This window comes from Fundulus heteroclitus, chromosome 21 (genome assembly GCF_011125445.2).
Source record: "Fundulus heteroclitus isolate FHET01 chromosome 21, MU-UCD_Fhet_4.1, whole genome shotgun sequence".
NCBI classification, from domain to species: domain Eukaryota; kingdom Metazoa; phylum Chordata; class Actinopteri; order Cyprinodontiformes; family Fundulidae; genus Fundulus; species Fundulus heteroclitus.
The window spans coordinates 11,063,869-11,208,047 of NC_046381.1; the positions used below are offsets into that span (position 1 = coordinate 11,063,869).

Here is a 144,179-nt window from a genome sequence, read left to right on the forward strand (position 1 = left end):
TATCTATCTATCTATCTATCTATCTATCTATCTTAGAATAACACTATAAAGAAATTTGTTGAATATGCCCAACGGCATACAAAATTAATATTTAAAAATGCAAAGGTAAAAGTCTCAGAGAGGTTTGTCGTTAATGTTTGGATTTAATGTTCTTATACTGTGTGTCAGCCAGCTCTTGGTCGTAGGAGCGACAGAAGGAGGGCTTTCAGTGAAATTTCCCTGATGGCCTCTCATGGAGGCTCATCGGTTCCTTTATTCTCGCGAGTTGACCTTTTTTTTCCCACATTACAGAAATTAAAGAAATCAGGATTGACAACCTTAAACGTAATCTTGACATCCATAGGTATCATTAAGAAGAAGTCTAATTATGCTAAATTTTATGAAAAAATACTTGTTAGAAACAATTTTAAGAAAAGGTTTTTAAAAAGAAAATACAGAAGAACGAAAGACTAAAGAAAAAACACAACAAAAGACCCCCCCCCCCCCCCACACACACACACACACACAGGGTAGAAACTATCCATAAAATGACTTCGTGCGCATCACTAAGGCAAATACCTCTTGAACGCACCAGGAGAAGAGCCCAAATTCTGGAAAGACAAATCATTTCAAGACGTGGAAGTAAAAGCTGAATATCGGCCTTCAATCAGCCTTGAATAATGCAGCAACTAAAACCCACTTTTACTCAAAGTTGGAGCTAAATGTTGGACTTTTTCTTTCTTTCTTTTTTTTAACCAAACCATGCCCTATTTGACTAAAAGGTCAAAGAAAGATCCCTCATGACAAAAAAAACCAAAAACAAACATTTGTTAAAATTTTATCTGAAATAACCAAGAAGAATCAATCATATTTATTGTCATTATGTTACCATAATTACATTTTGGAAATAGCGTAGCTAGATAACCGATAATAACATCACATCAACGTTTTATAATTTAGAGTTGATCAGTTACTCAACGTGGACAAGCTATCTGCTTCCTTGTGCTCCATCAGATAAACCTGAAGTGAAAAAAACGAATGCCTCATCTGAAATAAAGAGGAACAGGCCCATCAAACTAATTGTCCTAAAAAACATATTTTATTCAAAAAGATCGAGCTGAAGTGAATGCTCAGTGAACGCTCAAAAGTTACTTTTTACTTTTCAAAGCAAGTTTTATTTTATTTTCATAATTTCTAAACAACCGAGTTGAAGAGATGTACAATATAATCCAATCTGATCCTAATTAGATAATTATGGCCCGCTTGTCCAGGAGATAAATAAAGGACAGTCATGTGCTGTGAAAATCTTTATTGTTATTATTATGTTAATTTTAATGCAGAATGTCTAACCTTTAATTGTTTTTTTACTAACCAATTCTAGTAGTCATCAAATTTGAACAAAAGTAACATCACATAAACATCCAATGTATTATAATTTACCAAAAGTAGGCATATTTCAAATCGCGACCGCTCAGCTCGACAAAATAAAGCAAGATCTATATTTGCTGCAGTAATGAAACAAAATGAGGAATTACACGAAACAAAAAAAAACTGTTTAATTAAATAAAACGCCAGTTCAATAGAAGAAAGACGTACATGAGCTCATTTGAAAAGTTTGCATCATTTTCGCTGCCATTCAAACAGTTGTGAAATAAATATCGCTGCCAGCATCTTGCTGCGCCGTCGTCCGGACAGGAGGCGTTGTTGCGTGCGTTGGGACAGCCCCCCCTGACTCACGCTGCACCAATCGCCTCCATCTGACCGGGATTAAGCGTCAAACGGAGCTCTCCTCTCACACTCCGGAGCGCATCATCAACTTCTGAAAGGCGAGGAAAACATCAGGGCTGATTTTCGTCTCCGGCCGCAGAGGCAACCAGGACGCGCACCGGTCGACCCGATGGAGAAATCCAAAAACTTTCGCATCGACGCGCTTCTGGCAGTCGATACACCCAAGGTGCAGACCTCACCGCTGGCACTTGTGACTTCCCTGTCCTCCTCCTCCGCCTCCTCCTCCTCCATCCCGTCGTCTGGAAGCGGAGCGGCCCCGGAGCTCACCGCGGCGGCCGAGTCTTTACGCGCCGAGACGCCGCCGTCTCCGCCGAGGGTTTCCACCTGCGGGCTGATCCCTAAACCGGGCTTCCTGAACAGCGCGCACGGCATGGTCGGACTGCATCCGCAGAGTAGCGCCGGGATCCCGGCGCAGGCTCTCTACGGCCATCCCATGTACACCTACTCCGCCGCCGCGCTCACGGGCCAACACCCGGCACTGTCCTACTCCTACCCGCACGGCTCGCATCACCACCACACCAGCGATCCCATTAAACTGACGGCCAGCACCTTCCAGCTGGATCACTGGCTGCGAGTGTCCACGGCTGGGATGATGCTCCCAAAAATGTCCGATTTTAATGGTGAGGTGCAGCTTTATTGCAGAATATCCTGATCATTCCTCTCCTGTAGAAGTCAGTTAACAAGACATGTGGGATTATGGCAATGTCTGCTATCTAAATGTTCCACTTTAACAAATAGCCTACATACAGAAAATGTTACTGCGGAGGGAAAAAAGACAAAATAGAAACAAGTAAAACAAAATCAGAAGCAATACGTGTAAAGCCACATATCAAAATAATAATAAAAAAAAGATTTGGCAGAAAGTCCAAATTGTTGTTTACTATAGTAAATAAAAAGAAGATAAGCAGGGCAGGTTAAAGTAGGGGCAGACGTCCTCTGAGAGATCTGTTTTATGCTAATTACTAGAGAAAATTGCATAAAATGACCTCAAGCAGCATAAAAGATGCTTGAAGACAGCATCCACTACGTGCCCAAAGCTTAAAATTTCACATTATTCCTTTTATACAAACATCAGGGAACCCATTTCCCACCATATTGTATCGCCTAGATGGGGAGGCTGTCATGCAGCCTTGTTTTTTTCTGCAGAGGAACTAAAATGGACAGATAATGGACAGTGGGGAAAGTGGCAGAGGAGTGTGAAAGCCACAGTCGACATGCGATTTGCTCTCCAGATACTGCCTTTCTGTTTCTGCTCACTTTAGCAGAAATGTTTAAATTGAAGGGAGCAGAACGCTTGCCTATGTTTTCTTATGTGAACTATAATTTCTGCCTTATCTTAAGAACTTGTGCAAGGCACTCATAACAGCATAAACATCTGCCATTTTTTTTCTTTTTTACTATAAGTATTTTAAAGCACTGAAAGGATGTTTCCCCACAAACAACTTTTGTGCAAATCTGATCACTTTGTCTTGCAGCTCAGACGCAGTCAAACCTGCTCGGGAAGTGCAGAAGACCCAGGACTGCATTCACCAGTCAGCAGCTGCTGGAGCTGGAGCATCAGTTCAAACTGAACAAGTATCTGTCGCGACCGAAGCGCTTCGAGGTGGCCACGTCGCTCATGCTCACAGAAACTCAGGTATAACTCAGTTCTGCTCATTTTTGCAAGCTATGGCGGGATGCATGATCATAGAAAGCAGCGACGGGAGCCGAAGACCTGCTTTGCTTTCAAAAAAATAAAATTACATGCAGTAACGCTTAAAAAAATCCAACTGCATGATGATGATAATGGACATCTTTATTTATGAGATTGAGAAGTTCATAATCATACACTAAAATCAGTACTTTTTTCTACCTTGTGCACTGCTATATAAAACATTTTTCAATATTTCTCACAAGGTTTGACATCCAGCAGTAACTTTAAGAAATGTGTTCAATTCCAAACAGAATTCTGCTAAATTTGATAAATTCTCATTTTCATTTTGTTCAAATTAGTTCATTTGATTTCTCCAATAGGCTAAATTAGTAGTTTCTAATTATTAGGGTTTAGATACAGCAGACATTATTTGTCAAGGTATTTAATCAATCAAATGGAGAAACATTGCATGTGCACATAAACACCAGGATAAAATCATTTATGGCTTTACTTAACAGCTTCAAGCTTAAATAAGGATGTGCAAACCAAATAAACACGATTAGTTACTAAGCACGAATTTTCCCAGTTGCAGTCATAATTGATTTTTGACTAAAAGGATGTTCACTGTTACTTTCACCAAGGTATATGTCGGTCCTCCAGTTTAAAAGGGACAAGAAATAAGACATTGTTTCTGTTTAAGACATAACATTAAAAATCTACACACAAACCAAGTTTCATATGAACAGTTTCCTCGACACTAAGATGTGCAGCACATTGGCAACAGTTCCTGCAAGGTCACAAAGTTTTAGCTTAATTAGCAGCTAGTTTGATTTCAGCATAAACACTGTCACTAAAATAGTAACAGCTAAACACAGACTTTTACGATCTATTTAAAACAAGGTGCTATGTTAAGCATTTTCCCTGACATGCCATTCACTGGCACAACTCACAAGGTTACAAAGTTCAGCTAGCTCCTAAGTTTCATTTTAGCAGCAGCATTGTTGCTAAAAGGTGGATATAAACATTTAACATCTATTTTACCAAGGGGGTGTAATATACGTTTACGTAACAACCACAGCTAAGAAGTGGGGTTAATTTTTGAGGATTAGCTCAAAATAAAGGAGTTTAGCTTACTTGGAAATTTTACTTTAGCATAACCGCTATTGCTAAGCTAGCCAAATCTGGATAAACACATAAATTCTTGCTGCAACACAGAAACTTTCTTTACTACTACATGTAGCATTTAATTTAGTTGATAAATTCAATCCTAATACAATGCACATGACCATATTAGCCGTTCCATGCCAGATACAAATGAAAATTGGGGCTAAGTAAATTAGCACCTTCAGTGAAATTCTAATGAAGGTGTTTGAAATGAATTTGTTACCCAAAAAAAAAGTAGATAAATTTTAAATGTAACAATTATTGAACATTATATGTTCAAACCAATTGCCTTGGTTTAATTTTAGACAATTATATTAGGCGATAATTTGAAAACCCTTTTTGTAGTGTATAGGTCAAATGGAGACGTTAGCTTATGGCCACATTTTCTGTTTGTGTAAATATAAGGCAAGGCCATCTCTTCTGTGTCTATTCATCAAATTTTGTTCCAGGTTCTGAAACTTTTAGAATGATGTGGCAGTTATTGTGGGGAAAGACAAACTCATTGGTCGGATGACTTTAATTAATTGGCAGCTATTATATTGCCATTAAAAAAACAATAGAGAGAATCAGAGCTTGACTTTTTTTTTAGTGCTCTACTATAACAAAGTGTTTGAATTTAATTAATACAACTAGTAAAACAATGTTCATGCATTTCTGGTGTAAATTTGATTCTGTCTGAGTCAACATGTAAGTTTAACTGCTAAAATATACTTAATTGTTTGTTTGTTTAAGTCTAACAACTGAGTAAATTTTGCTGATATGGTTTGTCCACTAATGTCACAAAAAACACATCTATTTGTAAGGTATAAAACATTAGTGAAATAGTAAAAACAATTTCACATTAGTTTTTACAGAGTTAAAATGGTTAACTTAGCACTATTGGCAAACTAGCTGCTGGATACGGAATTACATTTTTGCTCCAACACATATTCTTTCCCAACCAGAGGTGTTATGATTAGTTAACTTTTTATTGTCATTCCGTATTCAAATCATATAAACTTATCAGCCTTGAACTGTTAACTGAGACATAGTTATTCTAAAATCAAAAGTTTTGGGTATTCAACATTATATACAATCTCATACAATCTTTTTTGTGATTGGTTTGCTTTAATGAAATAAACGGGGGGGGGGGGGGGGGGGGGGGGGGGGGGGGCGCTCTGGAATGTTCTTCAAATGAAGGCTAAATGAAACCATGTTTAATTTTGGGATAGCACAAAGAAAAAAATAGCCATTAAGGAATTTCAGCATTTCTATTATTATGTTGTCATAAATCCTGATGACTTCAGTCATTCAGCTGCACTTTTTCCAAATTCTTCCATTGTCTATTTTAGCTTTTATCACTCAGAAAAGTACCCCCAGTAGCATCCCGTGGCACCTCAGATCACAAATGACACATATTTTAAAAAGGCATATAGAAAATTATATACAGCTACATAATTGAAAAGGAATATTGGATCAGATCAGATCAGAATTTCTTTTATTTTTTTTAGTGACAATCCACCTGACATCTGAGTTCAGAAGGGTTGATTGGTGACTTTTGTGCATATTTAGCACATTTTAATGGTTTGTTCTGTGCAGTTTAACAGGCTATACACAAATGACATGGCAACACCAGTAAATGGAAAACGGTCAGTGAAGAAAAAGGCCAAAAAAGAGAGATCTCTTTAACTATTTAATCTTAAAACAATATAAAATGAATAACAGTTTATGGTATTTAGGGTTAGCCAATCCTTGCCTTATTTTGCCCCCCCCCCCAAAAAAAAAATTACAAAAAATAAAAAATAACCTATGTGTTCAGTCTAATTCCAGCCTGAGCACATTTTAAAGAAGAAACCAACAGTTGTCTTTTTTTTCAGCCGGAAGAACTAGAAATTCACAAATTTCCTGTTTCATAACTTTACATTAGCTACTAAAAAGTCCAACTGGATCCCCTTAAAATAAGATGACATTGATTAATAATCGATAACTACGTAACATTATGCATTCAATAAAATAACGAAGTACATTAAATAAGATGGTTGAGGCTTTTTTCTTTATGCATTAAAATAGCTAAGCGGACAGCTAATTTTACACACCTTTTTTAGTTATTCTTGATAGTCTGTACAGTGACAGAATGACCTTTAAAAATAAGACCTGCTTTATCAGTTACATTTTGTATCATTATTGCAGAGAGGAATAAACGTAACATTTAAAACATAGTTTATGTGTTGTGTTAACGTACAATTTCATAGTAACTGCATGTGGAAACATGGGGGCGAACGGCGAGTGGGAAAGACAGTAATCTATCGTATTAGATTTGTATGCATTTATTTTTCTCCGTTCCCTTTTGTGAGATTTTTTTTTTCTAAGCGTTGGAAATGAAGTAAATACGGTCAAAAAGAGGAAAAAGCGACATGAAAGATGGCTTAAATGGAATGCTGCCCCCAAAACGATGTCTTTGACACTCCTGTCAGATGAACTTTTGACTCCCTCTTCTCATCAGGTAAAAATCTGGTTCCAGAACAGACGCATGAAATGGAAGAGGAGCAAGAAGGCCAAGGAGCAGGCCGCCCAGGAGGCAGAGAAGCAGAAAGGCTCCAGCAAGAGCGGCCAGGAGAAACCAGACGGACTCGAACAGTCGGATTATCACAGCAAGACGGACTCAAAAAACGGCAGAATAAGAGACTTCAGGGACAGCGACGACGACGAGGGCGAAAGCTTCTTGTACAACTCGTCGGACTGCTCTTCGGACGAGGAGCGGAATCACAACAGCGACGCCAGTCCGCAGCCCTAACTGAGCGCATCTCCAACCCTACTGACTCTGGGACGCTATACTGTAAAAGGAGGGGGGAGGGGGGGAACTAAATGCGAATGCATGTAATCCGTCAACATTCTTATAAAAAACGCAAAATTGTAACTCTGATGTTAAAAAAAGACGCAATAAATCAGAGGACCCGCATTTTATTTAGACTATGCCAATTACGCGTGCGCGCACAAACTGCATGAAGCCGGGGGAAAAAAGCGGATTCTGATGTTATGTTTGGTTTGTCAGCAACGAAAAAAAAAAAAAAAAAAAAAGAGGCCGTACAATAAATATTCACAAAGATTTGACAAATGACGGGGGACAATATTTTTCTATGATGTATTTGTACAATAAATTGCTCATAGAAAATGCATGCAGAAATAATTGTTTGGCTTTTATCTTCCTGCAAATAATGTAAAATATGTTTGTTTTTTTTGTATTATTATTTAAAATTAAAACCCGTTAATGTTTTGGCGCATTTATCTTTTTTTTTTTTTTTTCCTTCTTCTTCACAGAAACACAGTGGCTCATTCATGATTTACAGGGAGTGTTTGAGCCTTGTGTTGCCTCTCTTTGCTCTGACAGCTCGGGTCATGGGAATCGCTGTTAATAGCGCTGTCGGATCTGTGCAAACGGCCAGTGAGAGCAAACAGCGAGCAGGCAGCCAGACAGAGGAAACATTTCACACCACACCGGCAATAGGATCGTATTAATACGCCCTTTAAAGAGGCGGAAAAGATGGACGCTGCAAGGAGGTTCGTTTCCGAGACTGGAAAGGTTTGCAGGTAGGATCATCGGCTATGAATACTGCAAAATCTATTTAAAAGTTTCTCTTTAAACTCTAAGGTTAGATAAAGAAGAATGAACCTGTCCAATTTAAAGGCTACAAGTTGCGTCTCCCACCCCACCCGCAAACAAATCTTCAATTACATTTAAAAAAAAAACAGCAATGAGTAATGATGAGGTATATATTTCTATCATAGAATTTCATGAAATAAACATTTTTGTTACTATAGGCTCTGAAGAGTAAGAACTGGCAGTTTTGCTCGTGTGCGTTTGGGTTGATGACGTCACATGAGGCGCAGCAATCCAGCTGATCTGCCTATTTCCGACTTTTAACAGATTGTGCCATAGATTTTAAAGCATTTAAATTGCAAGGGGCGCAGAGCGACTCCAAAAGACCGCCAAGCAACGTCCGAGACTTCCCTGGATAGAATAAACTGGAAGCTATTGTTAACAAAGACAATTACTCCATGTCAAGAAGTAAATGCAAATGAAAGATGGACTTTATTATGAACACATGGGTATATAGGTGAACATCTAGAGTCTGGATTAAATGATGATTTACAACATAACACCTAAATAAAGGAGGAAAAACTCTCCCTGACATGTCACTATATAGGTGATAAATTGTCACCTATATAGTAAGTTGGAAAGAATTACAGAAATGTCTAATTATTGGGTATAATAAAAGCTACTTTTCACTTTTTTTTGTCATGTTATTGACTGAAAGGGTTGATTTTTAGAGCATATCTAGGGCAATGCGTCACACCTAAAGGATTTTTGTGTTCCTATAACGGCGATCACTGTTAATCGACAGCAATGCCTGAGAGCTTTTCACACCATTTATACAAGGTTTACTGAGTAATCTGTTGGTTATCTTCAGCTGTTTGCTTTAGCAGGCTAACCTTAAAGTTCAGCGCAAGGTCAGCCGGTAAAACTCAAGATACCGTCAGCTGACAGATCTACTTTCTTTCACCAGTAATTTCTCACCCAATATTGCTCTCCCCTGTTGTCTTTCTGTCCTACAGTGCACTGAAATAGTAATCCCACATAAAATTGACGCTACCCTTCAAAAAGTATTCATACACTGTGAACTTGAATTTATGTCGCGTCACAACTGCAAACTTGAATGTTATTTTATTGGGATTTTATGTGATAGACGGAAAGTTGAAGATGATTCATGTTAGGTGCAACGTATGGATCGCTCTAACATTTTCATATCTTTTGATCTAAACCAGGGGCGTCCAAAGTTTACGTCAAGCGGGCCAGGATCTTTTTGTCCAAAAATATCTGCGGGACAACAACAGTAAAAATAAAAACTTAAATGAGGCAAAAACATTATTTTACCCGGCGAACGATACATTTAACATGCAACATTAGCAAAAAAAAACAAGCCCAAGGGAGGCCAAGATGAAGGGATCCCCACCATGCCCGAGAAATGTCAATCTTCTCTTGTGGAAAACCTACAGCATCCAGTAGTCCTGGGGGGGTGTCTGAACCATTTCATTGTAGCTCTGCGATATGTTCAGGGACACCGTCTCACTGAAAAAAAAAACAGACCACCAACTCTGTCTCAGGTTTTCCCTAAGTTTCCTTCCATGATCGCTCCGTATTTAGTTTCATCAGTCCCTTTATCAACAGTGACCTGCTTTGCTTTCCATGCTGGAAAACACATCCCCGCAGGATGATGGTGCTGCAAATGTGTTTCATAGTAGCAAAGGTTAGAGGATATTTCACGGTGACAGTTATGTGCATTATTTACTCATTTAGTGACTTGTGAAGGCTTTTTTAAGTTAAGAGATATCAGAGTAAATGGGGTCTAAAAACAAACCCTGTTCACTTTTTAGAACTTCATCAATTACTTCCCCTGTTCAAAATTACCCATAATAAAAGTTTTGATGGACGCGGTTATAACATAATAAAATGTGAAAAGGATCAAGAGGTATAAATACTTTTACATGTTTTTTTCCCCCCCAACATTTTTTAGCCATTATTGCATATATGGTTTTAAATGGAAAAATCCCTGACTTCCCGTCAGTTCTTTTATGAACTAGTGACAAACATTTGATGCGGCTGACCCTGGTGGCCGGTTCCCGACCCCTCCCGGCCTCTGGCTGCCCGCCCTCTGGCTTTAGAATAATAACAGGCATCAACTGAGCTAATTTATAGGAGCATCAAATGTAACAGAATGACTCTGATATGCCAACCATGTGGGAAATATACCGGTGTCAGCAGGCAAACAGGACAGGCCATTTTCAGCGTCCCCGGGTCATATTATCAGGGCGTGTAAACACCGAACGACGCTGCGCAAGTCAAAGAGAAAAACAACAACAAAAAAAACACACAGCAAAGAGGAAAACTAAAAAAAAAGGAAGGGTCAATGCATCAGTTGAGTTTAGGATGTAAAAACTTTTTTTTTTTTTTGCTGGGAATATAAAGAACACACACAACAAAGTCAGACTTTGAGTGCACACAGCCTCCAAGAGGGCAAACATGCTAAAATACCAAGACAAAGGAAATTAAATTAAACAAGACGTCAGAAAATAGTTATGTGGAGAAATGGGATTTTTTATATAAACAAATATACACAGATAACTCTGATAATGTAGATTACAGAGAAAACACAAATCTTTAGTTATTGCAAACAAATCAGAGAATGCCAAATATAGCTGAACTCCAGAAGTGGATCTCAGCGCTGCATTTCAACACTACACTATCATTCTTACTCCATTTGTGTGTTTTTTTAGGCTGTTCCTTGTGGATTTGTTTCTGCCCAACACGCCTTATCACAGCACATGTTTGGGGGTCTGTTTCACAGTTTGAGCTTGGCGTCTTTGGTCTCCATTGCTTTGGTGGCGACCTGAGCGCGCTCCTGCAGCAATGCAGCGTGCTCGGCCGGCCCCTGAGACCGGCAGTTCTTCAGGAGGAAGTGGCCGATGAAAAGCTTCAAGCCCTCGCGCAGCATGCCCAGCTTAGGAATACCTGAGATCCTGGTGAAACAGAGAAACGAGAGAAATTTGTTCTCGGACATTAAAAAAGATGTCAAAGCACAAAGGAGACAGTCCGTTTTACTTTTGCAAACAATCCGCGTCTGAAAACGCAGGCGTTGTCCCGGCGGAGATGGATGTTACAGAGCGAGTTCCAGTGACGCATGTAATGTGGACAGCTGAACAACGCCCCCGGGTCTATCATATCCTCCGGAAACGCACCCGATTCAGCGAGTGCTACAGCCTGTAGCTGCGTCTGGATGACGGTCACTTCCAGCAGGACTTCCGTCTTTCCAGGACCCAAACTTCAAAAACGGAACGAAAAATAACTACAAAACTTTTGGAATGAGTGCATTTATCCTAGATGTGAGCAGGTAAATAAGACGATTTGCCAATGGAATAAGATTTTTGCACTTAAAATAGGAACAACTCATCTCAATCATATTATTTCAAGTGCAGTATATCTAATCATCTGATTTTAGGGGTCAACATACTCATTTCATTGGCAGATAATCTTATTTACCTGCTCAAATCAAGGACAAACGCACTAATTTCAAGAAATTATTACTTATTTTTTTGTTCTGTTTTTGCAGTGCAACATGAGGACCTGCTGCTCTGCGGGAGACAGATCTCCCTCTGGGACGCCAACTACAGGGGTTTTTGATGAGTAAATCCATCATTGCTCAATAGAAATATAGCCTATCTGTACTGTCTAAGTATGTAAGATATAAAAAAATGTGCGTAAATAAATGAACGAGGAGGACCCTTAAAGTGACGCAAATTGACAAAACAGTTCAGATTTTCACAGTTTTGCTTTGCTCTAGTCATGCATATCTACCACGCTGTTTGCAGTTTTGCTTCGCTCCGTTTGCATCACTCTAAACGTGTCCTCTGCATCTCGGACCGTTAACCCGTTCTTGAAAGCTCTTTTACAAAGGGATAAAATGTGAATCGCTCAGTCCAAACGTCTCGCTCGCGTTTGCACCTTTAGGCAAACACACAAAATGATGCATAGCTCTAAAGGGTAAGGAAAATGATCCATAAGCTCAAACAAAACCGGCATCTAAGCTCAGTCTGACTGAAAGGAGAACTTCCATATTTTAAAGTCTTGCGATTTGGGTCTGGACTTTGACTAGGCCAGTTTAACAAACAAATGTGCTTTGATCTAAACCAGTCTAGCTCTGGCGGTATATTTACTGCCCTGCCGGCAGACGAACCTCCTCCCCAGTTCCAAGCCAGCTGCAGCCTCTAGCAGGTTATCTATCTATTTAGCTCCATCAGCTCTGACCAGCGTCTCTGTCCCTGGTGCAAATGCCCGTTACCACTGCATGATGCTGCCACCCCCCACCATGTTTCGCCACGTGGATGGTTAGTTCATGACTAGGTTATCTGATACTTTTCTGACACTTTTTGCTTTCTGGGTGAATTTCGTGTGACCGCAGCATCTTCTTCCACGTCTGTCAAGTTCCCCAGAGGGCTCGTGGCAACTTGCAAACAGGATTTGGCTCTACATCGTTGCCTTTCCTTGTTGTCTGTGGGCTGCTTCTCAGGTCAGTGCTCTCCGTGCCCAGGCTGTTAGTTCAGTAGGACAAACATGCCTTAGTAGCTGTTACCAGAGAGGTATTCATGGCTTGTAACCTAACCCTCCATAACTTTGTCTGCTGCGTTCCTCGGTTTTGTTCATTAATGATTTTTTTCCATATAAATAAAAAGACAAAACAAAAAAAAACATTTATTTTTGTTTCCCTTCTTACATATTCATATTTATAATGTCTTCATCGAGAGCAAAGTGAAACTGAAGTCCTTGTTTGGGCGCTCAAACTTTTGTTGCGTTCAGACCAAACCCGGCTTGAGGGACGTCTGGTTTTCATGCAAAGTCCGTGATGGACGCCGCCTCTCGGGCGTCGAAAGCTCCTGCGGCACATTTTACGCGTCTGGTCTTGCGCTAGGGCTGGACTTTAAGGCCAAAACTTATATCACAATACATTTCTTAATTTCCGCCGATACAATATGATTACGATATCGACATAAACAAGATAAGTACCTCGGAAAGACAGCCAAGAATGCCCCCAACAGATGCCTGTACAAACTTAGGACAAGTATTTTCTCATGTTTATAAAACTCCTCCAAAGAAGCATTTTAGAAATATTTGCTTTATAAAAAATAAAAACGTCAGAACGTCAGTGACAAATGCTGTAACCATAGACTGTGATGGATATTGAACTCTCAGAAATGTCATATCACCGTTAATGAATAAAGTAATATTGCGATATATATATATTGATATTGAATTATTGTCCACCCTTATGTGGCGGCGTTTGTTTTGATGCATTTCGCCCGTCGGGCACGGCGCGTTTTGAGATTTCAATCGTTAGATCACACATGGTGGACTTTATTTACCGAATTATGAAGTGGATGAATACAAGCCTCACTTTTTGTGGTATCCTAAGAAGAATACAATAAACGTTTTGGTTGTAATGTGACAAAATCTAATTTACAAGGAGTAGGAATACTTTTGAAAGGGATTGTATAGTAAGAGGCATGATAAGTCTAGTAATTCAGTGCGTTTAACTTGTAACAGCATCTGATATCTGATATAAACCTGCAAAGAAACAGCGACTCACCTCCCAAATATGCCGGCTATCTCCTCCGGCTCGGTTTCTTTGAGCAGTTTCGTCAGCACCTGACGTAGGAAGCGCACCTTGGGCTTATCCAACTCCCCGAACTCTATCACCTACACAAAGAAAGAGAAATTACAGCGCAAAAGGCAGGTTTTATCGGATTTCTAACCGAATGCGCTAAAACAAATGACTTACTTTGAGGATGGCGAGCGAGAGGCATTTCCTCTGAAGGAAGTGAGTGACCAACTGGACCAGATTGCTAAAGGCGCCGCTGGGCAGGTTAGACAGCTCTCTGAACTTGTCCCATAAGGAGAACTGGAACGTCATCTAGCAAAGCAAAAACCTGGGTTTACATTTTTATCAATCAGCAAACAAATAAAGGAAAAGTGAGCTAGACGGGCGAGGGCTTCAGCACATATTAGTGAACACATCCATCCATATGAATAAACTATTAACATGTGCTTCATACATATTTTGATCAAGGACAATCCATCGGTAAAGAGGGGCTACACACTGCAGTGGAAACATAAAATCCTGTGCAAAGAATTTGGATCATCCCTTTAACACTTTATAATTTTCTCCTTAAGAACCAGACCTTCTTATTCTTTTAAAGTCATCATAATCAACATGCCGGATACACTTTCAATCAATTTTCTGCCCCGACTTCTTTCAGAAAAAGCACTCTGCTAATAAAACCAACTCAATTTTAAAGAAATGTAACTCAAATAATTTTTTTACCCTAATGGAGTCATGGATTACAACTGATGAGAACCTAATATTCAGTTTCTTAAAGGAATATTAAATAAGAATTGCAAAAACATGGTGCAACTATTTCTTTTGTACCTATTCTACATCTTCAATTATTGCTGCTGAATCCCTTTTAGAGCCGAACGTCGGATAATTCCCTGAGAACTGGGAGGTAAAACCTGGACATCATTGGAGGCCAAAGGTTAACCCCTCAGAAACAGTAAGTGACTGCATCTCCATCCAGTTTACACGTGAAGAGCAAACATTCCCAGCAGCAGCTCCGGCTAACGCTCTTTGATGAGGACAATGGCCACCGGTCTCTGATATGAGCTGCTGGCCGACGTGGCAGTAATGTAGGAAGTGTGGTCTCCCCGGCCCCATTGTTTGCACCCAAAGCAGCACGGAGAGGCGTTAGGGTCTCCCACGCTGCAGAGGTGAACCGGAGGACGCAATCAGACCGCGCACAAACACAGACTGGGTGGCCGCTTAAATGCCTGAGTGGTTATTTACGTGGCACTTTTCATACGTTCAAATGTAGCTGAAACTGTTTCCCTCAAAAGGTCCCCGACAACATCCAGTAATTCAAATAACAGAACATAAAAAAAAAGCACAGTAATTACAACAAACGATGCTTCCTTCAGTATCTTTTTAACGTGACTTAGCAAGTTATGCTAACTCCATGTAACGTATCATTAGGTGAACACAGTTAATTCATAGCTGACCGCTAATTTCCTTCTATTCTCTAATTGCAGGTTAAACTTACTTTAGAAATTATGTTTCAAACTGTAATAATGTGTAACTCAGGGCTAGACGATATAGATAAAAAAGCTTATCTATAAACTAGAAATCATATTAATCAATATCGATAGTTAACAAATTAAAAACATGTATTTTATTGCAGCCCTGGTCATTTTATGCTGTTGCTTAGCGACCTGTGTTTAGATACAGAACACACTAATAGTGAATTCAAACTCAGCCCTTTATTCAAGCAACTTTTTACCAAAGCTGTCAAAGCTTTTAAAAAACAAAAAGGAACGCGTGCTCTTTGAACTCCTTGAAGGGGGCGGGGCATACCTGTGTCTGCGTTGTGATTGGTTGGGAGAATGTAATGATTGTAAAATTAACCTACATGGCTAGAAAGCAAAAGGAAGGAAAACTATTATTCTATTGAACTTTTTACTGACCAGTTCTTCTTTCATCGATATAAATCTATCGATTGATATATATCGTTACTGAATTATCGTCCAGCCCTAGTGTAACTATGCATTTATGATATGATATTTTACACGCTTTGCACTATCCGTACCTGGAAGCGTCGATCTTGGGAGCAGAACTTCTCTCCGAGAACGGCGTAAAACGCGTTAAAGGATTTCTCCTGCAGACAGCAGTCCATCAGAACGTGGACGATCTCTCTCTCCTGCTTGTCCTTCAGGCCCATCCTTCGCCGAGCAAAAAAAAAAAAAAAAAAGAGATTCACACAGGAAATACAGCTTAAAATAGAACTGCTGGGAAAAAGGTAGCAAATGTTAATTCTTTGGGAGAAATTATCCCTATAAAAGGATCAATGGTCGGCTGAAATGAACCTCAGCAACTTCTCAAAAGCATCCAGGTAGTCCTCACTGGTCATAAGGACACAGAAGATGTTCCTCCGGACCTCTGTGTTCATCCTCTGTTTCCTCGCCAGCTCTAACACCTTTTGGCTGAACTGGTGGAAAGAAAAGACAGCAAAGAGGAAAAAAACTAAAACAACATTCAGCGTTATCTGTTCGGTCATCTGTATGCACAGGATCGTAGATGCAGAACTAAAATTGTTCTGAATGCATGCCTCAAACAACACATTCATTTAAGATTTGTACCTTCTTACACCTTCTATTGTTGTATATAGTTAGCTAAATGTTCTATAATATTAAACTGATTCCAATCAAATATTATGTACAGTAAAAATTAAAAAGGGGGGACTTCCTCTAAAATCTCCCAACTAGAAGAAACAGACCATCCCTACAAGCTGAGGGTCCACTTCCTTGAGTTGAACCAGTCTTAGGCTGCAAAAGACTTCCGATTCACAACTATGGACCACTTTGAGTTGCTCTATCAGAAAGAAGCTCACATAAAACACACAGAAGTGTCTTTTTGTGCCAACAATTAATGTGAAAAAACTTTAAAGGGGTTGAATAATTTGTAAAAAAAAAAAAAAGACTGGCAGATTGGTTTGATGGTATTGACTGCATCATTAAAAGGCTCCATGAATTCTGGGAGAAGACACATAGGAAGTAAGTTGAAGGAAACTGTCCCGACTCCTCCGGCATCCTCCCAGAATGCATCAGAATCCACTTTGGTCCAATGGTTCCGGTCACGCAGCTCGGTTGCTCTACCTGTCCTCCGGCGGCAGTCTGCTCTGACGTCGGGTCGTCTTGCTTGCTGATCATGGGCGCCCCGCTCCACGACGAGCCGACGATCCACCAGCGGCCCACCTGCTCCGCTTTCAGGATGTTTTCCAGAGACACCCTCAGCTTCAGATCGCTGCCTGAAGCGCTGCCGTGGATCTGAGTATTAACATTAACCGGCGATTAGTGACGCTGAACTCATTTAAAAGGTTCACAACAGCTTTAAAACACAAAACTAGAGTCTAAAAAGTCATGTTGAATGTGATATCAGCACTTTTGACTTGGACGCTATGAAAGAAGGACTCTGGTGCCACCTGCTGGTAAAATAAAATACTGCAAATTGTAGTTTTAAAAACAAGGATCCTTATGTAGTGGGGGAAAAACTGGAATTAGATTTAAATATTTCATATTTTCTGGAGAGATGTGGAAAAATGCATTATGGGGAAATATTTAGATTTCCAGACTATGTTCCTTACGCCATTCTTTAAAACCTGTATGCATTCGTCCGCCTGCCTGCCCATCAATTGCTGTACTTGTGCAATGTTAAATTTTGCTTTTGTATTCAAAAACTGTTTAAAAATGGAAATTTTAATCACAGTTAAAAATAAAAGTGTGCGAAACCCTGATAGCCCTGGCTGCAGTTTTACTAATGCATGCATGGTCATCACCCACCAGCGTCCTCTGCAGCTTCCTGAGCCGCTCCACAGGCTCGGGGTCGTAGCCCGGGATCTTCCTCATGTCGTTGTTCTTTAAAGCCAACATGGTTTCCAGCATGAAACGCACCTGGATGAAAAAGTTAAATCTTCTAGCGGCCGCTTAGCTTTACACATAAAAAAACAAAAACAAGCATTTATCGACTTGAGATCCTCTGATGGTCAGAAAAGCGAGCTACCCTGGTCTGATCCGTGAACTTTGCCCCCGCGTCGCCGGCCTTGCGCTGAGCTTCGGCGATGAGCTCCTTGAGAGCGAGAGCGTCGTCCTTCCTCAGGCCGAAGCCGACGGTCCTCAGCACGAACAGAACCAGCTCGATGTCCTTCTCTGTGAACGCCGCCACCAGCAGCTTCAGAACGTCAAATATGAGGACGGAGTGCACCACCTGGAAGTTGTAGAGGTGAGCGACGATGGCGACCAGGTTGTCGCACTCTTTGTCCTCGCTGGCGCTCCTGTAGGCCTCGTCAAACCTGCGCACCACCGTCTCCAGGAAATGGGCTCCCACCTGGAACGGGACACGATGTGGTCAGCTGACAGAGGCACGTAGCACAAACTAAACCTGCCCATGCGTCTAAGAGAACGCGGATGAATTAAGTTAAATAGTACAACCAGGGTTCCTACACATTTTCCTAGCACAAAATACCAGAGAGTCAGAATTCAGCCCCCATTGAGCGCAGGTTTTAATTTTCGGATCAATAAAGCCCAAAGTCCACATGGATGGACAGACAAGGACTGATGGATGGATGGATGGATGGAAGGAAGGAAGGGTTAATGTCCAAATGGACAGAAGTATTATGGATGGTTTGACTGATGGATGGATAGTCAGATGAAGACAACACCTCTATGCGCATATTTTATTTTGAAATATGACAAAAAATGAACTGGAAGGAAAAAAACTTCATAAACTGAAACATTTATCATGTTTACAATGCGGCCGGGAATAAACTCTAAAAAATAAGACTTTATTTTCAACTGGAAACCCCTGCAACCCTTTACCGACAATTTAAGACCAGGTAGGACACCTGTACAATAATAATTAATCTTACTTATAAATGTTACCCTAGGTGCTTGGTAAAAAAAAATACAAAATTAAACGCAAACCTGTGGGAATATAATAGATAACTGGGGTAAATCTTCATTACTGTTCAATTACTCCAAAGAGCTTCAGCTCAGAAGTTAAAACATGAAAAGAAAGTAAAACGGGAGACCCTCACCTCCAGACCCACAGAGTGATGAAGGATGCTGACCAGCAGCACGTGCTCCATCAGCAGCCGGTCGGGCATCCGGTCCGGCGTGACGCAGGCCGCCAGCAGCACGTCCGTCAGGGTGTCGCTCATGTCCTTCCTGCTGCGGCTCATGTACAGCTCCTCCAGCTGGCCGCAGATGAAGGCCATGTTGGGCTCGCTCAGCCTGAAAGATGTCACAGCGGTGAGAACGGAGTACCTCCCTGAAGACGGCGAGCTCGGGTACAGGAAGCTTTTGGATGTCGCAACACCTAATTACATCCAAGCTTCAACCACATGATAGAAATGGTCATGATGGTGTGAAAGAAAACCACTGAGCTATATAATACACTGGAGTGCTAATAGCCCGCTGTTAGAACGAGTTGCTTCGAAGCCACCAGCCGCCATATTGGTACTCCCTATTTTCCTCCAGTAACTAGGTAATACGTGTGCTACAGCATCGAATAACGAGGATTTTCTCATATTCAGGGGGGGCTTAAGACTTATAAAATGTCAAATGCCATATAGTTTTATATTATGTTCTAAAACTATCAAGTACCGAGAAAGTCATGTGCTGAAATATTTGGCATTTTATTAATCTAAATATTATATATATATATATATATATATATATATATATATATATATATATATATATATATATATATATATATAATTTATAAATATATAAATAACAATATACAAAAACATATTCACATATATACATATACACATACTTATATATACATATTTATATATTTAATATGAATAACATGTAAAATGATTCAGCACCTAATTTTCTAGTAGTTGATAGTGTTAGTACATCCACCGACTGTAGAATTACCTGTGAAACGTTTTCACACAGTCAGAAAACTGCTTGTTGTTGCAACCAAATCCTATGGGATTCTGTGAGAGTAGGGAGTAGCAAGATGGCGGCCAGTGACTTCAGTTTTTCGGCAAAATCAGCACTCCAGTGTATAATATAGCTCAGTGAAGAAAATGGGTTAACTGTAACGACTGTCCGGCAGCGTGGTGCTAGCATCCTGCTGAGGGAGTCAGCGGTGCCCGGTTGGCACGATGGCCCCCTCCTTCTTAACGAGATTGGCTGAAGCATTTATTGGTTTAACGAGGGAAGCCCTTAAAAAGGAAGCCGTCAAGTGCCTCATTAAAAGCCCTCAATTTAACACGACATCCATGCTGATGATTACGCCACGGCCGGGAAACGCAAGTGCCGCAAAATACAGTTTGTAGTTTTGTGTTGAAAAGGTTTAAATCCATTTTTTATTTTTATTTAAAGACATTCTTAACTGGGTCAAAATTTAAAAGTAGGTAGTTTAAATGGCTGAACAATTAATCACATGTGCAATATAATCGAAATTTAAAAAAAATTTTTTTCCAAATAGCAGAGGTGTGCAATTTTTGGCTACGTAACAGTCAATGGATCAGACGTCCTTTAGGTGTTGATAATATTTAAAGTGGGTTTGCCAGAGAGTTGCAGCAGTGAGATCATCTGATTTTATTATTTGTTATAGAGTTTATATAATCAATACTTTTTTTTTTTTTAACCAGAAACCTTCAGGATTCTCACCATAGCATTAAGTAGCGGTCAAACTGTTTAACACATAGACTTGTTTGTTGGATGTTCTTTATGTTTAGCAAGGGTTGACGTCCAACTCACCAAGCTATTCTCTTTTGAATAAGAATAGTTACATTTCTTATTTTAAATCGTCCATGTTTGCAAACATCTTTATCTACAGGGCATTTTTGTTGCGTGTGGTTAATGCAGAGAAAAGTCAAAATTAAAATCGTAATAATGTTTGAAATAAATCACAATTTTGATTTTTGGCTAAATCGCCCTAGTAGTTAAATTAATAAAATTCATGAATATTTGATATGTATGCTAATAATTGGAAGTTTACGTTTGGTTTCCTCAAATATATCATAACACATTGTAATATTTAAGAGAGCCAAGGCACCAAGGCTGAGCAGGTTTTGTAAAATCTTAACACAAAACAATTAAGTTAAGGAAAATTAGTTGCCAATTTCTGACAATACTGGTAGTGGGCAATAACCTTTGAAAATAATCTATTTCCTAATATATACAATGGGAAAATTGTTGCGTCTCTGCAAAGGATTGTGTTTTTCTCCTTTATTCTTATTTTATTCTTATACAACTTGCATTTGTTTTGTTTATTCCATGTATTTCTACTGACCACCTGTATGTTTGTCTTTGTGTAGCACTTTGTCACCAGAGCAAACTCCTCATACGTGTAAAACACTACCTTGCAAAAAAGCTCATTCTGATTCTGAAAATAGTAATTTTTTTTTTTTTTTTTTTTTTTTTTTTACCAAAACCACAAGACACAAATCGGTTTCACAAGCATGTCAGGGTTTTTGTATGGTATGGTATGGTGAGAGCTCCAGTAAAAGCGTTCAAAAAAACAAAAAACAGACAAATTTTTGATGCATGGCATTTTTTCAAATGATAAAATAAACTTGATGCAGATTTATGCACATGTGCGGGCTCGGACACTCCACACCCTCCCCCGTGATTTTACATTTGCACATATGCGACAGGAGGGTAAATAAACACAAGCTTTTGCAATTTTCCTAAAAACTGGTCTCTAAGGCGTTAAAAATTCAGACAGTTTATTAATATTTGTCCCGGGTGGCGATAACTGAAGTTAAGAACGGCAAAACCAAGACAGATATGTTCACACTTCAATCTTTAACATAGCACTTTTTCACGAGAGAGAAACAGGTGTAGCGCACGTTAAATAAAGGCATTTGCTGTGTGTCATTGTCTAGATCAGCGGTGCCCAAACTTTTTGACTATTTGGCTTAAATTGAAACAATGAATAAAAATGAATAACATAACCAAAAATTCTAACCCTGCCTGACAAAATACGATAATTTTAAGAAAAGATATTAAACTGTATTCAGCCTATTTTATTAACATAATTCAAATCAGGTTGTCATGCACCAAAAGTCTAACCAGACCCTAGCCAGATGGATTTCAGTCCGCCTAGCTCCACTCACATACATCTGGGACATCGCTCATAGAAAGTGATTTCTCCAACCAATTTTATTGTCTAGCTAATCAGGACGCAGGGCTGGAGTTTCATAGATGTGACGTAGTGGAGAAGCGACCATGAGACTGTTTTGATTCAGATAGCAATGGCGGCTCGCATCGAGGAAGCAAGCGTTAACATTGATGCTGCTATTTCTTCCGTGTTGTCCAATCTCCCTAATATTGTTTCATTAAAAGAACATCAGAGAACGGCTCTGAAGGCTTTTGTTGGTGGAAACCATGTTTTTGCCCTTCTCCCGACCGGATTTGGCAAGTTTTGTTTTCCCGGGCGCGGTTAGCGCGAACAATGTCAGGAGGCCTTTAGTCCTCGACGCGTTCGGCCCGGGATCGACTCCGACCCGCGGCGCTTTGCTGCCTGTCTTCCCCCCTCTTCCTGTCAGCTCACTGTCAATAAAACGTGTGCCACTAGAGCCGCAAACACATTTAAAAAGAAAAAAAAAAGTTTTGTTTTTTTCTGAGTCGCTCTCACAGCGTCACGGGTTGGCTTCGGTGTGAGTGGTTGAAATAGCACGTTGATAAAGATGACAGACAAGTGGCTTATCCAATCATATGCAAGGATTTCTGATAAGGCCCAGCCTTCTGAAACGCCATTCCTATGGATCTGTTCCAGATGGATGAGTGGAGCTAGTCTGCATGAGTTAAAGTTGCACTATTTACTATGAAATTAAAGCGAATGGAAAAAGCATGCTCATTACAAGACAAATTTACCTTTATTAAAAATAAAAAGTTTCCATGTGCATAAAGCCAACAGCGATAGTTGGCCAAATATTTTCTGAAATTCGGTCGGCGGGCCGCACAAAACCAGCACAGGGGCCACGGATGGCCCCCGGGCCACACTGTGGACCCCCCCCCTCTGGATTTTTTGCATTGCTGCAGCAGTGTTACCTGTTCAGCAGGCCTTTCACTTTCCTCCTCAGCGCCTCCAGCTCAGCTTTGCGTCTGTCATCTCCGGCGTCTCGCAGCTGAGGCGGGACGTACTTGCCGGTCGTCGCGGGGCCCTGTGAGCAACGAGAGAACGGAGGTTAATGCCGGAAAACCACAAACCGGCCACGCTGGGAATCTGAACTCACGGCCTGCGGCGTGACGTCAGGATGGAGAGGTCGCCTCTCGGTGTCCTCCTCGCTTTCATCGCCAGGAGCATCATCAGCACCACTTTGGTTGACCTCGCTGCCATCGTCCGTCTCCTCCTCTTCCACGTCTGCCTCATCATCTTCCTCACTCCCCATCTCTTCAGCATCCTCAGCTTCCCTCGCTCTCCATCTCAGCTTCCTCGTCTTCGTCTGACATGGAGGAGTCTTCCTCCTCGTCCAGCTTTTCAAAGTTCTCCTTGGCAGTGTCCATGTCCTCGTCTTCCTCCTCGTACATCCTCGCTCCTGATGAGCCGGAGTCAAGCACCCCCAAGATGTAATCCAGGCCATCGCTCACGAAGGACTGAGGGAGACTTTTCTTGTTTTTCCTCTTGTTCAGCCCCAGGCATCGCTCCAACTTCTTTATCTCCCTGTCCTCTTGCTCGTTTGCCTCCAGCAGAGCCATTTTCCTGGATTCTTGGAGCTTGTTGGTTTTCTTGCCTTTCTTGGGGGAGGATTTGGATCCGGACGAGTCTGATTTCTCTGGGGGAGCCTTCTTTGATTGTGTTTTTGATTTATCGGGTTTCTTCTTCTGACCCCGGGGCTGACTTTCAGACCCGCCTTCCAACTTCTCACCAACATCTGGGGCAACACCGACGCTCTTTTTTCCTTCATAGTGGCTTTTCTTCTTGGCTTTTTTCAGTTTTCTCTTTTCTTTGCGCAGTTGTTTTCTGCTTTGGGTTTTCACCGCTCGCAATCTCTGGTCCCCGTCGGCTTCTTCCTGATCCTGACCACTTTTACTTTTAACAAACTCGCCCACTGCACTCATGTACTTCTGTAAGACCACATTCCCTTTCTTCTTCTTGCTGTTCTGCTTCCATTTCCCCGCTTTCATTTCTACGAACACCTGAATAAAAAAGAGCTCAACGAAGCTAACTCAAACCGGCGACAATAAAATGTCCACAAAAACAACCCAAATGATTAAAAGGCTTCCTATTTGGATTAAACAAATACCCGAAACTGCACATGGAACTCCATGAGGACAGATTTGTTGATATGACACGTGACTATTTACTTCCGGGTTACGCCGCAGACGTTGAAATGAGCGGAGAGCTACGTCAAAGCGTCCGTCCGTCTGCGGTTGAGTAGCAGACTTTATTTTATTTTATTTTTTTAATTTATTTTATTTTATTTTATTTTGTGGAGTAGCAAGCTTCAGACTCGGGTTCGAATCCTGGTTGCATCACAAAAACGGCCGAGTCTCTGTGGAGGTTTTAAATGACTCGCGCTGATTCGCAGATTCATAGATACGTCAAAACCTCCGCCATATTGGAAGGGGTAACGCTGGCCAGTAAACGAGTGACATGGACGGTGTTAAAGCATTTTCCGGTTAATTAAACACTTGCTACAGCTAAGACACCCATGAATTCCCAACAGTTATTTCAAGTTATTTGTGCTTTATAAACATTAAGTGCAGTCAGAAATGGGTCAGCGATTGACCGCAATATTGATTTTCATGCATCACTATTGTTCCAGTTCCTTATGAGGTAAAGAAGTTTTCTAAAATTTGCTGTAAAATATATGTGCTAGGAACGTACCTCTCGATAAGTCATTTAAAACTACCTCAGATTAAAGTATTTGTATCAAATAGTAATTATATTTATAAACCAATTAGGTCAGAAGCTATGTTTGCATGTTAATGATTTTAATAAAAATAGACAACAAACAAAAACAACAAACAAACAAAAACAAACTAAAAACTCCTGTCTTTACACGCATAAGCTTTAGTTTTGACACATTTATTTCAGCTTGAATGCAGAATTGACAGTAAACAAATAGATAAAGGAATAAAAATGTGTGACATTTTCCTGCATGCTTTAAATGTGAGAAAATGTAGCACCATCTGGTGGACAAACAAAGATTAATAATTGAAAGGCCATAATAAAAGAATAGATCAGTTTTGGCATTTATATGTATCATTTTGGGAACTTGAAGAACTAAGATGGCAATCATAGCTATTTTTAAAGAGCAGCATACTCCACAAACTTGAACTATGTGTATTCAACATTGCCAAAACGGTTTCAACATAAATCAAAATAAATGTATTAAATAAAAGCAGTAAAAAAAGAATGGTACAAAAATATCCATTTAGTGTTAAGTTATTAAAAAATAGTAAACATACCTTGGGAAATGTTAAAGTCTCATTTTCATGTTGGATTATTTCACTCTTTTAATGACATATTTATCCCTCATTAAACATCTTGTTTACATTGTTTTTTATTGATCCTTTTATACATCCAGTGGAGGTTTTCCATATTGAGAATTTTAATCTGCCCATGGTAGCAAATAAAAAGGGTAGACAAAGCCAATAAAGGGTAGAAAAAGTTATTGGTTGCATATATTGTTAAATAGGTTTCTGGTGCTTTCTGGCATGTTCAGTCCATGGAAATAAGTATCCTCCTTTGATATGCAGACTGTATCGTGTAATATGAAAACACTGCTCTACGCAACAGCTGATGATGATGTTGGTGATGATGATGATGATGATGATGATGATGATGATGATGATTTAGGATCTCCAACCTGTATAGTCGGACTTCTGACTTCTGAGAAAAGCAAGTTCTTTGTTGCCCAATGACTATTGGGGATAGTCACCAGACACCTGTGGCCCTGCATGGATAAGTGGGTACAGACAATGGATTCTATCTTGTAAATTTTACATTCATAAATAAATTCTATTGCAAAATCCAATTCACCTCAGTTCAACGCTGAACAGAAAATCTTTAAAAGGTTTAACAAAATGTGAAAGTTCTAAAGACACAAAGTAATTATAACGCCTTTGAAAGTTTTGTTTGACATATGTTTCATCATTTCATTTTTTTCATTTTTTTTTTTATTACTTTAAATTCCAAACATTTTAATGTTTATACACTTGTATTCTTAAGTCATATACTCAAGGTTATTTTGTGTCAATATTGATAAAAAAAAAATTCAGTAGATAAAAAGTTTCCCTCTCCAATATGGCGACAGCGACTACGTTGCAAAAATGCTTGCCCCTTAAAAGCCTGGCGCTTGGAGATGACGTTCTTTATTTTGGGGCGTGTTTTTATTTTTTCCTTCTACTTACCACGGAGAAGCCAGCCGCTTGCCCTGAGCAGTCCAAAACAGTTTGCGCCCAGTGGAGAATGAGCTGCAGTCGTGCGACTGTTGTTGCCAGTTGTGCAAGCTAGAGATGTAGCATCTTTGCATTTGCAATATGAAGAATGGAAGAAGACGATGTTACCATCAGAGAGCAGAATTTTCACAGCCAAGTTCGAGAGTACATCGTAAGTAACGGAGCTAGCTGGCTAACGTCCTCTAACAGCACATCAGTGGAGGCTAGCGTTAGCTTTACCAGTCCCGGCATAATTTAATTGGGGGGTTTAGAAATAGTGATGCCGCTTTTAAATGGACCATATAATGTTGTGAATTTAAATTAGAACACTTGTTAAATTAAACCGAATTTAAATCCGCACCGTGAGAGTAACGATCGGCTTCCGTTGACGTTAGCCGCTGCTAGCTCGTTAGCGCATCAAAACAAGTTATTCATGAGAACTATTTTAAGCATTTTTTTTATCTTTAATGTTTTTATGCTAAATAATTATGTTTTAAGTTATTCGTAGTTCTTCGTTTGCACCAAATAAAACAGAATGTACTAACTTATAGATCTGAAAGGAAATGTGCAGGATTGATATGACAACCCAAAAAGGGCTTGTTGTCAATCTCGCCACAGCTAATGATCAATCAAATTTAATACGTTTATACAAATAATAATAATAATAATAATAATAATAATAATAATAATATTTTTACGTGTTTCGTCGGGCTTATACCTTATGTTTACCTGCTGTCAGGCTGTCCTTACAAGCTGAATTTGAACTGATCGGTCATTTTAGTGACGCAAACGTTACTGTGTCTGTTTTAAACTATCTGGTTAAAGATGTGTGTCAGTCGTTTTCATACTTGGAGACATGCCGAGATGTATAAAGTTGACACATCTGTGTAGCTTTGGAGAAGAAGGGGGAGAACTGACTTAGTTTCTGTGTTGCTAATAAAATACTACAAGTAACTTTGTTGTGACAGCAACAGGACTTTTGCTCAGTTTTCCTGAAAACGTTCCGTCACCTATCCAGGAGTCTTTGTCAGTTCTGGTGGCTGGCACTTGATTAGAGCTGCACTATGCAGTAAACCATACTTATAATTACAGTTTCAATGTTTGCAAGGTTTGCAGGTCCTCACTAAGATTAAGAAAGTTGAGCACATCACCCCAGTTCTAAAGTCCTTACACTGGCTCCCTGTATCTCAGAGAATAGACTTTAAAATACTTTTATTAGTCTATAAATCCCTAAATGGCTTAGCACCTAAATACATCACAGACTTGTTATCAGTGGATCAACCATCCAGACCACTAAGGTCTTCTGGCTCCAGCCTACTCTGCAGAACCAGAACCAGAACCAAACACGGAGAAGCAGCATTTAGTCCCTATGCTCCACTTATCTGGAACAAACTTCCAGAAAATGTAAAAGTGCGGAAAGCCTGAGTTCCCTTTAAATCAAGATTAAAGACACATTTATTTAGGATTGCCTTTGATTGTTCTAGGTAAACTGTTTTCCTGAAACATCACTAGTTCAACTTTGTAGTCCAACTGTTTTTAATGTTTTGCGTTTAGTTTCTATTCTCTCATGTTCTATTTTGTTTCTACAGTTTATTCCTACTTGCTTTTATTTACTATATTTGATTTAAAGCGCTTTGCATTGTCTCTGTACTGAAATGTGCTATACATATAAATTTGCCTTGCCTTGCCTTGGATCCAATAATTGGTATGGCATTGAACTGCACGTGCCATGCATTCATGCTCCGCGTGCCAACGATGCGTTTGGTCATTTGGAGGAGTCGTTCGCGGCCCTCGATGCCCACACCGGATAGCGGTCTCTCAGAGAAAGAAGGGGTGAAGTGAAGTGATTCTGTGTGGAAAAGGCTGGTTAATTAAAGTGCAACCAATACCTGGATTGTGATTATCAATTTTATTATATATTTCCCCTTTTTTTGAACGAATCTACCTCTTAGTATGAGTAACTTCATCAGCTTGTTGTTGTTTTTAGGTAGTTTAATGATGATATAGCACCAGTAACACAAATTGAGAGAGCTCTTGGAGAACTTGGCCCTGTCTGGCCAAGTTCATACATTTGTTTTATTTTTTTGCCTATCAAATGTCTCGGCAGCAAGCAGGCTCAACGTTTCAGCCTTGGCTTGTACACGTTGTCCCAAGCGCCTGCGCTTCGTAAATATCCCCTATCAACATGCCTAACCGTACGCCGCGGTGAGAAGCGAGTGTATCGTTTAGCAGCAGTCTTTCTGTGAGTCGGTTTACACACGCATATTTGATGTTGCCTGTGCTAATTTCGCTCTCCGGGCCACCCTTGGTTAGGCTTAAAATAGCTTAACGTGACTCTGTGATATGAGGAAGTACGTCTGATTGATGTGTAGTCAGAGAAATTCTGTTGTAGGACCAATTAAATGATCGTAAAAAAAAAAAAAGAGCCCTTCCAAGGAACACAGCAAAGTAAAGCTTCTTTGAGAAATCTGGTTAAGGCAGCCTTTAGTCAAGAATGTTGTGGTGAGGAAAAGATTTTAAACAAGGAGGTTTTTTTTTTTTTTTTAACAAACCTGTACCGTGTCTTCAGTTTCCAACCTGGACAGCAAGATATACTGTGTACATTTATATTTAATAATAATAATGCTGTTTAAACTGTCCTATAAATTTGTTTAATCTCCTGCATGGCCGAACCAGCATTTGAAAATGCTTGTATGTGTTTGTTACAATTTGCGCCACACAGCGTATTTCTTCTATAGAGATGTTTATTTATTTATTTATTTTTGTATGTTTTGCTTTATGCGGTAAATTAATCCTCCAAGTTAGAGCTGCATGTTGCTTAGGAATGCAGGATATACCGTCAATAATAGGGCTGGACGATGTAGAAAAAAAGCATATCGATGAAATAGAAATCATATTGATTGATATGGATAATTATCAACAAATTTAAAACATATATTTAAAGTGAAGCGCTGGCCATTTTACGCTGTTGCTTAGAGACCTATTTTGAAATGCAAAACACACAAACTCTGAATTCAAACTCAAACCTTTTATTCAACCAACTTTTTACCAAAAAAAAAAAAAAATCACCTGCTCTCTGAACTATGAAGGGAGCTTGGTTCCTTGGTCTGCGTTGTGATTGGTTGGTGAGGATGTAATGACTGTAATATTAACCTACATGGCTAGAATGCAAAAGGAAGGAAAACTTTTACTCTATTGAACTTTTTATTTACCCTTTTTTTTCTATCATCAATATACGTCTTCGATTGATACATATCGTTATTGAATTATCGTCCAGCCCTAGTCAATAACAACATGATTGGCCTATATTGATCGTTTTTTGACATGGTATAGGTCAGTTAAGTAAAACTGGTCCAAAATTAACATCCAATACAATGTTTCCCCTAGAAATTCTGGGCAGGCGGGGGGTGGGGGGACTTTCTTCCACTTAGCTTTTCCATTAATATCACAGAAGACAGCTTTATAAACTTTATATCTCTCTTTTTAAGTTTCTGTCTCCATCATGTCTCTTTATACATAAGTTATATTTTGATCGCTCCCGACGCAAGCGATGCTAATTCTGTCGGGGATAACTAGCCGGTCATTCATGAGCGTTTCTCTTCCTGGCGGGAATGTGAGTTCGCGACATTTAGAACTCCGTAGTTGAACGGTGGGAGAAACCCTACAATATTTTATTTCCATGTCGCTGTTTGGGTCTCTTTCAGGATCGGGTGGGGGTGTGTGGCCGTTGTGGTAATGTTTTAGTCATGTGACAGTGTTGAAGCCAAAGTGGTGGGTTGTTTCACTGAAGGAGAAAAGTCACGTCAGCTCTGTGAATGAATACATAAATAAATAAAGGTATTTTTTTTCAGTAGGGGAATGCATATAACTTATATAATATATAACTTATATAATAGTCGATGTTGGTTATTTAAAGCAGTAAAACTAATATCGGTATCGGCCCAAATGTTCATATCGGTGCATCCCTGATTTATTACGATAACGATATCTGTTGCCAAGACGCAGTATCAGCCGTCCCTTGGAGTTCAGATGCTGTATCATAAAGGTGTGAAATACTATCAATAACGGGGTTAGAGGTGTTTGCCCTGAGCTTGGAACAAAGAAGGCAGTGAAGGCCGTTTTTTTTCAGCTTAGTGGGTAATTCTCCGGGGAAGGGTGTGAACAAGACTGAGGTGTCGACCGGCGCGCTTCAAACTTGCTGTTATCTTCTGTCGGCACGCGTCTTTCTGTTTCTCTTGTGAGCCGGTTTATCAGCGCTCGACACCTGATTCTGGGTTATTCTGGGTTTGACTTCAGCCGCAGTTGGCAAAGCAAAAACAAAAGTTTGTAGCTTTTTAAACGCATAGTTTTCACGTGGTTAGGGGACAGTATGTGACGAGGAAACAGTTTTGTTTTTTCCCCCCCCCCTGAAGCATTCATGCAACCCGTGTGTGAAATGTGCAGTTCGGCTGAGGAACGGCTGAATCCGGGAGGATGTGTGCGCTGTTGACGGCGTGCAAAGTGCTGAAGCGAGAGCTTCTAATATTAGTGCCATCCTGATTAGCGTCCCAGTTGGAAAAAGGAATGCGGTGCCTGATCCTTCTGGAAAAACGATCCTGTTAGTTTGGGGCCTGACGTTATCTCATCTATACTGTTAGACCAGCAGAGAGAAAAGAAACAAAACACTAACGTAGTAAGAAATAACTTATCACGAATATTCTATAAAGTGAGTAATTTAATGAGTCATTTAACAGTATAGCAGGTTTATTGGAATTAGCTGAAATTGGTTTACTCCTCCAAAATTGTGTGATGTAGTAATCTTTTATTCTGATAGGTGTTTTATAGCGTAGTAGTCGTCTTCTCTTGTCGAGCCGTAGCTTTGATGCCATTCAGCTTGTGCACATTATGAAATCTGCCGATAAACGTCTGTTTCCTGCTGCTGTGAGTCTGGCCCCACAGATGGAGATGGCATTATAGCATAATGGCGCTAAACCCCATTAGGTATCGATGAATGACGATGTGTGTGTGCGATAGGATGAATGTGACTCTAGTGTGGTGAGTAGAACAGCAAAACAGCAAATTCAGTTCATTTAACATTTAAGGTTTTACGTTGTGTACTGGGCTGCCTTTGTGGGGTAGTTGGTAGCACTGTTACCTTACAGCAAGTAGGTCTTGGGTTCAATTCTTAGCTCAGGGGTCTTTCTGCGTGGAACTTGCATGCTCTCCTTGAGCATGTTTGGGGTCTTTCCAGGTACTCTGTGTTCCCTCCATGGTCCAGAAAAGGAGGCAGTGTGCGTGCATGGTGACCCTGTGGACTAGCGTCTAGGTGCAAATTCACAAGCTTTTTTTTTTTTTTTTTTTTTTTTTTTAGGTTTACATCGTTTTAACCTTAAAAATGTTTGCATTAAATCCTCTTCAGCACCTTTTTTTTTAAAGATTCCCGCGTTGTTGTTTTTCAGATTTGCTTCCTCCTGTTTGCCGTCCTCTACATCGTGTCCTACTGCATTATAACCAGATACAAGAGGAAAAGCGGTAAGTCTATTTACATCGGAGTTTACCTCAGTTGTGCCTCAACTGCAGGAACGCGAAGGATTATTAAGATCTGGGTAAAGCCGTGTGTGCTCCCAGACACAACCCTTCATTGTGTTCAGATTAAAACAGAGTCAATAGTATAAAATCTGCAGGAGTATGTGGAACAGACTACACCCATTTCTTCAGCGTCGTGTGTCAGCTTTAGCTCCGTGTCACTGTGAGCGGTATCCACCCTGCATTGTTTAGGGCTTTGGCTGCTTGTAATTTAAAAACATTTGCTCCCAAAAAATACTTTCTTAAAGATGTCAATCCCTTCTCAATAAGGATTGGGGACTAAAGAGGCAAGATCTTTAACATTATAGACCAACACATAATTAAATCAGTCTCCCTTAACCAGGAGAAAGCTCGTTTAGGCTTTCTGTGTTTTAGGTAGAAGGCAGGTTAGCTGGTATTTCCACTATCAAAGTTCTCCAAATACATGACGCATTATCTGCCCTTTTTTTTTTTTTACTACCGAATTCTTCAGACTATATGGCGCACTTGAAATCCTTATAATCAGCTGTGCCTTATATATGATTACCATACTTGTTCTGCTTACTGGCCAATTTTATGTGGTACAATGTGCTCAGAAATGTGTAAGTACCACTTTAGTTTGAAGCCACTTCACTCACTGGATATTCAGGGAATTACGGTACACCACTGAGCTATATAATACACTGGAGTGCTGATTTTGCTGAAAAACTGAAGTCACTGGCCGCCATCTTGCTACTCCCTACTCTCACAGAATCCCATAGGATTTGGTTGCAACAACAAGCAGTTTTCTGGCTGAGTGAAAACGTTTCATAGGTAATTATACAGTCAGTGGATCTACTAACACTATCAACTACTAGGAAATTGGGTGCTAAAATATTTTACACGTTATTCATATTAAATATATATGTATATAAGTATGTGTATATGTATACATATATGTAAATATGTTTGTGTATATTGTTATTTATATATTTATAAATGTTATAAATATATATTTCAATGAATAAAATGCTAAATATAGTACTTGATAGTTTTAGAACATAAAATAAAAGTGTATGGCATTTGACATTTTTAAAGTTTTAAGACCCCCCTAAACATGAGAAAATCCTCGTTATTCGATGCTGTAGCGCACATATTCCCTAGTTACTGGAGGAAAATAGGGAGTACCAATATGGCGGCTGGTGGCTTCAAAGTGACTCGTTCTAACAGCCGGCGATTAGCACTCAAGTGTATAAAATAGCTCAGTGCGGTACACTGTGTCACTACCTGATCAGACCCCTGAGACTGCCTGACTTTAATGTAGAAACTAGAAGTGCATTCATGTAAGGCAGCCTAGAGTGCATGTTAGCAACAATAAACAAAGCAAGTTAATTCAATATAAAAGTTAAGTCTAATTTGGCCCTATGTTAAAAACAGGGCAGTGTAGTCCAACTACTCTGTCCTCATGACAGAGACGGACAGCTCTCTCTCTCTCAGGAGAGGCAGAGTGATAATACACATTCAGGAAGAATATTTAATGCGCCTTATAATCCGATGCGCCTTATATATGAATACCATACTTTTTGTGCTTACTGGCAAATTTTATGTGGTACAATGTGTAAATACAACTTTAGTTAGCAACGAGCCACTCCGCTCAATGGATATTCGGAGCATTACGGTACACTGTGTCACTACCTGATTGGACCCCTTAGCTGTCTACAAGACTGCCTGTCTGTAATGTCGAAACTAGAAGTGCATTTATGTAAGGCAGGCCGCTCTTAGAGTACAGGCTAGTAACAATAAACAAAGTAAGTTAATTCAAAATAAAAGTTCAGTTTATTTTGGCCCTATGTTAAAAACAGGGCAGTGTAGTTCAACTACTCTGTCCTCCTGACAGAGACGGATAGCTCTCCCTCTCAGGAGAGAGCTGTGTACGCGGAGGAGCAAAGTGATATTACACATTTAGGAAGAATATTTAATGCGACTTATAATCCGGTGCGCCTTATGGTCCAAAAAATACGCTGTATTTTAATATTGGAGTGCATAGTAATTGTTTTCTCTGATTCAACGAATGAGACCACAATTAATTATTTAAAAACCTTTTCTACATTTACTGTGAAATATACGTTGTGTAATTCAGATCAACACCAAAGTATTTGACAGTTAAAATGTAAGAAATGATACATTCAAGATTCTTTGTCATCACATGTTATTCTTTTCAGGACTTACATCGGCTTAGAGTACACACAAAAAAAAAACAGACAATAAACAAGAGTACAGTTTCCCCCCCCCCCCACATTAGAGTGTGCAAAAGATAATAAAGATAAAACAAAACATGAGAAGTTTGTGTCAGAGTCTGAGGGCTTTGATATCAGTCCCTTCGCAAGTAATATGAGCTATATAACCTAGATTAACCCGTCCTTCGTGAATCACAAGTAATGATGTAATAAGCACCTATGCTTCTGTACATTTACAGAAAGGTGCAATTGATATTCCTGAGAGCCAAAGTTCCCAGAAAGCTCATATTAAAACATGTGTCAAGAGGAGAAGCCAGTGTTTTTACAGTGTTAGCAACACCTTGGCGCACAGAGGAGACCGTTTTCAAAAAAAAAAAATGGAGAAAATAAGAGAAAGTTGCGACTTTACAGAAAATTTCAGATTTGTTAAGAAATGAAGGAAAAGACTGAAACCTGTCAGACGGGCTGGAAGAGACCGGCAGCAACACTTGAGGAATTATCGACTCCCAGCTGTTGTATGTGACAACAGTCCTGGACTCGTTGAAATGGTATGTCAAGGCCAGGCTAACGTTTTCTCAAAAACACTGGGCCACAATTCTGTTTGGCACCAAAACAAGACTGTGAAGAACAGCACACCCACATCGTAACACGGGGGTGGAACCAGCATCCTCTTTTGCCAAATACTGGTTAGTTTGGACTGAAAGCCTTCATTTGTCTGCTAGAGAGGTTAAACGGGTCAGCTGAGGACAAGAGACGTCCGCACAGTCTCACGTGTCTGGAGAAGTTTTGCAAAGTGGCCAAACGACACCAAGACGAGATGAAGCGCGCTGAAAGAGTCCTGCTGAAGACGAGCCGACGCTTTAACTGAATCAGATGGTGCTTCATCCTTCCTGTTTAACCGAACAGAAAGATCAGTTTGTAGCCTTTTAAAGGTGGAAAACGTTTGGAAATTGTTTATGATGGTTTTACTTAATTGTGCTGTTTTTATATAAATTAAATCTGACGTTTTAACAGAGGTTTGTGAAGAATTTGAAGAATTTTGGCTTATATAAATGACAGCTTAATCTCAGAGGGAGGGGCTTATTTACAGCAGGTACATTACTACATTATTATACAGGGTCTGTGATAAAACATTTTATGGGGGTAATCTGCCTTTTAGCACTATTAAATTTAATCTTAAATCTTTTTTTTTTTACTTTGAAGATGATCACGAGGATGAAGATGCCATTGTCAACAGGATATCGTAAGTGTCGCTGATTATTATTATTATTATTTTTTTTTTTTTTTGTCTCACTTGTCTTCCAGAAGTTATGAGCTTTAAAATTAGTCTCCAAGAACTTTTTGCAATTTCTTTATACTGCTGGCAAAGTACTGGCCAGAAATAGAAACTAAGTTAACTGAAATCACTCATAAGAAAATAAAGGAAAGAAGATGTAGGAAGATTTTAAAAGGTTAATATCAGATATTTCAACAAAGAGTGAAGGGCTCTTTGCTTTCAAGCACCAATTTCAGCTCTGAGAAATTAAGGTAAAAACCATCTTTGTGTGTAAAACATGCACTTTTTACTTTGAGAAGAGAACAAAAGGCTTAAGGTAAAGTTGTCCTGGAGGACGTCTGTTACTAAAGTCCTCTCTTCTCATTACCACTGAAGGAAATGGTCCGCAGGGATAGTCTCCATCAGTCCATGACTCCGTCTGCACAGCTATAGGCTCTGTAATAGCAGACTAAATTTGCTTTTTTTCTGTCTCTGGTGATGAGCTGGTAGTCTGTTGCTCTTTAGGTCTGTTTTTGTTTGTTGCTTTATTAGTTCTATCACTTTTATTCCTATAAATACACATTCTGTCATGCCACCGAGCATTAAATCAGGTTTAACCCGTTTGAGAAGTTGTAAGCGATTTTTATTTGGATTGTGGATGGTTGTGTTTTTTACCTGAACTATTATTTTTTTTTTGTCTGTGTGTGTGTCCTGGTTTAACTTGCAGATTATATTTGTGCACCTTCACGCTGGCTGTGTCCGGCGGTGCCGTCTTCCTGCTGCCTTTCTCGATTATTAGCAACGAGATCCTCCTCTCCTTCCCCAGGAACTACTACATCCAGTGGCTCAATGGCTCCCTCATTCATGGTCAGCACTGTTCATGGATTCCTTTTTCATTCAAATTATTCTTCCCTCTTATTTTTTTTCTTTTCTTTTTTTTACACAATCACATCAAATAAATACACTGTTCAGACAAATCAATTCAATTGAAATATACTTTATGGATCCCAATAGGAAATTATATGTTATTGTAACTGCTATTGATCCAATTCTTCAGAGTTATTGTAGATGGTGATGGCTGGAGAGATCTCTACAAAACTTAATCAGAAACATGTTGAATATACATGCTGGTATGAAATAGGTAAAGTTTTTTTTGGAGCAGAAGGATGCAGCATCACTTGATGAAAATGGAGCCAGATTAAAGCTGACTGAGGAGGAAAAAAAAAAAAACTAGGAACCCCACGCAACCTACCCTGCTGCTGTAGTTGATCGCTAAAGAAAAAAATATGCAAAGTTACCAGAAAGGAAGAAACTGCACAGGGCTGCTGCACAATTTGCATTTGCACGAACCAGATTCTTGTTTACACTGTAAAAGTAGGTTTCATATCCCCCAGATCCGTGTTTATTTTGAAACACAATTTATTTTATTAAGACTGATCCTTTAGTTGTCCCTCAGTAGTAACATTTATATTGTATCTACAGCTATTTAACAGGCAAATTAAAGCACACAGTTGCACACTAAAGAAACACAGCTAAAATATTAATAATAATAAAAAAATGCACCAACGAATCAAAGGTACACACTTCCGCTAAATGTTTTCTGGTCTACTGTTTAGCCAAACGGAAGCGACAGTGATATCGTTCTCTAAACGAGGGGCTGAATTGCCCCCTACCTAGTAGTTTTCTCCTAATTCGTTAAGTTAAAGTTGAGTTTTTCTTTTGATAATCATTCCTATTTTTTGCTCTTAACCAAAATAAATGTTACCGCAGTATCCAGCTGGTATTTTTCTTAGTATTTGTATCGAATTTTAAACTGTAGCATCGTTACAGCCTTGGAGCAGATGGGGAATGAAATGAGTTGAGAAAAAAAAGCCCAACTTAAAATCAAATTATATCATGTGATTGTTTTCTGCATTTTTTTATATAGCAGGTAAACCAAGAAATGGGTGTGATATTAAAAAAAAGAAATAAACAGTTTTCATGTATTTCAATACTTTAATCATCCTATCATTAAATCAGCATTGACAACTTCATATGCTTTATTTCCTACTAATTTATTGAAAATGTTGCGTTTTTCAAGTTGTAAAAACGTAAAAAATAACGAGTCAAATCTAATTTGGTTCTTTTTATGTGTGTGAAAACATCGTTGTATTTTTACAGCTAAATATTCTGAGTTTTGATGCAGAAAACTGCAGGATCTGCTGCAGTTGATGTTATGCTATTGGCTGGAAGGTCGGTGTCAGACTCGGTCAAAAAGCTGAACATCAGCTGATTAAAAGTAAACAAAAAAAATCCTAATATTCAGCTCATTGCTTGTAAAATACACATTGATGTTGTCTATTGTTTATTGATAAATAATTATTTTTTTTCCCTTTCTGGTAAACAAACTAAATGCTACTTATCACGTTGTGCCATATATTTATAGCCGTGGTCTACCCATCTGCAGCTCTGTGCTTGCTGTCCTTATTCAGGTCGGGCAATAAAAGAGTTTGCCATTGGGGCACCACTAGCAAGATGTGGTTTGCCACCACAAGACATGCAGAGACTATTCCTTATAAATTTATTGTTGCGACAGACTGGCGACCTGTCCAGGGTGTACCCCGCCTCTCGCCCATTTGACAGCTGGAGATAGGCACCAGCAACCCCCGCGACCCCATGAGGGATAAGCGGTTTGGAAAATGGATGGATGGATGGATGGATGTTAACACGGCAGCCAATATGTTTTATTCGTCACTCAGTTGATTAAAAAGCTCAACATTTGGATTAGAAATAACATAATAAGTAGTAATTTCCTTTCTGGGATTATTAAAGTATATCTCATTCTGATTCTGATAAATGTTTTACTTTTATTGTTTATCTGTATGCATTATAAGCCTCTGCTGATAGACCAGAAAGGCTTTGTCCTTAAATATAAGAGTCTTGTGGTGGTAAATTATGGATTTTGATTTATTTTCCAGGTCTGAATGAGGAAAAGCTAAGACTGTGGAATAATGTTTGTACGCCCAGCTTTTATGATTTTAATATTAAAGTGAAGCACAGAAACATTTTGAACCTTCGAAATTGAAAACGTGTGCCCTGGAAAGCTCCAGTATTCTCATGTTAAAGCTGCAGATTCATCGGACTCCATTTCTGCTTTGATGGGTTACGTGAAATCCACTAGGTGGCGGTGGAGTCCACGATTTAAAAGCTGCCCGCTGCTTGACAAAACCTGCTTTTATCAACCGGTAAAGTCCTTTTAGCGGGACTGAGGGGGAAACCAGCCAAAGCGGGTCAGGTGGCATCTTTAAAGGTTTGCTGCGGTGACCTGGGTGCCGTCGCGTCTCGTGTGTGTGTGTGTGTGTGTGTGTGTGTGTGTGTGTGTGTGTGCGCCGTTAACAAGCCTGTGTTCGTTTCCTGCAGGTCTGTGGAACCTTGTGTCGCTGTTCTCCAACCTCTGCCTCTTTGTCCTGATGCCGTTTGCCTATTTCTTTTTGGAGTCTGAGGGATTCGCCGGATCAAAAAAGGTACGAGTCACGGCGGAGCCTCCATTCTATATTTCGTTTCCCCCCCCCCTACCTTGGTTCTAGAAAACAGACGCCGCCCAACACTTTTGAGAACTTCCCTGCACTTTATCATCTGAGGCAAATTTAAACACCCTTTTAATATCCTTGGACGATCAGAACTCTGTACATTCTTACTCTGTATTACTGCACATTAATGTGTATTTTACTTGGTAAGGCTTTTATTTTTCTGTTAGTTGATATTGAATCATAAGAAGAGAGTAGTCTGAACAGCCAGCAGCAGCAGCAGGTGCGTAGCCCGTGCCCTCTGCTTGACTCATACAGGCCACTGTAGCTGCCACAGCAGAAAGCTCATTAACCCTGAAAGTCTGAATCTGGTCTTCGCTCGGTGCCACATCCTGACAAACCGTTTCAATAAGGCCCATAGGCTGCAAACGCTTCAACACCGCTGCATCGGCCTCCCTGATTTAAAGCCTGATTCCTTGTCACCCCCACCCCTCCCCGGTCCACTGGAAATAAAACTTCAAAAGCGAAGGCTAATAATCGAGTTGTAAGGCTCAGCGAACTTCCTCGTTTAATTGATTACCCCCCCCTCCTCCCCCATACCATACCCTAAGGAGGAAAAAAAAAAAAAAAAGGCTGGATACTCGTGTCCCAGAAGTCCATAAAGTGGCAGCAACCTGACAGGACAATAGAGCTCTGCAGAAAGGAAAGGGAAAGATTTGCCTTTAACCTGCCTCTATCCTGGGTCACAGTTTGAAACCTCTCTGGTTTATGTCTCCGCTGACCAAAGGACATAAAAATCCGTCCATACAGTAGTGTATAGGCAGCCCACTAATTGTTTTAATTGGATTTCCTATGTAAACAGCAAGTCCTGATGTTTAGGGAGCAAGACATTTCTCATATTTGTTTTTTTTTTTTCGTTTAAACAAGTTAGTTATTTTTTTCTTTCTTGTTTTTCAAGAGAGGGAACAAGTTGATGCCCATTTCATACAGTAATGACGCGGATTCTTTTTCCAACAAGCAAAAACAAATGGAAAATTGGACTAAAATCAAAACATATGTAGACTATTAAAAAGGGCCACAAGTAATAGATTGAATATAAATTTCTATACTGTTTTTATCCATACACCGACGTTGGTAAGGACAAAGTATTCGATGAGAATGTTACATCAGAATGAAAATTAGCCAGAATAACTATCGGGTTTCTTTTCGCAGACGGCAACAATTAAACCACAAGTATTTCCTCCTTTTTTAAGGAAAATTTCTCGAGGAAAACAATTGATGCCCAAATATAGCAATATAGGGGTCCATTTATATTCAACTCCCTGAAGCCCTAAAAAGAAATGACTCCAGAATCGAAGTAATCGAGAGCAAAAGAAAAGCATGAACTACAGAATCGACCAGATTGGTCTTAAATAGTAGTATAGTCTTTAAAAAGTAACGATGCCCCTTGATCTCTTTTACATTCACGTTCTTTCACGTTTTACGGTCACATAAAATACTTTTTTCATAACTTATATTGGGATTTGGTATGATGGATGCACACAAAGCACTGCATGATTGGCCAGTGGAAGGAAAAGACCCATGCATCTCTGATGAGATATTTTCATCCTCATGCTCTTCAATAAAGTCCAGTCAACAACAGTGATCAAAGAGTCATGGCTGTCCTACTTGATCTGACATGGTTACTCTGGAGGAGCTGCAGAGAGTTGCCAAAAAAGCAGCAATCAGAAAGTCTAATGACCTGAAGCAACCATCCTCAGCATCAAAACATGGTGGTGGCAGAATCAAGCTGTGGGGTTACCTTGTTTTCAGGGAACCATGCATCCACCTTTTTTTTGTTTTCTTTTTTTTTTTTTTTGTTTGTTAGTTTAATAGAAAGAGAACCTCGGCAAAATAAATAAAAGTTTGCTGTTTGGAAGCAATTTGCGACCCGAGGCACGTTATCAGTCTCTGGAAGCGTAGCTGCCATAAATCTGTTCAGGGGCAACACTGTTCAGTGTTGAGCTTCACTTTTAGATATATATTGTGTTTGGGGGGGGGGGGCTGACACTCGAGCTTCCTCCAGAAAGACCGAGCCGCCTGTAAAGGAAATAGTGTCCCCGATGGCAAGAGGAACGTAAAACACAGATCTCCGTTTTTATAATGTGATATTATCCTTTCATCCAATAATAGCAATGGACCAAGATGTAATAAGGTTTTATGTGGCATTTTAACCTCCCGGGCTTATGTTGTAGCCCCGCGACGTCTCTTTGACTGCGGAAATGAAGTGAATGATGAACCTCACCGCTAACGCTATAAGTCAGCCTTTTCATGTGGCCGTGTTTACTTTTGACGATGTACTAAAAGACGCCAACGGAATAAGGATGGAAATGTGGATGTTTCTAACTTTTTTTTAATGCGTGTCTTTTTTTTTTTTTTCTTTAATGCGCAACTCTTTAGGGGCTCTGTCACGCCGGATGATTAACAGTTTAACAAATTGTCCAAATTGTGGATGAATCAGGGGGGACTAAGGGTTTGTGATGTCAGAAATTATGATCTCGCTTTAGTTGCTGCTGTAAAATGTCTCCCACTTTACGGCCGCCTTCTCAGATTTTTTGCTTAAGACCTGTATTACTTTTGGCGCCGAGGGTTGTAGCGGTGTTAACTGTTAGTATTACTTATTAGAGTTTATGCAGCCACACTTACGGTTCTCGCCGATTTTCTTTTTTTCTTTTTCTTCATCCTCTTGTTATTATCATTATTAGATGACATTGTAACAATAATAACTCAATGATTTAATCTGTCTGCCCCCCACAAGACTGAAGATGTCTTCTTCAGCCATGTAGGAGACTTCACTGCATAAATGGAACTAAAAGTGAGTAAAATTTTCTTGAAATTAGTGTCTTTTTCCTTGATTTGAGCAGCTAAATAAGACTATTTGCCAATGGAATAAGAGTATTGCACTTAAAATAAGAACATTTCATCTCCATCATCTTATTTCAAGTGCCAGATATCTAATTATCTTATCTTAGGGGTAAAATTACTCATTCCATTGGCAAATAGTCTTATTTAGCTGCTCAAATCAAGGGAAAATATACTAATTTTAAGAAAGCTTTACTTACTTTTAGTTCCCTTTTTGCAGTGTTCAATCAACTGAAGGGAACCGTTAGCAGCCTGAAGCAATTTTTATGTCAAAATGTTTTGATAAAGACGGTCTCAATCTATTTTTGGCATTGAAGCGAAGCGTGTCTGTTTTTTTTTTTTTTTGCCCCCAGTTTCAGCTGCTAATTATTATTTCACGTTCAGGATGATCTAAACTAGTGCAGGCGCTACGCGTTGCATAGTCTTTTAGTCCCGGGCCAGTATCTTTTTGATCCTGAAACGAGTTGGAACGAGTTTGACCCCACGACTGACCCAGCGAAGGGCCAACAGGTTTCATCTGGTAGTTAAAGAAACTCCTCATCAATCTCATCCTAAGCCCTAACCCGCCGATGATGAGAAGTGTGTTTATTGTGCAGGAGGTGGAGGGAGGGTGGGAGGGAGGGGATGTTAGGGGGGGGGCGTAGAAAACGTCTCGCCCAGCAAACCCTGTTTGGTGTTACTAAGATACTCCTCTTTGTTGGAGCTCCACAATGGGGGCCTGGATATTTATTTCAAATCTCCTGCACATGCAGACATTTTTCCCAGGCCTTCTTTCTAGGCAGGCCCCGGCCGGAGAATATAGTGGTGTTTACATACCTTCCTTTAAGGTCACGGTGTCTCCCTAAAGCCGCCCGTTACAATGTCCGTTGCCACAGCAACATATTAGCTCGAGCGGGGGAATTTTAAAAAGGACAAACAAGATTTTCCTGTCCTTTCATGACTCAGTTTTTCTAGACTCGAAGTGAAAAAAAAAAAACGCCGTGGCCGAAACTTAACCGGTTCTTGACCAGATCCCAAGCTGTTTTTGCTCAGAGAAAGGGTATCCATCATTCGGGGGCAGAGCTGGAAATGTAGATTATGGCTTAAAGGCTGTTAGGCGTAAACAATAAAAAAAAAAATAATGGAGGAAACGTACTGAGACACACTTCTTTCATGCAACGGGTTCAGTTTTTTTTTTTTTTTTTTGGGTTAAGTTTAAATGAAATAAATAATTGTATTAGAAGCAAGCCAGCTCTTTTCACGGCATTGCCCCCTATACAGTGTGATTTGGCTTCGTTTTCCAGTCTCGGACGTCATCGGTGCTTCATTAAGAAGTCCAAACGGTCTTTAGAAGTGTACCGAGCAGGTTTACAGGGCAACGTCCTTCTCCTCTGCTTTCTGTCTTTGACACGGTCGCTGCGCTGCTGCCGACCCGGTTGAAGGATACGCTAATAAGGTCCCCGAGCATCTGGCACGTCTTTACCAAAGAGAACAGGGTTTTTTTTTTTTTTTTTTTTTTTTTGCTAAGACGTGAAAAGGTACCCTGCCCCCTCCCTCTCTTTTTACGCTCTTGGGCCCCTTGTCGGACGCTTACCTGACAGCCAGCAGAGAGATGGCGCGCAGGATGGTCTCTGCCACCACCTGCTGACCTGCGCACGATTGATTGCAGGAGCAAGGACACTCTTGTTAAACCCTCTTCCCTTTAATTAATTTTTTTTTTTTGACCAGAAAAGCACAAAATAAATCCAGTCCGTTTGTGGACATAAGCACTCAGCTCACCTTTTTGGGGTATGTCTCACCCAACGTCGCTCATCCGAAGACCGAAAGCTTTCTCCGTTCTTCATTGCAAAGCAGCTCAGCGTCAGTCAGATTGGATGGAGAGCTTCTAACCACATTTAATTTTGAAGTCTTGGTACAGATGCCCAGTGGGATTTAGCTCTGGCCTTTTCCTCTAGCTTTGCATGTAGGGTTACTCTCTGAGCGTTAGTTTTCCGTCTCACACAGTGTTGTGCATGTCAGACAATCTTGTACCTTTTTCCTTTTTACATAGCAGTCCAAAAAATGTAAAAAACAAAGCAACTGGACTTGTTTTCCGTAGTTGAAGACGTTTCGCTTCCTCTCCAGGAAGCTTTCTCAATTCAAAAGAAGCTTTTTTCAATTCACCTTTTGAATTGAGAAAGCTTTCATGGAGAGGAAGCGAAACGTCTTCAACTACGGAAAACAAGTCCAGTTGCTTTGTTTTTTTTACTTTTTTTGGATTGACCATGCCCTGGATGACTGAGAATCTTCACCAGCTTTTTACATGGCAGCTACTGAGAGGTCTTGTCATGGCTTTCCTTTGATAACGGCAGTCTTCTGGGCTGTGTTACATAAGATTTGTTGAATCACTTCTAGCAGTCGTGCTCTCCACCTGAGCCATGGATCTCGCAGCTCTTCCAGAGTAACCATGGTCCTTCTCCCTTGATTAAAGCTCCCGTTTTCTGCCTCGACAGTTTAGGTGGAGAGCCACGTCTTTTGCAGTTTTGGCATACCTTTTTAATTTTTGTAAAGACTTCATGTAGGGCTGCGCAATATGTGGCAAAAATAATGTCACAATATTTTTAGGCTGAATGCCGATATCTGATATTTATCTCGATATGTTTTTCTCTTGATAAAGTAATTATAATCTCTGAATCAAAGCTTTATCCCACATGTCTCACAGGCACATTTGGGATAAACCTGCTGGAATACATAAAAGTATAATTATAACACAACATAGACCATCTTGATATAAATGATACAGTCTCATCTTATAGCTTTTTTTAAAATATTGCAATATTTTTTAAAATCTCGATATATTACCCAGCTCTAACTTCATGATGCTGTTTGTACACAACAAACCTCCAGGACTAAATTCCCTTTTACTAATTATGTAACTTCCTAAAACAAGTTATTTGCCCTGGATTGTGTTTAAGGGAATCCGATCAAAGGGGTTCTGAATAAAAAAGCTTGCCACATTTTTCAGTTTTGTTTGTTTTGCAGAGGCTTTGTTTTATTTTAAAAAAAATTTTTTTTGGCACTTACTTCCCAATGAACTGCTACTTTGCATTGGTCTGTGGCATAAACCTCCAATAATATAAATGCATTTAGATCTGTGGTTGAGATGCGACTACGGCTACGTTCACACTGTAGGGAAATGTAACCCAAATCCGATATTTTTGCCCATATGCGATACACGTGTTAATACATGTGCTGCTTTCTACTTAATTTACTTCATTTTGCTTTCATGTGGTCTTAAGATTGTTGGCTCACATCTCTCAACAACTTTTTTTTTTTTTTTTTTACACAAAACTTTATCGAACGCTTCTAGAAACTTCCGCAAACTGTGTGACGTCCCTTTCTGCTATCTGCGCATGCGGGCCGCTTTGCGGTCTTGAACCCTTCAAACAGAAGTCTGATGGCGGCCGAGTTTAATAGTAGTATGAACGACCACCTCAAAAAAAATAAAATGAGATTTCATCAAAAAATTGGAAATGAGCATCAAGACCTGCTGTGCCTAAAAGTGGAAAAGTTTAAGAGGTATGAACACTTTTTCTAGGCAGATGCTGCTTTGATTTTTTTGCTCTGGCTGCCACACACATTTCTTGGAAGTCTCTCCAGTCTTGTATAAGCAGATCTGCAGGCAACCAGCCCCTCGCTGGATGTCGGTGTGAGGATCAGCGGATGCTGAATATTTTAGGACTGCTATATTTAGAGGTAGTTACACATTTAGATGAGCAAGAATAGAAACTTTCAGCGGGCACTCTGGATGCCAAGGCACAGGTCTTCTTCAGCTTTCCAAGCCGTCACCATTTGACGATTAAATCTTTGATCATTGACGACGACTCTTTTTGGACATCTTCTATTTATAAACCATGCTTATTTCTTATGTGATTTGAAACAAAGCCCCCCACCTGCCCCCCCTCCACTAACAAGTGTTGAGTGAAATTATGTCTGAATCAGTAGATTGTAGATGACAGTAAAGGAGGTGATGAGCTCTGCCTTTGCCCTGAATGATGAGAATGTGGAATGATTTGAGCCTTATAAATGATTGAGAGACCGATCTAAAGGGAATATACCTTCGGTTTGGCATGGGCGGCTTGTTAAGGTGGACCGGTGTGCTTGACTGGACACATGTCCCGCCTGTGGGTCCTGCGTGTTCTGATGCATCCTTAAGAGTACACGTGTGGGACGTGGTTGAAGTCCCTGAAAGCATTCCTCTCTCTCACCTCTCCTAACTCTGGGGAAGGAGATTCGCTCAGACGTAGACTCCTCTCCTCACCCAGTCCTCCTATGTTGTTCCCTCTCATTACTTCTCTTTTATTCTCATTCGTCATCCCCCCCTACTCTCCTCTGTGATGAGTATAATGTCCGTCTAAAGGATGCAAGATTTAAATGAACACGACTGAGGAACATTAATGTTCGTCTGATGTGTAGATGCATTGTCCATTTGCACAAAATCGCACATTTCAGGTCATTGCATATTTTCATTGTGCAAAACAAACAGTGTTGATATGTTTAAATGGTTCTATACTGTGTATACCCAGTTAACTATAAAATGGCTGCAGTGTTTGTGTTGGCCACACTGGGGCACTCTGGTCTCTGCCCATTATCTTCTTGCTTGTGCTAGAAACTTCTACCCTCACTGAGGCTTTTCCGGAAACATGAGGAGGTGATTGGCATGTAATTGCTCAATAATAGCAAAGGGATGCTGCAGGGGATTTACACCAATGTGAATAAGCCTGCATTCTTATCCCCCTATTGTGGTGTTAATACACCCTCAATACATGAGTGGTTATGTGTAGACATTTTTTTGAGATGCAGTGATTGGCAAACTTGTGCATGACCCTTTGACCTTTTTCAAACTTTGTTTTATTATGACCACAAACTTCAATGTACTTTATTAGGATTTATTTTTTTTTTTTTTTCCGGATAGACCAGCACAAAACAGAGCAGGATGTGGAAGTTGAAGGACGATGAAACACTGGTTTAATTTTTTGTTTCTTTTTTCGTTTTTGGAAAGTAAAAATATAAAGTGTCGCTTTGATATGTATTTATCCTCATTTACCCCGATACACCCAAATAAAATCTACTGCAACCAGTTCCCTCCACAAGTTGCCTAATTTGTATTCCAGCTGTTCTGTGAAGGCCAAAACGTAGTGTTGGACGACATTAGCGAGCAAACGGCATCATAAAGACAGAGGAACACAGCAGACAGGCCAGGGATGAAGTTGTGGAGGAGTTTATGGAGGAGTTGGCTTGTAAAAGATCCAAAGCATTAAATATTTCACAGGGACAGTGTTTGATCCATCATTTGAAAATGGAAAGATTATGAAACGGCTATTATTCTGCCAAAATGCGGCCATTCATTTAAGCTGTCAGCTGGCAAGGAGAGGAGGAATCCAAGAAGAGGCCCAAGTTACCTCTGGAGGAGCTGCAGAGTTTCTCAACGAGACAACTAATAGCCATGCGCTCCTCAAATCTTTTTATGTAGTGGCAAGAAAAAAACAACATTATTTACCTAACATTAAAGAAATGCTTTGTAGTGAAAAAAAGAAAACTGCTTTTTATTCTGAGCACTCAATCTCCACGATAAAAAAATATAATGATGTGTGGGAGAGGCTTTTCCTCAGCAGAGAAAGGAAAGCTGATCAGAGGTATTAAGAATGGTAAACGGTCTGTACTTGTATAGCGTGTCATCGTATCCTGAGGACCCCAAGGAGCTTTACACTACATTTACTCACCCATTCACACCATGATGGTGGTGAGCTATGTTTGTAGCCACAGCTGCCCTGAGGCAGACTGACAGGAAATGTGCTACCAAACAATCTGTGCCACTACCAACAACAGGCAAAGTGGGACATAACAACTTTGATGGCTGGAGTGGGGATTCCAACCGGCAACCCACCGTTTGCAGGTCAAACTCCTGGCTCCAGCGCCATTGTCCGCCCAAGGAAGGTTGATTGGAGCCAAGTACAGGGCAGTCCTGGACGGACGTCTGTTGGCGACTGTCAAAGACTCGAGAGTTGGGCGGACCACAACTATACAACCACAGGTGTGGTTTAATGCTGCAGTAGAGAACTTTTGTATAAATCTATGTTTTAAATATTTGTTAAATCTATCACTTTGTTCTGACAGTAAAATATGAGACCGATAATCTTAAAAAAAGAAAAAGAAAATAAGAAAATCAAGCACCTCTGGCTCCTCCCAGTGGTCCTAATGTCACTTGCAGAAACACACACTCCCGGTCGGAAACAACCAATCAGAGCCGAGGGGAATGTCTGGCTCTGATTGGCTGTTAGCAGTCTCAATCACTCTTGTCTGCGTGCTGCTCACACCCCCTCCCCCGCACAGCGCTACCATAATTCCAGCCCAAGTTTGCCGGTGGGCTGCAGCTGTGTGGAGAAACAACCGGCTTTACGGTAAAACAGCCAATTCTGGGAGTGGCCCTGCTCAGACAGACAGGTAAAAATCAAAGCATCACGGCAGGCTCCGCTGTGGGTAAGGAGCTGTGGAGGGAGGGCTGCAGTGCAGCAGAAAGCAAGGGGGAGGGACCTGTAAGGGGTGCTTGTTCGAGTTTTCCTCCCCACACTGCAAAAAGGGAACTAAAAGTAGGTAAAATCCTCTTGAAATTAGTGTATTGGTAAATCAGACTATTTGCCAATGGAATAAGATTTTTACACTTAAAATGAGAACGATTCATCTCCATCATCTTATTTCAGGTGCAGGATGTCTAATAATCTTATTTTAGAGGTAGGAATTCTCACTCCATTGGCAAATAGTCTTATTTAGCTGCTCAAATCAAAGAAAAATATACATATTTTAAGAAGATTTTTACTTATTTTTAGTTCCCTTTTTGCAGTGCAGTCCACAGTTTCCTCAAAACTCCCTACTGCAGCTTTAAGTCAGGGGATATTCAAGTGTTCATATGGCCCAGTCAAAGTCCAGACCTAAAGAGTCCCAGTTTGATGCTTTCTGCCAAGTATGACTGAATGATGACTATGTAGACTTTCCTTTGTAAAAAAGAGAGAAAAAAGAAATGTTTGAAAACCAAGTGTGGTTAACTTTCAGTTCACCCTCATGCACTTCATTTGCTCTATCGCGTAAAATCTCAGTGAAATCTGCTGCCGTTGGTGGTTGTAATGTGACAAGATTACAACCGCATTTTGTAACCTCCTGTATGTTTGTGTTGCACGGGTATGCACAAAACGTCAACTTTCAAATTGCCAAATACCACAAACGAGTATTTGCAGACCCCCGAAGGACAGGTGTAGTCGGGAGGATGCTGAGGAATGAGGAACACGGTATGATTTACTTCCACAGACTACAGCCGGTTCCACTCTATAAAGTGGCCCCATGATTAAGAGGGGAAGCATTCAAACAGGGTCCTCCTTAATGTACTTGTTGGCAAATACTGAACAGCAACCACACAGCTATTATGTTAGTTGGTAACAAATTGCTCACGTGTCCTTAATTTAAACGGCTACCCAAAAAGGCAGGGAACGCTTGTTATCCCACGTCTGGCTGCGTACCTGACATGTGTATGGGAGCGCCTATCCATCTTTCGGCGCTAGACAGCTCGTGTCCCCCACCAGAGGAGGGAGGTTTTAGAAACTGTGAAAACCGATAGGAAGGGGCTTTATTAACCACTCAGCAGTTTGTGACCCGGAAAACCCAAATTACCCCAAAAACTCTCTCGTCTACACAACACGGGACTTGGCCGCGGCGCTCGGGGAGTTGCTAATCGGACCCATATGGGAGGTCTGCTCTTGATCGCAGACAGTAGCTGCGCCCCTCGGGGCACCCCTGCTCCCCCTCCTCTTTTTAATTTCGCCTCTGCCACTGTCAGCCTCTGCTCGGCCCATTTTATAGACTACAATAAGCGCGTATAAAAGAGCTGTTTTACACAAAGATCCATGGGAGCCTTTGTGTGATGTTTGTGTAGTGTTAGTGGAAGTCCCGCTGTTATTAAGTGAGGCAGTTTAAAAAGGAGGGATTTGCTGTTTCCTGTTGAAAATGTTAATGTCAGATGTTGGAAATGGCATCTAGTAAGTATTTTTTTTTTTTTTTTTTATGTAAGGATGATTTAAAGGACAATAAGTGGTTGGCAACGTTGCCTCATAGCAAGAGGGCCACTTCATTAAATATAAGCTGTTCTGTATGAAGTATGAATGTTTGCCCTTTGCCTACTGTGGGTTTTAATTTTTTTTTTTTTATTCTCCAGGTATTCAATTTTTTAGTGTGCAAGTTCTGAATTGACCCAAGTTGGTGCCTGTTTGGTTTTGTTTTTCTATATCAGGGGCTGCAACTGGGTCTTTGGTTTCCGCAGTGGCCCTTAATAAGTTTAGCCAAAAAATGAGAAAGAAAGTTGTTTTTAGATAAAGATAGAACAAGTGGGGGGTGTACGGTGGCACCGCTGGTACCACTGTTGTCTTGGAGGAAGAAGGTTCTGGGGTCTTTCTGCATTGAGTTTGCATTTTCTCCATATAAATGCGTGGGTTCTCTCCGGGTACTCCGGCTTCCTCCCACAGTGTAGAAACACCATGTTAGGGTGGTTGAGCTGATGTAACCCCCAACAACAAAGACTTGTTATGGCGGTGAAAGTGAAGCTCACAGCGTTACCAGAGGCATTTTTTTGCATTATTTACCAATATTAAGGCAAAATACCGGGGAGGAAAATCTTCTAACGGGTTGTGAATTGGGTCAGTCAGGTACGTTCAAGATAACCTCAGAAAAATCGACGTTAAAGCCCACGTTTAATTAGCGTGCATATTAGTAACCTAAACTAGTGACTGCAGACTGTAGTAGAGGTTTTCATGCTGCCATTGAGGTGTCTATGGCAGGATTTGCTTTGAAACTGCATTAGGATTACAAATTGCACTCTATTAAACCTATTAAACAATTTGTGCAAAATTGGAGTCCTGTTAACTTGTCAGCTTATGTAACCAGTTGTTGCAACATAAATATATCCAGAATACACAAAACACAGCAGAACTAGTGTCAAGCATTGCCATTTAATCGAACCATTAAGCATACAATGTTCTTCTTTAATGAAAGCCCTGTTACTCGTGTTTTTTTTTTATGATCACAATTTAAATTGTAGCATCCAATTTAGAATGCTTCTGAACCATAGCCTTTAACCTTTCTTCTTCCAGGGCATAAAGGCACGCATCCTGGAGACGTTTGTGATGCTTTTCCTCCTGGCTCTGCTCATTCTCGGCATTGTGTGGGTGGCATCAGCCCTGATTGACAACGATGCAGCCAGTATGGAATCCCTCTACGGTATGTGGCTTGAGATATTTCTCTTTGTTTTAACTGTAAGAGCACAAAACTTTAAAGGTAATTCATTTTTGTTAAGTCACGTACAGATATTTTCGAAAATAAGACATAGAGACAAAGTCTTTCATCTAAACCACATGTAACTGTGGGTGAAAAGTAAATGGTAAAAAGGGATCCATGTGATGGTTATGGGTGTCTAAATGTTGGTAAGTTGTTAAAGCTGTGGTTGGAAATCCTGTTCGAAACACTTTTCGTCTTACTGGGTGAAATTGTCCTTCCATCCAAAAAGTAGTCAATACATTATATATTCAGAATAATTAGGTTAAATTTTTTTTAGCTCTGTGGGAGCTGCAGGCCTGTAAAAACGAATCACAAAAACAAAAGAACGGGTTTGTTTTGGTCCTGCTGTCAACCCCTCTGTCCCTCAAGTTATGGGGGAATAACCTTATCTATTGGTTACCAGTCATTCTCATAGACTCACGTAACACCAGTGTGCGTGTATGTTCCTTGTTTGTTTCCGCTCGCTGGCTTTGTATGTGCACTTTTAGCGTTTATGTATCTGGTTAGCTTAGCGGTTAGCTTCGGTGTTAGCCGTTCATTGTAGCTCCGCTGCTCTCGCCGTATACTTTGAACATGGCTGAGAGTCGCAAGGAGCAAATTGTGTACAAGTTTATGAGAAGAGGAAGACATCAGTAGAAAGAAATAAGACTAGAGTGGATTTGGGAGATTTTATTTTATTTTTTTTTTTAACACACAATCCCTTGAAGAGTGGAAGAGCAGGTAAGGCGGTCTTGCGCATGTTATTCAGAAAGGTACTTGGTGAAACTTCCAGAAAAATTGCCGACCCTACCTTTTAAGTGTGATCAAATGGGGTAACTAAACCTGACCTCCTTGGTCTTTAGTCATCCTAAATTTGGACTTTAAAAAAAGAGAAGGACTTTGAAAAAAGTTTTTCAACATATTTACCAAATTACGTCTATGGACAGCTGGTGTTTAAAGGGTAATTTGAAGTATAAGAAATATCCTAAAAGGGTGAACCATTCACCATTTGTGAAGGCCCTCACCCTTGTCCCTATTACAACTAGAAAACTTAACCTGCAGGAGGGTCAGAGAGGTGCAAAGTTTTACAACTGTGAATCAGAATTATCCTTCTTGAAAAGCGAAAGCTCCTAGATACCTACTTTATGACCCAATAATAATCACTTTCCAGAGGTGATTTTTGTTTTACTTTAATTAATAGTCTTTGTCTTTGATTCACCCCAAACACAACTTGAAATTTTATTTACCTCGTTGACCAGATTTTGAAAGACTGACAACCCATGCATGTATGCACACGTACTTCTTTTATTTTGATTTGGTCTCTTGATCCTCTTAGATTAGGGTGTTAAACTGGACCTGTTTGTCTTTGTCTTGGTTATATTAGTAAAGACTTGAGACTCGTCTTGGACTTAAGTGTCTTTACTTGAAGTGACTTACAGCTCTTATTAAAGTGAAAAAAAATTACAATGCAAAATAATAAAAATATTATTTTGTATTGATCCCAATATTTGTTTCCTCACCTCATTTAACGTTTAAAGGACAGCTCAACGTGACCTGTAATAACTTGAAATGTCAACGATAGGACTTGACTTGAGATTTGACTATAAAGACTTGAGACTTACCTGGGAAGTAATGACTTGGTCTACTCTTTGCAGGATAGCCATCAAAGTAAAAAAAAAAAAAAATAAAGAAGTGTATTTAGGGGAGTTCCAAACTGTCCCAAGTTGAGAAATAATTTTAGAAAGTCAAATAGAAATTATACTTTACCGCTCTGATTTGTGGAACACACAGATATTATAAACCCAACAAGGTTCATGTTTTAGTCAAATGTCCAGAATGTTGACATTTATATCTGGCAAAAAGTTGAGTTTTGAACTGAAAAATCTGTAAAAACCTAATGTTATGTATTGTTAAAAAATTTTAAACTCGTTGTAGGTCAATTACATTTTTGTTTTTGAAATCATTTCTTCTAGATCTTTGGGAATTCTACCTGCCATACCTCTATTCCTGTATATCCCTGATGGGAGGGCTGCTTTTGCTGAGTAAGTTTGTTGATTTAATTCGAAGCAAATCGAACCCCACATATAAACTGCCTTAGTGTGGTTTTCCCTATTGCACCTAAACAGAACTGATCATCACAGTGTTTTCTGTCTTCTGTGCAGTGTGCACTCCTGTGGGGATGTCCAGGATGTTCACCGTCATGGGCCAGTTATTAGTGAAACCGACAGTAAGTAACTGTTCTGATTAAATATTTATCTTGTCATGCTTTATTCTATTTTTTTTTTTTTTTAAACAGAATCAGTGTCAGGCCTAAGACGGCATGCTCGTCTAAAGCTCTCACGTTCAGCCATTAAAAGCACGACAGGACTACAAATACATCACCTACTCATCCTCCCATCTGCCATCGCTCCAGTCCCACTTTGGCCCTAATTATAACCCATTTCATCTTTTCCCTTCGCTGCTCCCCTCCCCTTTAGATCCTGGAGGACCTGGATGAGCAGATTTACTGCATCCATTTGCAGGAGGAAGCCCTTCAGAGGAGATTAAACGGTATGTCTGTGGGAGACGTGTTGGCACGTTATAGGCAGGGGTAGAGGTTGACTGCACTATTGGGTGTGATAAAAGCCGGCCTCGCTGGAATCAATTAGCATTGAAAATTCAGCGGGGGCAACAGAAAATTCACACACACTTGACACAGGATTTTCCGCACACTGCTCCACTCCTCCAACTTTCTGCTAAAGGTCAAAGTAGTCACCTTAACCGTGGACCATATTTTATGGCTGGGAAGTTTTTCTGCGGAGCCTCTGTCACCACTGGCGAAGTGATTGCCTCATTTAATGCCGGGGACTAGAATGGTAGCATGGTTAATAGGGAGGAAATTAAATCTTTTGAAGGAATTTGTGGCTTGCTGCTGCGGACATTAAAGACCTGCTTCTTTATTGATGTCTGAAAATACAGATAAAAGAGCGAGTCCCGAGCTTTTCTTAAGAACTGTACACAAAGGGAAAGTTTAAAGAGTTCAAACGTGATAAAAAAGGTTATTTTTCCAACCTGCATTTCCCTCCCATGTCCATGGCCCCTGTGTTGCACAGAACTCTTGTTTGGCGTTAAATTATCTCTCAAGCAGGAAGTTGAGTTCCAAAACGTACTTTAGCATTAACTCAAGCACGCAACCAAGTGTACAGATGTGAGTAAATGAAGAGGACAAGCGTCCTTTCAAACCAGGAAGGTAAGAGCGAGATCCCTCCCCCGATAGCGTGTGTTTTCGAATCCACCGCCTGCCTCCTCCATAGACTGCCACCAATGCGTACGGTTTCTTCGAGGCTCATTCCACGCCGCTCTGCTTTGAACCAACTGATGGAATAATTGTAATCTGTTCTTTATCATCTCCTGGAGTGTTTGATCTTTTCAAGTCCCCCGCGAGAGGGGGGAAAAATAACTGTGGTCAACACATGTCTGAGAGGTGGACCGAGGCCAAGCCGCTGCTGCTCATTCTGCTTGTTAAAGCGGCGGGACTTAGAGGTGAGGGAGGATTTTGTTCAGTGGAGGATAAACCTCCTCTTATCAGACGGGAGTGTTTTTATGCACATGCAAATACTTGTTTGTTTTTTTTACCCCCCCCTCTGCTCGTGCGTACCTAGGTGAAACCGAAGGGCCGGGGTGGCGTTTCTTTGATCTGAGAGGGTTGAAAAGAAATCGGTTCAGGAACAGTTCACGGGACACACTCCAGAGACGTCAGTGTGTTCTGGCTTCACCTGTGTCCGCTCGCCCCGATAGATTATCCACGTCTCCAGTTTGTGTTTTCTAGACGCGAACGGCCGAGCCTCATCAGCCGATGCATTCATGTTTGTTTACGCGTCGGCCTCTTTGTTGCGGTCCCTCCACGTGTAATTGCCCGTTTTAAAGGGGTCATCTCGGTAGTTTCAATTGCGTGGATCAGTACATCATGGCGCTGTCTTTTTAGTCATGTGTGTCTACTTTCTTTGAAGTGAGAAACAAGAGTTCCCATAAGATGTAAATACTGTGTAACGGTGTTTTGGTTTTGCTTCTCACTTACAATGTGGCAACTTTTAAAACAGCAGAAATAAAGCGAGTGTCGACACACCAGACAGAAGATGTTATTTTTTTTTTCTATAATTAATTTAATATGGTTAGAAATAAAAACAGAGCAGTTGGAAAAAAAGCATTGAATCCCTTTGATATAAAGCAGATTAAGTTATGTTCCCCTGCTTGAACACACCTGACTCACCTGAAATGGTGATTGGCACGGTCCTGCTTAATTGGGGACAAGCTGACGAGATTAGTCAGCCATTTCAATCAGGCCTTGGAGCAGGGACACATCTAAAGCATGCAGGACACTGGCCCTGGAGGACAAGAGTTGTCAACCCCTGCTATAGAATGATGTCTAGGTCAGGGGTCTGCAACATGCAGCTCCAAGCCACCAATGGACCTCTGGACCTTCCAGGATGGCTCTTAGTAATAGTGGCTACAATGATAAAGAAGCAAAAAATGTTTTTAAATATATAAATAAAAACAAATGAAAGTTTTTCCAATTTTTAATGGAACTATTGTGTTCAAGTTCCACCACAGAATCACACTTAAGTACCAGTAATGTTTTTAGGTCTAGTTGTTGTGTCTGTAAGTAGGAAAAGATGTGCCTTTTTTTTTTTTTTACATTATTTTCCACAAATATCAACACCCCATAGAAGAAAATGAAAAATCTTTATCTTAAAACCTAACGATGGTAACTAAAATTGTGTTTCTTGACAACAAATGACAAATTTCTCATAGTAGATACATACTTATCAAAAGTTATAAACTTTTTTTCAATTAATAATGCAAAATCAGCGGCTCTTAATGAGTTTTACTTACCTGGACGGGGGGAAGGGGGCAAAATGGCTCTTTTGATTGTAAAGGTTGTAGACCGCTGATCTAAATGGTTAGATCAGCTGCACAATATATACACACACAATTGTAATTGCAACATCAAGGTCAAAATTTCTAATCATCAAGTGAGATTCAATTAGTTATTTTTCAATAGGTTATTGGATCAAGTGCCATGCATTCACAATTTCCAGGTTAGAAACATGTTTGACAAGTTGGATAGACTCACATGGTCCGTTATGCCCTATACCGATTAAAGCTGGTTATGGTGATGAACCTAAAGCTTACCAAAAGTAAAAGGGAACATCTTTTGTCCCAGATGATATTACCATCGCAATATTCTACATTGAAATCACAATGAAATGTAAAACTAACACCATGTTGCCCAAAGATAGATTAAAGAAAGAGAAAAACAATCAGTATACGCCAGATTCATAAATGTCAACTTTGGTAGGCAGTAGCTTCAGATGACTCCTCAATCTGACCCTGGTTCTTCTGCAGGTTGCTTTCTGTTAAAAGGACGTCTTTCCTTTCCACTGTCGCCACATGCTTGCTCAGGATGTACATCTGCTGCAGAATCAGCCATTCGGTGCAATTAGCCGGGCTTTGTTTATCAACTTAAGCACACTCACTTAATGACTTAATGATAAGTTAAGCAAGTCGAATATAGCGCTGCCATCCTAAATTGTTGTTCTTTGTTAGGTGACTTCATTGCTTTTTACACCTTGGTTGCCAAACTTAAACACCTACAATATGCTGTTAGCTTCATTCCAACACCACCCGGCGTGTGATCGTTGTCACAGTGTGAAAACACCTGAATTCATGGGTCAGAAGTACAACTCAATAGAATAAATAAATGCTTCCAATGGATTAGAAAAACAATTTAATTATGGGAGAAGCAATGGATGAATGAATCGTACAAATTTAAGACTCAAGTAAATTTCATTTGAGACCAAGTATTGAAAATCCCAGCATATCGAACACTTTTGCGAGCCTAAAACCATGATGATTAAATTTAAGGCTTTTTAGGACCTTCAGAAGTTAGCTAAAGACGATCGATCATTGACCTGGACACATAACAAATATATTGTGAGGCAGCTTTGAAATTCTAGTGCTGCATATGTTCAGCTTTATCTTCATTGGGGCCACATTTTGTTTGGATCCGTGCAGACTTTGGCTCCATTCAGTGTCTCACCAAACAGCTGAATGGTTGTGAAAAACTGTAGTTTTCAGTTTTTACAGCAACCCCTGGATTTGTGTAAATCCCTCTGGAAACTGAATTGCTAGACCTGGGTATGGTATCAAAAACAAGACAGAAAAATTAGCGACTGCACTGTGATATTTAAGTTGTACGTATTAAGGTTCTGCCAGGTATATAATATTATACGGTAAAGGCAAAGCAATGCACATGTTCTTAGATCCTGGGGTTCTGGAAACAAAGCAACACGGTGCTCGTCCAGATGCTATGCGGCACGATGACCTTGCCACTGCCTCCCTTTTCTCAGCATGGTGTTTAGCATATTTGGGGATGACGTAATTTTTTTTTTTTGAGCGTCGGAGAAGGTTGGAGAGGATATGTTGAATTAAGTCTGAGCCCTCCTGGCTGCCACAGCACTCACTCAGCATCTCTGCCTCGCTGTAACTCAGTCTGTTACTTGACGGTGCCAGCAGAGGGAGAGGAAGGATATATGTAACTTCACTATGGAATGATGTCATTGAAGATACTGCAGCTGAGTTTCTCGCCATTTCCCTGTTTTGCTCTAACAACTCATGAGCCCGGTGTTTGTGGGGTTTTTTTTATGTCCTCTACTAGTTTTCTTTCATTCTAGCAATGATTTATCTGTACTTCTCACATCTAAAGTTGTCTTTTGGTATATTGTGTGAAAAAGCGAGAAAGCACTTAAGTAGATTTGGGTACCCTGAGGCTTAGTTTAGGAGGGGAAAAAAACCCTAAGTGAACTGTCGATGACATTCTCTTTTGTAGGGCTGCCTTTTTTTTTTCCCCTTTGAATTTGCTCTGAGGGTGCAAACTTTCCCCTTTTGCAGATCCCGGGACAGGTACTGTTATCTCTAAGGGCTTAGACTTTTACCTTGCTCTCTTCCTATCTCACCTCTGTAACCTACTCAGACGCATCCAGACAGGGCGTGTCATGATGACAGTGGAAAGAAAAGGGCCTGATCAAAGTGATCAGGCCCTTCGCTTCTCTAACAAAGATGAAAGATGGTATTTTTATTGCACGGTAGTAACAGTGTAACACTGAACTAATTGGTCTGGATCTGCCTGTCACCCTGGGGGATGCAAATGGATACTTTGCTCTACTTTGGCTTCGCCGGCCTTCGATGCTAGCATGTCAATCTGGAAGGGAAATAGATGAATTAGCCCTAAATGAACTGGCCTTGTGGTTTTCCTGGAGAATCCCCCTGCTGTCTCACGGAGCCCACTCAGCCAGTTGTGGCATGTGCTAGACGGCTCCTGACACAAGATTATTTTTTAATATTAAATGGCATTGTTGAAAATTTAAAAACATTGGCCCGCCCTAAACAGGATTACAGGAACTTACCTAAATATTGAAGTTAAATGACATATTTTGGTGGCAAGACGGAAAGAGGCGAAATGTTTTCGTTATATGTGAATAAACTACTATGCTTTAGTAGTTTGTGAAATGCAGGAGAAAGATCAATGTGTGAAAAAAACATTTCTAAGGTTTCCATAAATTGTTGTAACTATCTTCTATGTAATTTCCAGGGATTTTAACCCTTCTAAAAATCACCGTACCAGTTTTTGCCCGTCCACACTGACATGAATAGTTTCCAAAATAAAGTTTTTCTGCTGTGTTGCATCATTTAAGGAGATCTGGCGACACCACAAGGACGTGTACCTTTGGTATTTTTTATACCAAATTTATGCTTAATTTGGTACGAGGATTATTTAGAGGTGGTTAGTTCTGTTATATGGAGGTTTTCATGGTTTCTGAGGATATTCAGCTGCATTTGCTTAGAAACTCCTGGAAGCTACTTAATCGTTTAATGCCTAAGGAAACTGTAAGGATACATGTTTTTTTTATATTGTGCTTCTGTGTTGGTTTTGTTAAAGGTAAGTAATGACCTGATGGGATCTGGCATATGCGGTTGTTTATCCAGTGTCTTATTCATACAATTTTAAGATACGAGGCACAGGATTTCTTTTCCTCATATCCAGACAAATAAAGAGTTAGAATTAAAATAGATATCGCTAACCATCTTACCTGGCTCTTTAAGAGAGGTTTCTGCAAATTCTTCCTTCCAATTATCTAATGTGATATACCAGATTTAATATTTCTGTCATTTAATAGTAATATTTTTAACCATTAAGTTAAAAAAAACAGCTTTAGTTTCAGTTGACTCTTGCGATGTTTATTACCATAATAAACACAACATTAAGTTATCTCTGGTTATCTCAGTAACGGTATTTTGTGTGGAAAAACAAAGTAGATCAGCAGTGAGAACTATTCTTGCATTGTATGATCACGTTTCAACATTCGCTCTTCCACAGGATCATCTTCACACACCTACATCCGAGGGAGCTTTACTTATCAACTCACCAAAGAACTGGACAATGTTAGAAATCAGAAGAACAAACTGGGTAAGTTTGTTTCTTTTACTCTACAACATGTCTGATGTATTTTCTTTTAAGACCTTGAATCACCAGAGTAATGTACGCCAGAGACGTTAGCTTTCCACATATTGCTGACAGGCAGCTGCTCCCTCTTCGTCTGCCTTAATTTCTTAATTTGGACTTGGATCAGAACTGCCTGATAATTTTCCATCCATTTTAGGATATTATAAATGAAGCCAGTGCCTTTTGGGGAGCAGCGTGGCGGGGAAAGGAGAGCACAAAGGCACTTAGGATATTGGACAAGATGCAAACTTTATATTGTAGCAAGCCTTTTAGTGATGTCATTAATTTAGAAGGATGGTGCATATAAAATGCACTTGGCAAACTTCTCGGGCAGGCAGACTGAATACACTTTGAGAATACAGAGGGACCGGCTGCTGGTTGGGAATAGACAAAAGACAATCAATATGTCAGAGATATAAGGGCAGTCACATACACAATGTAGGAGAGCGGTGGATGCCACGGCGACAGGGTGCACGAGGTTTACAAGCTGTCAGTCGCGTCTACAAACATGACTGATCAGCTGCTGAAATACGACGTAGGTATAAAATTGAAATGTTTCATCTGGCTTGGAAGAAAGTCGCGTCGGTTGCCCACCGCACTCTTAGATGTTGAAACCAAAATATAAATCACAAAATTAATTTCGCTGCGTTTCAGTTTTACCTGAGATTTATTACCGTTTCCGCTAATTAAGGCAGTGATGAGTGCGGCTGATTAAAGAGGAAGAGCATAGGTTTTTGATGATTATGAAATGTGTACTACCTGGAGGTGTTGTGGTTTCAGTCGCAGGTGAGGGGGTGTTCGAGGCACCTACTTACAGTAGGATTTATCAAAACAAACTGTACAAACCCTCTAAATAAAGTCAGAAGCCATGCGGTTTCAGAAGCTGGGGGAAGTTTGACTCCTTATTGAGGGCGTCGTTTATTAAAAACAGGTGTAGATTTGGGTCCAGAAATGATTGTAGGACAACTTCCATGATGATTTATGAAATCCCAGCCAATCCCAGCTTACGTCAGGTGTTGATAAATCAAGTGGCTGTTAAAGAAAAAGTTTATTATTTTTTTTTTTTTTACTTTTTTAATACCACAGCCCTATTTAATTAATGTTTTAATGACCACCCCCACAGCATTTACAGCATGGATGAATCAAAGACAAAAAAAAGTTGGTCTTCACCTCAGGTTTCATATGGACAATTCCAGACCACCATAAAGGATATAAGCATTGAAATGTTTATCACACTACAGAGTACAAAATTAAACCTTAATTCCCTTGCACAGTTCATTATATTTTAAGTCAATAATTGGCAAATCTGCACAGACCAAACCAAAGTCACAAATGCAAGTTCACCCAATCTCCGACTGAAAGATCCCGCTGTCCAAAACCAAAAAATCTGGATGCCAGCTTTCCCCTTTTTATCGTCATCTTCATCAACTTTATTTCTAAAGCGCTTAAACACCAGCCACAGCTGACAAAGCGCTGAACATCCAAAGCAATAAAATGACATTAAGGGATAAAATGGAAACATTAAGCACAATATAGTAAATTAAGAATCTTGCTGCAAAACACAATAAAACAATGCAAATGCAGATAAAAACCATACCAGTAAAAATGAAGATCTCAGTTGGGTTTAAGGCCAATGAGTAAAAGTAAGTTTTCAGATGAGTTAATTAGCGCTGATGGATGAATTCTGTCTGCAGCGAACAAACCTTTAGAGAAGCAGGCAGATTAGGATTTGTTTACCATCCATCAGATCTGGCACAAGTATATTAGTGACACTGTTTGTTTTCTGTTGACTGGGTAAAAACAAAAATAATCTCACAGCTTTTTATTTTAGCAGGGTGTCTTGAAGGTTTTACGCTTTGGATCAGGCAAGATTGATGCGAAGAAGAATGAAAAAACAAGAAAAAGCTTCAGTACACAAGCATTCAGACATGACCTATTTTTGAGGTTAAAGAAGACATATCATGCAAAATGCACTTTATTTAACCCTAAAATACATTTTGCTGTGTACTTGGAGTCTCTAGGAGTGCAGAAAATTAGAATTTAGTCAAAGTGTTGTGGGTATATGAACTGTTAGGTCATATTTTTCAATCCGTTCAGTTTTCTCTGATTTCTGTTACACTTGTTGAACAATTACATCACAGTATTTGTTGCAGAGCTCCTAGACAAGGTCATAGACTTCTTGCTCACCAGTTTTGCGAATCCGCCATTTTTATTTCTCGCTCCGATTTTGTAGTCCAAGCTGAAGTGGATAAAGTGAAAAAAGTTTGATTGGTGGGTGTATTAATCCGCACAATTCATTACATCGTCCCCAAGAATACTATAAAAATGGCCGAACGGGGTCATTTGCTCTGCGACCTGGAGGGGGGCGGGGAGTGAAGTGCCTCCTTTAGATTTAAAGAGACGGCACTAAAAAGAAGATGCTCTCAGATGTACCTCAGAACAGCGGTAATTGACGGGCTGTGGGGCAACAATAAGGAAGAATTCAGACAAAAGCTTTGCAGTTCCACTTTATATAGACCACTACTGAATGGTTTTAATGTGAAAAGGAAGGATTTAAAAGTGTGACATGTCCCCTTTAACACTTGTGTCATAATAAAATTAATTTAAAAAGGATTCAGGACACCGTGGGCATAGAATAAAATGTTGTTTTGGTTAACCTAAAAGGTCCATCAAGGTTGTTTCAATGGGCTTTAGACCTTAAAAGACTTTCTATTTCAAAAGTCAAGTTTTTTTCATTTTCCTTCCTGCTTTAGAATAAGCGGTCAAGCCCTCTGTGATGCTTAGGCTGCTGTAGTTATGCACCCCTGCATAACTTTAGACCTGTCTCTGAAGTCCCCCTCTCTAATCTTCAAAGATTATATTTGATTAATGAATAAAAATCCCAATAAACATGTCGTCTGAAATCACTGGGCAGCATAGTCATTTTTCACTAATAGCTCTGTGATGGAAGTTTATTTCCTTCGCCGCACCGCAGGTCCACATCGACATAAACCCGTACTTACTCGTACGCGACCTGGCGTGGGATTTCCGTGTATCCTAAGGTCACGTCCACATTGTTACTAACCTGACTCCGCCAGATGGATTTGCTCCGCATATCCTTCTGGAAACCTTCTGTTGAAGTAATTTTGGGAAGGGGCGAAAATACTGGTTAGCTGATTGGCCTATGTTGGTGATAGACGGGCCAAATGAACCAATCAGATCAACGAAGCATATGACGTACTAACAGAGCGACGACGAAAACACAACCACAAGCTCCTGCCGAAACCAGTCGGGAGAAGAGCAAAAACATCTTTTCCTCTATGAAAGGCCTCCAGAGCAGTGTTTTGCTCTTCTTTTAGTTAAGAAATACTCTGTAATTCCGATAAAACTTGCTCGATAGCCACGCTAACGCTAGTTTCATCGGCTGAAGCCGCCATGTTGTTTAGACTGAACTGACGCGCTTCCCGTTGCGTCACACCTCAACCCGCCTCAAAGCCAACGCTGATTGGACGTTCGTTTGGTGAACGGCTCCAAATTTTCTTTAACGGAAAGTAGCCAGACTAATCTGCGAGTGAAACCTTGAAAGCTCGCGAGATCAGGATGGTCTCACGAGGCTACATTGTTACATCCCTGAACGAGGGTGTATTTGACCGTATACCTATTTTCTTGCACCTTGCGCACTTTACGGATAAGCATTTGTGACGTTTACCTGTAGCCTTTGCTGTTTCTCAGAGAGAAGAAAGAAAGCGTCGGGATGGGAGAAGAACTTGTTGTATCCCACTGTGATGCTGATCCTGCTCGCAGGAACGGTAAGTGCCGAGGCTGACCTGTCATTAAGCTCTGTTTGCTCACGGCGTATGCAGCCTGGCTGGTGGCCACCGGGACTAACACCGTCCCCTCCAGACTCATCTCTTCCCACAGAGACTGGGTGGGGAAACTACTTTTATCTAATAGTTGTTTTAAACAGCGCTGATTAGCCACCTGCAATAGCTGGGATTTTCAATAAATTACAGAGTGAAAAATACTATTTATGCCGACTCACGCCGCTGGAAGAGGAGAAGGGGCCGTGTTTGAAGCGTGGAACGTGCGTCATGCTCCTGCGTACTTCTTCTTGCTCAGTCTTTAAAAAAAAAAAAATGCTTTATGTTGGGGCTGTTTACAACCACAAAATAGTTATTACGCCTTACCATCCCGTGCATGATAAATATATCATTGTAGCAAATTCTGAGAGAAATGGACCGATTATGTTATATTTAAACTATATGTAAACAAATCTATATCTTCCTCTGTGTTTGCAGATAATCTCCGTTATTATGGTGGCGCTGAACATCCTCTACCTTCTAGTGGATGAGACGGCCATGCCCAAAGGATCCACAGTAAGCCTCCCGTCTAACTGCGGCACACTTTTAGATCTTTCTCACACACACACACACACACACACACACCATCACACAGCCAGAATGTAAACTGCGGAGGAGCTCGCCCATCAGACCTGCCATGTCGTCGGCGGAGACATAAATCAAATTCCGGATATGCTCAGGTGCACCTCGGAAGAAAAGGGCTCAACAAGATGGTAATCTAGCTCCAGCCATGTGTTTCCCGGTTTTGTTTTGGAAGTCCATTCAGAGTCATTTCACAGCAGCCTGCAGAGTCAATAAGCTTGTTACGCGTTTCATGTCCGCGGTGATGGAATAAGCTGTGCTGCAAAGGCAAACGGGGCCAAGTGAAGGGCTCTTAGTGTGAGGCTCGGAGAGTGGAATGACTCTCAGCGATTGTCATCTTCCCCGAACATGCAACCTGCTTTAAGCTTGCTTTATTTCAATTCCTCGGCACTCGCAGGGGTGCATGCATGCGTGCACTTGCGTGTACGCGCGCGCGTTTGTGGTTGCATTCTTGTCTGGGAAGGGGCAACATTATGTATCCTATTTCTCCCACATTATTTCTGCGTCTGACAGCGCTGCCCTCCGCATTCCAGCTATTTTATAGAGAAGATCTTTGCTCTGGCTTGACGGCATCTGCGAAAAATCCCCCCCAAATTACGCCCGTCATGTAGCTTGAAACTGTCCTCCCTGATAGGTCGGCCCAATTAAAGCAGGTTGCGCGTCTGCTCCGCTGGACGGATGCCACGGCTGTGATCTAATCTCTCGCAGGACCAGAAGAAGAGGGTGTGTCGTCCGCTTAAACAATCAATACTGATATGAAATCCATCCGTTTACCTGTGTAACCTACACATTAATTCCCTCTGGCACAAAAAGTCCCTCTGCCCCAAAGTTTGATAGTTTGTAAGGAAGCAGGATAGTAAGAGGGGGAAAAAAAGATGGGAAAACATCTGGTCTGACATCTGGACGAGCCACGACCCGAGCAGAGACTCAGACTGTGGGAAAGTCAAATGAAGCCCTGATATGCTAATTGTTATACGAAGAGCACACAATGAAAGTGCCCCGTCAACGTTTGTCTTCCTTTCTAAGCGAGCATCCTGCCGCAGTCCTCGGCATACTGAGCAGCGTCCCGCTCGGCTTTTACAGAACAGGAGGGCAAAGGGAGAGAACGAACCGATGAACGTGCAAAGCTGCTGCTGCTTCCGTTGCAGGGAGCGGCATTTTATGGTCTCCACCAACAAACTCTTCTGGCGGACTAGTAAAGATCTTACTGCGCTGTATTTTAATGAAATGGACAATTAACCTGCAGGTTTATGGAGCTTCCCATCCGAACTAGTTTTGGCCTTGAATAAAAGACAAAACTTCCTTTTTTTTAATTTTATTTTTTTTACTCTAATGGTAAAAAATAGAGATAGGAAAAAAAAAGAGAGAAGAAAAAAAAAGAAAAAGAAAAAAAAGGGGAAAAAAAGAGAAAAAAAAAGAAAAGAAAAAAGGAGAAAAAAGAAAAAAAAAACGGGAAAAAAAAGAAGAAAAAAAAAACGGGAAAAAAAAAGAGAAAAATAAATAAATGGAGATAACGATTAGCTTCTCTATTAATTTCTCATGTTGTATTTATTGGGACACAGTCAAAGATCCAAACAGCGCCCCCAGACCTGTCCACTTTGTTTTAACCAGCTGGCTTTTTGCAGCACATTTTCTAAATATCAGTTTATAAATTCAATAATAGTTATAATGTACAGCCTTGAGGCATAAATGTGTTGTGGTGGGTTCTTGCCTGAACACAGCATATGGATTTTAATGCAGGCCATAAAGCTGCTGGGTATTATGAGCCTACTTTACATTCCCTCAGCCTCGTGTTGTTCCTAACCCTTGATGCCAAGATTGTAATTTTTTTTGAGTCGTCTCGAAAGTCGGTGCTCGAAACTGGGAATGACGTCGCACCCTAGTTGAGCGTGACCGAGCAGCCAGAATGAAAAAAAAGGGGAATGCGTTTGGGTAATGACACACCGATTGGTGTAAGCGATCAACCCACAGGGCTTAATGCAAAGTCACAAAGAAGGTAAAACTGAAAAAGTGATGCAGCAAGCCTGTCCACTTTGTTTAAATGTCAATGCAGTAACTCAGAATGCTACTCGGTAGTTTGTGTGGCCCCCATGTGCTTGTTGCAAAATGAGGAGGGACTTAATGTCAAACTCTGAGTTCCTTTATGTCTATGATATATTCAAGAAGAAGAGAATGACTTACTAAATTAGAATGCAAAAGGATGTTTTTTTTTTTGTTTGGAAAAGTTAGAAGGGATTGGATTGAATATCTGAAAGAAGAAAAGATTGGGTTTAATGATCTACCATTTGAAGCTGTATTACCAGCAGGTCCTCAGAAGTGTGAAGTATTTTTTTTAATTCCTGTTGTTTTTTTTCCCCTTTACATCAGGAGGCACACACAAGTGTTTATTGTTTTGTCTTTATTTATTTCATCTCATGGAATGTTGTTATTTTGTCATTTATTTCCTTCTATATATATATATAGAATATTAAAAAATATAAAAACGGATAAATAAAAAGAGCTCCTTTTGTATTTATCTCCTGTTTTGTGGATCATGAGCACAGCCATATTGGATTGTGACCTCGGGTTTGCCCAGAGTGCATGAATTTCCCAGCACGAGTTCTGACTTCAGTGGGCTTTCTTTCTTATTTTGGCCCACGAATCCAGAAAAGCCAGGCTGCCTGCATAGAAGATCTTTGTGAAAATAGGAATGCTCACTCCATCCTTTTTCTTTATTGCCAAATGAAATGTAACATAGCTATTCAAAAATATTCTTAGTCTTTTTTTCTTTTCTTTTTTGTCTAGGAAAATCTCTGTTTTCCCCTTTACAACAGTCACTGCAGTTTCAGAAGGCACGTCATTGTCCATAGAGGCTAATCCATTTTGGTTTTAGAAAGGCTCTTTACGTATCATAAAACCATAATTTAAAACTCTACTTACAATTAAAAGGCCGATTGTCATCTTTTATGTTTGATACGTTCAAGATTTGAAGGTTTTACGTCCCTCGAATATATTTGCATGCAGTCTAATTAACTAAGTTTAGGTTACTAAATGCAATCGCTGGTTTTAAAGAAACAACCAGCAGACCTGCTGACATCCCGTGTGGCGCTGATCTGACAGTTGACTGTGTAATAATGACTATATTCTTATTTACCTACGACGTGGCTACTGGGATCTTAACCGGTTACTAACCATGCATGCAGGGAATTCATTGCTATCCCAGGTCTGAACACGGTTAATCGTAGCTGTCCAGTTGCGATCGTTTTACCGGATCTGTACAGACCCTTAAGGCATTTCTGAGCAGTTTTGTCTGCAACACATTAAGGCACTGCTCAGGTAAAAGAAACACATTGTTTAGTTTTAGTATCTCTGTCAGCGATTTCATGCATAGCTTGAAATTGTGTGATAATTGTTTTGTAAGTGTCACTCTTTCTGCAACTTGACTGAATAACAGTGAGACAATTCCTGCAATAATAAATGGCATCAGGTCTGCTGAGCTATTCATGTAATAGAGTACAAACTCTGCAGCATGGCTTTGCAGTAAGCTTCCCAACAGTTGCACTACGAGGCATAAAACAACGTGCATGGCTCTTTTAAAAAACATCAGATAAAAACTTAAACAGATATTAGCAAAAGACATGCATTTGGAACAAAATTGCACTATTAACAGGATTGCTGTGGATCACGTTGGTAGAAAATTCCATGTGCGGCCGTATAAAACCAGGATAAATGGGACATCAAATGTTGTCTGGATCAATAAGAGACGACCACACGTTTGCTTTTGAGTTGTATGTGTTTTAATTTCATTTTATTGAAAAGATTGGCTTGACTTGACTCAACGAGTTTCAAACAACTTGGTTCAATAAAGTAATTAAGGTGCTCCCCTATGATTCACTTTTGAAAGATCAGTTCTCGTGCCAAGTCTAACAAAGGCAAACATTAATCCAGCAACCAAACGGTGGCTTATGTATTTGCTTGTGTATTTGTTTTAAGTTGTTTTTCTGTTTTTTGGCATGCAACACGGTGTTTTTGTTCGAACACCTGTCTACATATTGTATGGTCGGCGGCGATTTTGGAAAAAAAAAAAAAAAAAAAAAGAGCCTCTTTCATCTCCTTCCATTCATCATTTAGCCAGTTTGTAGGAAAAAATCTCTTTGTGCTACACGCACCTACTTGGCAAGATTTCCCCCAAGTGCGTTAATTGCTCCCAATAACGAGCGATATCGCCGACCTTTTTGTTTAACTCGGGGACGTGTCGATGTCTGAAGGCCGCCGTACGCCACGGCCGCTAACCGTTCGTTTTTTTCTCTCTCTCTCTCTCTCTCTCTCTCTCTGTCGTCCAGGACCGAGGCATCGGGAACACGTCTTTGTCCACGTTTGGCGTGGTCCAGGCGGTGCTGGAGATCATCCTGATGTTGTATCCTTCAAGTGACCTTCCCCTTTGTCTGTCGTACGCTCCGTGACCAACAGCGGCGCTGCCAAGGCAGCTTTGTTTACTCGGGGCATAGCTCAGCCGAAACACCTTTCCGGGAACATGTTGTGTTGTTTCGTCACCCTTTTTATCGTAGTTGAAAGGGAGCAACCCAGGCACAAACATAAAAGACCCAATAAAGATTCTTTGCAGCATAGTGTTGTTGTTTTTTTTGAAGTTTTTTTTGGGGTCCTTGATTGATTTGCTGAACAGCTACTTGATGGTGTCTTCCGTCGTTGGGTTCTACAGCCTGCGTGTCTTCGAGGGATTGACTCCCAGGAAGGATGACACCACCATGACAACGGTAAAGATGGGCCAGAGTGCGTGCCAAGGCGCTGAAATCACTCCAGAGGTGCTGATGTGTTTGGGGGCTCTTGTAGTTTTACCTTATTCCTTCTGTTTTGTTTTTTTTTCTCCCATTTTCCCCCCCGGAATCTCTCAGGCTCCCCCCCGGTGTTTTCTTCAAGGCTTCACAGCCGCTTTCGTTGCTCTGTCCAATATTTATTTGTGGGCTGCGTAAACACTGACAAAGTGCAAAGCTCCTTTCTTATACATCAGAGGGAGAATGTGGGGTTTTTTAGGGGGCTGAGGATGTGTGCTCTGTTAGGCCTATAGTGGCACCTTTTCACTTGGTAATGAGTTTGGGAGTGGTGCAGCTTGTTAACTAGCCATGACGCTTTTTTTTTAGTGAAAGGGCTCGAAAAGGACAATAGAGGGAACCTGGTAATGAGCAACTTCAGAGGTACTAATTGTGTAATATGGGGAACCAATTTAACATCAAGTGGTGTGTATGTGTGTGGGCGCATCAGCACCAGAACTGTCAGATGCCCCCCCCCCCCCCTCCCACAAATAAAGTGTACATTATGTGCTTCAGCCATCTGAAAGCTTAAATGGGACTATTTTATCTTATTTTTAGATCATCGGCTGCTGTGTGTCCATCTTGGTCCTGAGCTCAGCTCTTCCTGTGATGTCCAGAACCCTTGGTGAGTCTGTTGTCGCCTGCTTGCATTAGAAACGTTGCGTGAATCAAAAGCTGCGTTGAATTTTCGGTCCGATTATTAAAAACAAGAAGTTACACAAAAATGGAGTCGCCTCAGCTGACTAACGAGACACAGTTCATCTAACCTTGTTTGATATATTGCTCTTATTAAGGCACGATTTAAGCAGGGGGGATCCGAAACGAAATTTTTTTTACTGCTACGCTGAGAAGAACCCTCTAAATTAACTCTTAATTTTTTGCTGTGAAGAAAACAACCAAACAAGTTTACCTGGACGTGTTACAGCTGCTGCTATGTTAATGTTTATTTTAGGACAAATGTAAATTTGTTCATTTTTAGATGTTTAAAAAAATAAAGTGCCTTGACTCATCCTCTTTCAACCTTTTACATGTTTTGTCACGTAGCAATCTTAAACTGAATTGTCTTTTATTTGGAACTTATGCTCTAGAGCAACTCAAAGTGGTATGTAATTGGTAGACAGTACACTGCAAAAACTGAACTAAAAATAAGTAATATTTCCTTAAAATGAGTGTATTTGTCCTTGATTTGAGCAGGTAAATAAGATTATCTGCCAATGAAATAAGACTTTTGAACTCAAAATAGGAACAACTCATCTCCATCATCTTATTTCAAGTGCAGGATGTCTAATTATCTTATTTTAGAGGTCAAAATATTCATTCCATTGGCAGATAATCTTATTTACCTGCCAATGGAATGGCAGATAAATAAAAAACACAAATTTTGAGAACATTTTACTTATTTTTAGATCCGTTTTTGCAGTGTAGAAGGATATGAATGCATAGTTTTCACAGCTTTAGATCAGTACTTTACAAATTCTCTATTGCATTTAGTGAACGGACAAATATTTAACTCCAGAATGTGCTTCCTGGCTGTATGTTGCGTCTCATTGTCCTCCTGGAGGGTAGACCCCCCACATCAGGCACCATTCTTTCTTTGCTCCTCCCAATAAAAATACATTCAAGTTTGTGTTTGTGACATTATGAAATGTGAAAAGGTTCTCGGGTTATGACCGCTTCTATCAAGGCGTTGTAAAGCATTGCTAAACTTGGCTCCTGTACAGACATCTTCGGATTCAGCTCATTTAGACAAAATCGTCGTACGTTCCCTTTCGTGACATTACAACAGAGAGCAAATAAAAAAGGCAAAAAATGCCAGGAGTGGCACCATCATAATGGCAGTAATAAACATGCAGAGCCCAGCTGTTTAAATAGCCCTATTCTGTATGTGTGTTTGTGTGTGTGTGTGTGTGTGTGAGTGTAAGAGAGAGAGAGAGAAACCGGCTGGAGAATGGGATGGAGCGAGCATACAGTGAGTCACTGCGAGCTTTACAAAATATCAACAGGTTCTGCTTTATGGCGCTGAATAAATGAAAGAAATACATGCATGAGACGGAGCTGAAGGTGGGGGTGGCCTCTGACTGAAAGATAAAAAAAAAAAAAAAAAAAAAAACAGAGTTGAGTGTGTCCAAGTGACATGTTAAGAGAAAATAATACAAGTATTGTGTGTTTATGAGGTGTTCTTTGTGTACCTTCCAGTGTGCCACAGCCCAAAGCTGTGCAGAATATCTGTCATCTTAATAAGGAAGTGACAGATGACTTACTTCAGATGCAGACTGCTTGGGTTTTGAACCGTATTGAACTTTAAGGTTTGACGCTCTGAGACGCCGTGTCCTACTGTGTGTAGACCAGGGTTGTTATCCAGACTTGAAAGTGGACACTTCCAGGTTGAGATGGAAAAAGAAAGCGGTGCACCAATATCAGGTGCTCCAATATCAGCATCTTTCTACTCTGGATTTAGATGAAATAATCTACCGCCCTAGATCTGGAGTTTATTTTTATGTTTAGGTTTTTATTTACTGACTATAATGACAGACGGCAGACCCTCAGACATCTCTAGGAGCCTCAGTTTCAAAACCTCTACAGTTATCCGTTGCTACTGTTCAAACTCCTTTGGGTGAGACGCCAGAGAAAGTGCCTGAGGGAGTTTTTCACCATTTCCCGGTCATCTGGCTGTTTAACAAGCCAAACCTCATTAAAGACACACTTTTTCCTGATGGGGGTGGCGGTGTTGGATAAAGTAACATGAATGTTTAGATTTTACTGAATTAAACATACCGAAAGTCAGTTTTGGGTGCAGCAGGTTCACATGGGAGGCTGGAAGTCCAAGGATAGAAACCCGAGGACAGAGCGGTTTGCCGCTTTACATCACGGGGCTTGTAATTCGGTCGCAGCACAATAAGGCCCGGATTTATAAACCAGAACTGCTAATTACAGATCAAATGAATGCTACCCACTCATTTTTCCAAAAACAAAAAAACCTTGGAGAAAGAAAAGAATGAATAAACAAATTTAAGACAAACCTAAACCTAATTAAACACCTAGTATGGACCAATCGATGGATTTTAGACATTTTAAGGCTTAAAGTTAGATTAAGGACTTCATAGGATGTTGCAGAACCCCCATTTTACCAAAAGAAAAATAGAAAAAATTGAAAGGCATTATTATAACTGTGGGAACCAATTTTTTTTGTTTAAGCAGCAGAAAGAATCGATGCTGTTCTGTTTAAACAAAATCCGTTTAAACAATCCTTTATAGTTTATTTTCAATTTTTTTTATTTATTTTTTTGTAAGCCATACTTCTTAACACGGATGAGGATCAGATCTAACTCTGTAAACTTTATACGCTAACCTCCAAATGGGTAACAATGTTTTTTTAAGAAGCATCAATTGCTGCATTTTTTAAAATTACAACTGAAAATCAGTTTGTTTAGTGAAAATGTGTGGATATTTTTAAAACCCGATTAGAGTTAAAAAGTTTGCTGAAAGTTTATAGTGAATGTTTCTATTTATGCGTTTAGAAATGGGCCTAAAAATGTACCGAGAAAAGTAAACGTGCACAGAAAGCCTGCGTTGTACGTAACAAAACTATTAGGTTTGACAGCACCGTGCAAGTTTTGACCCAATTATTAGTTTAATTAGAGATGTATTAAATGATTTCTATCAGGTCAATATTCAGCACTTATCAATGTATCAGTGCTCTGTGCCGGCTGCACTTCTGAAAAACTCAACCATGTAACTTGAGAGGGTCGGATGGGTCGCTGAATGACCCATTCTAGGCTACGTCAGTCACTACCGTAACAACAAAACAAAAGCACATATGATCAGACATATTTTTGGTTCTCTGATAAAGGATTTAATCTAGAGGGGGAACGTGGCCTTTTCTTTACAAGTCAGTCAATGACTTCTCAATCTGCTGGTCCAAACTGATCTCCAATCAGATCCCAAAACATGGAGGTAGACTGTCTTAATTTTGCGACAGTGTTGTGTTCCTCCTATTAAAACTGGATATAACAAGTGGAGTGTCCCTAGTGGCAAAAAGTAACACAATGTTACTTGTAAAAAATAGAAAACTGTTTTTTTTTTTTTTTCTGACAATGATTCATTATTTGTTGACGTGCCTCAGTATAGACTTGGATAATCTGGTCAAACAGATGTATGCCTCTTGGATGCAACTCTCTGCTACAGACCTGCTCTAGCCGTTTGAAAAGTCGATTTAAAACAAAAAAAAAAAACAACACAAAACCTAATTAGGTTTTCTCAAATTACCAAACCAGGATCAGAACCTTTGGTATTAGAAACAAATTTGGCCAGACCACAGCGGCTCTGTCATTTTTCTCCCTGCCTCTTCACGGGCAATTTTGTTAAAGGTCTGCGATGCCTGCCAAACTGCTTACTGCGGCTGCAAATACATCTCTGCAGACACCGAATCGATGGCTCAATCTAATTGACGGCAGAGATTGTGAAGATGTTACAGGAGAAGTAGTGCCCAGAGACTGGGGCTTCTTCAGCCTGACACATCGGAATATGACTCCTGCATACAAATTACAGCAGAAATCAGATATGAAGTCGTTATGAACCCCAGCCTTGAAATGGTGGTTTGCATGGTCAATTCATCATAGCTAATGAAACTGTATTTTCTCATCCTACTGACAGCAGCTTAAGTATCTTTTAAGATATGTTGTCAATCCCAGTTAACAAGACTTTGTTATACAGCTACAATAACAAGACTCAGCCGCAGAGATTAACAGGCTGGCAAAAAGAAACGAGGATGGAGGCAGTAGGAATGTGACGGTGATCAAAACGGGATCAGCTAAGACAGAAGATTTAACATAAGTGTGGCGCTAAGGCGGACCTGCAAGGCTAACTCTACATTTGTCTGTTTGCAGAGGAGCTTTTAATCGGCAAAGCTCCTTTAATGCAGGAAATGTTTGCTTGGATGAGATTTAAAGCATTTGCTCATCTATACTTTAATTGTGTCAAACATGCATATCCATGCTACAGCATGGCGGCATGAATGCAACTGTAAAGACTGAGAAATAGGTTTACCACACTATAACCGTGTTGAAATCAAATTTTAAAATATGATCTAACCGCTGGTTTTCAAAGCAACCAGTCCAGCTGCTGCTAAAATAAAAGTTTCTTGTTTGTTTTTATTGGCTTACCCTCCATTGGGCTGCTTGCAGCTTAATCAGCTGCTTAATCAGATCATCATCACAATATCCAACAACTGAATTGCAATGGGATATTTTCTGAATGTTGCGCAGCCCTAATTGAAATGATTTTAACTTGTGCACAGCGCTCTTTGATATATCTGAGTGCCTTATTTGCGAAACAACCCGGCACATGTCCACAAAGAGCAGGACAATGGAAAAACTACCCCAGTCTTAGTATCTGGAATTTTTTTTTTTTAACATAATTATGTTATTAAACAAAAGCAACAAGATTTGAGAGGACATATTTAACAATTTGTGAGAAAAAGTTTAACAAGTCAATACAATTTTATTTATATAGTGGCAATTCACAACACATGTCATCTCAAGGCACTTTACAAACTCAAATTTAATCAAATCATACAGACAAATTGGTCAAAAAGTTTCCTATCTAAGGAAACCCAGCAGATTGCATCAAAGTCCCGACAAGCAGCATTCACTCCTCCTGATAGAGCATAGAGCCACAGGGAGAGTCGTCTGCATTGCCCATGGCTTTGCAGAAATCTCTCATACTGAACATGCATGAAGAGACAGTGGAGAGGAAAATTCCCCTTTAACACGGACGAAAACCTCCAGCAGAACCGGGCTCAGTATGAACGGTCATCTGTCTCAACCGGCTGGGTGTTAGAGAACACAGAGCAGAGACACAAAAAGCACAGAAGCACACATTGATCCAGTAATCTGTTCTACATTAGATGGTAATAGTGGGTGAGCCGTCTTCTCTGGATGATGTCACAGCTAACAGAACACCAGACCAGGTGTACCTACTGTGAAGAAGAAAAAATGACAGAACAAAAAGTTAAAAGCTGAAATTACAACAAGCAATGCAAATTGGAGAACAGTAGGAGAACTCAACAGAGTGAGAAAAATAGACCCTGATGTCCTCCAGCAGCCTAAGCCTATAGCAGCATAACTATAGAGATAGCTCAGGGTAACATGAGCCACTCTAACTATAAGCTTTGTCAAAAAGGAAAGTTTTAAGCTTAGTCTTAAAAGTAGACAGGGTGTCTGCCTCATGGACCAAAACTGGGAGTTGGTTCCACAGGAGAGGAGCCTGATAGCTAAAGGATCTGCCTCCCATTCTACTTTTAGAGACTCTACACTGAAAAAAAAGCACTAAAAGTGAGTTAAATTTTCTAGCAATTAGTGCATTTTCCCTTGATTTGAGCAGTTAAATAAGACTATTTGCCTGTGGAATAAGATTTTTGCACTTAAAATAAGAGCAACTCATCTCCATCATCTTATTTCAAGTGCAGTATACCTAATTATCTTATTTTAGGGGTAAAAATACTCATTCCATTGGCAGATAATCTTATTAGACTCAAATAAAAGAAAAATATACTTATTTCAAGAAAATTTTACTTGCCTGTAGTTCCTTTTTTGCAGTGTAGGAACCACCAGCAGTCCTGCAGTCCTGCTCATCTCTCCTGCCTTTGGTTCTAGCCCTGCTGCAAGCACAGTGCATATAAAAGCAACCTTCCCCTTGGAAGTATACCTGGAAGTGTGGAGGGCTTTATAAGTCGGCCTGTCTGCAGCCGGCAGCTTAACAGACGTGACGCTAACAGCTCAGAGTTGCAGTGTCACTTTAATAGTGAGTGATTTGCAGAAATCTTTTTGTTCATTGTTTTTCGTGACCGATGATATCTCCAAACAGTAAAATGAGTCTGTCGTGTCGGTGAGGAGCTTGTAGCGACCTTTCAGTCAGTGGGAAACTTCGGTCACTCAGGTGCTTCTTCTGGCATCTGAAACAAACTTCAGACTTTTGGAACGGTGAAAAATCGTAGCACTTCTGAAAACGCTGATTTACATCGAGACTTCTGAAAATCCATGTATTTAAAATGTACAGCTCACTTGTCCTACAGGTGTTTAAACGTATATACTGTTTAAATTATCTTAGCTAAAGTTTTACTTTTTTATGCTTAGTTTGAGTAGATTAAGAAAGTTCTGCTGCAGACATTAAATATAAATATTCACAAGATTATACACAACAAAAATAGTTTTTAGACGTGATTCTGTCAAATTGAGTGTTTTCACCGGCTGAAAGAGATAAGCTCCTGCAGAAAGATCCATTGACCTGCAGGTACGACAGAAGTTGCTGTATTTTCCAGTAGCCTCCTGCGCTTTTCATCAAGACGGGGGGGAAAAAAATCCCGCTTATGAACACACAACTTAACTTTTCAAAATTTGGGATTGACGAAATAACCTGTGCGCGCTCCTTTTTTGTGCATTTTGTCTTTTTAAGACTGCGGGAAAGACGTTTGACAGTTGTGTTTGTGCTCCACAGGTATCACCAGGTTTGATCTCCTGGGAGACTTTGGGAGATTTAACTGGCTGGGAAACTTCTACATTGTCCTCTCATACAACCTGCTTTTCGCTGTTGTGACGACGCTTTGTCTTGTGAGGAAGTTCACCTCGGCGGTGCGGGAGGAACTCCTAAAGGCCTTGGGTAAATGTCCCTGCAGCCGTTATTCTAACCTGAACTTATCGCTTCCACAATGATCCCGTCTGAAACATCGGCGGCTTAAAGTCGCGTGTTAAGAAAGTGGAACGTCACTGTAAGGTTAATCTATTTCAGCAATGCGATTCAAAAAGTGAAACTGATATTTTAAATAGATTCAAAGAGATGTATTTAAATGGCTGATGATTAAGGATTGCAGCTCATTAACACTGAAATTTATAGGAGAGACTGTGACCTTGGAAGTTGTCCAGCAGATAGTGTATCACGCCCTCCACAAAGAAGATACAACACAAAAAGTAATCGCTAGCCAAGTTGGCTTTTCAGTCTAAGTAAATATACTTTAGTTTAAGTATATTAATGGAAAGTTAAGTGGAAGGAAGAACGTATTGTAGATAAAGGTACCCAAGCAATGGTTATACCCACACACTTTAGAGGCTGGTGAAGCAAAGACCTTGAGGAGCTTCACAAGGTTCAGCCAGTGAGGACTGGCTTTAAACACCACTGGCATAGATAAAGTGTGAGGTATTGTCAAGATGAAGATGAGGGCAACCAGACCCGGCAATGCAGACGAGCTGAAGGCCGCTTTTAAAGCAACCAGAGTTTCCTTAACACCTTCGTAGAGCAGCAAATGGGTCACCTTCATGCCACGCTGCACTGATGGAGTAATTGCTCCAATAGGAGCCTCAACTATGGGATGTACAGGTACATCTAAGCAAATTACAATATTGTGAAAAAGTTAAATATTTTTGACACTCGTTTCAGAAACTGAAACTCATTACATGTAGAGGGAAATATTTCAAGCCCTTATTTCTTGTAATGTTGATTATTATAGCTTATAGATAATGAAGTCCCAAAAGGTCTGTTTTAGAAGATTTGACTACTACCTAATGGCAATAAAAAAAAAAAAAACTTTTAAAGTGTTAGTGCTATGTTCTAGCCATATCAGATGCCCAGGAGACAGTCATTGAAACCCTCTAAGCCAAAAAAGTGTCATGGCTAAAGAGGCGAGTTGTTCAGAGTGCTGTATCTAAGCATAATTCAAAGAAAGTTGAGTGGAAGGAAAAAGTGTAGTAGGAGAAGGTGCCCCAGCAAGAGGGAGAACCACAGCCTTCTGAAGATTGTCAAGCAAAATCCGATTTTTAAGGAGCTTCACAACGAGTGGACTGAGGCCGGAATCAGCACAGCTAGAGCTCCTGCATACAGATGAATCCTGCAGATGCTCTACCAATGTTGCATCCCTCGTGTCAAGGCTCCTTTGACCCAGAGTCTACGCCGAAAGCGTCCTACCTGGGCCGAGGAGAAAAAGAACTGAGAACTGTTGCTCAGTGGTCCAAAGTCCTCTTTTCAGAAGAAAGTAAGGTTTGGATCTCATTTGGAAGTCAAGGTCCCAGAACCTGGAAAAAGAGAGTAATGATTTTTAGGTGCCATGTCATCTGATTCTGTTGGGCCCGAAGGTCAGTCAGCCCCGCTATCTACCAGGAAGTTTTAGAGCACTTCATGTTTCCTTCTGCTGATAAGCTGTATGGAGTTGCTGATTTTTATTTTTTTTTATTTTGGCGCCTGCCCCCACTGCCAACAATACCAAAAGCTGGTTCAGTGACCATGGTGTTACTGTGCTTGATTGGCCTGGAAACTGGCCTGACCCCAACCCCAAAGAGATTCTTGCATTTTATGCAAGGCGTAATCCTCAAAATGACAAGAAATAAAAGCTTGAAATAGTCTATTCACCCTAAGTGTAATGCATCTATATGAGTTTTACTACAATATTGTCATTTTTTTTTTTAGATGTGCCTGTATAAAACTGTACAATACATCTAGACCAGGGGTCTGCAACCTGTGGCTCTGGAGCCGCAAGTGGCTCTTTGGACCTTCCCCAGTGGCTCTTAATATCTTTGGCTACAAATTATATTTTTATTATGGTATTTAAATGTAGTAATGATAATAAATACAAGTTTTAGCAACCTTTTCTTGGACTAATTGCTTTTAATTTTCACAACAGAATGATGCTAAAAGTGCCAGTAATATTTAATTTTAAATCAATACTTTTTCGTTATCTTGGAAACAGTTTTTTTTTTTTTTTTCACATCATCCACAAATATCAACATCCCATCCATCCTATGTTTTCAAACCTCAAAATAGACATAAAATGGCGTTTCTTTAACAATGACAACATATTTCCTACAGTAGATCTTTATCACAAATTATAACTTGTCTTTTTTTTCAAAACCCACGCAACATTTGCGGCTCTGAACGAGTTTAATTCAAGTGGACCGTAGGCAAAACGGCTCTTTAGACTGTAAACGTTGCAGACCCCTGATCTAGACGGACATTTCTGTATCAAAAATCCATTGTTTGCAGGAGCTGAATTTAGTATTTTCCTTAGCTATCAGCTAAAACTTTCACTGTTTGAACACCATTGCTGAAGTAAACTAACTTTTCAGTGATATTCTAATTTACTGAGATGCACTGGTGATTTTGCTTCTTTCTGAGACCGCATGACCTACAGAGACAAGACGAAATGGAAAGAGAAAAAAAATAGCAGCGAGCTCCAAAGTGCTCGGGAATAAACGCCGGCTGGTTTTCAAAGCCTCGGTGTGACTAGCCCTGAATGTTTGATAAACAGGAGGAAATGGGGTTAGAAAATGTCAGATAGAGGGACTGAGGGGAGAAAAGAACGTCAATACCTCTGCCTAAATGAAAGTCTGAGGCTTTTTAATGAGATTTCTCTGCCTTATCTCCCGCCGCCCAGGTCTGGATAAATTGCAACTGTCAAACAGCCCCGCAGACCCCGAATCTGGGAAGCTCTCGGCCAATGGGCATCAGAAAACTCTGTGAAAGGGACGATGGATCAGCACACACACACACACACACACACACACACACACACACACACACACACACACACACACACACACACACACATGCAAGCAGAGCCACGGGGAGATTTCAACAGTACTGCCTGAGTGCTGAAAGGAGAAAAGGATAGGAAGGAACTTAATAAACCCAGGCAGTGGCTGACTGTTGCCGCAAATGGAGGCTGAGAGAGCAATTTAGCTTCGTGACATTCCATCCTCTGCGTCTCTGATGGAAGCTGGGACAGAGCCAGGCCAGAGGAGTGAAAAAGACTGGGCATCAGTGTGCTGACCTTGATGCTAACCTCAACCTCGACTGTGACTTTAAAACTACCCATCTCCTGCAGCTGGGGGCATTCTTGCGCCCCGGCATTGTCACCTTATTTCATTCTGCAACTTCTACCTTTTGCACTAGAAAACAGCAGATGCGCCTTCTGCTTGGTTCCGCTGCATCGAAGTCTTAAATCGGTCTCTGTGTTCAGTTGCTGAATTGGACCCCAATAGCTCAATTAGAAATTTGTTTAAAATGTTTGTTTTTTTTTGTTATTCATCTAAGTGAGAAACTCAAAATAAATGTAATTTATTTTTTACTGTCTTGAGAAGAGATGCAAGAATGACAGGTTCCCAATTTTTTTTTCCACCCTTAAGCTCAAAAGAAGAAAAAAATTGCAAAATAATACCTTATGAAGCATGACGACTCATGTTTTATTGCCACTCAACGGAGCCAGGGCAGAATGCTGCACAGTATTGTGGGTTGCATTATATGCATTGCACCGTTCAGGTCTCATATTGTAGTATTTCTGCTGTCATATGTGTTGTTGTTTTTTTTTAAATCTGGCTTTATGCAAGTGGGATTTAACTTGTTGATGTCAGTCTCTATAAAGAAGGATACATTTATTTTTTTGTTTTTTTAAAAGTTGCTCCAGATTTTGATTTATGCTTATCAGGAATTTGGGTTTTTAACTGAGCCAGATCTCACTGAGCAGAACACTTTAGTGCATCTAAAGGGAATCTATTGTTGTTGTTTTTTTTTAATAATTAGTGAACATCTTAAATCATTATTAATTTGCTTTAAAAAAAATAAAACAGGCACAGAGAACCGTGCGTTTGTAAAGTTTTGATTTACATGTACATAGTATTTTGTTTCATACTTTTATTCCATTGTTTAGATGTAAATAATCGGTTTTCACTGAGCCCGTTGAAGGCCTGACAGACTAAGCATTTTCATGGTCTGTTTTAAATTATTTTAGTACTATATGTGTCCCCATAAATTTCAGACACCAAAGGCTTAGGATGCACACAGGTATGTGTCTGCATTGATCTCATCCTCTGCAGAAACACGGATGGACTTGCATCTTGTCCACCTAAAGGCTGAGGGAAGTGGACGATACAGATTATTTAACAGTGGCGAGGGAGGGCACTGTCGACAACTTTTTGGTTGTGAAACATAATTTAAATACGTCAAAGAAGTGCAAGTAAGAGCAGGTTTTGCTGCAGGACCAACGTCGACTCCATCACTAGACCACTTTGTGCTCTGAATTCGTGGAAGCACCAGAATCCAGCCAGCTTTTGTAGCCAAGAGAAAGACTTGGCAGCTCAGGTGTCCCTCTACGTTTTCTTGCATTGCTGCGTAATCTTCTAAACTGTGATTTTTCTTTGTCTTCACAATCACCTCGAATGCCTTATGACAAACATCTTGTAGGCTTTACGCAACGGTAGTTGGTCTCTCCTCACAGCGGCACTGTGCTCCTGTCTGCCACAGAGTTTCTGCTTCAAAGCCAGCTATACGTTATAAACTTTTTTTTTCTTTCTCACGATTGATGCTTGTTGAAGCAGCTTTCATTTCATCAGCACTTTTTTGCATGGTTGGAATGATTCTGTTATCTTGAGTGATTTTTTTTCTTTCTTTTTTCTCTCTGTCATGACACAAGAAGACATCTGAAGTTATATATGCATTCAAGACTGGAAAAAAAGAAAATGCACAATTCTCATTTTCTAAACACTGGCAACATTATGCAGCAGATATGAGAATATTACATAAAGGGCATACAGTGATATTTCTAAATCATAATGAAGAAGTCTGTTTTTCTACCACCAGATGTATGAATGTATTATGTTTGTATTTGATTGGCTCTAAGATGACACTAAAACTGGAAACTGACATAAATTCATTAAGGGAGACAGTTGAATGATTTAAAGTCAAGATTTTATTGTTTTGTGTGTTCAGATGTAGTTTAAAGGAGCATTAGCGTTAAAAAAAAACAGTTGGGTCAAATTCCCTCAACTCAAAAAATGTGTTCTTTCTGTTCATTAGTAAGGGGGGGAAAAAAATCTAAATATTGGACCACTTTTCATTTTAAAGGCCTTTTTTTCTGGTTTTACAGTACATGTCCTCTTGCGTGTGTATATAAATGGAGGGTGTCAGGGTTTGGACGTTCTGTGCTGCAGGTGTAGCTTTTATTTCTGTCCATCTGTCGATATCTGCATGTAATTTTGGTACATGTTTTGTGAATGTATTTTTTTACGATTTCTCAGTTTGATAAATGGTATTTTTGTTGTTTGTGTGTTTGCAAATAAAAGTAAAATGTTTACCAGCTTTTATTCTCTTATTTTATTCTCTCTTATTTTTACATTATAACCTAGCTTTTTTAGATAATAAATCCCCAATTTCCACCCTATATTTGCATTACTATTATTTTTTATCTTTATCACATAGGGGGATAACAAAGTGGGAGCTGGGTTGAGATTAGCTTTGCTTACTTTGGACATAATTTGGAAGTCCCTCTTGCCGGCTAAGTCTGCGTCTTTGACACGGGGGAGACACCGGTTTGAATCGCAGCTGTAAAACCAAGTCTGTGGGCAAGTTGCGATGACTTGCTTGGTGTGGTGGCCCCTGATTGGGGAGCAGCGAACAGACTTGCATCACAAGCTCAAAAACGATCCGCAAACAAAATATTTCATACACCTGGACTGTACATAATCATTGCACATTGATTTTGTTCACTTGGTCGTTAAATATTTTGTAGACGAGCGATAAGGAGATAACCATAGAAATGCTCAAATCAACTCTGAAGATTTTGCATTACAGGGTTTCAATCAATTGTGGTTCTAGTCCCTGGCTCCATCCAAATATTGGGTAAGGACTTTTTAGCCAAAGGCGAAGTGTGTCAGCGGCCATCATGATAAGTACTGCCCGAATAGTGCAGTCAGTAAGGAAGGAGCTAGGAAAAGGAGCCTGTATGCTTCCTCTTGGGGCTAATTTAGCATAGGAACCTCGCAGTGTCCCTTAATGGCGCTATAAGGAATCCCACATTCCTTATATTCGTGACATGACTTATAAGCAAAGCCCACCTCACGGATATTAACAAAAATGTCCAGAGAGAAGAGAGCGCAGACTTTGTAGTTCATTTTCGTACGGATGTAGGCCCAGAATCATCCATATGAGTTTCCGTCACGTAATGACGTTGGAGTCAAAGGCTTTCCAAAAATCGGCACATCAGCCCGAGGCTCCTTTCCTCCCTGCGATAGAGCCCATGAAACTCGAGCAGGAGCTAGGAGTTATAATTAATGGTATTTGAATGGAGCTCCTGTTTGTGAAAATTAGCACTTATGAAAATGCAGGACCCCTTCTCCAACCTGAGTGATGTGCTGATAGATGATTTTTATGACCTCATATCCTTTCAACAAAGTAGGCTAGGGCCCCATGAGTTGAGGAAAACGTGAAACTGCAATATTGTTGAATATTGTGATGACATTGACTGCAGTTAAGCCTATTTCTACACTCTTCATCATCAGCATGTCACCACCACTCCCCTGAAGCCTTAGCATCTTGGTACCTAAGATTTATATCAAGAGGGGATATAAAAGACTAAAACATATGTCCAAAGGGCCAAATCTGTTATTGGTAAACTGCGTTTGAATCAGTGGCAACTTAAAGCAGCACCGTGTAAGTTTTGACCAAAGTAGTAGCTGAATTTGAGATATTTTAAATGATTTCTCAGGTCAATATACAACAATTGGAGCGTGCCAATGCTCCATGTGGGCTGCCCTTCTCAAAAACTCGCCTATGTAACTTGAGAGGGTTGAATCTGTCGCTCAATGGGTCATGTGACCTAGAGAGAAGCTGTAAGTCACATGACCCTTTCTAGGTTGCAGCAGTCTGAGCTCAGACCGCCATAATGACAAAACAAAATAGATATGACACCTGATTAGACCTATTTTTGGTTCTTGAGAAGTAACTCCATGACTTCTCAATCTGCTGGTCCAAAGTGGTCTGCTATCGGATACCAAAGCGCGGAGGAAGACTGTTTAATTTTGCAACAATGCAGCGTTGCCGGTAGCCCTCATTGGTGCTAAACCTGGAAGTTACACAGTACTTCTTTAAATATTATAATCCACCAAACACTGCATCCAAGCGGTTCTTTTAGATGCAACTGATTTCTAGTCGATATCTTGTGCAGCCTGTGATAGACTGGCGACTTGTCCAGGGTGTACCCCGCCTCTCGCCCATTGACAGCTGAAAATAGGCACCAGCTCCCTTTACAACCCCACAAGGGATAGACGTGTTAAAAAATGGATGGATGGATATTGTGCAGCTCTGGAGTAATTTATAGAAAAATTACTTTAGCCAGTTGCCAAGGTGGGTAAAAAGCATCGGCATGGTTGGCACAAACTGGGCGGTAGGTGCAAAACGTTTTGGCTAAAACTGCAAAAAAAAAACGAAACAACCCGGGCTCTTAAGTCCGACCGTTTGGCCTAAACTTGTACAGCATCGACAGCAGATGATACCAATTTTCACATTTGTTTTAATGTAAATGCTAAATACAAAAAGGTGCCGACACTCGGACATGATGTTTGGATGTTTAATCTCACAATACTTAAAAAGCATGATAATCCCAAACGTTACCTGAGATGACTTTCCTGTGGTGTGCAGATCTGCGGAGCGGACATGTGGGTCTGCTATCTGCTCTGAAGGCCTCTAAACTAGGCTGATGGAAGAGGTGGGAATATGACAAGAGCACGGCGTGTCAAACTTGTTGATTCCTGGATCTGACTGCTGAGGCTCAAACGCTGCAGTCAGACAGATACCTGGTACCTCTCTGGATTACCTGTTCAAAGAGCGGTATACTATGCTTTAAGCTCCTAGTCAATTAATTTGTGTTTAGATGAGTCTCAAACGATGCTTTTAGACCTATATTTTGAGATAATAGTGATATATAATACAGAGCCTTACGAAACACGTTCCATATTCTGCTACAGCTTCCAATATGTTTTACTAGCATTTTATGCGACAGATCAACACACAATGGTATATTAGTCAAAGGGATTGGATATATGGCTTTTAAATAAAGTTTGTGTACAAATTTGCATTCAACCTGTGTCCCTAATCTGGAGAACCTGCAAGTCTGTGCACATCTAGACTCTGCACCCCTTCATTTTGCTTTAGAAAAACAAACATCCCCAGCTCACTCAGAATGGTTGGAGAGTGTCTGTCAACATTTTTATTAAAGTCTTACAGAATCTCAATTGGGTTTCGGTCTGTACATAGAATGGGACATTCTAACACATGAAGATGCTTGGATTCAAACCATCCCATTGCATCTCTGGTTGTATAATAAGGGTCATTGTCCTGCTGGAAGATAAACCTCTTTTCTTCTAAGATTGTCTTGTTTTTAGCTTCATCCTCCCATCAACTCTGACCGGGTTTCCTGTTCTTGCTTAAGAAAAGCAGCCCCACAGCATGATGCTGCCACAACAATGTTATCCAGTGTGGGTGGTGTGTTCAGACTGATGTGCAGCTTTTTTTTTTTTGCACTTTTGTGCATGTAGCTCTCAAAGTGAAATTTTGGTTCCAACTGAAAAGACCATCTTTTCCTGGGCCATGTAATAGTTTGTGAAAAAAACTTTACCTTAACTTCTGATGCTTTCTCAAAACAGCTCAGTATTTTACTTCTGAGATTAAATCACACACAGATGTACTCTATTACCCTCCCCTGCATTTTACTATTATTATATTATTATATCAAGCTCTACTTTGTGTCTGTAACATGACAAAATCTATAAAGGTTGAAGGGGGACAAACAAGTTTGCGGGGCAGAGTTGTGCTTATAAACAAGCAAAGCCCCTGACAATGATTAACTGGTGGCAGCTTCCTGTATTTAGAGGCCAGTGTGTCCTGCTGTTAAATGTTTCATAGCAAGCTGCACTCCACTTTATAGAGTTTGCACCCATGCAAAAAGGGTGCAAGGTAAGTGTTGAAAGCACATTCACCTTTTGAGGCCTCATGTCAAGGTTGAGCCACTCCTGCCTCGTGCTCAACCTTTTCACACCAGATAAAGAAAAATAGAGCCTTTTTTTTTTTTTTTTTTTTTTTGCACACACCCAGGTCTCCTGAATGGAAAAAACGGCACTCTTGGTAAAGAAAGCCGACAATGAAGCCTTAAGGAACAGCAAATCTTAACGTCTTTTCAGCTCCCCGGTGGCAGTCCGGCTTATGAATGAGAGTCTGCTGTGCATTATCAGACTTGCTTATGTTTTTAGTAAACAAAAGATTACTACTCCCACTTGTAAAAAATCACATTGCAAAGTGAATGATCACATCTATAGAGATCTGTACTCTTTATATAGAAGCTTTGACGCTGTTGTCTCATTGCAAGCTTTGACGTGTCCGGAGGAAGGCAAGGCTAGAGGAAGAATCAAACCAGGATTAGACCTCTTTATGGGCCTTGTTTCCGACCTGGCTCCTCGGTCTCTCCCACTCGTTCTCCTGAGGCTCCGAGATGCCTTTTTCTCTCCAGCTCCTCGAAAAACCCGTCTGCTTGATGACAAGCGAACGGTCGATATCACTCAGAAAAGCCTCCGTGTCGGTGTGACAGTAACGGACAAAGCTGTCATTCAGTTCCTGCAACTAATTAGAAAAACCATTTTCGTGGCACAAAGGATGCGAACGTTTCATTCAGAGGCACAATGGCGCCGTGTTTTTCGGCGATGGTTAATTGTGAGTTTATTGTAGTGGCTGAGGCACGCTGACAGGTTGCAGTTGTTAAACAGCCAGATCAATACTGTCATGTCTCCGACTAACATGGAGAATTAATGGAAACCAGTAAAACAATAGATATAGTGCTGTTAAACACTTAAACATGCTTCACTGAGTTTTTTTTTTCTTCTGTTCAATCGGAGTCTAGTTTTCAGCAAAATAACATAAATACAATTAAATACGAACTTTACACAGTTATCAAATGTAACAAATATCCATGTTACGTGAAAGATCAAAACCAGCCCCCTTTATTGAGATACCTTTAAATAAAACCCAGTGCAGCTCATTTATAGAAGGCACCTAGCGAGTCAATAGAGTTAGAGAGCCCCCCCGCCCCCAATGCAATTTAAACAAAGCATACATAATGCTGTTTTGTGAAGGCCTGATAGGTTTGGTAGAGAACATTGGTAAGTAAATAAAGGTTGCCAAATATCATGCATGAGAAACACAAGGAAGAATGTGCTCTGGCCAAGATGAGAGTAAAAATAAGCTTTTTGGCCTTTTTAAAAAAAAGATAAGGGTTAGTTTCACCCTGAACACACCGTCTCCTAAGGGAAACACGGCGGTGGCAGCATCATGCTGTGGGGACGCTATAACTTCAAGCACCCTTAAGCCACAGTTATATTGTGAAGGTTTAGATCAAGGCATATTCATATGTTAGAATGGCCTAGTCAAAGTCCAAAACTACTTTTAATTGAGAATCTTTGGCAAGACTTGGGGACCTCTGTTTGCTGAGACACTCTCCATCCAGTGTGAACCGTACTACTGAATTATTTTGCACAGAAGAACGAAAGAAAAAACAATCAATCAATCTTTGCGTAAACGAAGCTGCAATGACGCACCCCAAACGATCGTTACTGCAGCCAAAAGGGATTTTGTATTCTGTATTCTATTCCTCAATTTACTGATTTTTATTTTTTAAAAACGTGGGATTTCCTTCCTCTTCACTACAATGCACTACTTTGTGTTTGACTATCCCATAAAATCACACTAAAATACTCCGGTTAAATGTTTTTAACTGGAAAGGAAGGACTAATCTACACACGCTCAGATCTCATAGGTGTATGTCTTGCAACTTAAAGCAACATAAAGTTTAAGAAGATTCCTTTTCCAACTGCAAAACTACCGTTATTATTATTATTATTATTATTATTATTATTATTATTATTATTATTATTATTATTATAAGACCTTAAGCCTGGCTTTTAAATTATTTCTGTTCCCGTGACACCAATCTACCTTCTCTTATTTACAGCAACTGTGATCAGACAATATCGAAAACAATCTGAAACAAACGGAAATGCCTAGAGTGCCCCTGTTTCCGCACATGAACATTTAACACAAGTCTTGAAATAATAACTTATTTCAAGGAGGGCAAGTTCAGCTTGCACGAGCTGAACTTGCCTTCCTCTGACACAGGCACACAAATGCTCTCTTTTAAGCCTGAAGTCACAGACACATCAGAATTGCTTTACAGCTAGGCTTTTATCACTAATTAAACATCTTTTAACCATTTGAATGGAGGGTTTTATGTCACTGGCTGCCTTTTTGACTGTCGGGACAAACAGCAAAGCCTGAGGTGAACTTTGCCTTGTTCCACATTAGATGTGGATGAGAGAGAGAAGAGAAATGGGGAAGAAGGGGTGGGCCCAGTGGCGTTATCTCACTGCCATCCATCTATATGTCGGTACTGTCTCGCTTAATGTGTTGTCTCAGGGTCGGACCTCTGTAGCTGAGCAGAAATTGAAAGCTGTGCATTGGAATAAGCTGATAAGGACACTGAAGCTGGCCTTATATGTAGGTGTTTATTTCCCCTTTCTGCTCCCAGGGAACACCTGCGGCTTTATGATACAAAGATGCTTTATTGCCCTCTGCTATCGCAGGGAAAACTGAAAGAATAGGCTTCCCCGTCTCATACAGGCCCCGGCTTAGTACTGGCATGCCTGTTTGCATTACAGTCAGCTAAGCAAATAAGTCTTCCCCCTGAAAAATCACGTCAATCACACCTGTCGGCGCCGTGTTGCGCCGCTCTTGAAAATCATCCTCCGTGTGACAAAAGATCCGCGACGACCCACTGAATCACTCAAGAAGAGCGTAGAAATGCACCTGTAGCAGAATCCAGCCTTTAATTTTCACCTTTTTATCTCCAGATTCTTTGGCTCTCCATCCCACTTGAACTGACCGGCTGAGTTCTGTTATCCAGAATGACTGAACTCTTCAAAAATAAAGCATGTTTCTACAAAAGGTTGGCCTATCACCTGCAAAACATGATTATCTGACATTTTAAACTGTTGCGTTGTTATATAAAAGCCGTCTGCAAAAGCATCGGACATCTTATCTTACATGACACAAAGAAGGTTAACCACAAGCACATTTCCTTTAAATTAAAATGACCGGCAATTAATCCTCATAGGGGTTCAATACTGAATGTGAAACTGCTTTTATCAAGCAGATTATTTATTTTAAAAACATCTTGAATGTGTAAAATATTCTCAGTAGAGTTTTTGTATTGGCTTAAGAGACAACTTTGTGGGTAACAATCTCCCATCTGTGAACTCACAGAGCAAGAGCTATTGCCATCACTGGATACTTCACATCACACAACTCTTATGTTACCTAAAAATCTGCCCCCCCCCCAGCCCCAGGTTTTAGCCTTGGTCCCATATTGTCATCTTTTAAGGATATTTCCTATCATTGCTATGCAGATGATATCCAGTTGTGTATTTCCTTTCTACCAAATTAAGTTTTGAAACCACACAGTTTACTAAAATGCCTGGATATAATTAAAAGCTGTATAACTGAGAGTTTTCTTCAGTTAAATGAAGAAAAAAACTGAAGTAATCATCTTTGCAACAGACAAAATAACTGTAAAGAGGGTTCAATTCAATTCAATTTTATTTATATAGCACCAATTCATGATACATGTCATCTCAAGGCACGTTCCAAAGTCAAATTCAATCAGATTATCTAGATTGGTCAAACGTCCTATCTAAGGAAACCCAGTAGATTGCATCAAGTCTTGACAAACAGCATTCACTCCTCCTGGAGGAGTGTAGAGTCACAGGGAGAGTAATCTGAATTGTCCATGGCTTTGCAGCAATCCTTCATACTGAGCAAGCATAAGGCGACAGTGGAAAGAAAAACTCCCCTTTAACGGGGAGAAAAAACCTCCAGCAGAACCAGACTCAGTGTGAACGGTCATCTGCGTTGGCCAACTGGGGGTTAAATACAGAGCAGAGACAAACAAGCACAAAAGCAAACATTGATCCAGGAATATAAAGATAAAACAGATCCTTGGGCCTCTTGGCGCCTCAGCTAAATCTTCTGTTAGAAACATTGGGATAACCATTGATTCAGGCTTTACGCTCGAAAATCATTTCAAATTTCTGGTTCGTTGCTGTTTCTATCACCTACGAAACATTGCCAAACTCAGCCCTATTGTCTCGCGTCCTGAGATGGAAATTTCAATTAATGCTTTTGTTTCGTCACTTTACACATGCCTTACCAAAACCTCCCTAGACCGGTTGCAGTATGTACAAAATGCTACAACTAGGCTCCTGACAAGATCTTGAAAATCTTGTCATGCGACCCCATTTCTTATGCAGCTTCATTGGTGTTTCAAAATCTATTTTGACTTGGAGAGCTGTGCATGGACAGACAGCTGAACTACTACACCCCTACTAGGGATCTGAGGTCCAGTGTTCAAGACCTGCTGATTTCCCCCCATACAAAATGGAGAACTAAGAAGAGCTATTATAAGAGCTTTCTCATCTGTGGCTCTAAGATCCTGGTAGCCCTTTCCTCGGACTCTGAGATCAGCAGACTCAGTGGTTTCTTTTAAAGGTTAGCTAAAAAGCTTTTTTCAGCTTTTGTTTAATTTTTCCTTGTGGGTTTTTAATCTTCGTGATTTCCATCTATAGAGGTGCTACATAAATACAGTTTTACTTAGTTACTTACTAGGTTCACTTAACATGCAAAAGTTCGTCCAGTTTTGTAGTCAAGGCCACCCAAACCGAGCCAGAGACAAGACCTCTGAAAGAGGTGGAAACAAAAATCCAAGACCGAGAGCAAACCAATGAGAGACCATTTTCCAGAGCAGTGCTGTAATTATACTGACTTAGCATTAGCTGCGGGCAGAGTGAGTGGAGGCGACAGGTGCAGGTCGTAACTCAGCGCTCATTCGTTCTGTTGCGTTGTACAGACAGAAAAGCATCTGTATACTGTACTTGCACTGGGAAACGTCTCTTCTTGTTTTTTTCTCCTCCTCGTCATCCTCGGCCTGTAGGGGCACAGGTGGCAGCATGGACATTTATCAAAGTAGAAGTCCTGCTGGAAAGAGGAAATCAGCATCTCCATGAAGATTGTCAGCAGAAGGAAGTGATTTCCTGCTAGATGGCTGCGTTGACTGTCGACTTCAGATTAAAAAAAAAATAACACGGCACCCCAAACCATCACTGACTGTGGAAACCTCACACTGGACTTTAAGCAGCGTGGATTCTGTCCCTCTTCACTCTTCCTCCAGACTCTGGGACCTTGATCTCCAAATAAGATGCAGACTTTACTTTGTTATAAAAAGAGGACTTCGGACCGCTGAGAAACAGTCCAGTTCTTCTCCTCTGCCAAGGTAAGACGCTTCTGACGTTGTCTCTGGTTCGGTTGTGGCTGGAGATGGGGAATGTGACATTTGTAGTCCAGGTGTAGGATCTGTACCTCCGTCTGTGCGCAGTTAACCTGACTCCGCCAGATGGATTTGCTCCGCATATCCATCTGGAAACCTTCCGTTGAAGTAATTTTGGGAAGGGCCGAAAATTCTGGTTAGCTGATTGGCCTATGTTGGTGATAGACGGGCCAAATGAACCAATCAGATCAACGAAGCATATGACGTACTAACACGAACCAATTGATAGATCAAGCTCTTGCCGAAACCAGTCGGGAGAAGAGCAAAAACATCTTTTCCTCTGAGAAAAGCCTCCAGAGCAGTGTTTTGCTCTTCTTTCAGCAAAGAAATACTCTGTAATTCCGATAAAACTTGCTCGATAGCCACGCTAACGCTAGTTTCATCGGCTGAAGCGGCCATGTTCTTTAGACTGAACTGTCGCGCTTCTCGTTGCGTCACACCTCAACCCGCCTCAAAGCCAACGCTGATTGGACGTTCGTTTGGTGAACTGCTCCAAATTTTCTTTAACGGAAAGTAGCCAGACTGAGCTGCGAGTGAAACCTTGAAAGCTCGCGAGATCAGGATGGTCTCACGAGGCTAGTGCACAGTGGCTCTTGACAAACCGATTCCAGCCGCAGTCCACTCATTGTGAAGCTCCTCCAAACGCTTTAATGTATTTTGCTTGACAAGCTTTCAAAGGTGGCCACACTTTTTCCTCCCACTCAACCTTCTATGAATATGTTTGCATACAGCACGCCGTGATCAACCAGCTTCTTTGGTAATGACCTTTTGTGGCTTACCCTCCTTGTGGGGGGTGTCAATGACTGTCAGCAGTCTCAGCTGACCCAGCCTGAGATGCGATTTAGAGGCTCAGGAAACCTTAGCAGGCATTTTGAGTCAATTAGCCGATTCGGGTGTGACAGTATGAGTTTCCAATAGTCAACTTTTCCACTTTATGGACATATTTTTGAAACATTGAATTCTAAATGTCATAATCTGAAAGCCAGAATCAACAAAATACAGGAAATGTTTCAATATATACCATTTTTGTTAGCTGTACTTGTAACATTGTCTTTAGAGAGGGGAAAAAAACATCACAACTGGTGAAAACTACAGTCAGAATGTATGATCTAAAAATAAAAACCTGGAATTTGGCTTCTGTTCTCAAATCTGAAGAAGATGGCGACAACGAATGACTCCTTTCTAAGGGCGGCAACTTGTAAACAGCCGTACGCGTTAGGCCGAAGGTAATTGGATCGCTAGATGCTCCGTCTTTGTTTATGAGACACGGGAGGGAACGGTATGTGGATAAGATGTTGGAAACTGACAGGGGAAAGGGGGGGGCGGGGGTGGGGGGTTGGGTAGGACACTCTGACCCTTACAACATATTGCAAGTCTGGACCTCATGCATATGTCGATTTCTTTAATCAGCCTCTTTGAAGCAAAGCACTCTGTATGATTGCAACGCTCCACACCGAGAGAACCACCACCTGCTCTTCACTTGACATTGGACATCCATCTGTTGGAGCTTCGTCGGCCATAAAGAAGTGTGAGCGGCTGAGTTTTGCACAGGAAATTATTCCCCCCCGCCATATAAAGCGGATAAATGGTTGAGGGCCGCGTTGACCGCTGTAGTCGTCGTTCATTAAAGGTCTCAGCTTGGGCAGGTTCACTAGGTGGCAATGTTCCCTTTTACATATAGGCTATCGTGAAGCCTAAGAGTCAAATTATGAAAGCCGGTGGTCAGAGATTTGTCACTATTACACCAATCTTATCCATTCTTTCCAATATGAGAAACTTAAATGCATGAAGTAATCAAACAGTTGAGTCTTTTTCCTCTCCTCCTCACCGTCTTTCACCCTTAGCCTGTGCACACAGCACAGCATGCTGGGATGAATGAAGGCAGGAATCGGACCCGAACACGCACGACGGAGAGGATCCTGCTGTGTTGACCGTAATGTCCAGGCTGTTTAAACTAAAACACAAGCCTCTGTCCACATTGTTCAACAAAGTATATGATTTACAAAGCATCAAAGGTGGCGTCAGAGGTGAGAGCTGATGAGAGTGTGTGCATTCGAAGGTGAGCACACGGGTCAGTGAGTTCCTGAAACACACACCTCTGCCTAGGAGATGTGAAATCTGTCTCAGTTATTATTTAATTTAGAATATGTGGCTGTGGGTCATCATGGTAAAACATGCAGATATTAAAGGTGAAAGTGTTGCAACGTCATCAACGGTGTCCTTGAAAAGTTTACATCCCTCAATAGAGGCATGATTGTAACAATAGTTTTAGGCATGTATTATGCAATTGGACTGTTGTTCTTCAGTGCAATAAAGAACTTGGAGTTTAAAAGCAAGCTCTGGGTGCACCAGTTTGATTTTATTGTGGCTTTTCTGTGGCTGAAATGTCACATAAGGACAACATTATGTATTCCCTCCAACATTTGCTCAAGTGTCCCTCGACAAGTTGCTGAGAAACACACTTCAGGTCGCCATCAACAAGCTCCTGGAATGTTTCAAGCCGGACATTTCATGACTTTTCCTTTCAGAAACGGCACAGCTTTCCTTAAAATAGTCAGGTTCCTGGCACCGGCCGAGCTTTTGAACACCATTTGCCAGTTTTCCACAAGAACCGCGCTAAAAGCTTGATGTCCGCCTGACCTATCCCCTAGTTTTGATGCATGTTTGCCATCATTGTTGATTTGAGGGGACGTTATAAAATATGAAGCTAGTGTTCTTGTTTCATTATTCCATACACTTTGTCTATTACACCTTACGTAGCTTAACTTACTCTCAGCATGACAACCACCACCATGCTTGACAGTCATAGTGTTCGTCATGTTCAGCTCTCCTGAAAGCGGCGGTTCTTGCATGAACCTGGAAAAAACCTACTGCCCTGCGTATCACCCGAAAGCAAGGGGGCGTCAACTCCTCATTGACGGAACAGGTAAAAAAGCAATAGAAAACTGGTGCTGGAGGCCACTTACAGATATTTTATCTGGTCCTTTTGCACCTTCTTTTCTAATGCTTCCCAAAGCAAATCCCTGTATTGCCCACATCGAATACCACCCCTACCTCTAAACAATCTTGTCATTAAAGCCTAAATGCTCAATCTTTGTCTTGTATTACAAAAAAAAAAAATCCTTAGAATTTGCCTTGTCCATGTGGGCAACTGTGTCTTCCAAAGGGGATTATAGTTGTTAGATTTTGGAGCAGGGACATCTTTCGGGTTCCCTCTCCGTCCATGTTGTTTTTTATTAACTCGCTTTGGACAGAGACGTTTGTGGTCCAGGAGTTTCTATTTTTTGACAGACCTGAGCTTTATTCATTCCCAGGTTGTTCTTGAACATTCCGACCTTTTATTAAATCTGTATATCATATATTGACTTAGATGGTGAAAACAAATAGAATTTGGTTTTCTGACAGGACAAACACACATGAAAACCGGATTTGTGATAGACAAATCAGGTTTCTGGAAGGGTCGGTAAACTCCACCAGTCCTTCTAAGAAGAGTGCTCAAACTCCCAGTGAGTGTCTGTAAACTTCACCAGCACTTTCCGCTTTGAATTGCTAGTTGGTGCAGTTTGGTAACAAACTCATCTTTTTCCTCGAAGAACTTGCATCTCAGCTTTTTGTCTTTGGGGAACTTGAATTTCTTTGGACATTTTTGTACCTTTTTATGAACAATATTAGCCTCACCAGTATGCTTGAATCCTTAGAAAAAACAATCAAGGGATTAAAAAAGGAATGAGCGCATCAAAAGTTAACATGTTTAGAAATGTTTGTTGTCCTTTCTACAAATGTATGAGTACAGCTTCATCTCAATAAATCAGTAACTCAAATTACAAAGAGATACACGTTTTAAAGATAAAATTACACACAGACTGATGCTTTCATGTCTTTATTTGTGTTCATACTACACTGAATTTGTTAGATTACAATATTATATTAAACCAATCAAAAAGATTTTATACAGACATGGGATCTTAATGAAAAGATTTATCACCAGCTTATCATGTGAACACACATTCTAATTCACCAAGCTTTACCTGTACTCTTTTTATATCCTTTTTTATATTCCCATATATTTTGTTCTATGTATGGTTGAATGCAGGATACAAAGATCAGAAAGAAAACGAGTAGAAAGGATGCCAAAGTCTTAAGGTAGACTTTAAAGGTCCTTCAAAAAGCAACAACAGAACAAATCCTGATCCAAACCACATTCAAATGTTAAAATTCTAAGTAGTTTATCTTCATCTTAATGCTGTATATCCTGCAGGATTGGCAAATAACTGGTTTACTTTTTCAATATAAATCTTTCATTTTGAAAACAGGCTTGTTAAGTATTAAAGCACATAAAACACAAAATATGCTTATCTTTTTCTTGGAGTTTTTTTTTCAGCAGCATATCACGCCTACCTGTGAGATCCTTGAAAATTTAGTTTTTTATTAGTTTTTTTTAAGTTTGTTAATAACTTGTACACTTAAGTATTGGTCCTATGCAGCATTCGTGTTTATAGTATTCTGCAAAAGTAGCCATAGACAGAATATTTTCATGTATAGTCAAGTTGCAACACAAATCTAAATTATTTGTACTGGAATTTTAATTTATAAACCAACACAGGATAGAGCAAAACTGTGAAGGGGAAGGAAAATGATATGCTGTTTTCAAAGTTTTCCACAAATGAACATACGTGAAAAGTGTGGTATTATGCTGCTTTCTTTTGAGTCTTTTGATGTTTGTCTGTGCCAGCTTTGCACATGTGGAAGCTGAATGCTTTTGCCTATTCTTCTTTGCAAAAATAGTCTAACCTGTGTTAGATGGGATTGAGAGTGTCTATGAACATCCATTATTAGGTCTTACAATGGATTCTTAATTGGATATGACAAGCCTATTCATACACATTTATATGCTTGGATCAAAATCCTTCCACGCCCAAGTCCAGAGACCTACTGTCCTCCTTGATCAACGTCTCTCATCATCAGTGGTTCAGCAAAAAGACCTGCACAGTGGTGCAGTGGGTAGCGCTGTTGCTGTGCAGCAACAAGGTCCTGACTTCAAGTTCTACCCTTGGGTCTTTCTGCATGGAGTTTGCATGTTCTCCACAGTCTGTTAGGTTAATTGGCCTCTCTAAATTTTACTTAGGTGTGTGTGAGAATGTCTCTCTGTCACCCTGCGGTAGACTGTCGACCTGTCCAGGGTGTACCCCGCCCAGGGGCGGTTCTAGACAGGGGCCAACAGGGGCCTGTGCCCCTGTAGAACTGTTCCTGGCCCCTGTTATGGCTCCTGTACTAAAAACATGATATTAAATTTCTTAGGATGATAAATGCTGACAAAGATACCGTGACTGACTGTTCATTTGGATCAGTTGTATTTTTTTCGTTTATGTTTTTACCCAATAATAAAATAACAAAATAATTAGAAAATAAATATAAAAAAAATAACAATAATTAAAAATTAAGCTGTTTCACATTAAGCTCCCGCTGTATTGAGAAAAGATCAGGGGTCTGCAACCTGCAGTTCCAGAGCCACAATTGGCTCTTTGGCTTACTTAATATATTAAACGATGAAATGTTGACCTGTTAAGTTTTTTTTGTCCCCCCCCCCCCCCCCAATCTTTTGTTCTGTGCCCCTGTGAAAAAACACTGGCCCCACCCTGACCCCCCCTGCTAAATTTGGTCTAGAACCCCACAGATCCGGCCTCTTGCCTGGTGCTGGAGATAAGCACCAGCACACAAGGGATACGCGTATTAGAGAGTAAAAATGGAAGGATGGATGGCTGGAAAAGCGATGCACCTGGAAGTTGTTAGAGGACAGTAGCTCTCAAGGACTGGAGTTGGGCACCCCTGATGTAGGTTAACCTCCACCCCAGTCTTTTATAGCATCTAACTGGTTTTCTTCCAGGTTAACCCCAGTTGAAGAGAAGCATATTTCACGGCGGACAGGGTGGGTTCATTATTCTGATCAGTTTTAGTCTTTTTTGTCCAACAGTAAAATAAATGTTTTTTTTTTTTTTTAAATAACAGACAATTTTCCTTAGACTTCCCCAACCATGTGCTACTTTCTAATTTGGTGCTTGTATAAGATTTCAATAGAATACAAGTGTATAGTGTGAAAAAGGTGAACAAGTTCAACAGGCTCTGGATAAACTCCTCATCCTACGGTCACTTTTGCTCAAATGTTATTATCAATAACGATATTGTTGGGTGTCATGTGTTTACCTGGTGGCACAGTGATGTCTGAAAAGTCGGGCAGCATCATGAATTACACACGTTTCTGCACACTGGACAGCGCTTCCTGCCAGAATACTTCTCAGAGGCCTGCAGCCATGTTTTTGTGGAAAACATGGGCGCAAGACAGCAACACCCAACACAGGGCAGAAAAGACGTGTGCATTAAAAACAAGAGAAGAAGCACTGAAACTGCTCCTGTATATAAGATTATTCAACTGACAGGAGGAGGCTCAGCTAAGAAAAGCCTAAGCACAGCACAGACACACATAAACACACACATAAAGGATGTCTGTCTCTAGCTTTTAGTGCTATTGGTCGGTAAGGCTGAGGGCGTCAACGTGACCCCCCGCGGGCCATATAGGACCTGGAATATTACCTCCTCATACCTTTGAGATAGAGCCTTTTATCGCCTGAAAGGAGACAACCAAAGCTATGGAGCTTGGTACACAAGCCAGTTTGCTCAGACCTCTTGAGTCCGAGGGGGTATTGATTTCCCTTTGTTTTTGGCCCCGGCCAACACACTCCATCACCAGTGAAAGGGCTCCCCGTAGTGCACAATTTCCAAGACCCTTTGACAAGCCATTAAATTACAGCGCAGTGTCGAGTCTCTCCTGCTACATAATGGAGTTTAAACTCAGACGATAAGAATATATAAATAATTACAAAGTACCTTCTGATTTCAATGCATACCCTTTTTACATTTTTTTTCATCATTATGAATTAAAACTATTGATAACTGCTGTTGTAAGCAGTTTTAACAAGCAAATTAGTAAAGTGTAAGACCGTAACACAATTGCATTGTCACAGTTTAAAGGTCTGCAGGAAAATGCCAACTCAACGAAGATTTTCTCATGTCACTTTCCCTTGTTAGCAGGCTCTAATTTAATTTTTTTTTCTTCTCTCGCCCCTGAGTAAAACCAATATTTACACGTGCAGCTATGGCAACTGCGCTTTGTGGGGCTGGCTATTCTTGTCCCACATTCTTGAGGAGATTGGCATCTTAAAAGGGGATCAGAAAGGTGTAAAAGACGGAATGACCCTCACAGTAACACACTGATTGCAACATCATCGTGTCACAATTGGGTTTCAAGGCAGTATGGGTAAATTTGTACAGTTGTCCACACAGATTAGAACATACAAGAACAGTGGGGGAGAGGGTGACTAAGGGAAATTCATTGTGTGTTGCTGTGTGAGTACAAAGAAACCCAGCTTTCCCTGAGAACAGACACAGAAAAGGAAGGGGGAGAAAACATTTAACAGCAGCTACTGAGTTGGGGAATACCTGAGACTGAAGGCAAAACTCCTCCCTGCAGTACTGACCTCGTCTTTACCTGGGTCCCTTCATACGCCGTCAACCTCGCACAAGCTGCCGCCACCAAACCCAACTTCTGAGCTACACACAGTTGTCTAATTTTTCTCTTCATGGGCACTTTATCAACTCTCTTCATGGGCACTTTATCAACTACAATAAATGAATAAATACATGTTCGGTACATTCAGTTGCATGCAAAAGTATTCCCACCCCTTAAAACATTCCAAATGTGACGTTATGCACAACTTTGTGTTATTTGGTCACATAAATCCCCAGTTAAATGAGGTTTGTGTAGTTGTGCTGTAAAGAACTTCAAGGGATGTGAAAGTTTCAGCAACAAATGATATAAAGTTCATCATGCAACATTTGCAAATATGAGCAGTTATGCAAAAATAATATTATATATATATATATATATATATATATATATATATATATATATATGTAAACTTTTCCCAAGAGGATTGCAGGAGAGAACATTTTCAACGGAACCTTTAAAACTAAACTAGCTGACAATATTAAAATGTAATTCAAATGATCTTGAATTCCTCTTTGTTGAACAGAAGAACAGCTAACCTAGCATCCTTGCAGAATTAGCACCCCAGGTGCATGAAAAATATCTTAAAGCACCCCCTTTAACTACAAATACTGCCCCAACAGACATTTAAAACTTGCATCCATTCCTGTGTTGTTAGACAGGACAGATTTTTTTCTCAGCAGCTTAATTTGGTACAATTGACAGAGTATAGATCTAGTCAGATTGACCACTGTGTAAGCTTGTACTACCATACTTCATTTATTGACTCTATGATGGTACTTAAAGACCTTATGTGCTATAAGAAAATTGGAAAACTGCTGAGCTAGATGTTTCTTGCTGCTTAAAGCTCATTTCTCTCCACTGTCCCCCTTTGCTTGCTCAATAAGACTTCTTAGTGTATAATTACATGCAATTAAACTGTGATTCCTCTTTCTCGGGAACCCCTGAATGCTTTTCTCATGGACTTTGACAAAGGGTCAGGCAGCAAGCAATCTGGGTTCAGCAGGTTCTGTATGGCTCCTGAAAAGCGGCTGAGGCAATCGCCATGTCATTTCTCACTCCTGACTTCAGTTTCAGTGTAATCTGTTTTCCAGTGCAGAGAGTGTAATATTACATTAGAATTAGGCCTTAGTTTGATTATAACTTGAGCAATAAATAAGCAAATAAATAAAAATTCAAGTTTAGACTTTACTGCAATTTATGTCAGGTAGAAATCTGATTAATATGAAAGAACAGTTTTAATTGTTAAGAAAATCAACAAAGTAGTGTATAAAGGACATCAACTCTATATTGAATGTGTACAGTTTATGTTAATTGGCACTTAGTAATGGTTTTACTTTGCTAGCATTTTGTTATTTACTGAGAACAGCAAATATCTTTTGTGGAGTGCTAAAGGCTTATTCCAACCTTCTAGTTCGCCATATTCTCAACAGTGTACGTGGTTACTAGGTTACCTGTTGCATGACCATCACAAGACGCGGTAGCACTACTTCTGATAAAGACATTGAGCGATATATTTTGCATAAATAGTTTTAACATATATCATGCATTTCCAAAAATAATACGCTTGCCTGGTGCTTTAAGAGCTAGAAAATATATTAAAGTATTTGTAAGTTTCTACACAGTCTACTCTGAGTTTTGTATTCATCTGATTAAGCTCATCAGACAAATTAAAAAAAACAACACTAACTAGAGTTGGGCTGCTTGGTTGCCAAGGATCTGTGGCAATAAGTCTGGCCTTTTTCAGGACTCGTGCAGCTTTAACCATGTCCAGATCCTCTAGACTGCATCCCACAACCCCCAGTGCTGTTCTCACCACCCGAGCTAAGTCCTTCCTTTCCTGTGTTGTGCAGCTCCCGTACTACACTGTCATGCTGAAACACAAAATGCTTTCTATTGTAGCTTTGTAAAAGTTTATTAACGACTTAATAGAAATTCCATCATTCTCAATTTCCTGAGGAAGAGCCATTGTTGGGCCTTTATCACCAGGTGGGAGGTGTTCACAATTCAGGAGAGGTCGGAGGAGATGTGAATGCCCAGGAAATGTATGCTGTCCACACACTCCACCATCTCCTCCTGTATGCAGAGCGGAGCGTGTTCAGTCTTCCTGAACCTCCTGTATTGTAGGGGTGGGTGTTGCCAAAGAAGTCACGATTCGATTCGAATCACGATTCGCATGCCACGATCTGATTCTATCACAATGCATCACGATACTTGAATTATTGCGATGTATTGCAATGCATTGGGATATTTTCACTGAACACTGTTAGAAAAAAATGCTGTGTATGATCTTGATCGTGTCTTCAATGATACATAACTGAAAGAAACTGAATTCATACATAGCTGTATTTATTGAAACGACCTTTGGAGGTATTGCCATGTAAACAAATATTACTATTACTGGAGTGGACACACTGACAAAAAGTGCTTAGGATTTATAAAACTTAAAATAACAAAATAAGGATAATCAGTGCCGTTTACATGGCCTCAGTAGTCCTTTAAACCAATGAAGTTGTATTCCACTTGTTTTTGGGTGATGTTCGGCAACCATTCATGCAAATTTATTTATTCGTTTATAATAATCTATACTTGGCGTCAAGAATCGATGCAGTAGATTGCGAAAATTAGAATCGCGATGCATCGTCATCATGACGATTACTTTGCACACCCCTACTGTAGTCCATTATTACCTCTTGGGTTTTGTTGGTGTTCTTGATGAGGTTGTTCCTGGAGCAACGCTGTGGGAGATTGTGGATTTCTTCTCTGTGTTGGGTCTCATCATTGTTGGAAATGAGACCCACCACAGTGGTGTCGTCCACAAACTTCACCGCCATCTTTGTGGAGTGGACAGCACTCGGTAGTGGGTGAAGAGGGTGAAGAGAGCAGGGCTGAGGACACAGCCCTGGGGTGTCCCAGTGTTAAGCACTAGTGGGGAAGATGTGTATTTCCCTACTCTCACCACCGGGCGCCTGTTGCTGAGGAAGACGTCCTCCGTGGAGCGATTCTCCCTGTAGGCAAACTGCAGGCTGTCCAGGCCAGCAGGCATGGGGTCCTTGATGTGTTCTCGAAGCACTTTGGAAAGATTGGGGTGAGAGCAACTGGACTGTAGTCAGTGAGGCGGGTGGTGTTTGTTTTTTTTGGGCACAGGCATGATGATGGAGGATTTCAGGCAAATAAGACCATAAGTAAACATTTTGCTCTTGCAGCTTTGTCATAAAATGGACACATTCATGCTTTAGGGTAATTAGGTAAACATAAATCTGATGATTTTACTGAACTCTGTATGTTGTGTTGGTGCTCTCTTATAATAGTATTCTACTCTCTGAAAAGAAAGGGTCTCATTTTCACTAATGATTATTTTATTGTCAGGGAGTTGTCAGTGATCGGTTGGAACCTGACTAAAGGAGGGTTAGTCTGTGTGTCCAGGTGACTCACTAAGCTGTCGTCAGAGTGGGCTCTGAACAAAGCGAAGCAGCTCATACCTGTGCAGTGAGCTAAGGGATCCCTCCCAGGTTGCCCTCAGATGGGAAAACCCACAGAAAAGCATGCAACACAACGTTTGTGTGCGCTGATGAAAAGTTAACTTTACTTCTCACATGCCGTTTGGACGAGTGCAAGACTTTTAAAATGCTCTGCTGCCTTGATTGACTTTTGATGGGATCAGTCAGAATCAGCGCAAACAGTTTAGCCAAAGAGAGGGGCTGACGGCGAGGCCTGTCAATCCGAGGAGTCCTCTAAGAAAACAAAGGGAAGACCTCGCTCTGGGAGAGTAGGAAACTCCTGAGCTTCTCAAGAGGCTAGCACATTCTTGAGATTAGGGCTAGAAAAACGCAGACCACTGCCGCTAATGCCCCAAACAAAAGATTGGAGCAATTTATTAGCTGAGAATTCAAGCTCGGGGCTCAATCAAAGGCCAGGGATCCACATTGCCAGACCTGGAGCTTTGGTTTGTTGTTTTAAGGTAAATAATCACGCTTTAAAGATTCGGCAAAAATGGGGCTCTAGTCCACCAGAAAGCCCGCATTCTTCCAACTGTCATCAGAATGGATTTTAGGGACGTTGTTTGTCTTTTTGTCTGGGAGTAATGTTTTAAAGAGCTTTTTATTTACCCCCCCCCCCCCCCCCCCACACACACGCACACACACACACACTTCTTTACCTTTTCAGTGGTTGTTTTGAAAGGACAATTCACTTTAACATACAAAAAAAAGGGGAAGCTACTTGGCTAATTCACACTGCCCCAATACCTCAAACTTTCCTTTTTATTTGATTGACCAAGGAGCAAGTACTCCCTAACCGTGAAATTAAGTGAAAACTGTTACAATTTAGAGATAAGGATCTGAAACTCTGATACCCCTAAGTAAACCAAAGTGCAACCAGAAGTCACCTAATTAGCAAATAGAGCACCTGTGTGTAAATGTCATGAGTAGAAATAGAGCTATTCTGTGAAGTTTTCAGGTTTTAGAGTACCACCAGCATCATGAAGACCAAGGATAAAGTTATGAAGACATTTAAGGAGGAGTTAGGTTATAAAACGACATCCAAAGTTGAAAGAGCTCTAATCAATTCATCCTTGAAATATGGGGAAAGTATGGAATAATTGCAGCCCTACAAAGACCTGGCCAGCCATCTAAACAGACAGGCTGGGCAAGAAAAGAGCTTTAACCAGAGAAGCTGCCAAGAGGTTTAAGGTGGGAGAATCTGTTATTACTATAGCTATTAGCCATGCACTTTACAAATCTGACCTTCTTGGAAGAATCCACTGTTGAATAAAATGCACAAGTACTGTTTGTAATCTGCCACAAGCCTTGTGCTGGACAAAGTAAACATACGTAAGAAGATGCTGTGGTCAGGTAAACCAAAATTGAAGTTTTTGGTCCTGTATTTAGTCTCATGTACTGTGCACAACTTAGGGTTCTGCAGACCTGGTCACATAAAAAAAAGGCCATAAAACCTTCCTTTTCACCCAATCTTTTTAATTCTCTCCTTTAAGTGCTTTGTTTTGCTTTTAGTTATCTTCCATTTAATTGCCTCAAGCCTTTACATGTGTATTTCAATTGCATATTATTGTCCTTGTTCTTATTTTATTAGTTGTTTTTCTATTGACTGTAACACTTTGAGATTTGTTGGAGATGTAAAGTGGATTACAAAAAATCTATACTGCTACTACTACTACTACTACTACTACTACTACTACTACTACTACTACTAATAATAATAATAATAATAATTATGTCAGGGGTTGCAAAAGACTGACGCAGAGGTTTACCCTATCTTGCAAAGGAAATGGTCAAATACTTCACTATCAAGATGTGGGAAGCTGATAGAGACAAACCCCCAAAAGAGAAATGGTGGCTGCACAAAGCCTTGAAAGTAGGCAAATGCACCCCACACTTTTTTTTAGACTTTTATTCATGAGAAAATTAGAAAAATGGGTCTCATTTTTGCTCCACTTCCAAAATTGTCAAGATTAAAACCGAATAAATGCACAGAAGTTTGTTGCTGCATCAGGAGAAAAAAGGGAACCACGTCAAGGGATGGTGTGGGGTGTGCTTTTGCAAGGTGCTGTGGATAACTTTGACGTGAGAATATCAAAACCATTGTAACTCTTTACGACTCATTCTAAATACATATACCACAAATTTATGGCATCAAGTCAAGTCACACTGCAGGAAACCGCTCTGCATCCATACATCATCCGTTTTCTATACATTGCATTGTTGTCAAATGAATGATTGCAGTGCGATACAGATGAGAAAGGGCAGCCCATAATGGTTAATTAACAATTATGTCAGCCAGTGAGATGACCAGGAGACCAATCACTTTGATAGAAGACAGTGGAGGGGGAACGGAAATCAAATTATTTTATGACTTGACCGATAATGCTTCCCTAACATGACTTTAATCACTCCGTGGTGCACTGGAGTCCCCCATGGCCGTCTGGGAGCAGACCAGTTAGAGGAGGACAGCAAGGCTTTACTATCCTGCTGTCATGTCCCGCATCATTGCTGAGTAAGTAAGCTATAAAAGAACACGGCCATCATTACAGCCGTTTGGTTGCTTCTTGGAGAGATGGAGCTTCTAATGATTAGACATGTCCTTTGTAAATGAAATACAAATCACTCCAGGCTTTTGGTTTTACTTCATTTACTAAGTGCTACATTACCTCATACTTTGGACCTAACAATGGATTTCCTATAAATCTCCGGGTGGTTGAAATGATAAAGGGGCTCACATATCACTAGATGTGCCAGTGCTTATTAGCACTTGAGAAGTTATTGATCGAAGATTTTGATTAATGTCTGCTTGTGGCATTCAGAGCCCCATTGAGGCTCCCCTTGTTCAACTGGCTGCTCAATTACCTGCAGTATGTGCTGACTGCCAGCCTGAGCTCTGGCAACGCCGCCGCCACTGCAGTGCCCCGATGCCCGTAATATAACAGCAACTCTTCTTGCTTCCAGACTCCTCTGTATTATTTAGGCATAAATATGTCTAAAGCGGAGAAGAGAAGCAATTAAGAATAATGTTTACGGCGAAGCTTAAGACCAATGTGCAGGAAATATGTCGGCTAATTGTGAGTCTATAAGCTGGCAAATTTTCTGGAAATAGTGCAACCCCTGAAATAAAACGTGGAATCGCGACATTAAATTTAATAACTGAACAATCTGGCTAGGTAAAATTTACTTTTAAAAAATGAAACCGTAGTGCTGTCATTTTTATTTATAGATCAGATGGAGCAAAAACCATGAAATCTCTCAATTTTGAAGAGAAATTTGGGGTCTTGAACCAAAACCCACCTTCATTTGTACCTTTTTCCCAATCCTCTAGCTTTTCTGACAACTTGATTTCTTTGAAGCAGGGACATCACTATTGAAAAACAAGGTTACAGGTTACAAGGTTGTTGCACTATACAGTAGCTGACCGGTCAGCTTTGCAAGATGGAAAGTTGTTGTTTATCCTGTTTTTTTTTAAATCTGCCATACAATTTCAATAGGATTGATATCTAGATTGTTTCTGGGACAAGTCGTTGAGCTGATCTGCCTTTCCTTTGTCATGGTGGTAGACTTAGTGACTCATACACAAAGAGACATATAAATTAAAGGACACCAATAGGACCAGAGCAACTACTAGAGATAGATTACCTCTGCAAAGTTGTACAATCCGAAAACCCTTAAGGAGCATCGCTGGTCCATTTAGCCTGTGGTTTGAAGGGGTAAACCAAACTTTAATAAGTTTTTTTATATGACTTAGTTCTGGAGACTGAGAGAGCTACTAGGGAAAGTTAATATTTTCTATGTTTTGCTCCACTGTCCTAAATGACGACCCATTTTTAGTTTGGTGGTAGATCTTTAATATAAATGTCCTGGTGGAGTCCATGATGCCATGCCGCTAAAAAGGTTCCCATCGCCCACAGCGTCACTGATCCTAAAAAGTAATTAAAAGTGGCCATATTGGGCCTTTCCACCACCCAATCCTCAGTTGCTTGTTAGATCAACATGGAGGACAATTTATAAGCACGACATTCTGGTTAAAGTCCCAGCTGTGTTTAGCAAGCTCCACATGTTTATGGTTGTGACACTTTTTCCTGGCGCGCTGCGCAAGCAACCAGGTTCTACGTATGTGACATCTAATAATTGTTGTAGAGACTTGTTGGCCTCGAGATGTCCCCTCTTCGCTGCGGTTCTCTAACAGTGAGCTGTGGATATATATTTATTTTTTAACCAAAACATCCTCATCATCGTATGCGGTAGTAAGATAAACTTTGGTTCTTTGCTTTAATTATTTGCTTTAATTTGCTTTAATTATTTTATTCATGCAACCATTCAACCTTTAAACATGAGCACACCTGGGACAGTAAATGAGTACATTTACTATCTGCGTGTTTAGCATTTTTACACATTATTGATTTTGATTTTAATTTTGGTTTAAATCAACCCTGACAAGTTTTGTTAAGTCAATATTTTATCTATTGTTCAGAACTGTCAATTTGTGCTTTTTCTTTTGTGTGCGAACTTACCTGTTTTTCAATTCTTGGGCTTCATTGAGATGTTTTTATGGCAAATCTAAGAAATGCTTTGTGTTCCTTCTTGAAGGCAATGTTATTGACCTTGGTACTCTAGCATGAATGCTATTTTCCCCCTGTTTTACTGACCCAATCCTTTCCTGGCTGATAGATTTAAGTGATTTTGTCTCATTTGCTATTAGATTTCTATAGATCAGGATGCCTACTTCATGTTGTCAGAGAGGTTCTGTTCAACTTATTTCTTATTTATGTTGATCTGGGAGTAATCAGGCCTGGGTTTATCCAGTGACATTTTACCCCAAAAATGTAATGTAACAGTTAATTCAAGGTTTAACAAGGGCTTTTCACATAAAGGCAGCTTGGTTTGGACATTTTTTTTGGATAAAATCATTTGAAAACTGCATTTTTATGTACCGAAGTTCTCTTTGTCTGTGATAACAATGTATTTCAATAAACAAATAAACAAAAAAGCAGAAACAGAAGGAAATTTTAAGTTGCAAATAGGCTTTACAACACTATAATTTAGTAGTAGGTCATCCTTTTTAACCTTTTCTTAAGAGAAATACCATGTTCTTCTTTTTGCAAATACTTTAAAAACAAAACATAATACACACAACCTAAATAAGCAAAACAAGAGGCAAAAGCATCACTATAATTATCAGGATTATAGTCAAAGAAACAGTTGAGAATCGCTAACCTAACTGCCCAACAACAAAATATACTTTTGCTTTAGTTTTGGCTTAGCTCGACAAGCTGAGATGATTTTAGTATAATGTGCTGCTGCAGGAATCAGTCATTTCTGGCATGGCTGCTCGGCCATCTTTCGCCATAATGGACAATAATTGAGCAGAATCCATCACTATAGCTGGAAATAGACCACCATAATGGCCATAAATTGTGGCCTGTGAGGGCACTGAAAATCTAATCACCCCCGTTGTGCCTGAGAGGCATTGCAACATCTGTGCATTCCCTTTTTGTCCTTACATTTTGACACCATGCTGATTACATACAATGCACACACAGTTGAGTCAAATCATACCGTTTAAGCTCACAGGCCAATCAGCTGACCTTTATGGAGCGTTAAAGGTGCCACGCACGCCTGTGATTCTGAAGAAAAGAAGGTTATTTGTGGAAAACTTAACGTTTGGCTGATATAATGTCATCCTCCATTAATGTTTTTTTTTAATAATATTCCTAGCATCTGAACATTAAAGTGTGTACTCCTTGAAGTGGAAATACAGGGCAGTATTCGTAGCAGCTCCTGGCTGTGGAACATTTGAAAACCATTCATCAACCTCTTAGTCAAAGAGTAGAACATGTAAACATAATTAACTTATTTCATTTTCATTTTTTTTAAAGGTGCACCTGAATTAAATAAGCAGGGCCACTGGATGCTTTTATTTATTTATATTTTCAAAAACTGTACCATAAATCACAAGCAGCAGCTATTTCATCTGACTGAGCTGGTGCACAGGGCTTGAAGTCTGGCTGTGCTGCTGCGGGGAATGTGTTTGTGGTGAGTCTCGTAAATGCTAAGTTCTTTTGGGCAATAAGATAAAAATATCACAACCTCTCTAGATTAGACTAGATTTACCACATAATTGAAGACTTTCCCCACCGTCTCCTCCCAGCTATCTTACACGCACCTAAAGTGTGTGTAAGGTAGCTCCTAAAGTCAAAGTATTCTGTAGCATTTGGTGGCGAGGATAGGGCTTTTCATATAGGATCCATGCTAGTTTATGCGTTCTAGCATTACAAATGTGATTACCAAATTGCTCTGAACTGAAATATTTTAATTCATAATGTCCCAGGTCCAGTGTCAGATCTTTTCTGTTTTTTTTCTGCTACTTCTTAAAGGCATGACTTTCAGGTAAAGTTCATCTGCAGGAGAGAGTTTTCTTAAACCTTACACTTGTTCTTTTTTTTCCTCCACTCGTCCCAAATTCATACATTTTTATAACTGTGGAAGAACATCAGAAAGAAGGAGCGCTATTGCTGAATTAATGTAAACATTTTTAGCATAATACATTTGCTGATAGAATTGCTTTTTTATTTCCAGCACTCTTTTAAAGTAGAGTTTAATTGTGACGGATTATGTAGTGCTTTGTCAAGCAAACAGTGCATTTTAACAGTGTTATACCCTTTGAATTGCTGAAATTACATTCAGTCCAGTTTGCTTATAGAGCAACAGGGGTAGAGCAAGCAACCCATGTTCGGAGGCCTCAGTCCTCGACGCGATGGTCCCGGGTTCGAAGCCTGGCTCATAGACCTTTGCTGCCCGTCTTCCACCCTCTCTCGACCCCATTTCATGTCAGTTACATGTCAAACAAAGTTCAATAGTGGAAAAAAGTGTTTATATAGCACCAATTCACAATAAATGTCACCCCAGAGTGCGTTACAAAAAATTAACTATTGATTTGCAGCAATCCTTCTTCCTGAATGAGGTAATAGCTGTGGACTAGCAGTTGCATTGAGTCATTAACTTTGCAGCAATCTCTTATACTGAGCTAGCATGTTGTAGCAGAAACCTCCAGCAAAGTAAGTCTCAGTATAAACAACCATCTTCTGCGACCAACTGGAGGTCCTAGAAGAAACACAAAAATATGCAGAAGCACTTGCCCAGGAGTATTTTCTATGCTAAAGATAAAGTGTTAATTGGCTTCACCTGTCAGAATAACACAGATTAACATTTAAGCTTTGAGCAAGTTGAACATTTCTTAGGATTAAAAACCATACCCACATTGCAGCAATAGCTCCTTCAATTTATCTACGAGAGAGGGTTTAACATAGAAGGGGAAAATAACCAAACAAATTGTGATCTCTACATATAGAAAACATGAAGTTTTTGGCAGCAATGGCAGATAGGCCACTCCGTTAAAGTGTCACGGCTAAACTTAACATAAAGCAAGATGTAACTTCTATGATGAGGAAAAGCAGCACTGAAGATAATGCAGTGGTTTCAAATTATGTCACATTAGTTACATGCCAATGTGTATTTTATGGGATGTTTTTCTCATAGACCAACATAACGTAATTTATTTTGAAGGGAAATGAAAACTTTACATTGGTTTCAAAGTTGTGTTTTTTTTGTTGTTGTTTTTTTTTACAAATAAAAGATCTCCAAAGTTTGTTGTGTGTATGTCTTGTTCTTCTGATTTAATAGTTTGTCAACCCACCATCTGCTTTGGGTCTTTTGGGGTAGGCCTTTACCAGGAACTGACATTTTTGCACATTTCTTTTCCCAGCAAAGCTTAGAGAGAGAGAGAATAGATGATTATCAACGTCTGGGTCTAGTAAAAATGTATCAATTAGAGTTAGGTCTAGCACATTGTAGCAATCTTTGCTGTAATCCATTTCAATGTAAACCCAGCTACATGCTTAGGGGTCGTTGTCATATTGGATTGTTACAATCTGAAGAGGTTTTCGTCCAGGATTTCCGTGCAATAAACTAGATCCCTACTCCCATCATTGCCACCACCTTTTTTAAGGGCACTGTCTTTTAAGGGCACATAATTTCTTCCATGGATGGCGTTCTACGCCTCGACCAAAACGTTCAGCTTTTGTCTCGTTCAGCTTGAGCGCTTACATACCCATCACCTGTACGAATCACTGAAATCTCATAACCTTCAGATTATGTTTTAAAACCTTCAGCAGAAATAAAGAGGTGGCAACTTTATACCTAAATCCTTTACCACAAAAGGTCTGATATGTAACCTGATCAGAAATCAATCAATATTTCAGTCCTCATTTCCAAAGTGATATTTAACCGTTACCTCCCATTTACTCCAGCAAAAAAACAAAAACAAAGACCTTTTGAGTATTGAAAGCATCCTCAACTGGTAATACAAAAAGCCACGTTTCTGTAATGGCATTGCCTTACCAGCCATTTACTACTCACAAACCTGAAGCTTGTTCAGAGCCTGCCAAACACGAACGTTAATCTTAGTGCGCGCTGAAAGTTGAAGCATGAACACATGATTTGCATGTATGTGCCAAAAGTAGGTGCAGCTGCAGATGTTTCTGTTTCTATCTGTTTGATCTGTTGAATGTTTATTTATGGACGCCCTGCTTTATTGGCTCTATTTGAAAGTATCAAATGACTCAGGAAGATAAGTTCCTCATGATAACAGGTTTGTACTAAGTTATCATTTACTTATTATCAAGATTTCATCTGGTGATTAGAAGTTCCTGTGCCTCAGAAAAGAACCTCGCAACTCGGGATATAAATATGGTGTTTGATGGCCTCTACTTAACTCCAATTACTTAGGTGCACAAAGGTGCGCACAGGCAGGACCGGCCCAAGGCACAAGCAAGCTAAGCAGCTGCTTAGTGCCCCCCAAAGACCAGCAGGAGGCCCCCTCTGAGAATGCAGGAAGGTTACAGGAGTCAGCTTAATAAATAATCCAAACAAAAAGCAACATGGCTGACACGAAAAGATAATTTTGATGGGGATTTTTATACTTTAAATGCCATCTCACCCCCTCTCGCATTTAGACATTGAGGGTTCTGAGTAGTTGCTTGGAGGGGGGGCGCTGGCACCAGCTTCCTTCCGGAGGGGGGGTGGGCTGTGCCGTGCACCCCCTTTCGGTGCTCCCAGTTTTAAACACACCTGAGATCAACATGCAACAACACAACATCTGAGCGGGCATAGGGAGGATCGGGGGTCTTTTACACACCCCCGATCTCCGATCGCGGCACGGAGTCTGGGGCCTGGAGGAGGTGCGGGCCACTGGGTCCAGGGTCTTGGCGGGGGGCTGCTGCGGGTAGCCAGCGGCTTAACGGGTCTGGGGCTGACGCCTCTGCTCTCCGAAGGAAGGGATGGGGGGCAGGGGTGGCTAGGGTAAGGTTGGGGTGGGAGGGGGTTTATTAGGTATATAATGGGTGAGGGGGGGCTCTGGTCGGGTGGCCCATACAGGTCGTGTTGGCCCCCCCTCTTTGGGGGGCCTGATCCGGGGGGCGTCTGGTCCGGGGGCGGGGCCGGGGGTCGGGCACAGGCAGTCGTATTGTTGAATTGTGGTGACCCCCTTACTTGGGATTTTTGGATGTGAATGCTATGTGGGAATGTGTGTACAGCGTCCTTTTTTTGTGTCTGTGTGTGGCGAGTGGGGCACAAGGGAGGGATGGTGTGAATGAGTTTTTTTTTTTTTTCCAGGTACGGGCTCGGTCCGCTCCGTCTCCCAAGAACATCTCAAGTCTCCGATAGGTGTGGAGCCCATCCCCCCACGTCCTGCCCTCCTCCGTTGCGTTTGCGGGCGCCTTGGCCCTCTGGCGCATTGACGGTCCTCGGGTTTGGGGCGGGTTCCCGGGTGGGCGCCGGCCCATTCCCGGCGGTGGCTTCGCGGGGCCTGGCCCCCCGGCCAGGCCCCGCGGATTTCCTGTGAAGGCCCCTCTCGGGCGCACTGCTTTGGGAGCCCCCTTTGGGAGTCTGTGGTTATGGGTCCCCTGACCCCTGCCTCTGTGCAGGTGGGTCTTTGGTTCTCCACAACCACTATTGAACTATTTCCTTCTGGATAATTTTCACCTAAACTAGTGCACTCTCACAAACTCCCACAGGTGCTGGGTCCCAGGTATTAAATGTTCACTTATATACAGATAGGCTATAATTTATTTATTTATTTTCTTTTACTTTCTTTTTTAGGTATCACATTACACATGTCAGCTTAAATAATAATACATATGATTTAGCAATGGTATCAAGGTGTTACTCGATTGTATCTGTTGCTTTATGTCTGTTGGTTGTGCTGTTCTTTTTGTGTCTCTTTCCAGGTGATGGAGCAGACAGAGGAGGTTTTATCATTCTTTTCCTTTTATCTCTTCTTTCTTTCACCTCTTCTCTTTCTTTTTTTCTCTTCTTGTTTTTCTTTTACTCTCCTACTTTCCCATTGTAGTGTCCATATAATTTGAAATTCTCCCTGCAGGAATCATAATAAAGCTATTTACATGCACAAATCAAGCGGCGCATTATGGCGAAAGCTGTTTGCTCCACTTGTGAAAGTAAAATCTGTCAAGCTCTATTTGGCATTAAGATATCAATTCTTATTGCTAGACAGGACACTGGGGTAAAATAAATAAATAAATCAATAAATAAATAAACAAATAAAATAAATAAATGCCATCTAAAAATGACAACAACAGCAACAAAATTATATCAAGTGCTATCAGTTCATAAATCATCAGATCAGGATGTGTAACTCATGAATGTCAGGTGACACAGATTCAGTTTTATTGTTAAGTGATTTCTATGCTTATTTCCAGTTGTAAACTAGAATATTCAGAATGATTGTCCCAGGTCCCAGGCCCAGCATAGGGTGGGTGGGTGGGCAAAACTGACACTCTGGGGGGGAGCGCAGCGTATGTTTGAGGAGGAGACAGAGAGAGCCATCCCTAGCGATAACAGAGACAGTGCAGGTGGAGAGGCTTGCTACCCGATCTGATAGTCTGAGCATAGTGGCTCAGAGACGGATCACAGTGTTAATTTTAATGATCCCGCGTTATGGCCAACAAAAATGACTGATTCTGATCGAATGAATGTTGTGCGTTTAATGACAAAAAGGAAGCCTTTCTCAGAGATGGCAAATGAACCGGCAGCAGATTCAGAGGGCAGAGAATTCATATTCTACCTCCTGCAATGGAAGGGAAAAAAATGTTAGGGACTGGCTAATATACAGTACAGCAGGTCAAAAAAGGCCATCTTTTGGCTGCAGTGCTTGCTGTTCTTATATGAAGAAAAGATCAACTAGTGCACTAAATTCAATAGATGGGTTAAAAATATCCAATATAAAATACAGAGATTTCCAGGGCATGAAGTATACAGTTAAGTTGACTTTTTTTTGGTGTGTGTGTGTGTGTGGTGGCGGCATGTGTAGAGGGGGGGCCCGAAAACACTATGTTGTCCTGAGCCCTAGCAAAGCTGTCAGCTGGCCTGCTTCACGTATAATACATGAAATCCTCGCGTACATTCAGGGCATTCTTTTCTTTGACAAAAAATGGAAAATTGAAACGAACAAGTCTGGAGCTTAGATTTTGGAGGTAGAGAGAGACGTGACTTGTCACACATCTTGTTTTGGTCTACAGACAGCGCTCAACAGAGCACCTAGTGGAGAAAGTTCGCCTATTGCTCCTTTAATGTTTGTTATTCCGCATAATAGTGATCATTATGGTCCACGCATTGCTGACATTGCCCATTGTACTTATGAGGCATGAGGCATCATATCTATAAGAAATGCACATATTTTTCCTGCATGTGAGGAAACCAACAAGTGGGATTCAAGCTACTGGCTGTTTGCCTGCTCAGTCCACATTGCCAGACTAAACAGGAAAACCTCTCATCTTTTCTCACCTAGATCGGATCCTGAGAGCGCAGAATCAAGACAGAGCACATCAAACTCTATGGACAGCGGTCTGGCCCACTTACAGGTAGCAAAGGTGTTTTGATAGCATGTATTGCCTGAAAGTTATTTTACTTATTTGAATTTACTTGGAACAAAAAAGGAAAAAAGGTATCAGACTTGACTGTGAAGGTCTCTAGATTTTTTTTTCTTTCTTTAAAAGGTAAAATAAGTAAGAATATATCTTGCTGAAAGACGGCCAAAAGATCAAGGCTGCTGAGGAGCAGTGCTGACTTGTTTACATTCCTACATGATGTCCCGCTCAAAATATTTCATTTGACACCACAAGTAAATTTCAGGACAGATGAAGTGGTAAAGAAAGAACTTTTCTCTGATCTATATTCCGATTCGCTTAACCTTTTGGTTCTGGTCAACAGCACTTTGCCAATCCCAAAAAGTCATGAAAACAGCACCCTTTGTGCTGTTTTCACCGCCGACACTTGTCACATACTTTTCAGTGAGGGGACAAGAAAAAATAAAAAAATAAAAAAGGCCGCCGCAGCTGTGTACGGGGGAACCCAAGATGTCCCACAAAGCTACCACAATACCCGGCCATCAAAAACTGCCAACCTTTGAAGTGTCAGTGCTCGAAGTGACAGCATCCACAGAGGCTAAACAAGACGTGTCAGTGGAAACGAGCTGGCGTGTAAGCAGACGTTTCAGGTCATGCAACGCGGGAACCACAGACGGATTCCTCAGCGCGCACGCCCCCCCTCCCCTGACCATACAGAGATTTACTCACCTACTGTACACACACCCTGCAGTGTACGCTCACATGCAGCGACTTCAAAAGGAACAAGGAGATAAAATGAGCTGCAGACACATCAAGCCTCCCTGTGCCCTTTAAAGCTTAATTATACCTGTTGGGGTGATGAGAGACACATCACAGAACCTAGTGATTAATAAACAAACGGTGCATCCCATAAAGAGTCTGACAAGTCCCTGCTTATCGCTCTTTTTACACCCACAGTCTGCAGTGCTCATATCAAAGTATATCAAACAGGAAAGACGTTAGCCTTGGCCTTGGCTTAACCTCCTCCTCCTCCTCCCCCCCCACCACCACCTTGTCTTCCCCGTCCTGCACTCCCGGTTGTCTTCTCCGTCCTCTCCTTCCACCTGCCTGTCTGAGCGTCACCCAGAGCTCCGGTCTCGGTGAGAGCTTTCATCTTTCACTGCCGGGTCCAGATCACTCGGCTGGGGCTTTGTACCCGCCGACACGCTAAGTGTCACATTTGTTGTGGTTTTGTCAACAGCGCGCACCTTTTGAGGAAAACGATGCAAACGAGCTGAAGTTACAATCTGCCGCCGCTCTGAGAGTGATGCTGAAGGAAGGGGGGGCGGAGGGCGTGCTCTTGAGGAGGGATACGTGTCGAGTGAGGCTCCAAGTTGCAGCAAATATAGTTTGTACGGGGCTTAGTCGAAAACTTTTATTGACGTACTCTGGGTTTCACCTGCTAAGTCAACCCATTTTGAGAAAATCAACTTTTTTCACCTTTTGTTATGTCACAACCACCAACTTCTGAATTTTCTTGCCATTTAATCTGATAAATCAAATAATTATTATTATTATTATATAGAGATGGAAGAAAAAAAAGTATGTTTTTTTCAAAAATATTTGCTAATAAAAATCAGAAAATTGGGGTTTGCATCTGTGTTCCACCACACACTGAAATTACAGCAGCAAGTCTTCAGGGTATGTCTTGGGTTTAAATTTCAAGCCCTCCAGGGCTGGTGTTGTGCAACTGCTAGATGCATTTCTGCTTCTGTACACCCAAATCAAATAATTTTGACATTAGCAGGAACCTAGAGGATCTAAATTTAAGGGTGAGGGGGTCAATCAGGCATTTGATTCAAGTGCATTTGATGAGGATTATGTCTAAAGGTTGTGATTGGAGTTTATAATCCCTACCCTACCAGCATCGCACACCTAGATACTGAATTATTCTTTGTAAAGAGGGTTCAGCTTAAGTCACATTGGAATGAGAGTGCATATAAACAGAAGTTTGCCACAAATTTTTAGTTAAATATAGGTCTGGACTTTAACAGCACCATTCTAAGGTTTGTCCACCTGTCCTGTCTCGAGATTTCGGGCAAACCATACAGAGAAACCTACACGTCAAGAGGGAGAGATGCGTACCACAGCCCGACACAACAGCCGGACACATCCCGAGAACCATAGCCTACCAGACAGCAGCTTGTGACTCTAAAATGTAGCCTGAGCAACCACAACAAGCGGGTAGTCCCCCACCGCCGCCTTCAAAGGCTATCGCCACTCCTCTGATTCCTACCAAACCAGCTCAGGTGCCCGGGTGAAAGCACAAGAGGAACTCCCCTCCCATCAACTTACCATCAACTCTAATCAGCTTCCCTGTTCCTATGGAAGAAAAGGATCCAATGTCATAGTATATGTAGCGATAGTGTTCAGGGTTACATGCAGGGTTAGTTTTCCTCCACAAATAACCCTTTTATGTAGGCCAAAAAGTTAAACTCTGGTCTTATTGAACAAAGCACCCTTTTCCATATGTCTGCTGTGTCCCCTACATGGCACCGTTCTAGGGAGTTTAAAGTGTTGTTGTTTATTTAAACTTACTGTTTTTCGCAGCGTGGTTCTACTCTGAGGTTGCAGAAAAGTTCAAAACAGGACCTCGCATTGGCATATGGTGAACGGCAGATCTCCAAGGCTTTGTTCTTACTTTGTTCTTGTGGGTAATCTTCTATCGGCGATTCCCCTGAGATCCACCTGAGCTTTGGATCTCTGTAGCTCCTCTAAAGTTTCTATGAGCTTCTCGATTCTTCCTTTGTTTCTATGATTTATGCTCTCCTTTCTCAGCCTGTCGGTTTAATGGTCTGTGCGGACTGATTTGCAGTTTTGTTGTACTTTTTTTTCTAACAATACAGTAGGTGCTTTATTAAGGCATACAGATTTTGTTTAATGGGATCAGAGTAAAAGGGACTGAATTCAAATGCATGCCACACTCTTCAGATTTCTATCTGTAAAAACTATTAAACCAGGCATAATTTTCCTTTTACTTCACAATTATGCACTACCTTGAGTTGATCGGATATTTAATCCTGATAAAACAATACCTGCTGTTAGGCCTGGAAGTAAAAAGTAAAAACTTGATTGAAACTGACAGGAAAAATTTGCGTTTACTGTCAGGCGTAGAATGCACTTTTTTTTTTAGTGACCTAAAAAGACAAAATGTGAAAAATTTCTCCACCTCTTTGGCATTTGTAAGACTTTCTTGTATTTATCTAAATCTCCTTTCCAGTCTCTCTGTTATGAAGCAACTTGCATAACATTCTTCATGCTTTAAGCTCCTTTAATCAACCAAATGAGATTAAACTTAAGCATTTCACTCAAACAAGTTGGTATTGTTTAAAGGTTTTTTCTTTTTTTTCTTTTTTTTTTTCTACTGGCAGATTGTACTTAAAGAAAATGTCGCCCCTAAAATAGGAAACAGCATAGCTAGTTTAACCTGCTTTAAGGTGTCGTCTTGAACTTAATCTTCAGTCCAAGCAAGCAAAGCTGGACAGGAATTCTGGACAGTTTTATGGGAACAGCTTAAAGCTTCACCAAACAATATCTGTGTGATAACAATAGTTTAAATGACTCATGTAATGTGAAAGTTGTAAGAATGGAAGCCAAGAAAACCACAAGTGACAATTATCACGATAATCTGTCTTTTCCTAAAGTAGTCCTTTGGTCATCGTTTTAACTATGACCAGCAATATTGCTGTTTACTTTTTGTGGTTCAACTTTTTGAGATTACCCATACAGAAACATATGAAATTTCTTCTTTAAGGGGTCCGACCACAAGACGATGGCACCTAGGAGGCTAAATCTCAGCCAGAACTGATGGGTGACATTTACTGAACATGAAGCCTTATCTTTAAAACTGTTCAGGGTGCAAGTTTTTATCTCATTTGTCCCTCGGAGGAAGGAAATTTGGCTGAAGAATGGGGTTTAATAAACAAAGTTAGGTGGTTTGCATATTTCAAGCTGCAAAAAGCAAACTCACAGGCAGACACTAGTGAGTTTGGTGCAATTAGCTTAAAAAAACATTACATGACACCCTCTGCTGCTGGATCTCGTGTTTTATAATAACTTTCCATCATAGCATGAGGTGCATTGAGATAGACGGCTTAGACCATCATAGGAAAAGAGTCACTTATTTATTTTACCTTATTTAAAAAGTTTTTACTCATCCGTTTAAACCTGTAGATATGTATATTTAATACTAGACTTTTGCAGTTGGGTTTTTTGTCTGGTTACAGGTAATATTACAGACCAAGTTGGTCTTCAAATACCGACATTCTTCTGTGTAATGAATCATATGCAAATGATACACAAGTTAAAAAAAAGTGATTTGATTTGAATTAAAAAACACAAGTTCAACAAATAATTTACAACTATCATAAGAGCGGAAAATGACATCAAAAAGAGCAAAAACACATTTTTAGGTTGAAATGCTTGTAAATAAAATAGGTTTTGTAACGTTCTGTTGTGGTTTAGGTTATTTTTTCAGTTAGCCAACATTTCGGTCTAAGGATTTATTTCTGTTTGTATTGTTTTGGATGTATGCATAGTCTGTTTTAAGTTATCTGGTCTTTGTTATTATTTTATGTCAGCTCGTGTTCGTTAGTCTTTGTCTTGCTTTCTATCCTAGGTTTATTCTTTATTAGTCTGTATGTTCCCTTAATTGCTTTCATCTGTTTTGGTTAATTGGTCCCGCCCTGCTCACCTGTTCCGTCCTCTTATTTAAGCCTACTTTAGTAGTTTGTCTGGTGCCAGGTCGTCTGTTTGAGTATGGGTGAGTCTCCTCCTGCAAGTTTCTGTTTATTGGTTTGCTTTTGGATTTTTGACCCCCTGTCTCCAGTGATCTGAGCCATCCTATTTTTGTCTGCTCCTGCCCTGCCTGCCCAACTGGACTGTTTGTTTTTTGGATTTTGTCTCTGTTTTTGATTTTTGTTAATAAAGAACCTTATCTGAACTTCTGCTGGTCTGGCTGAATTCTGGGTCACCTTCATTACAGGTTTTCAAATATGTTTTTTTTTCTTAAATTTGCAATGTTTTATCTATCTATCTAAAAAAGCTATGCATTTTAATAATTGAACCACAATGGAGAGGAAAAAAAAAAAAAAAAACAGATCCCTCAGGGGTCCAATGAAGGATCCCTGAGGGACTTCACAAGAGAGATGAGCTTTTGAAGATAAAGACTGACAATAAAAAAAACATTTAATATAAAAGCCCTTAAATAACCCCTTAGGTTAAGAAAATATTGTTTCTTCCATAATCTGCAAAATGTATTATTTATAGTAAATATAACCACTGAAATAAAAATTTAAAATAAAATGTTTAGACTTTTTAAACTTTGGGCAAACGTGATTTGAGTTGAAGATACCGCCATCGCAAACAAATCTAAAAGAATTGAACCAAGTCAGCTCCCTTGATCCAGTGTTGGTCATGAAAACGAAAGTGGAGTCTTGGGACAAAATTTCCAGAAATACATGAAAAGGATTATCATGCCCTTGTTTAACTTGGTTTACCAGTCGGTGCCATTGTTAAATTGGTGGCCGAAAGCATAAACATATTGAGGAAAACTATATAGAGTCACAGTAGAAATAAAGGGACACATATTATTCTACTTTTCTTTTTGCTGTTTGACATATATTCCTACCCATTTTAAGCAAAACATTACATAAAGGTGACATATATCTAAAGAACAGGTAAAGCATGGATGCTCCACTCATATTTTGCTGACTCAGCTCCATAATGCAAGTTTGACACAAGTAGATCCAAAATATTGCGTAACAGTCTGTGCTGTATACTTCCAAATTCAAAGTATTTACAAAAGAATCAAAAGCATCAACACCTTTAGCAAAATTAATGACTTACAGCACACCTCCAGAGGCATGTTGCTCTCTAAAGGCTGCAAGGTGTCACATTACAGGCTCTCAGGTCATAACTACTGCCTATTAGGAGAACCTGTGTGTTGTAGCGCAGGTGACTGGTGATAGACTTGGACCAAATGAAAGGGCTGACAGAAACTCTAGAAGTGCGGTGTACTATAAATGATCATGCCTTACTATTGATTTAACTAATGATGAGTGCTCTCAGTGCAACAATAGTAATTTTGTCATAAAGCTGTCAGCAGTTTATCAATCTGCTGAGGGTTTTCCTCCTTCGATGTAAGATTTATTAAATGTTCATCGGGGCTTGTTTAGGCCTGCACACGCCTGTCTACACAAAGCAAAGTCTCACTGTTTCACAAAGACTTTGATGTTCCTATTTGTCACAAACCGTTATTATTTCACGCTTACTGAACTGCATAGAAATTAAGGTGACATAATTGAGCTTCTTTCCCCCGCTCGTCATCATCCTGAAACAAGCTCCTGATCCATCTCTCGTCTAGTGCACGGGGGAGGACTTATTTTGTATACTTGGTTTGAACATTTTGGCTGAACTCCTCCGGCTGTGTCTCGTAAAGCCGGGACTTGTAGAACAGATGCCTGAAGGACTTTCGAGGCCCGATGTTGCCTCTGCCAACAATAGGAATTTCCCCAGTTTACACAACTCCTGCAGCACAGAGAGAAATTAACACAGATGATTTATGCTCAGTTGTTTCCTTTTCTTTGGAAGCTTCATGCAGTTTAAGTGTTTGATTACCTCAAAATTTTTCATCTAGGCCGACTCGATATTTATCACCTGTTGTAATTACGATTATTCAGAGGGCTGTTTTGTAATTATATAATTTCTTCAAATTAAAAAGTCATATTGTTATCTTGTCTTGTGGTTCTTTAAGAAAATTAAAGAAGGTGAATATGCAAATTTGTTCGAAATAACGTTAAAAAAACAAAAAAAATAACAAGCGCAGATAGCCTGAATATCTTTCTCCTAGTAACACTATTTATATATCTAACCACAAATAAAACAGCAAAATTACTTCAGGTCCTCACACGAATTAATCCATTTTTGGACTAATTGTTAAGCTGTGATGGACTGGGGTCGTCTAACACCAGGAAGCAGAGTGATCAGTACCTAACAGATTGGTCATTTATTGTCTGCTAAGGCCTTTTTCAGTCTAAGGAAAGCTTAACGTGGGTAGCTGTTCTTTAATGTTCACCAGAAATGTGACTAATCAGCACCACTACCCTTTATTCAAGATCCTTATTCCACTCTCTGGCTTGTTAACATGTGGACTAACCCCAGTGGAAAACCTCTGGCCTAATCGGTAAAAAGTAAAAGGATGTGCATCCCCAACTCTTTACGCAGGTTCTCCACATTTAGGGTAATGACTCGGTTTCAGGATCAGACTTGAGTTGCACTCAAGCTGCAAAACAAAGACTTCAGGCTTAAATTAGTCTCGTGCTCTAACGACTCAAGACTTGGCTTGGAGTCTAGGTCTGACACCTGAGTCTTATGTACTACTTATATAGCTAAATTCAATTCAATTCAATGCAAATGCAAAAAAAAAGAAATAAAAAATTGGAATTCTGCACCAAGACCTGTTGTGTGTAAACGTAGCCAGAGCAAACAGGCTTAAATCGGAGGCAACGGGACTTTCGCGCAGTTCTTTCCGAAAAAGTATTGCCACCTATCCAGGAGTCTTTGTCAGTTCTGGTGGCTCACAGTTGAGCAACCTGCAGTTGGTGCGCTGCTGTTTTTATAGGACATGGAGGCCCATCCACCTAAATGCATTCTAAGTCAGATGCTAACATAGCCAGAGTTACCCCCTAGTGGCCAGCACATGAATTGAAGGCCCTTTAATTTTAGCTATAGCAGTTAGCCTCTTTGTTTTGTTTGTCTTTAGTACAGCATCTATGAACATTGCATAATAATATATTGACATTGCTTGAACGTGTCTAGGTTCATGCGAGTTGCCTTCAGTCTCATACAAAAGATTAAAACCACACCGGAAATAATGATTTATTTGTTGTCTCACTTGTTTGTCTTTTTACATTGATATAGTAGCCTCAAAAACACATATTTGTATGCAATCAAACAAAAAAAACAGTGTCATATATTTTGCAAATAAACTTTATTTCTGCAACTTTGATGACAATTAATATAGGTGGAAGCAATATTGTATACTAAATGGGGCTTTTCATATTGGTATTTGCCATCTTTTGGAGAGCCTTTTCTATAGCTATTGCAACTTGGGGAATTCAATAACTTAATATCTCAACAATATCTCAAGCGAACAAAATCACAAAAAGCCTTTTCATAATTTTACATTTCAGTTTAGACAAATGGAATAATGTGCTGCATAGCATAGCAGTCAAAACTGCCCACTGTCACGACAGTCTTACGAAAGGCTTTGACTCAATGCAATGAGCTGGGTTTCCAGTAAAATCTAACTTCTTATTTTTTAATAGAAATAGAATTTGACAGTGCATGACTGCAAATTGACAGAATTAAGATATAAAGTTGATGGATGAGCTTTGTAATAGACAGGACTGTTTTGCAAAAGACAAACAATTGGGCAGAGGAAATAGTGTTACTGTGTAAAATCCGGTGACTTAAGGACATCAAAATTAAGACATCCTTACTTATTCAATTCAGTTCAGTTTATTTGTACAAACTGAACTGATTCAAACGAATCCTACAGACAGATTACAAGTCAAGCACATCCAAACAATGCAGTCAAGTTCAGCTCATTATTGATATTGATTAAAAGGTTTTCTGTCTAAGGAAACCAAGTGAATTGCACCGAGTCATTAAATTGCAACATTTAATTCTCCTGGACAACCACATAGCGACAGTGATTAGTTATATTGTGTCACTGATTTTGCAGCAATCCCTCGTACCGAGCATGCATGTAGCGATAGTGGAGAGGAAAACTCTCCTTTAACAGGAAGGATCCTCCAGCGGAACCAGGCTTAGTGTGAACAGCCATCTGCCCACTGGGGGTTAGAAAAAAATAGAGCATACACACAAAAAACAACAACAACAAAGAAACACTAAATCAGAAGTACTTTTTAATGGTAAAAAAGTAAAAGGCTTTTGGTAGTATTAGCTCCTTTAGTGGCTTCATTTAGGAGACACTAAAAGTACAGATTTCTTGGCACTGTGCATTGTGATTATAATTATGATATGTCAAAAAGACAAAAGTGTAAAAGTAAACAAAAATGTTACATGTAAGTGTTACAATCCCAACATATATTTATTTGTTGATCTTTTATAGTTATGGGACATTCACATACTCCATTCGTCTTGCAGTGCTCTTATCACATGAAGTCAGTGTGTAAAAATCACATCTAAAATGGGTTTAAATCCTAACTAATATTTATAATTATGTGTGAAATTATTGTTTTTGCTCCTGGTGCTTTTACCCTTCCACTTTGAAGTCAGATATTAAAGTAGTGTTTAATGTGGTCATGGGCTTCATATATTGCCTTCCAACTCTAGTCAGCTCCTCTTAAACACATAGCCAAGGCTGTAATTTTTACAAGTTAAGGCAAAATGCACTCTAAATACAGTATCATGGTTTCACCTGAGTGGGGAAACCATCTAATTTTGCATACATCAACATTTGATATTCCCTGAACCATCCTTTTCTCTCATCGAGTGCAGTGGTGTTATTAAAACGCATAATCATAGATTTTGTGAATGAAACGACACAGTGAAGTGGCAGGTACGAAACTTTCAGTTAGAGTATTTTACTGCCGGCAATCCTCCGGGTGGAAGTGTGTCATTTTGAAGGAATGAATTCATACAAGGACAGATTTACTTGGATCTGAAGGAAAGCATTGGGAATACACAGAAACTCGCAAAGGGTAAAGTAGTTGACTTGAGTCCAAATTAAATAACAAGGCATTTTTTTATTCTACATATGGAATAAAACCTTCTTCTTGTTGTATTTTCTTATATTTATGGAAGGTTAAAAAATGTGCACATAACATCCAGTTAGGGTAATTTTCATCTCTAAAGCCAAAAAAATATTCTGGTTGCAGAGATCAAGGTATAGCAAAGTTTTTAAATTACGTGGTTTGGAAGCACTAAAATATTTTTCTGAAATTTTCAGTTATGTAATGATGCACCCCCATGTGTTGCTGCACACTTCTGGTCAGCTGGCTGAAAGAAAAGCCTCTACACTGTCCGCTTGTTGACAGCAAAGACAGATCGGTCTGATTGGCATGACAATGAGGCCCCCCGTCGTCAAATACTCAATTTCTAAAGTGTGAAAATACCAGAGGCAACAACATGCATAAAGCTGGCTATCAATTATAAGGATGGATTGAATGGTTTAACGCTGATAAAGATTTTTTTCCAGTAATTATTATAAAGGCAATAATATTTTTCAACATGCCATTGTTTATGAAATACCACAGATATAAACATACATTATTTTTTTTAAAAACTGATCACCTTTTAAGAGGTCACAGTTGTATTTCACATTAGAAAAAAATATATCTTGGTCGGTAGAAAACAATTTCCAACCAAAATTCGCCAGGTCTAGGAACAATTTTGGACTTATCTGGAGCCTGAGGTTGCCCTAACAAACAGGCAACCTCAGGCTCTATCCGATTAGATCGCCTAACTAATTATTAACCAATGGCTATCAGCTACAATTTTGTTTTGTGTTTTTTGTTGAAATACAGTTATACCATGAAACCAACATATTTGAACTGCGCTCATCTAACCGTGAGAATCTCATACTGGCCCATGCAGCATCAAGCTTAAAAGCAGCTTGAGTCTATTGCGTATTATTAGTCAAGCAGACGATGAATAGGAGGAGGAATGCCGCTCTTGGTTGTGCACAGACCACCACAAGCTGTCCTCTGTGGATTCTTCAGCTACATGAAGCACCGCGGTGTTATGAGAACAGGATAGCTCTTGAGACGCCCGCCTTTCACTCCTGAGATGGTGCGTAAACAGAGCAGGGGCCGACAGATGGGTCTCAGCAAACTGGTCCCGTTGACCTTTCAACCCGACTGTCCAGCCCTCCTCTCATCCATATAAGAAAACGCAGAAGAAATTCCAAGGAGATTATCATCCTTTAAGTTCCTTTGGTTTGCCGTCCACTGCAGGTGGCGGATATACAGAATACACAAGTAAAATGCAAATCACGTTCCCAGGATCCTGCAGGAGATACAACACCGTGTTCTGCTAATTAAACCTCTCTAAAAAGGAATCCATAAGCAAACAAATGTAACTCTGCAAACTAAGTTTCACTTTTGCGGCTCTAGTTTAAAAAGTTTAAATTGTTTTACGCCGTTGCATATTTAAAGAGGTGATTCGCTTTAAATATGTTTGAAAAAAAAAAATAACAGTTATGACATAATGAAACTTGTTCTGAATGACTTTTGAGCCGTCCTCAGTACAGCCACTGTTAAACCTGATCACATGGAGTGTGTGAGGAAGGCAGTAATGAGAGAGTGTGCTGTCTGAGTGTGAGATTTGAGCTTGCACGGTGAGACAGAGGAAAGAGGAGACTTGCAATTTTCAAAATTATCTCCTCACATTGCCCAAAGCTATACTTTGTTTAGTCTTGATTTAATTTTTTTTTTTTTTTTACTTGATTCAAAGTATAAGCTGAACTTGCTAAAGGTTTGAAAGCATTAGTAACTGCACTTAACACGGTTTCCCATGAATGTTATCATTTGTGTGCAAAACTGCCACACTGGTTCCTGTATGCCCGCATATGTTGGCGTGGCAAAATAAAAAGCGTTACTTAGGTCTAAATGTGGGAAACAGAAGCACAAATCATATCTTTTCATGTCTATGGACTCCATGTGATGCTTTTTAAGTGCTGTTGCTATATATTAGGCTAATATATGCATAATTAACAGGTCAGGATGGAGTAAATAACTGTTGAAATCTGCATCTCATTTTTATTATTTTTTTTTTATGTTAAAAACCAATTCACCGTCTGGATAAAATGCTCCATGAATGCTTGTTTAATCAGAATGTAGGTGATCTACCACCAGTTGGAACCGCTCCAGGCGTTCAGCATGCCGAGGTGAGTGAATCTTCATTAGCGCAGACAAAGCGTGTTCGCTCCATAGACACTATCTAATAATGTCACTCTTGGGTCACTGTTACAACAGATGTGCTCAATGAACTTTTCAATTTGTGCGGAAAAAAAATCAGTTGCAGCCTGGTTTAGCTGATGATCAAATTTCCGCAACAGATGCTGTAGTAACGGATGCAAAGTGAGTTCTCATCACTGGAATGTAAAGTAAATAGGATGATGTTTGTATAGTTTTACACATGTAATGGGCACATTATATTTTCACATTCCATATGTAAAATGCATTAATTAACATTTTTATTTAACAAAGTATTGCATTTTTTATATAAATAAGCATTGGCCCAGCCTGGCCACACCTCCAATAGTTGTAACACCAATAACCTAGCCCTAACATAATTCACAAGATATTTAAATATTACATAAAATAAACAATAACATTAATGCAAAAAAAGTACAGAACTATCATAGAATAGAGTTCTACTAAACCTATTGATCCCAGTTTGGGAGCATTAGGAAATGTTGTCTTAGATTTGCATTAAAAACACAAAAAATTTCAAGGTACTTGCCAAGATATCTTTCTCTCAGAAGATCACTGTACCCTTCCCTTTTGCATACATTACCTCAATTGGCCAAATGTAGCCCACATTTGCATCCTTTATTAGGTTGACTGTCAACAAATATTTGGGAGCCCCCCCCCCCCCAACCCAAGAAGCCAGGGCAGTTTGCTGATGCATTTAAATGTATGAACCCTCTAATTGTGCGAATAAGTAAACCAAAGTCTTAGTTGTCTGGTAACCAGGAACATTTGAAAAAAGGAGTCTCAAAACTGATTTTATGTGATTTAAGAAAATGTATTAACCCAACTGATGATCTTATATCACTTATTACCACACATTTATGAAACCTTAATCTAAAAAAGCCTCCAAAACTGCCCCAAAATGAGGTTAAAACACAGCAGATGAATATAATCTGATGGTTGACACGTGTTTTACCTTTACCACCATTACAGCCTGAAATTTAATTACTTGCTCTCCATCTTCTGAAAACAGTTTTACAAAATCCTCCACAATGATCAGAAACCTTATGTTAAAAGCCCAAAAATATTCAAACCCCTGTTAAATTTAGATCAAAGCTGCTTTTATTCGGCCATTACGATAAAAAAATAATATAAAAGAAATAGTCACTTTCATGTAAAAATTTATAATTTAGATATTTCCATTGACATTTTATAAAAAAAAAAATGGGATGCTGACAATTTATATGCCCTTCTCCATAATCAGTAGGAAAAACTTTTACTGGGGTTGTAGCAATCAAACTCTTCATCTGGCCAGCTTTTTGCATGTTTCCACCCGTATTCTGATAATTTGTCTTTGGCGATGAGCTCTAAGTCTTTGAGGTTGGAAGGCCTCCTCCCCATCACCCTAATTTTTAGCTCTCTCCCTCAGATACTCAATCAGACTCAAAGCGGGACTCAGGCTGGGCCACTCCATAGCATTATTATCACCAGATCCCTGTTTGTAAATAAAATAAAAAAGTACTTCAAACTTAAATCTTAAAGGGGGTGGAATTTTTTAGATCACTGAAATGTATTTTTGAAAGAAATAAACTAGGAAATCCAACCCTTCTTAAAGTACAATTGATTATTAATTTGTATTAAGCATATTAAAGTTGATGATACTGTCCTGGAGCTGCTTATTTGTAATCCGTGACTTTCTGTTTACCTTGGGTATGAATATAATGTGACAGAGCTTTTTTCTTTAAATGGAAACAGGGAGAGAATAGGCTATGATATGTGTGCTGACCTTCATAAGTCAGGAAATAGCTACAGGAAAATACCTCCTGGCCCAAATGGGCCCATATCTACACAGAATCGAAAAACAAAGCTGGGAGGCTTGGTACCAGTGGTTTTCAGGTAAAAAGGTGTCCTGGCTGAGCCCCTCTTTCTGTTGCCCCCCCCCCCCCCCCCACCCCAACCAACAACTACTTAAGGAGCAAAAAAAAATAACTGAGGTTTTGGGGCGAGATAAAATCCAGTGCAGACACGTAGAAAACACATTATCTAGTCTCCATTAGCATCACCTAGCAGAAACCAGGGGACACCTACTAAAGGCTGACTTGGCAGAGAGCGCACATACGGAAAGACACTAAAAATACTTTCATGACACAACAGAGATACACAGTCGACAAGTTAAATTTTATTATCTGGTGCATCGCCCTTTCTAATGCAACCCTTGGAAAATCAAAAACCACCTTTGCTGGGTAGACCCTGGACGGGTCGGTAGTGCCTCACAGGCAACGCAGGGCTATGCGCGTGCAAACACACACACACACACACACACACACACACACACACACACACACACACACACACACACACACACCAGAGGGCTATTTAAATAACCTAATATGCACATGTTTGAACTGTGAGAGGAAGCCAGAGTACCTGGAGAGAATTCCCAAATGCACAAAGAGAACAGGCAAACCAGGAATTGAACTCAGGACCTTGGTGTTGCAAGGCAGCAACAGAGCTATCGACTGCACAGAGAACACAGTAAATGGTTTGATCCTCAGTCAAAGAAATAAGCCATGTATGGCATATGAAGACAACACTATAAGTAACTGCTACGATCGAACAGGTCGAAGGATCAGTGTAACTGTGTTCTGTGACTCTAAGTTTAGTAACATAATGAATTGAGTTTTAGTTTCAGATTGACTTTCACAGGCTGCTACTGATTTCAGGTTTTTCACTGAGGTCTGACCTGCTGGTTTCCCAATTTTCTTTGGAAAGTGCTGTAAAATATCCAAACTTATACGTTTAAACCTTGTTTTAATTGAACGATGTTTGATTAATTTAGACAAAACAGTTTTGAATCTATTTGAAAAATGGGGGTTACGACAAAGACGCATCAAAATGGACCATTTCTGTTCTGACGCATTTAATTAACATCTGCAGATGAGCGATCCGAGCACACTAAGGCCGAATTGTCAAGTTTTTCACCACAGCCTGACTGATTTGGGAGTCCATTTTTTTTTCTATATGCTTTTTAAAGCCAGGAACTGAGCTCTATTAGAAATGTGAAGAAATGTGTTTGCCATGTAGAATAACCACAAAAATCGACTGTAGCCATTTCAACCAATTTTCTGTCCTGCACTATTCTTGCAGCTCTGGGAATGTCCTTCTGTTGGTGTCGCTGCTTCCAAAACGAACCACAAATGTCCGTGTGAGTTTTTTTTTTTTTCTTCTTCCAGGTTGTGAAACCAGCGTTTGTGCGCCGCAGTTTAAACTGTCGCTGATCCGTGTGCAGAGGGAATTTTTTGCATTCCTCGTTGAGTTTTAATCTTCTTTGCTTTTCTTTTCAAACAAGCAAAAGGGGGAAATAATTCTGCGTAAGCTGGTCAGGTCAGCATTATGGTTTGTTTTCCGTGACAACTCCATTTAACCGCCACGAGAAATAAGCAGTTTATTGTTTTATTTTGGGGCTTTTTTTTTCCTTTTCTTTGTTTGCGACACGCCACAGAGTATTAGAGGCAGAAAGATGGACCTAGTGCACGGATGCTTCGTCTGTGCGTTGTGTTGCATCCCAAACGTTGAGATGCTAAATTGTCAATGATTTCCAACGAGAAGCTCAGGATGAGCCTTCGTGCGGTTTTGAAGGGAAAGCGCACTTACTTAATATAACAATGCTGATTAACAGAATATTTCCCTTTTGTACACATTCACAAAGAGGAACTCTTAGCGCCTCTGTGGCTGAGTCACCACACAGCCTGGGCCCCATTCATGTTTTTCCCATGTTGCAATTTACTCACTGAATTAGGTTTTGGCCGGAGAAAAAAAAAAAAAGGGGAAAAAAAAGTGTTTCAGTCCCAATTATCATCCGGCAAGAAGGAGAGGAGATGCGAGTCGAGGCGGTCTGGGGTGTGGGGGTGAGATACTTAAGCCTTTTCACCAACGCTGCCTTGTTTCCCCTGCTCCTCTCCTTGAGAGAGTAATGTGTTTCCTCGCACAAAAGGAGGATCTTCAGAGATATGCCAAGAGTCTGGAGAGTGTGTTTGCTGGACCTGTGAAGAGACCTCTTTGGGAGGCTTTGAGGACAATGGAGCATGGGCACCGGCACTGGTTTACTTTGTCCACGGCAAGCATTTCACACGCACCCGGGGCAACAGCCGGTCTGAGCAAAGGCACAACACTGGTCCGAGGTTATTGAAAGGCCTTTTTTAATCTTTGTCACCCAATCAGCGCGGTGATTGCTCCGAGGGAGCTAGGTTTGACCAGCAGTCAGGTGTGGGACTCTCCACGTTCTCTGCCGACGACTTTAAATGTGATGTTTTTATCGTTTATACGGTATGCCCGCAGTATGATTAGATAAATGGTTCTACTTGGGAGAGATGGGTTTTCTCTGACATGCTGTAGATCCAGAACAGCAATCAAGCAACATGTGTGGACAATAAAATTCACATTCTGAGCGATTTTGTACCTTTTATCACTTTCAAAAAAAGATTAAAGAATTATATTTCTTATTATTTAGATTATCTATTGAACCTACAGTCTAAATTATTAAATTTGTTATTTTAAGCTCAGAACAAGTTAATTCTTTATATACAGTGTTTGAAGGCCACAAGAGGTGTCGCTTTAACAATTTACAGCTTCAACAAAAGGTTTGTTGGTTTTTGCAAAGGTATCTATGTTTGAAATGATTTCAAAATTTCAATGTACTTCATAGTAATTTTGAGTGACAGTCCAGCAGAAAGAACAATGCAAGTTTGAGGGGGAATTAAAATTAGAATCCGAAAAATCCAAAATGCACTTTGCACCAATGTCTGTAACTGAGATCCACTGCAAGTAATTGCCTTTAGAACACACCATCCCCACAGTGTAATATGGTGGTGGCAGCATCATGCTGTGGGGATGCTTTTGCTCAATGGTGGAGCAGGTCGGAGTTGATCAGAAGCTGAATGGGGCTAAATACGGGGTAAAACCTGTAGACTCAGCAAAACAACGGAGATTGGGAAGAAGGTTCACCTCTGGACAGCAACACTGATCATACAGCCAGAGATACAAGGGAAAAGTACAGAATAAAGGCTATTCATGTTTCAAAGTGGTGCTGTCAAAAGTCAGACCTAAATGTGGCAAACTATCTGAGGCACGGCCTGGGTTTGAGATATTTTGCAAATAAAGAAAGGACAATGATCTGAGTAGAGACATACCCAAAAGTTTTTTTTTCTGCTATAATCACGGTAAAGGATTGCCCATGCTTTTCAGAATTTTATTTGCTGAAATTTCTTGACACAATGTATCATTTTTCTAACTTCTTGACAGTTATCCACTATCTTATGTCTATTATTTTTAAGTCTGATAAAATATATATATATATAAAAAAATGAGAGCAGGTTCAGAGGTTATCAACAAGCGGAGATCATTCGTTAAACATACTTTTACATCTGTTGTGTCAGCGGCAGCTTGCTCCGTCAGCTCCAACACAGTGTTAATATATATTTGGCTCGGGTGCTGTTGCTTAGCAATGTGTGGATTTGATGAGGACCCTGGCTGCACGGTAAATGGTACCGTATGGATGATTTTTTTATTATTTTTTTTATACGGTCTCTGAAATATAATGAGTTAAGAAAACAGAGGATTACACGCATGGGTGGAAACGGGTCAGTGGTTGAGAGCTTGGCTTGTTTTGAAATAATATGTCAACCCTTAACCTGCCACAAAAGGTGAAAAGCTTAATTTAAGTAGCAGAAATAAATTAATCTTGAGAGCGTTTTGCGCATTGAGGGACATGCCTCGGAGTAATGTGGAGGTTATTCCCTCCTGAGCGCGACACCCACCTGTGGAGAAGTCATTCGAGACGAGGCGTAAACATTTTGTTACGGAGGACGGCCTGATAACAGTGACAGGTGAGCTCTTATGAAAACACAGCCATTTAAACCACAGACTCAAAGCAGCATTTTCAACCCAGTGTCGTGTTAAATATTAATCTCACGCACTCTGAGAGCAACATTCCTGTGAGATCACAGTCGAGGCAACTCGCGGAATGCAACATTAAGCCCTGAAACGACACTTCCTGGCTACAAACAGAGGCACGCCGGGACGGCCTGCGGATTCTTTTTACCCCTCGTCTCTCAACAGCGGGCTCTCCCGTCCTGATCCCTAAATTACCTCTCTTCTATGAGACCCTCCAAGAGGGATGGGTTTGACAAATATGATTGCCGTCGTTTTATTCTAACCGTGGTTTAAGTCAACAAAGCCACCGTGACAGCTCGCACTGACGTTTGGACTTTGGCTCCTGAAGACCATTAAGTTCATGACGCGAAGGTGTGACTGCATCCCATACTCAGACTAATAATAGCCAAACGGATCACATGGCATGGGTTTTCAGGAGGCATGTGCAGGCAGATTTGTTGCAGTCCTTGAGAAATTTCTTGATATAAGCCTCACTTGCCGGGCCACATAATTAGCTTTTGACCTACATTTCTCAGCCGCGGTTTGTCCGCGTGAGCTACGGGTCAGTTTCAGTGGAAGCGGGACTTGGCAACTCAGTGAAATCGTCCGTTCGGCTGGCTTGCCGAACCGAGATGTAAATGGATTTTTCCAGGCAACAGCTGTTTGCGACGCTCGTGCTTTGAAGCCATCTGAAAGAGTGTTTTTGTGTATGACTCACTCCATTGTACAGGCTAAAATTTAACTTCCTAAGACTGAAAATCCTCCTTTGATGATGTGATGATGTGGGTGGACAGGTCCTTGAATGGCGCTCTTCTGAATTTAGATTAGCTTCTGATGGAGTATCTATATAAATATCTTCCTTCTAAATACTCTGCGAACCAAATCCCCGAATGTAAACGAACCAGAACCGGAATCGTGAAATAAAAAAAATAAAAAATTGCCATTTCATCTAAATAATACCATGAAAAATAACAAAGGGAACACATGACAGAAGGATGTGTTGTGAAGTTACGCCCCATAGTCTGAACTGCCTAGGCCATGTCATGGAGATGCCACACGGGCAAAACAAAAACAGAGCTACATCATGTTCTAACATGACAATATAGTTGTTCAAACAATATACTTCTCCTGTTTTTACAATCCATCCATCTATCCATATTTTGTATATATACCTGCTTATCCATGCAGTGTCTCAGGGAGACCGGTGCCTATCCTCAGCGGTCACTGGGCGAGAGATGGAGAACATCCTGGACAGGTCACCAGTCCATCACAGGGAAACACAAAGTGCACAAATGCACTCTCACCTAAAGGCGATTTGGAGAGACCAATCGACCAGGAGGAAGCCAGAGTACCTGGAGAGAACCCACGCATGCAGAAGGAGAACATGCAGTGCAGGAAAAAAAAAAACAGGCTGGGATTGGTAAAGCAGCGATGCTACCAACTGCGCCACTGTTTCATTTTATCACAATACACGTATCTATCATGTTATAGGAGAAACTTTGTTCTTAGAATAGAAATATTACATTGTATTGATGTGACAGTATATCGTACACAGATGAAAATGATGTCCTTAGAACAGTGAAGCTTTGATCTTATAACATGATGCCTAGTAATATACTTGTGTTCTGAAGGTTCTGGGTTCGGCTCCCTCAGACTGCAACTCTGGGTCCCTGAGCAAGACCCTTAGCCCCAGAACACTCCCACGGCGCTGCACAGTGGCTGTCCACGGCTCCCCAAGGGGATGGGTAAATGCTTGATGGTGTGTGCTCTGTGAAGAATATGAATTATGTAGAAAGACAAGCATTTATGAGCAAAGAGACAAAGCTGTCCGCCCCTGAGCAGGTGCCACGGTTCCCGCTGTTGACATTCACACGGCCTCATCGGTGCACAACAGATTGTATTATACCTCCAAAACCACAAAAAAATTTATTTGTTGTCATGGCCCCTCTGATAATTGCGCAATATTTTTCATTCCCTAATAAGTTAATTCCCTTCTGGTTTACAACTTAACTTTAAATTAGCAATCTTTGTTTATATTGCTTAACCTTGTGTGTAACTCTTCCGTCAACGCATTTTGGCCACTGTCACACCCAAATTTCCGCATTGAATTTAAAGTATTTCTATTCTATTCTAAAATGATCCTCCATGATAACATTTTAGGTAATGGCCAGAACCAATAGAAAACGACATTACTTTGAAAAGAAATGTTCATTGCCAACATTTCCTTGGGCATACAATGAAGGAGAACGTGCCTTTGGTAGAATAACAGGATGTGTTTTGAGTAAACACTTCTTTGTGTTATATTGTGACATAACATGACATCCTAAGGCATAATGCCATACACCTCACACACATTGTGCACATTTACAGCACAACATGAAGAAAATTTATATCCCAGCTTAGACAAGAACTGTAATGTGGCGAAAGCAGTGGTTTGCCCTTATGCAAATGTCATGCTGCACATGTCATGTTGTTGTAGATGTGAGGACCCAATTGCAGCGAGGCAGGCAGACTACAACTGAAAGGCGAATATATCTGGAATGAGGAATAGCAAAAACCGGGACAAGGTACGAGGGGAGCTATAAAGCAACCGACTGGGATAACGATACTACAGAAGCTCAGAAAACCAGCATGGATGGATAGGAGCAATGGAAAGGTGTGATGAAGAACTGAAGAAGCGACCGGGCTTTTAAAAATGAATGTGTGAAAATCAGGTGAGGCTAATCAGTGGAAGGCAGTGCAGCTGGGGGAGAGCCTGAATAGAGAAGCTGAGGAAATAAACACAGAACAATGAGTAAATTCATGGGACGCCATAAATTATACAAATAATAGCAACCTTTAAATGATTTGTGCACAAAGTCAGAGAGATAACCACAACGCAGCAAGGTTTAAAAGAGGTCCCATAAATGCCAGTTTCTCCCTGATAATGAAGTATTTCCCCACAGCTCCGAAACCTGAAAGTTAGGTTATTGGAATATGGCCTCTGTCAGCCTGCATCTAGATGGTTGTTTATCTCTGTCTGTTTTTTGCATGTCCTCTCTGGCAGTGCAGAATTAACAATTACTGTCTTAATGCCAAAGAGAGCCCAACAGATTTGCTTTCACAAGGGGAGCAGTGCTTTCGCTGTAGTTCTCCGATTGATATGTATGCAAAAAAAACTTTATTGGATATTATTTTGGGATTATTCCAAATTCAGTGGACACAGAAACCGAAAGGTGAAATAGAAAGAAAGGAAGAGAAAAAGATAAGGGGAAAATGTTAAAAGGGAGAAAAGGTGACAAAAATACAGCGTAGGAAAAAGAGAACAGGACAAGATCTTCGGAGTCTGCTTCTACACCTGCAGAAAGACATATAGAAAATAGAACAAAACCAACAATATCACAGGTACAAACAACCAACGCCTATGATAATACCCCTGAAAAATATACAGTATTATTTAACACAAGATGCATTTAGTGACAGCCAGAGCTAACTATAGGGTTTATCTGTATAGAAGCGAATCTGTAAACTCCTGGACCCAAGCACTTGTAGGTTTTTGTGAGAGTGTGCTTGTATAGGTAAGGTTCATCCAGTGTTCATCTCTGTGTCTGCCCAGTGATGGAGTCCGGACCCATGGTATAACACGCTTCTCACTAAGTAACTGCTGGGATACGCTCCATTCTCTGTTCCATCAAGAAAATGAACGCATGGCATTACATGGCATGATATATTACTATGAGGGGCATCCTGGACCTCACATCTTGTAAATGACATATCCTGACATGAGATGTTTTAAAACTGTACCGAAACGTGAAGATAACTTTCATGGATGAAAATGATGCAGGGATATCTATCCTATAGGACAGAAGACAAATTTACTTTGCAGAATCCCCAATTATATGACATGACATTTTATTTCAGGGGCTTACAGAATGGCTATGTGACATTTTTAAATTAAATTATTTGATGGAAATCCACAACATGATTAAATAAATTATGACATGATGAATCATTTTATACACAACAGCCTCAAGCGCCCCACCCCCCACAAAAATAAAATAAAATAGATAAAATAAAATAAATAGATAAAATAAAATAAAAGGAAATGGGTTTAATGTTTTGATGTGAAACAAACTGCAAATTGGACAAAATAATTGTAACCATCATATATCATCATGTCTCACAAAATCACAAAAATATGACAATGTTGCATGGACTCATCTTATAAAGTTTTAAATGTATACTACAAAGCTAAAGATATAACAAAACAACTAAGCACAGAGTTTTTTAACCAATATATCAGAGGAAGCAAGATAACTTGTTAAAGTCCTGTCCAGCGTACACAAATGGTTGTTATGGAAAATAGCTTTTATCTACAATTGGCGGTAGAAAGGCCAAAGGTGCACACAGTTAGATGCAAAAGGTTAATCAAATGGAAAAAATCTAATTAGATCAATGTATAATGTTCCTTCAATCTGCAATAATTTTGGAAGTTGATATAAGCATAATTAATATACCATAATATATGCTAAAACAAAGGCTGGTTTCATAATCTTTGATTTATTCAGAAGCTGTAACTAAAGTGGTATCAGATGTCGTATTATGCTCATGTAATGTGAAATATCTAAAATGCAAAACCTTAAAGGCTTTCATTTTCTTTCGCTTTCAAGCTCCAAACAACCCAGAACCTGACCACAACCTCCCGGAGTAAAGCGAAAACGGGATTTGTTGAGTTTGGATGATAGCTAAGAGGTCCACAACAACGCTTGGCAATTCACCGTGGCGCGGCCTCTTTTTTACGCGCCTCACAGCTCTATTTCACAGGCCAGGGCTGATAGTTTGTGTAATCCCAGCCAGGGTGCCCCCGTTGAAAGAAAACGCGGGCCTTACAGCAGATTAATGCCATGACGATGCGTTCCGCTGCCGCTGAGAGCCGGGCTAAACACTTCCTATAAGAAAGCTGGAAATGTTGGGTGTTCCCTGCGCATTAGGGGCGTGAGGTCACACGGTGGCATTGCACTGCAGAAGTTACACATTTTTAACGCTCCCAACCTAACCAATAAGACAAAGACAAGACAAAGTAATCCGGTGTCTTTTATGTGCAAAATCCTCCCAAGCGCAGCTCCTCAGTCTGCGATTTCATTATCAGTCCAAGTAATCCTCTCCAAGAGCGGAGCTGACCCTTGTTGGACGGCTATACACGGGTATCAACAGTAGAGTCGTGCATGTTGTCAGACGGGGACATAGATGCGTGTGTGTGTGTGTGTGTGTGTGTGTGCAGCGGTGGGAGAATGCTGGATGTGTGAGGTTCCTCCCTATGGCGCTCCAGACTGTTTTGAGTCCCCACTCCGTGCAGGACGTGAGAGTAATCCCCTCAGGATTCCCCCTCTAGAGGTCTTTAGCTGCCATAAGCCACCATTCAACAGGCAAAAACCCCGGCGCAGCCCGCTGGTATTACCGCATGATTGGGGAGGGGAAGACGGCTTAATCTGCCCTTGTAGCTAACCTGTTGCTGAAAGGAAACCAATGGGGAAGCGAGCCAGGAGACGGGGTTTGGGGACCGAGTATATTGTTCGTCCTCTGGCTACACTGCAGCAAACTTGGAAAGGATTTGTAAACTTAGGAATGAATGATAAGTAACTCAGCTTGAGTCTTATCAATCTCCTCTAATAGTCCTTGAGCTCCTAATAAAGTGATTAAGCCTTGTAGAAAGAAATTAAAGAAGGCGGTTTTGCTGATAAGCAATTCTAAAATTCATTTAACAATTACAGCTGAACGTTGGGATTTTTAGACCCATTTGCACGAACTTCACTATAACCTCTCTTGTATTTGTATTTATAACATTTATAAGCAATTAATGAGTATTTTCGCCATATATTTTGACTTTTTATCAGATTACAATCACAAACCTTAATGCAGAGTAATGAAAATGTAGGTTATACACAAAAAACAATTAGTCATAATTGTGAAGCAGAGGGAAGGAGGCACAGTTTATTTCTTTCTTTTAAACAAACGTTGAAAGGGGCAAAAATGCATTTCATTCAGTCCAAAAATATAATCCAGTGCATCCAACTATCTCCAGAAGTCACCCAAAATTTTCCATACCACAAGCAGATTTAGATTTAAAACTATTTTAATTCTGATTGGAAACAAAATATAACAAAGCAATGCATCAGCTGTAATCAACTTTGAAAGATAAATTCTTGTTGCATTTTATCAAAAGTGGCATGTTAAAAAAAAAAGATTTACACCGTTCTCAATAAATAATGGAAAACTCAAACAATTCTTACAGATGCTCATGTTTCTGCTAGTATTTTGAGTATCCAAGTCTTTAAGGTAGGATAGCCATCATTTTGTCATCGCCCTAATATTTACCAGCTCCATAGATTGAGGTTGGGATTCTGGTTTGGTTGCTGCAAAACATCAGTATAACTTCCAGTCAGAATGAACATGATGGATAAATAAATATAAATTTTTTTCCCGATTTATTTTTCTCCACTGTTTTTATTTCCCCCCTTTTGCAAATGTTTGGCTTAACTGTGATTAGTAAAATGTGTCCACTTGTGTGTGACTCAATCCCATTATAAACACATCTGCTCTGTGAAGGCCTGCGAGGTTTCTTTGAGAACACAAGTGAACGAACAGCATCGAGAAGATCGATGGAAAAAAAAAAAAAACAGCGAACATCTCAGAGATAAAGCTGTGAAGCGCCTCACTGCTCAAACCATTGTCCGAACAGGAAAAACTTATCGCACAACTGAAGACCGAAGGCCTCGATTTACGGTTAACTGAGGAGGAGCTGCAGAGATCCACAGCTCAGGTGGGAGAATCTGTCTGGACAACAATGGAAAACATCTGTCGACAAATCTTGTCTCCAGCATCAACAAAACCCTCACAGAAAGAAAGCCATGCCAAGTCTTCCACATGTCTAGTGGTCAAATAAAACACTGTCACACTGGAAACACCCTCACCCAGTATAATGTAGTGGCATCATGCTATGCAGTCCTCGATGGCTGCAGTCATTTGATTCAGGTGTGCTGGAGCAGAGACATTTAAAACAAACCCGGGTTGAAGACCTCTAGGTCATGGGTGCCCAAGTCTGGTCCTCAAGAGCTCCCACGCTGCACCTTTAAGTCCTGTCCACACAAGAATAATCCATTAAAACCTGGACGGTTTTTCCTTTTTTTTTGTGTCAACCCATCTGCATGAATCTGCTAGAAAGTTTGAAAATTCTCTTTCGCTGATGTTGCCCATCCAGATTGATCGAACATTGGTTGAATTTGATTAACGAAAGGGTAAACGTTTTAGTCTCTGGATGGGCATCACTGGTGGAAACGTACTTGTGGACTCGCAGGTGTACTTCTAGAAAAAAAAAGAAAAGGTTTTCTGCAAAGCGCTGATTCAGGCAGGTTGAGTAAAACCGCACGCGGCCCTTTCAAAAGAAAATTGAAACCAAATCAAAATTCTTGGCTGAAGACGCAAGAGTTTGTCGTTTTTTTGCACATTATTGTTCCACAGGATGTTTCAATAGCCATGAATTGAACTGCATCAAATTTGTGTAATACAGCATCTCTTCAACTCAGAAGTAATAAAAAACAGAAAATAAACTTGTTCCAGTTATACCTAATGTGTCGGCCGAATTCTTCTGCCATTCAGGTAAATCTGGATGATAGAAAAACTCCCTTTTAGCAACGAGATCGAAAGCAGCAACGAAAAATATCTTAGGTGAGGGATAGATGACTAAAAATAAGGAATTAGGGTGAGTTGAACGTGACGCCGAAGAACGCCCTTCCATCCAGCCACAAGCTGATGTCCCGTTGCACTACTGGCAGATTATTGGTCAGTTTAAAGAACTAAAGATGAGAAAGTCATAAAGTTTGAGCAGCGTGCCTCAAAATGTAGCGTTGGGAAGAAAAGGATAAAAAACGTCCCTGTGACAACGGCCCTCAGTCCGTCTGACTCTCAAGGTCTTTCCTCGGCTGAAAGGCTTTGTGTGGCAGCTGTAGCTGCTGAGCGCTGATTGCAGTCAAGCCACATGGTGTTTCCATGGAAATGGCACTCAGGTTACTCCTTTGGTGCAATGCTTTGTGGAAGTCTATAGCATTCTCATCTGCAGTAAACATTTCCCTTCAGGGCTGCAGGTCTGACTCAGAATGCAGCTCATGTTGGCAACGTAAGCTCTGAAGGGGCAATTCATCCACAGACGGAAGAGTGTATGATCTCTGTCCCCCCATTGGCTTTCAAGAACCAGCAGCAAAGATCCTCACAGCATTTCATTCATATCTATCTATCTATCTATCTATCTATCTATCTATCTATCTATCTATCTATCTATCTATCTATCTATCTATCTATCTATCTATCTATCTATATATATATATATATATATATATATATATATATATATATATATATATATATATGTTTTCTTGCCTAACTTTAAGGTAACCCACATACATTTTATGCTTACCTGCAGTCTCCTCAGTGGTTTTGCTATGGACCAAAAAATAACCGTGGCTTTAACTGTCTCGTCTCCTCCTCCCTCAGCTTTGGTTATTCTCATCCCCTGTATCAGATATTTACATATTTAAATAATCCTGAGGCAAAAAGGATTTCTAGTGGTTTAGAAGAAGTCTGGTCTCTTCACCTGTTTACCTGTCTATGTCAATCGTGCTCATTTATGTGTCCTGCAGAGAGGATTTCTGTAGCAACTGCTCGATGCTCCTTTTTCTGTGTCACCCATTCATCATATTTGCATAAAAGGTGGTTTTTAAATATGATAATATTTTTTTTCTAGCTTAAGGGAGTGAAAAGCTTCCAGATAATGTTGTAAAACAACATCCATACACGGAAGTTCTTATTGTTTAATAAAGTCTAAATTATTCTTTTTGTTCAAGAAATGTAAATTTTAAATTGTTCTATTGAAAAACCAATAAAATTACCAATTTTGATTCATTAATGTTTCATATTTTCAGTATTTTTAGGCTTTCTGGTTCTAAGATTACAGCATTAGGCCCTCATTATTGGTTCATCTCGCTAGTAAATGAATTTACCACGATGAACAATCTTTTAAACATTTCTCAGTGTAACATTATACTGTTTTGGAAATAAAGACTGATTTATTTCAAGCCTTTTTACAAATCTTTCATATAAATAGTGACTCAATCAGAAAATAAAATAAATAAATTTACTTCAAAACACTGAATTTGGATTCCTATTATATTTGTTTGGGGGTAGGTGCAAAATCAGGTTGAAAACCACCAAAAACACCACAAATGTGTCACCGCTGGCTGAGCAGCACAGTGGTCATCACCGCAGCGCTAAACCTGAACCCGCATCGGCAACGCTCCCCTCTGAAGTTGCCTGTGGGAGAAAGAAAGCTGAGGGGACAATTATCTTGTATGTCCTCAAGAGGTCTGGCATTGTGGAGGAAAAGGCTGAGTAAAAGAGATCAGAGGGAGAAGGCGCACACAGAAGTACATCTGAAGGCCTTCTAGATCCCAGGTATTACCAACTGTCTGAATTAACAGGATACGCATACTTCACTAGACAGTCAACATGTCACGTCTTAACAGCGTTTGGCTTCATCTGAGAGCCAAAATTCTTACATGAAGCCCCGTGAGCTCCGCGCTGTTTCGCAAGCTTAGATGAGGTCTTAAGCCTCCGCAGAAGATGAATGCCGAGTGCTAAATTAATTTAAGGCATTTTCTTTTGTGCGCTGACAAAAAGCGACCAGGTTGGAGCTGGTTTCCATAGCTGATGACAGATCATCGGGCTGCAGTGTTTGCGCAGGTGTCGGGCCTCCCCGCTGCAGACAGCAGAGGGCTTGTCCAGGTCTCCGAACTTTCGCATTGCTGAGGCTGCTGTGTCTTGATCGCACACATGGCTTCATTCAGAGCCCCGACGTGAAAGACGCACTAACAAATAATTGTGACCGTAAATACGAAACAAAGGAAACTAGAGGAAATACAAACAGTTGTTGGAGCATGCCCCGCGTACAATGCTCGAAAAGACTTTTAGAAAAGAAACGCTTTTCAGAGTTTCGTTGATGAATGTGCGATCCCCAAAAACGGCCTTGAACTTCATAGCTGCACGACTTTGCGTGCGTCTGATATGCAGCTTTGTGTTTTCATGTGCCGTCCTGTACGTCCACCCCTCCTTCCCACACAAAATGAATCAGGAGTGCATGGCCGTGGCCCTGCATGCGAGGCTGCTGCAAGGCAGGCCTTTATTTTCACAATATAGGATATTCGGTCGGCGTGGCTGGAAGGTCTTGAAGGTATTAAAACATCAGCATTAACGCCGTTTGATCTGCGGGGGTTCACTGAAGTCTGGAGTGCTTGGTCAACGCTCAGCTTTTGGAGGCCAATCTGAAATAACAGTCCAATCACTCAGAGACGTCTGTGCATGTGTTGCGCAGGGCGGAGTGATGTCGCCGCAGCAGACAGATAAAACGCCTCTGGAGTGAGCAATTCCCATTTCCCGTCGTGCACGACATTGCTCACCTTCAGACAAGCCTGCCCCGACAGAACAGCCGGGGGTAATGCTCCTAACCGGGTGCTCTCTGGCCAAAACAGTGCGCCGTGCATTTGTATTTAATTCTCCTGAGTCTTTTTCTGTCCGTAACCATCTTTAGCTGCAGGGTTTTGAGCAGTTTTTCTACATTCTTATCTGCTCTGTATTTCGCTGCATACATCTTCCCATCAACACCATGGGGATGGTGTGTTTTAAAGGCAGTTGCTTGCACCGCAATTTATTTGGGGGTATCTGAGGGTCAGGGGGCTTTTCATTTTTTAGATTTGTGAAAGATTTTTTGTTTAATCTTCCATAGCTGCATACTGCCAGGGCACACACAGATCAGGATGGTGTATTTTTCCTCATGTGGCTGTTTTTCATGAAGACCACAAAGATCAATTTTGCTCTGTCTGAACCGCGGGGCATGAGGCAAACCTTCAAGCTGCGCGACCGGTTATGAGTTTCCTCCAACAATGCCGCCCTTGCAGAAAGGCCAGATTTGTTCCCGGCTAATAGTTGTCATATCGACAGATTCTCCAGCCTGAGTTGACGTACCTTGGTTCTCTTGACCTCTTCTCCGACCAAGGCTCGGCCCACCCGGCCTGTCGGTTTCAGTGGGCCAACACGTCTTGGTGGGTTCGTGGTTATGTCGTACTCTTTCCGTTTTCACAATATGGATCGCCAATATTCTGTGAGATGTCCAAAGCTTGGGGATATCATTTTATGACCTCCCTTTGCTTTTTTTTTTGCTTTTTTGACTCCTTGAAAGCTGTTGGCTGCACTGGATTTTATTTATGGGTAAAAGAGTAAAGAATACAAATGAATGCCGGGCCATTCTCTGTATCCTTTGCCTTCCTCTGCACTGCGTTGAGTTGATCAGCCACAAAAAGGAATGGTGAAATATTAGAGCTGTCTGTGTTTTGATGTCGTGAAATCACAGGTGCTGAGAATAGATCAACCTGGTTGGAAGGGAGTGTCATCAGCACTCCTTAAGTTAGTTTTCTGGAAGAAGCGATCGTCCTTTTGAAAAAAAAAAACACTACCCCTGAACCACATCGTGTGCTCACACGCTCCTCTTGCAAGTTTATATTCGTCTCTCTTTTCACTTTTAGGAGTTGATATAAGGAAGGCGCAGTTGAAAATGGCAGAACTACACGACGGAGCTGAAAAGGGCCACAAGTTTCTCTGCATTTCTGCGGCTTATCGGACAAAAGAGCGAGGGGATTCGTTTTTCCGCGGGGTGAGCGGAGAAGAATTGGAAGACTCTGCCACTTAATTTGGCGGCTGAGACTTACCCTGCAAAGTTTTGTTTTTCTAAGCCTCCAACATAACAGAGTGTGCCTTGCCGTCAGCACCTTAAGCAAGTAAAAGCGCTCCCTTTATGAGCTAAACCCGCCAGATATTTGCTTTGTGAATCCCAGCGAGAAGAAAGGAGGAGGGTTTGCTGTGAATAACTTTTAAAACACTGTGTACGAAACGAAAAAAAGCTGCAGAAGACATGAAAGAGCAGGAGAAATGAATTGAATGTTGTTTTTTTTCCCCCCCCTAAGTCTATGAAAAAAAAAAAAAAAAAAACGGGCGATGGGATCTAAATGCTTCTTTTCCAAAAGCCTTAGCCAGGTGATTCATCACAGCACTCTGTCAAAAGAGCTTTCCACAACATGAGGCGAACAATGACACTGTGATTGCAAGGACAGGAGAGCTCTTGATTGAAAGATATCAGCTATACGTTCAGCAGAGAGCAGGGGGCCAAATGAAAGAGCCGTGTGGGGAAGGTAGGCAGGGAGGGTCGGAGCACAGCTCACTGATGAAAATCAAAAAAAAAAAAAAAAAAAAAAAAGTGTCAGGAGAGCTTCACGGGGAGCTCTGCGTAACGAGAACCTTCAGGTTTGAATTTACCAAAACAATTTAACAGACGCTTTGCTGTGAAGA

At 40.4% G+C, this 144,179-nt stretch overlaps 4 protein-coding genes across 9 annotated transcripts; 2 read left to right on the forward strand and 2 right to left on the reverse strand.

Annotated features, from left to right (window-relative positions):
- The first annotated feature begins 1,730 nt into the window (after positions 1-1,730).
- On the forward strand, positions 1,731-7,621 carry mnx1 (motor neuron and pancreas homeobox 1). Its single transcript, XM_012853164.3, has 3 exons — positions 1,731-2,387; positions 3,243-3,403; positions 7,047-7,621. The coding sequence occupies exons 1-3, from the start codon at positions 1,877-1,879 to the stop codon at positions 7,335-7,337; spliced, it is 963 nt and encodes a 320-aa protein (XP_012708618.1). The 5' UTR covers positions 1,731-1,876; the 3' UTR covers positions 7,338-7,621.
- A 2,897-nt stretch (positions 7,622-10,518) lies between these two features.
- Positions 10,519-23,855, reverse strand: nom1 (nucleolar protein with MIF4G domain 1). Its single transcript, XM_021310929.2, is given in 12 exon segments — positions 10,519-11,119; positions 13,741-13,850; positions 13,933-14,064; positions 15,791-15,923; positions 16,068-16,189; positions 16,857-17,027; positions 17,541-17,651; positions 17,761-18,084; positions 18,794-18,989; positions 22,779-22,891; positions 22,964-23,135; positions 23,137-23,855. Coding segments are annotated over 12 exon segments (2,481 nt in total). The 3' UTR covers positions 10,519-10,941.
- A 2,213-nt stretch (positions 23,856-26,068) lies between these two features.
- On the forward strand, positions 26,069-81,738 carry lmbr1 (limb development membrane protein 1). 6 transcript variants are annotated; one of them, XM_036125053.1, is made up of 18 exons: positions 26,069-26,286; positions 31,553-31,625; positions 35,078-35,117; positions 35,857-35,996; positions 38,529-38,632; positions 50,689-50,815; positions 52,825-52,893; positions 53,014-53,078; positions 53,329-53,401; positions 59,268-59,357; positions 63,105-63,181; positions 63,671-63,748; positions 68,137-68,210; positions 68,478-68,616; positions 69,181-69,247; positions 76,117-76,278; positions 79,040-79,164; positions 79,213-81,738. In XM_036125053.1, exons 1-17 carry the CDS (start codon positions 26,224-26,226, stop codon positions 79,123-79,125), a joined length of 1,527 nt encoding a protein of 508 aa, XP_035980946.1. In that variant the 5' UTR covers positions 26,069-26,223; the 3' UTR covers positions 79,126-79,164; positions 79,213-81,738. The 6 variants fall into 6 exon arrangements, with proteins under 6 accessions (XP_035980946.1, XP_035980949.1, XP_012708614.2 ...); XM_036125056.1 differs by having other exon boundaries at positions 79,040-79,146; positions 79,195-81,738; XM_012853160.3 differs by having other exon boundaries at positions 79,040-79,142; positions 79,191-81,738.
- A 196-nt stretch (positions 81,739-81,934) lies between these two features.
- On the reverse strand, positions 81,935-101,251 carry rnf32 (ring finger protein 32). Its single transcript, XM_036125743.1, is given in 12 exon segments — positions 81,935-82,035; positions 84,049-84,169; positions 85,879-86,049; positions 94,428-94,514; positions 94,516-94,549; positions 97,058-97,114; positions 97,116-97,171; positions 97,173-97,283; positions 98,385-98,530; positions 99,360-99,434; positions 99,437-99,500; positions 101,108-101,251. Coding segments are annotated over 12 exon segments (1,167 nt in total).
- Between the last annotated feature and the right edge of the window lie 42,928 nt (positions 101,252-144,179).

Excerpts from the sequence above, each read along its gene's own strand:
- mnx1 (XM_012853164.3), top strand. The coding sequence starts at position 1,877 with ATGGAGAAATCCAAAAACTTTCGCATCGACGCGCTTCTGGCAGTCGAT. Across the intron at positions 2,388-3,242 it reads AAAAATGTCCGATTTTAATG|CTCAGACGCAGTCAAACCTG; the intron begins GTGAGGTGCAGC and ends TTTGTCTTGCAG. Across the intron at positions 3,404-7,046 it reads TCATGCTCACAGAAACTCAG|GTAAAAATCTGGTTCCAGAA; the intron begins GTATAACTCAGT and ends TCTTCTCATCAG.
- lmbr1 (XM_036125053.1), top strand. The coding sequence starts at position 26,224 with ATGGAAGAAGACGATGTTACCATCAGAGAGCAGAATTTTCACAGCCAA. Across the intron at positions 63,749-68,136 it reads CCATGCCCAAAGGATCCACA|GACCGAGGCATCGGGAACAC; the intron begins GTAAGCCTCCCG and ends TCTGTCGTCCAG. Across the intron at positions 76,279-79,039 it reads GGAACTCCTAAAGGCCTTGG|GTCTGGATAAATTGCAACTG; the intron begins GTAAATGTCCCT and ends CCCGCCGCCCAG.